Here is a 133,951-nt window from a genome sequence, read left to right as displayed (position 1 = left end):
CGCTCCGCTTTGGGGTGGGGGCGTTTACACGGTAGCAGCGGGGGGGGGGGAAGCAGAGTAAGGGGGGGGTGCAGGCCCCGTTTCTCCTCCTGCAGGCGAGTTACTGGGGGTCGCCGAGCAGGGAGGCCTGGGTCAGCAGTGTGGGGGGCAGGATGAATACGAGCCACATTCCCACCCGCTCCCACGGGGGCACAGGTGATGCAGGCGGGTCGGACCCCCCCCCCAAGCAGCATTTGGCGGGGCCCGTCGTGGCACCGGGCGGCGGTCACGGGGGCGCCGCGAATAGGGTTTTGGCCCCGCGCTTTGAGGGGACGAGTCCGGCGCCGGGCGAGGTGACCTTGGGCGGGCCGGCCGCGGTGCAAGGTCCTTCGCTGCGCTCCCCCGACGAAGCCGAGTCCGAGCTGCTGTTAGCGCAGAGCGTCCGACGCCGGCATCATTTAATCCCGGGATAATTGCTGTCTGTCCGTACGCTGCTGGGGCGGGACACGGCCTCATTGCTCTTCTTCGTCTTGGCAAACAGGATCTGGACTGGGACATGGAGTCCCAGGACCTGTGCCTCGTGCAGCCCCTCGACGTCCCCGAGCAGCCCCCCGTGGGCGAGGCCGACCTGCCGACGGCGGAGATTTCCTTGACGCTGGTGGCCGAGATCCAGGCGGTCGACAGGAAGGTGGACTCCCAGGCGGCAAAGCTGATGAACCTGGAGGGCCGCATGCGGATGGCCGAAACCAAGCTGATCGGCTGCGAGAAGACGGCGGTGGAGTTCGGCAACCAGCTGGAGAGCAAGTGGACGGCGCTGGGCACCCTGATCCAGGAGTACGGGCAGCTGCAGAAGAGGCTGGAGAACATGGAGAACCTGCTCAAGAACAGGAACTTCTGGATCCTGCGCCTGCCGCCCGGCACCAAGGGGGAGATCCCCAAGGTGAGGACATCCCAACTCGTCCCTATCAGGCGCCGAAGGGGCTTTTCCGGTCCTGCCAGTATTGTGCAGTCGCCGTTTTGCTGTGCAGCCTTTCTCGTCCCCTTACAGGGCTGCCCTGCAATCCCTTCCCTTTCTCCCATTGCTTCCCAAAGCGAATAGGGTCTTTCCGTGTCGCACCTTGCTCTCCCATCGTAGAAAAGGAGGGTTGGAGGGGACCTCAGGAGCGACTTCCACTTCCAACCGTTGTTGGAGGGTCCCTTCCAACCCTCGTTTTCTAGTCCAAGCCCCTGCTCTAAGCAGGACCAGCCCCAATTACATCCTTCCAACCAGGGCTTTCTTGAGCCGGGCGTTAAAAACCAAGCCCAGGTTAAGGGGAGGCTTTCCCAAATTGACTGAGAGATTGGAAACGGGCCAGCCAGCGCACAGGCGAGGCAGAAGTAAGAGCGTTCCTCTTCCTCTTTTGTGCCCCATCTCTTGCACATGGAGAATTCATGGTATAAATGCCACGCGGCAACCGACTCTGTGTTTCGTGGGGGAGTTCAATACAGTCCTGACACCTCGAGGAAGCCGAGGCTGGCCAGCTGAAACACTATTTGCTAACCAAAGCCTCCGCTGTGAGAAGCTGAATATGCAAAGTGCCCAGTGCAGTTCAGCCTGTTTGTATTTATGCCCCAAGTACCAGGCAGACAGGCATGGGGGGAAAGCAGGCGGCTGCTCTGGGTGCTTGCAAAATAGGTTTGCAGCTTACGTGGTCAGACCCTTTGCTCCTGCAGAATTGCATGTGTGCTGCTCGGAGGCCCCGCTCTGTGATCGCAGCACAGTCCAGCACAGCGCCTGGGGCAGAATTGCAGAATCACAGACAATGAGGGCTGGAAGGGATCTCAGGAGGTCACTTCTAGTCCAACCCCTGCTCCAAGCAGGACCAGCCCCAGCTACGTCATCCCAGCCAAGGCTTTGTCTAGCTGGGTCTTCAACACCTCCAATGATGGAGGCTCCACCACCTCTCTGGGGAGCCTGTTCCAGTGCTTCACCACCCTCTTGGTGACAAAGTTTTCCCTAATATCCAACCTCAACTTCCCTTGCTGCAGCTTGAGCCCATTGCTCCTTGTCCAGCCATCTGCCCCCACTGAGACCAGTCCAGCTCCATCCTCTTTGCAGCCCCCCTGCAGGGAGGTGAAGGCTGCTATTCAATCCCTCTCAGTCTTCCCTTCTGCAGACTGAATCAGCCCATTTCCCTCAGCCTCTCCTTATACGTCATGTACCCCAGGCCCCCAACCATTTTTGTTGACCTCCACTGGACTGTCTCCACTTTGTCCACTAGTCGGGGGCCCAAAACTGGACACAGGACTCCAGATGTGGCCTCACCAGTGCTGAATAGTGGGGAAGAATTGCTTCCTTAGATGTGGGATGTTCTCAGCCAGAACCAGAGTGACTGATCCGCCCCCCCTTGTGATTGCAGGTCCCAGTGATATTCAACGACGCCTCATTCAATTTCTCAGAGCAGGAGTGGAAAAACTTGAACGAGTGGCAGAAGGAGCTGTACAGGCACATCATGAAAGGCAACTATGAGGCTGTGATCTCGCTGGGTAAAGATTGACTGGGTTTGCTTCTTTGTGCGAAGCTGCAAGCTCTCTGAGGCACCAGGTTTTTAGAGTCGCTGTTACATCAGCTCCATTACTGCTCACACACTGTAGGGTCAGAGAGGGCCAGTGGGGTCAGGCAGTGGGATAGCGAGACATTCACCCAGGAGGTGGCGGGTTCTGGGCAGCCTGGACTTTCAGTCCCTGTTATTTTAGCAGCAGGTGGGCATCCCGATGCCAACTGTGCTGCAGTTGTGCTCCTCGGCAGCACCACGAGATCGTGGAGAGGAGAGACCACCCACTGGTACCTCTTCTCATTAGGCTGGTGCAGGTGGAAGTGGTGTTCACTAAGGAGAGGGGGGCACGGGTGCTTGTGCTAAGGTCCACAGGTCCGTTGCAGGGGTCCATCAGCCTGCAGGAGAGGCAGCTCCCGTCTCCTGGAGTGCCCTGCAGTGTCCTCAGCCTCGTAGCAGAGACAGTGTTCCCTCTTGTAGAAAGCAGGACCCTCCATTTCAAGCAGCTCGATATTCTGCCAGTCTCATTCTGGCAGCGTCCTGTGGCCGCAGGAAATAGTCCCCCTCGGCTGTGCTTGCTTTTCATAGGTACCAGGTGCCCCCGTATGCTTCAGAGAGGGAGCTCGGTGAAAAACACCAGAGACAAAAGGACGTTTCTGTCTCCAGCCTCTCTTCCCCTCTTCTGTGACGTCCGGGAGCTTTGCTGGCTCTGGGCGCAGAGTACAGCTTTTGTTACAGCCCAGTCCAGCAGGGTCACTTCTGCCCCACTTCAAGCAGGCTGGAAAAGAGCAGCCCCTGACCATTGCACAAAGAATAAAGCAGAGCCCTTGGGAAGCACAGACAGATTTCCCTCTCACCCCTCAACACTGGCATGATCAGGAGCACCCCTGCCCCCACGAGCCATGTGAAGGCCTCTTTAGCTCCTTTCTCATTACCTCTCCTGGCCGCGTAAGGAGGCCGGTCTTCGGTGCCGGGGTGTATCCTGCCTCGTGTGCCGTGAGCAAGAGGGAAATATTCTGACCCTTTTCCGTATGCAGATGCTGCCATCTCCAAGCCCGACCTTCTGTCCCGCATTGAGCAAGGGGACGATCCCAGTGACGGGGACCAGGGAGACTTTGAGGGAAGAGAAACCCCTAGAGATCCCAATATGGGTGAGTAACAGCCTGAAACCCATCAGAAACAGTGAGAGAAAGGAGCCGGAGCCCTGGCACTTATCCCTTCTGATGAGTTTTGTCCACGTTTTCCTCTCCTACCTAGCTCTAACCCCACTTGCCCTCACTCCTGGAAAGCCACATCCAGGGTTAACAAAGCACTGTTCAATTCTCTTCCCTGTGAACAGGATTTCCCGGTTCTACTCCCACCGAGAGCTCATGGAATAAATACGAGGAAACGCCGGCTGCAAACCAGGGGATCACTGATGAGAAGGGGGTCCTGACAGACCCTGGCACATGTGAGTTTTGTGGACAGAGCATCCCAGGGCACCAGGTAGTCGGAGGGAGAGATGGGGCTACACTTAGCATCTGCTCTCTGTGGGGCAGGTGGCAACAGACTGTGTGTATTGAGGGTGGATGGAGCATCTGGTGTTGCAGCCTGGGTGTGTTACCAGAGGAGGGAGGGCAGGGACTGTGAGGGGTACTGGAAAAAGAGGCGTTGATGCAAGGTAGGAGGTGAGGAAAAGGGGAGAGTCCCCTGGATGGAGATGGCACAGAGAGTATTGGGCAGGTCAGTCAGTGCCAGAGCTGAAGGAGCCTGCTGTGGTATCTGGGGTAGCGGGAGCAGCTGAAGAGCACGTGCATGGGACAGGGCTGAGACTGGATAGGGCCTTGCAGTTGCTTAGATGCTTGGTGTAGACCCCCTCATCCCTGAATTTTGGGGGGAGGGATTTAGGAAAACCACAGAAACACCCAGTTGTAGTGCAGGGTCTGAGACCTGCGAGTGCCCTGGCCTCAGGGAGAGGAGACAAGGCAGCCCCCTCTGCAGTCAGAGGCAGGGCAGGGGATTAGGGTCCAGTGCCCATCGCGGTACCGCAGCCCTGGCTACCAGCAGCAGCAGTGCACATCTTCCTGGAGGGGAGCAGTGAATCCCCCCAGGACACAAACGGGGCATGCGGAAGTGGAGTCCAGCCCAGCACTTGTCCTTGTGACTGCTGGGATGGGAAGAGAGGTGGTACCTCCCCATGGCGGTTTCTGCCAAGCCTGTTTACAGAGATACCCAGTGGTCAGCCAGTACCTGCTCCACTTTGGGGAACTACATAAGATACTGTGGCCTGATTCCTCCTTCGACCCGTTAACACAAATCAGTTCTTCACCAGCCGCTGACTTGCTGGGGTTTGCCCCTTGCAATGGAATCGAGGGCCCCTGAGACCCATGAGTCAGAGCTGGGTAAAACGTTGCTTGCCTTACGAGACCAAATAAAAGAGCAGGACTGCACACGGACGGAGGAGAGGGAAGCCGTGCAAAACAGCCACCATTCGTTCTACCCCTGTAGGGAGAGACCCGAAGCAGGTGAGGGGGCAGGGAGTTACCGTCCTGGCATCCCGTTCTTTTCAGGGGCGCTGTGCTGGGGAGCATCCTGTGTCCCCTTATGCATATTCACCTCTGGGAGTGTGCCCTTCTCCATATCTGTCCTCCCAGACCCACTTATTTTGAGATTCCCACTCTTTAGAGGTTCCTTCACCATCACTAACAGGTGTGCTAACAAGCTGCCCCGGTGGCTTATTGCTGCAGTAATTTATTCCCTAAAAACACCTTCACGCATCCACAGTTTGCATCAACAGCTTCTTTTGTTATCCTCGTCAACTGAGCCTCCCTTCCTATTAGCAATGCAAAGCCCTAAGGTCATTCACCTGTTACCTTCTCACATCAAAGGCTTATATATTGGGCGTTGCCTTATGCCAGGCCTGTAAATGACAGGTCCCAAGTCCCACTATATTTTCTTCTTGCATTACAGCAGTGATTCTCACCCGAGGTGACGGGGCACCCTGGGACCTTGAGTTCCTTTCAAGGGTGCCATGGGGTGCCACACGATGCTAGCACAATTAGGTGTGCACGCATGATTCACCTGATAAACCCAGAGATTTCAACTAGGAATCCAGAGTGTTAAAAACATGCTGCCCTGCTGCAGTCTGAGTTCTCTGCAACAGAAGAATTGCTCTGGGGTTTGTCTGTAGTCAAACACCAGGGTGGATAAAAATCAACATTTAAAAAAATAAAAAAACAGATTTTTTTTAATTTAATCATATTTTTGTTAAAATGCTTTTTAAAAAAAATAAACTTATAAAAAGTAGTTTTAATTTAAGATATGTTAAAGCTCAAAGATACCATCATGAAGTAGGGATTATAACTTCTAGGTATATACTATTTGAGACAATCTATTCATGTAACCTTTTCAGAAGTTTTATAAATAGGTCACAACAGGCCATGGGCTATATTCGGGGCCCAATCTTATCGGGGTCCCAGAGGCTCCTCTACAGATTAGTAAAGAAAATCGTTCTACCCAGTGGGACGTAGTGCTCAGTCTAGAAGATCCCATAAACATCTCGGTGATGCTTTGTTTCAGACTCAAACTGTGGATGTGCGTCTCCAGAGATCATGGGCAGACAAGGTGCTTTGGGTAGATGAGATATCTTTTATTAGACCAACTAAATATGCCGTTCTTCAGGCATAGGGCGAGTTTGTCGTCTCCAGAGATCACATCCTTGTTAACAGCAGCGTGTGGAGATGAGAGAGAACAGGCCTGATGCCCACCCATCAGCCCTCTGGTCTCTGCACGTTTGTGTACACACGGTCAAGCCCTTACCTCTTTCTAAAAGTGCAGAGCTTCAAGAAGTTAAATGAATAAAGGAAATCAAACGACAATGATTAAATTGATATCTTCCACATTGCTGGGGTTTTGGTTGTAGCCGTGTTGGTGTAAAGACATTTTTACCTTGTATTATTACCGTTGTAGTGCTTTCCTTTGGCCTTTTTTGTCCCTTGCTTTCTTCCCCCCCTCCCTTCCCTGCTTTACCTTTTGTTTTTCTGTTTCTACCTATTTATATTTTCCTGACATCCTGTCACATTTTTAGCTTCTCTCATTCCTTGGAGTCTCAGACCAGCAGACTCCCCATGCCTCATGAAGGGCGACTGCGCCCAAAAGCTTGCCAAGAACTTTTTTCCAACGACTCATTTGGTCTAATAAAAGATATCACATCTACCCAAAGAAGCTTGCCTGCCTATGAGTAAATTGAGGCTTCCTGACCAGTGATTTTAATCACCATTTAAATTGATATGATTTCAGTCAAATCCACCCTGTCAAACACCAAGGGAAAAGTGAGAGCTGATATTGTCCAAGGGATGCCTTACATCTGCTGAGGGTGCCTTGAGTCTACAAACGTTGAGAACCACGGCGTTCTAGCAAAGCAAAGGTTAAGGTATTAATACATGAAGCTTACTCATGCACACTAAGAGCAGCAAGGATGCAGCATCAGGAAGCTAGAAATGAGGAAATTCCAGAATTAAAAGACACCATGCTTCACCACTTTGTGGGGGGGTGGGAATCTGCAGTCTGATAAGCACAGCCCTGACACAGAGGTCAGCCTCTGCCCTGGCACATGGCACAGCCTTGGGGTCACTGGCACTTTGCAAGGGAAAGGGTACGGGGATTGCTTTAGCCCATCAAAGCAATGCATACAGCATCCTTGCTTTCAGAAAGAGCTCAGCTGGGTTGACTGATACTTCACAGCAAAGAATTGGCCTGCGGCAGACACCCGGCTTGCTGCATTTCAGGTCCTTACCATGGGAAGCAGCGGGCAGCCTCACTGCTGGGCCGTGCTGGAAGCCAAGCCTATAGCTTTTCAAATCCAAATTTCTGCAGAAATTGGTGTTTTCAGGCCCCGCCTAGAATGACAGCATCTGCGGCGTTCCTGCGTCTCTGAATTGCAGACCCCGATATCTGCCAGACGTCAGGTCACTGGTGTTCAGTGGTTTCTGTTTACTGCTATCTGTGGTAGGCACATAGTGCTAGGGGCTGTACAAAGCCCGAAGGAAAAGTGGTTGCTCCCCCATTTATTTTTACTTTTTTTCCTTGCTCCAAACTATAACCGCCCATCTGCAAAGGTCTGTTCTGCTTTATCTCCCTTCGCTATATCCATAGACCTTACTATCCTGGTGCCCAGACCTTAATGACAATCAGGAATATTTTGGCCTTGTATTCCTGGAGCTCCCCAGGGGGAACCATGACTGTGTTGTGCCAATTGCTGTCTGACAAGAGAGAGCTTGTCACCTCAGTCATCGGGTTTTCAGTGTCTCAGAGGAATTAAATGGGCCCCACCCCTACCCCCCATCTTTCTCTCTGTTCTGGCAGATGTGCAGCCGGGTGATGAGGACAGTGCCGAAAACCCAGAGCTTTCCAGCATGGTACCAGGGAAGTGGGAAGAGGGTTTCCCAAGCCCCACAGAGGAAGTGAAGCCGCCCAACAAGAGTCGGAGCAGTGCAACAGCGCAGCAGAGGAGCCCGCCGGGCCCCGGGCTGCGCCGTTCAGCTCGCCGGGGGAAGGATGCCGTGAAGAAAGAGCCCTCTGAAGAGGCCTACGCTGCAGAGGGGCCGTACATCTGCTGCGAATGCGGGGAAAGCTTCCTAGACAAGCAACTCTTCGCCACGCACCAGAAGGTCCACGGGTTGGGCGGCACCTGCCCCTTGCTGGAGCCCGGGGAGAGCTTCCGGCAAAAGCCCAAAGCACCTTCCCCGCGAACCCAGGCGCCCGTCCGTGCCAAGCCACCCAAGCGCCCCGAGGCCGAGCGGGGCGGCAACGTCAAGTACAGCTTCGTCCGGCACCAGGCCAACCACATGGTGGAGCGACCCTACACGTGCACGCAGTGCAAGGAGAGCTTCAGCCTGGAGGTGAGCCTCATCCTCCACCAGAAGCTGCATACGGGGAAGGGGGACGGGCCGCTGACCTGCACCTACTGCGGCAAGGACTTCCGGGACCTGTCCAAAGCCATCCGGCACCAGCGCATCCACACGGGCGAGAGGCCCTACCAGTGTACGCAGTGCGGGAAGAGCTTCATCCGGAGGGATCACCTGCTGAAACACTGGCGCGTGCACACCGGGGAGACGCCCTACCAGTGCCCCGTGTGCGGGAAGCACTTCCGCTACAAGGAGTCCCTGAACTGCCACCAGAAGATCCACACGCGGACCTCAAACGCCCCGACCCCGGAGGACGCACAACACGCCGAGACGGGGACGCAGACCGGCCACTTCTTTGTGAAGAAGGAGAGCAAGCCGTAGCGCCGGGCACGGCGGGGATGCACGGGCTGTTGCGTTTTGGGCGGAGGGAAGCCAGCCAAGGGCAGCGTCATGGAGAGGGACCCCCAGTCCACTGCTTCCCCGCGTCATCGTGCTCCCAAGCCGGCTTTGTTGAAGTGTAAACGGCGTTCCTCTTCATAACTGTCCGTAGCCAGGCTGAGCCGCCGCCGCCACCTTCCACCTAGGGTCATGTGGGACTTGCATAGTTTTTAGCTATTCCCCTGCACGGGTTTGGATCCCCGCCCCCAAGAGAATCGCGGTGCAAGGTTCTCCAGAGTGGCGGCAAGGGGGCTTGAGCAGCTGTTCCCACCTACCAGGCACATGATCGGAGTTTTCCAGGCCCCCGTTTCCCACTCCAAAGCTGGAAGCACGGAGTTGGGGGTGCCGTTCCCCAGCCGCGGGCTCTGTTAAGACACCCTGAACAGTGCTGCTGTGCCGTGGCTGCAGGGCTGGGATTAGGGAGAGGAGAAGGAGCGAGAATTGAGCTGGGGAGGTGATGATGATGAAGAATACAGAGCAAGGAAGAAGGAAAGGGGCTGTGGGGAGAGAAGAAGGAGAGAGAAGGGTGTAGGTGTGTGGGGCATTCACTCAAGCAAGAGAATTTCTCCACGGAGAGGACTGCGTCCTCATTGAAGGGCATAACTTGACCCAAGCAGGCTGCACCCGGGTCTGGCCCGAAGGACAGGCGCCAGCTCTCCGTTCACACGCGCTCCTACCACCGACGGTGACTTTTACTGGGTCTGGTCACAAACTCAGGTAGGTCGGAGGAGTGAAAAGCGACTTCTGCTAACCCCTGTAAAGAGATGTTTGCTTGTTTTTAGGTAATCACGTAGACGAACTAGTATTCTATTATTATAATTATTATTATTCGGCAACGAAACACGTGGCGCTATATCTCACGGTTGAACTAAAACCCTTAGACGTCGGAGGTAACGGGCCTCCTTTTCAGACATCTTTGTACATATCGGTCGAACGCTGCAGGAGCTAAGTGTCGTCGTTAATGAGGTGACTGTAACTAGGTGTCTCTTCCTCTGTGTCATGTCAGCTGCTGGTGTGTAGTCGTGCCTTTGTAACACCTTTTTTTGTAGAGTCCGTCAATACAGTGTTCCTGTTCTGAAGGCCGTGTGGGGTGAGTCGTGGTACGTCTCTGTCTGCCTCCGCACCGATCCGAGCCCCTCCTCTTCTGTGCGTCTTTATCCCCCTTCCTCTGCCCGGGCTGCGAATTCTGTTCGCACTTTCCTAGTTGGCCGGTATCTACGCTGATAGGGGAGGACAGAAATCCTGTCCTGCCACAAACGCAAGGATCGGCTGAACCAAAGGGACATATTCCCGATGGGTCTGGGGGGAGGAGGCTGCACTCGCACGTTCAAGCTTTTTGCAAGCGCTGGGGCTAGAAACCCGCGGCGGCTGGTGTGGACGCAAGTGTCGTCGTCCCCTGTGTCCCCTTCACGCCAGGAGCTGGGGCCGCGAGGAAAACACCCAGCAGCAAGATGCTGGAAGCGGTCTGCTGCTCTGGGGCCGCCAGGCGGGTGATGCCCAAAGCCTCCGTCCCGAATCGCCGCAGCCCCAAACTTGGGGGATCCTTATGGTTCCCGGGCCCTTTCCTTTCAGGGTTGTGTCTGTCCCTGCCTCGAGTCGCCGGGGTGTCTCCTGTGTCCCTGGGCAGCCCCAGGCAGGAGGGGGCAATGCTGCTTACCCCGAGGCTGTCGGGAATGCATAGGGGATGGGGCCAATGCTGCATGGGGGCACCGCTCTACTGCCTGGGATGGAGCAGCGTGATCGCAGGAGCCGGGCTGGCGGGGAGTCTGGGGCAGGGTCCGCCCCGTCCAAACCAGCCCCGGGGACATCCGTCATCTAAACGTCGTACAACTGGCACCCTGATGTGGAGTCGGACATCGCGGGGGCCAATGTCGGGCCCCTATGAAAGGCAGTTAACGCACTTGGGACCCCCGGCTGAGGCCAGGACCCTGCTGCAGAGCAAGGCAACCCCCAGTCCTGACCAGTCTGGGGAGGGGGGGAATCTCCTTCTGCCTCTAATGCGGAGAAAAGCAAACCCACCCTCCACCCCAGTGCGGACCAGTCTGAGCCGGGGGGGATCCCTCTCCGCCCCAGTGCGGGTGGGCTGAGCCCGGGCGGAGGGGCCGGACCCCGCGGGCCGTGCGGGCGGGGGCTGCAGTGCGCGCTGCGGGCGGCAGGCGGCGCCGTGGTGCGGGCGGGACGCGCCGGGCCCCGCGCAGCGCAGCGCAGCGCAGCGCACGCCCGCACCCGGCCCGCGCCCGCACCCGCACCGCCCCGGGAAGCGCAGGTAGGGCCGCGCCGCGCCGCGAGCGCCTCCGGGGAGCGGGGAGGCGCCCGCTGCACCGCCGGCACTAGCAACCCCCCCGCGTGCACACGCGTGCTCCAGCACCCCCTCCCAGCATGCACTACACGCGCGCACGCCCCTGCTGTGCTAGCAGACACGCACACCGCCCTCCCAGCATGCACTACACGCGCACACGCCTAGTGTGCAAGCACACAGCCCGACCAGACACGCACTCCGCCCTCCCAGCATGCACACGCGTACTCCAGCACTACATACACACACACACCCCCAACATGCATGCACACACCACTCGCAAACACCCCCCAGCATGCATGCACATACATGTGTGCGCACACACACCCCAGCACTCACACACCTAGCAAACACAGGCACACACCACTCGCAAACACCCCCCAGCATGCATGCACATACATGTGTGCACGCACACACCCCGGCACTCACACACCTAGCAAACACAGGCGCACACCACTCGCAAACACCCCCCAGCATGCATGCACATACATGTGTGCGCACACACACCCCAGCACTCACACACCTAGCAAACACAGGCGCACACCACTCACAAACACCCCCCAGCATGCATGCACATACATGTGTGCACGCACACACCCCGGCACTCACACACCTAGCAAACACAGGCGCACACCACTCACAAACACCCCCCAGCATGCATGCACATACATGTGTGTACGCACACAACCCAGCACTCGCACACCTAGCAAACACAGGCGCACACCACTCGCAAACACCCCCCAGCATGCATGCACATACATGTGTGCACGCACACAACCCAGCACTCGCACACCTAGCAAACACAGGCGCACACCACTCGCAAACACCCCCCAGCATGCATGCACATACATGTGTGCGCGCACACACCCCAGCACTCGCACACCTAGCAAACACAGGCGCACACCACTCGCAAACACCCCCCAGCATGCATGCACATACATGTGTGCACGCACACAACCCAGCACTCGCACACCTAGCAAACACAGGCGCACACCACTCGCAAACACCCCCCAGCATGCATGCACATACATGTGTGCGCGCACACACCCCAGCACTCGCACACCTAGCAAACACAGGCGCACACCACTCGCAAACACCCCCCAGCATGCATGCACATACATGTGTGCACACACACACCCCAGCACTCGCACACCTAGCAAACACAAGCACGTACCCCCAACCCAGCACACGCACACCACTCGCAAACACCCCCCCAGCATGCATGCACATACATGTGTGCACGCACACACCTCAGCACTTGCACACCTAACAAACACAGGCACGCACCCCCAACCCAGCACGCGCACACCACTCGCAAACACCCCCCCAGCATGCATGCACATACATGTGTGCACGCACACACCCCGGCACTCACACACCTAGCAAACACAGGCGCACACCACTTGCAAACACCCCCCCAGCATGCATGCACATACATGCGTGCACGCACACACCCCAGCACTCGCACACCTAGCAAACACAGGCACGCACCCCCAACCCAGCATGCGCACACCACTAGCAAACACCCCCCCCAGCATGCATGCACATACATGTACTCACACACCTAGCAAACACGCACACACCCGGCGCGCACACACACATGCAGCCTAGCGTGCACGTGCACCCACGCCCCCAATATGCGCACACACCATACCTTGCAAACACACATAGGTGCATCCTAGCATGCACACGCACACACCTCTAGCACAAGTGCACACACATGAACACACACACCCCTAGCGCACACACTCCCTAGCATGCACACATACACTTAGCAAACACACACCCCCCCCACCACACATATACTCCCTAGCACACACACCCACACCCCCACTCATATATCTGGTGCCCAGTACTTCTGCTCCTGCATGCACATATTTCTATATATTTGGTGCTTGCACGCCTGTTCCCAGCCACTCACACCCCTCTCCTGGAGTCTCTCCAGGGCCAAAAAGGAAGCGGTGTCCCCTCCCCTCGGTGCGAGGCGGGGGGAGACCCTCCCGCCCTGCCAGGCTTGGCAATGGCGAGACGAAGGAGCCAGGCCGCTTGGCTGCCTTGGGGTGCAGCGGCGAGTCGTAGCTGGCTCCCTGGGGTGCACGGGAGACGGCGTTTAAAAGGTGCCACTGGGAGGACTCCACATCCCGGGATGTGCCCTAGCCTGGCTGGACCCGCTCCCCGCCCCGCTCCCTGAAAGGAGGGGTGAGGCTGGTGTTCCCCATCTCTTCTCCCCCTGGCCCACATCACCATCCTCATCCCTCCCTCCAGCTGCCCCATAGCCCCATCCCCTCCCTGGGGTGGCTTCGGGGGAACAAATCCCAGCAAAGCCCTGGCTGCCCCGGCCTGGGGCTGTTGGCAAAAGCAGAGCCCGCAGGTGACCCCGGCTGCTGCTCCAGGCTCAGGTGGGAGCAGCAGCTACTGCAGGCAGCTGGGTTTGCACCAGCTTGTTTCCACAGGGGAGCTGGCCCCTCTGGCTGGGGAGAGCCCAGGTCTCCTGCAGAAGGATGGAGCTAGCCCAGCGCTCTGTGGGCCCCGGAGCTGCGCTGATAACTAGCACCAAAAACAGCCCAGTTGCCTTCCCTTGTCAGCCCAGGCCGGACGGATCCAAAAGCCACCAGGGCACAAGCGCAGAGTCCCCGGAGGCTCTTTGCTACGGCCCAGCGCCCGGCTATCTCGGCCGTCAGCTCGTGGAGCATCCCGAGTTAATTAGTCCGAACATTGCCTGAGATCCTCCCTGTCCCTGCAGGTTGTTTAAGGTTAACGGCGTACGAAAACTGGGTCCCACCGTGGCCTGGAGCATGGGAGCAGCTGCTGTGGGACCTGGGTTTGGCTGTTCCCTATAGCGGTAGGGGAGAGGACTAGGAGCACTGACCTCAGGCTGCAGCAGGGGAAATTGCAGCTGGAGATAAGGAGGAGCTGCCTGACTCCAGGCACCTAGAGAAGCCGTGGGATCTCCATCCCTGGGCAGGTTGGACGGACGCTCGGCTGGGATGGGTTAGTCGAATCCTGGAGAAGTCCAGCTGGAAGGGAGCTGCGGAGGTCACATCTAGTCCGGCCCCTGCCTGAGGCAGGATCAACCCTGTGCAAACCATCCTGTCCAAATTCAGTGTCTGACCTCCTAGCAAAACGACACCGTCAACCCTGACACAACACAGGACGTCCCACCCGAACCTTAGGGAAAGTAGGGGGACCGCAGCGGCCGGCATCCAGCTGCTGGAAGGGTTGTTTAAAACATGCTCAGGAGATCCAAGGAAGAGGGCCATGCCCCTGCGACAGAGGAAGGCAAAACCCCCACAGTCCGTACCCCCAAATTCCTTCCTGACCCCAAATGCGGTCATCAGGTTTGACCCTCTAGCCAGCAGCCCAGCAGGAGCGTCGGCACAGCCCAGTCCCCACCCCAGCCCAGGCTGCAGCCAGCACCTCTGGGGGAGGCTTAAAAAATCTGTGACACACAGTAGCTGGAGGGGAAAAGATACCCAACCAGCAAAGCCCAGAGGTATAGGAAACCCCACAGGCATTGCTACACCTTGATCACCCCCGATCATCCAACCTCTTCTTGCACCCCAGCTTCCCTGGGCGTCTATTCCACCGCTTCCCTCTGTCTCGGACAGAGACAGTCCTACCTCGAGCAGGGGGCTGGACTGGATGCAACCCCACTTCCAGCTCGACTTCCCTGTGCTCCCAGCTCCATTTTTGCCATTTATCCCTGCCCGCAGGCTCCCACGTAAGACATGGCATCCCGGCAGTCTGCCCCGGTGCTGTCCCGCGCTGCCTCCAAACGACTGGCTGCGAAGGAAAAGGAGCTGCACGCCGCGGAGATCTCCTTGACCCTCATGGCCGCGATTCAGGCAGTGGAGCAGAAAGTGGACGCGCACGCCGCCCGGCTGCTGCATCTCGAAGGGAGAGCGGGGACGGTGGACGAGAAGCTCATCGGCTGTGAGAAAACCGTGGTGGAGTTCGGCAACCAGCTGGAGGGGCGGTGGGGCGCGCTGGGCACCCTGATCCAGGAGTACGGGCTGCTGCAGCGGCGCCTGGAGAACATGGAGAACCTGCTCAAGAACAGGAACTTCTGGGTCCTGCGCCTGCCGCCCGGCACCAAGGGGGAAACCCCCCAGGTAAGGACCGCCAGCTTGTCAGCTCTTAGTGTCTGCAGACGGGAGAAGCCACTGAGATCCCGGAGACGGGCTGTGCCAGAGCCTGCACGGGTGCACCTGGTTTCTATCTAAGCGGTTGAAACGGCAGCAGTAACCCAGATGTCTCATGAGTCCGTCTTCATCTTCTGTTGCCCTTTCCATTGCGTTGTCCCGCGTCCGTGCCACGCCGGCTCAGTGCAGGGTGCCAGTCGGTGCAGGGTGGACATTAACAGCCCAGTGCCTATTCCTATCACAATACAAATAAGAATCAGTCGCTAATCAGCTCTTAGTTTTCAGTCGTTTTTTGACTACAGGAGCTAGAGCAATTCTTCTGTTGCCAAGAGCTCAGACAGACCCCGGCAGGGATTTCCATTTGCACTCCCTGGGTTTCTCTGGTGATGGATGATGGTGTTGCCGTGGACGTAGTCTTTCTAGACTTTAAGAAGGCCTTTGACACTGTCTCTCACCCCATCCTCATCAATAAATTAAATGACTGTGGCACTGACGCCTGCACAGTTGGATGGGTAAGAAATTGGCTGATGAGACTGGTGGACGGGTTGTACTCAACCTGGCGAGATGTGGGCAGTGGGGTTCCCCAGGGCTCGGTCCTCGGGCCCGCACTGTTTAACATCTTCATCAGCGACTTGGACGAGGGGGTGGAAAGCATGCTGTCCAAGTTTGCTGATGACACTAAGATGTGGGGCGAGGCGGACATGCTTGAAGGGAGAGAGAGGCTGCAACTAGATTCAGACAGACTACAACAGTGGGCAGACGAGAACAGGATGGGGTTCAATGTAGACAAATGCAGGGTGCTGCACTGGGGAGAAGGAGTCCACAGCACACATACAGGCTGGGGAGTTCCCTCCTTGAAAGCACAGAGGCAGAAAGGGATCTCGGAGTCATTATAAACTCCACGATGGACATGAGCCGCCAATGCCAGACCACAGCCAGCAAGGCCAGCCATACCTTGTCATGCATCCAAAGGTGCATCTCAAGCCGGTCCAGAGAGGTGATCCTCCCCCTCTATGTGACTTGGGTCAGGCTGCAGTTGGAGTACTGTGTCCAGTACTGGGCACCGCACTTCAAGAGGGATGTGGCCAGCCTGGAGAGGGGTCAGAGGAGGCCACCCGCTTGGTGAGAGGGCAGCAGGACAGGCCCTACGAGGAGAGATGGAGGGACCTGAACCTGTTCAGCCTCAGCAAGAGGAGGCTGAGGGGGGACCTGCTGGCTGCCTACAAGCTCATCCGGGGGGGTGGGGATCAACAGCAAATAGGCAGAGCCCTTTTCTCCCCAGCACCACGTGGGGTGACGAGGAACAATGGTCATAAGCTGATGGAGAATAGGTTTAGGTTAGAGATCAGAAGGCAATATTTTACAGTTTGGGTGGCCAAAACCTGGAACCAACTTCCCAGGGAAGTGGTCCTCGCTCCTACCTTGGGCAAATTCAAGAGGAGGTTGGACCATCACCCGTCTGGGGTCTTGTGAACCCAGCATCCATTCCTGCCTGTGGCAGGGGGTCAGGCGAGATGATCTGTCCAGGTCCCTCCTGACCCGAGCTACTATGAAACTATCCTGTTTGCACACCTCGCAGTGCTGACGCAGCGTAACACCCCGTGGCACCCTTGAAAGGATCTCGGCTCCCCAGGGTGCTGCGGCCCCCTGGTTAGAATCACATCTTTAAGGGAGCGTTGTCAGGTACTGTCACAAAATACCAACTAGCTGTTTGGCAGCAGTGTTACGACCCTTATTAATGACTGCAGGGCTTATAGCAACAAGCATTGCCGGGCATACCCATGGCTGGGCTAGCCAGGGGGATTTGTGCTGTCCCAGGCCGGCCGGCTTCAGCAGATCAGCTCTCACTAGCTATGAATATTTCATTCTTGCTCTTTGTGACCCTCCAAATTTCTCGTTATCTGGTTGTCCTTGGAGCTCCGGACTTGACTGGAAACACCCCTGTGTGCCTATCTCATTCCCAACACACAGCCCCCTGCTCTGACTTGCTGTGTTTATTTCTTCTGGGTTTCCTCCCAGCCCACCAGTCTCCTTGCCTTCGGTCCTCCCTTCCAGCATCCGCTCTCTGCCCCTGTGACACGGGAGACGGGGCAGGATGGACCCAGCCCGTGGCAGTTCAGATGCCTGTATGTGTTGCGAGCTGGCGTGGGAGATGCTCCAGTCCGGCAGCGAAGGGCGCTGAGCATGTGATGTTCGTGCTTGCAGGTGCCGGTGACGTTCGACGACGTGTCGGTCTACTTCAGCGAGGAGGAGTGGGAGAGCCTGGCCGGCTGGCAGAAGGAGCTGTACAAGAACGTGATGAAGGGCAACTATGAGACCTTGGTCTCGCTGGGTGAGGGCTTTTCCCTGAGAGACGTCTAGGAACCACTTGGGCAAGGGGTATTTTCCTGCCTTTGCACTTCTGTGCCCAGGGCTTGCTGAGGTCCCAGACACAGGACAGCCCCTCTCGCTGGTGGGGGGCAGGCCGGGAGGGGGGGGTCCTCATCTCCTATTGCACTGAGCAGCCGCAGCACCAGTGCAGCCACCAGCCGCAGCCAGCGCGGTGCAGAGGGGTTGTTGCAGCAGAGAGGCTGGAGGGCAGGGCTGAGCCCCGCCAGCGAGGGGTAGCGACACCTCCGGTTTCCAGGGCCGTCAGGCTGATGCATCCATCCCCTTTTCCCTGTTGCCTCCAGCGTGGAGACGGCATCTCTTTGCCTCCCATCCCTGGCACCCAGAGTCAGGTCCCATCCCACCTATAGCGCATCTAAGGGTGGTCCTGTTGCCCGCTGCTCGAATCCCTCAGATCTGCTAGTCCAGGTTGGTAGCACGCCATCGTCAGAGCGTGGAGACAGAGGAAAGGACAGCCCAGGGACAGAGGAAGCAGCACGAACATACCAGGTTTTTGCTTTAGCAGCTGCTCAGAGAGTCAGGCCAGGGGTGGTAGGAGGCCCCTCAGTCCAGGCTCAGGCCCTAAGTGCCTGTCATTTCCCTGGCACAGACTACGCCATCTCCAAGCCCGACCTGTTGTCCCGGATCGAGCGAGGGGAGACGCCGTGCATCGGGGAGCAGGCAGGCTCCGTGGACGGGGAGGTCCCCGTGGACCCCAACACAGGTGAGTTACTGAAGCTGCTACGGTCTGGGGGCACGCGGGGCAGGAGGTCGTCCCTCAACATCACAGAGCAGGGAGAGGGGGTGGAAAAGCAGCACGCTAAACGGGAACAGCTTTGAGGCACAGAGGTTGGCTGCTGAAGGAGCTGGGGACCACAGTGCCGGCGTCCCAGGCCCTGGGTGCTGGGCCGGGGGGACCTGCCTGCCAAACCACCGCTGCTCAGCTCCCCTCTCCTTCCAGTGCTGATCGAAGTGGAAGAGGAGCAGCCCAGAAGCCTGGAGCCGCAGAGGACGTTGCTGAGGGCCGAGGCTTTCCAGTACCCGGAGCTGGAGATGTTGCAGCATGAGAGTCCGGACAGCCCAGGAACAGAGATGCTTGGGCACGGCCTGGGGAAGCCGGCTGCTCCCGCGCTGGACTTCCCAGATGCCGACCCAATGCTGCTGTATCCGCTCGTGGCCCTGCCGCCGCGAGACCGTGGGGCGGAGGGCCCCCTCCCGGTGCTGCCGGCCGAGAGCGCCCCTCCCCGGCACAGCCCCCGCACCCACCCAGTGGCAGGGAATCCCTACTCGTGCCCCGAGTGCGAACGGCGCTTCTGCCACAAGTCCAGCCTGCGCAAGCACCTGCTGTCTCACGGCGGGGGCTGCCGCCGGAGCCCGCTGCAGAAGGGGAGCCCGGCGCGGGGCCCATGCAAACCGAGGAGCCAAGGCGCTGGCGCCTTCCAGTGCTTGCAGTGCGGGCAGCGCTTCAGCTGCCCCTCCCACCTGCTGCGGCACCAGCGCACCCACACGGGCGAGCGCCCCTACAAGTGCACGCAGTGCGAGAAGCGCTTCACCCGCAAGCAGTACCTGGTGGAGCATCAGCGCGTGCACGCCGGAGAGCACCCCTACACCTGCCCCCACTGCTCCAAGAGCTTCCGCTACAAGCGCTCCCTCCGCTACCACCAGAAGAGCCACGCCAGCCCCCTCCACGACCTGCTGGACCCTGGGCCGGCTGGTGGGCACCTGGGGTGACCCTGAGCCCTCACCCACCCTCTGGAGGGAAGTGACTCACTGTTTTGACATGGGGCCAGAGCCGGAAACGTGGGATGGGTGTCTGCCATGTGCTGCGGGGGGTGTGGTACCTGCCCTGCCTCTCCCCTCCTTCCTGGTGTCTCCAGCATCCCGAGCAGTGCAAGCTGGGGATCCAGCTAGCCGTGCACGCGTGGCCCACTGGGTTAGACTGCGAGCTCCCTGGGGCAGTTTGGTTCCCTGCTCTGCCACAGATGTCGTGTGTGGCCTTGGCCAACTCACTTGGCCTCCGTTCCCGTTGTGCAGACAGCAGTGGGGGCTGCACTCGGAGCTAACCAGCTGCTCCATGACGTCTGGTCTGCTCTGGTTTCCCTCTGCACCGTGTTTGCTAAGTCCAGACAGCCATCTGCCTGGTTGGGACAACCTCAATGCCTTCCTGCAGCTCATCCCCGTCCTGGCCAGCCTTTCCCTGGCTGTGTGGAGCTCAGCTGGATCCCTCCTTTCAGTGCAGAGATGTTCCTAAGCCTCTTTGCAAAGGACATTTGAAGGCTCCCATGGTATCTTAGGGTCTAGGTTGTCTATCTGGGGGCAGAGTTGTAGGCTCTGTGCTTCTCGCTGCCGTCTGCCTGTTAGGGAGCTGGTGGAGTTGCGGGTGAATGGATGGGGCAGCAGATGAATAACCCCCTGGCCTCTTCTGTGGTCCCAGCCAGTGACAAGACAAGAAGGAGACCCTGGAAGACGCTATGCAAGCTCGACAGCGAGGAGAGCACCCTGAGCTGGGGAGAAGGGGGTGGCAGCAAGGGGAACAGCTCCAGAGCAAAGGGACTTTGGTGCACAGGGGACGGCACTGTGCACCTGCCCCACGCGTGCGCATGGCTTCCCAGACCAGGCTGGACTCGGCACGGCCGGGGCAGAGCCAGGGGGGCAGTGGTGCGGTATCACCCCCCTTTTGTCTCCAGCTCTACCCAGAGTTTAAAACAAACTACTTAGCACTAGCATTTCTAGTCAGGCGGCCCTGACATCCTGGCTCATCATAATCCACCCAACTCCTTCTAAACTCTTCACTCCGCAGGTGTTAACAGCTGTCTCTCCTTTTTCTATGATTAACTCAGGTGAATATTCACTCAGGTGCAGATAACTTTCAGTGAAGCATTGGATGTACTGCCAAGATGCTGAAGAAGGCCTGATTTAGTTTTATGGATCTAAAAGAGAGACATACATTGAAATCAAATAACTACAGGACTAACAAAACTAAACTGCATCTTCTGGTTCGCTTGCCTCGTTTGATGTGTTCTTTACACATAACAGTTTAATGAACAGTCCAATAAAGTTGTATTTGTTTTTGCTTTGATTTTAAACTGAATTATACAACCCAAGGCCCCTAGCCCGTTAGTAAAGCATCTCAGTTCTTTTTAAGGGGAGAATAATGTGCATTGCATTATATGCACCACAAGCTATGCACCTCCCTTGTCAAAATCCTGGATCCACCCATGAGCATGCTCCAGCTGTTGCAATGCAGAGAGGTGCTCTGATACCTGACCTGAGTGCAAGAGGCGCTTCCAGCTGCAAATCAACCTGGGGGTGCCCGGGGGAGTCACGGGCTCAGGTGGGGGGATACACGGCTGCAGGTGGTGCTTTGGACACCACTCCAACTTCATCCCCAACAGTGTCACAGCAGTCTAGCAGAACAACGGCATCCGAGCCGGCGAGCACAGACCAGGGCACGGTCTGGGATAGTTTCTACATGGTTAAGTAAATTCCCACCGTGGGAGGAAAGGACCTGGTAGTCGCCATGCACACGGGGCTGCTTGCTCTCCTGTCGGTCCATCCTTTGCTCATTCTTGAAAGGAGGCTGTTTCTTGCTCAGGTCGACTGATGCTAATTTTCAGCGTGTCTGTCAGTGGGTGGCCTGTCATGCAGGCCTCTCAGCTCCTGGCCTGGTCAGGTGCCCTTTAAAGGGGGGAAATGTCTGTGTAAATGAATGGCATGCATCTGCTCTTTTTAATGTTGAGGTCACTGGCCTCTATTAGGCATCCAGGTTGGAAGTGAACCTGCTCTGTCTTCATCAGCCAGGCACCTTTAAAAGGATGAATTTTTCCCTTGTGACATCCTGAGGCTGTCCGACCCCCAGGCATCACGAGTGTCTGAATACATGTCCAGGAGCCCATAGATGCCACAAGTGCTTTGGGGAGCATTTCCAAAATGCCCTGAATAATAGTCCCGTTGACTGTCAGTCCCTTTGGTCTGCGTCCGCCATCCATGGGTAATATTGGCAATCCTTTGTATGAATCTGAGCGAGCAGATCTACTGCGATGAGTCACTGGCACGTCGCGGTCTCTTAACTCCTGTCATACGGAAAATGCACGGTAATAAAGGGACGATCAGCCATACGAGAGCAGCATAAACATCCCCACGTGCCAAACCAACCTGCTGCATCCTTCACTGCAGTCACACGTCTCTGAAATACCTCGTTGCGGACGGAGGGATCTCTTTGCAATCGGATTCCATTTTGGAAGGTTTTTTGAACTAATTAAAGGGGGGCAAAAAAGGTATCAGATAGTTTTAAACTCCCTGGAGGATGGATGAGTTCATAATGCATCTGATAGCTCAGAAGTAGTTTCTAACCTGCCTGGCTCCACGGCTTTCCAAGAGAGACATGATGGGAGCAAGGGCTACCAGCCTGGAAAGGGGGGGTCACCATCTGGTTTTCAGGCCCCTGTGCTCTTCATTGCCTGGAGTTTCATCATCATCATCCTCTTATATTTGCATAGTGGAAGCCCCTCCAGCCTAGAGCCAGGTTTGGCTGAAAAGTGAAGTCCCTAAAAGAGTCTGTAAGATAAAATTTGACACATGCAGAGGGTGGCTGGACTCTCGGCAGGTGAGGACCGGTGACCACAGCTCCCCATGGGCTTGCCCATTCTCAGGATGGGAGAGACGAGGAGGGACAGGAGGATGGATAAGTGACTGGGTGGCAGAGATCGGGGCTGGGGCTTGACTCGAGGGAGGGGGCAGGGGCAAGTGGAAGGGGAGGCTGCGGTCTGTAAGGGCTAGCAGTGTCGCTAGCCGGGGAGCGCGGAGCAGCTGGCGGTAGCTGCGCAGTACCAGGACACAGACTATCCCCGAGCCGGCCGCCTGGACCAGGGCCAGGAGCAAGACGCTGGCGGTCCGGAAGCCAGAACTAGACAGATTCAGGCTGGAGCCGGGGCCAGACAGAGACTCATCTGTCCTGCGGAGTAGCTGGAGGACAGCGGAGAGGTCGGCTTATCCCAGGCGGGTAGCGGGCAGCTGGGGATAGCCGGGCTCCTTGCAGCCAGCACCAGGCAGCAATCAGTTAACTGAATTAATTCAGCACACCCACTGCTCTAGCTGCTGGCACTTTTTGCCTGCAAACACGCAGCACCGGACACACACCCCTTCCCGTCCTGTGCCCCTGGCAGCACTTTCCAGGGGTGAAGCAGATTGTCCCTGCAGGCTGCGAACAACCTGCCTGGGTCTCTCCGCTGCTTAGCCTGGCAACTGTTGTGGGCTGTCGCCGTTCAAACCTGCTGGGTCTGTGCAGAGCCCAGTAGGGCTTAGACCCGTCGGCAATCACCCTGTCCTGGGGTCCACTCGCTTGTCTTGGATGCAGCCGCTCGAGGGGTCTTCCCTGGTGTACCACTCCCTGCAGCAGAGACGTGCTGCCCTGCCAGCATGAGTGGAGCGAGCAGCATTGCAGTCACGTAGCGTGTCTGCAACGCGAGGCAGCGTTAGCTTGCAGGGTGCTAGCGAGGCCTCCGGCTCTTGCAATAACCCTGCATTGGGGGGGCTCCACTGCTGCCTAACACAGCTCCCCAGGGAGGTGTCGGGCGAGGGGACGTTGCAGCGAGTGTCTCTGGAAATTGCTGCCACGCTCTGACCCCATCCTCCCGTGGGGGGGAGAGGGCCCCCACTACAGAAAGGATGTGGGCAAGTTGGAGAGAGTCCAGCAAAGGTGCGGGGGCCGGGGGACATGGCTTGTGAACTGGGCTGATTTGGCATCGCTGCCAGGGAAGCTGGAACAAATTTGGGGCAAACCATACTCTATCCCCCGAGCTCATTCAGTAAAACGGACCCCGCTGAGCCCCCTCAGACTGAATCCCTGGGAGCACCTCCCAATTTGGGGCAGCGGGAAGGGTCTGGCCATTGAGGTACTGGCTGGCTACAGCCGCCAGCAGCCACTTGAGGGTAATTTGGCGTCCCTGGGTGAGCCTGAAGGGACAATTAGAGAAGCTTTGCAAAGCTCTCTGGCCTGGGGATCATCCTCTCCGGACAAGGGAAGAAACCTTGACTTGGCTGGGTAGGTCGCTGGTGATACTAGGGCCGTAACCTCCAAATTTAGGCTGCTAGAAGCTAGAGGAAGAGGGGCAGGGGACAGATCTGTCTGTACAAGCCCTGAATAGCTATTCTTCCCTTTAGCACTGGTGCGAGGAACAGGATACTGGACTAGGCGGCCCCAGGATGGCATTTCTGATGGGCACCCATTACAGAGGAACACACCAAGAAGGGTGAGACTGGAGAGACGCACTGGGCCAGGCTCAGCCCAGAGTGGGAAACCTGAGCTGAGGATAACAAAACGGTACGTCAGAAAAGACACCCTGCTGCCAGGATCACTGGGGGCGCGAACGAGGGTCTCCAAACAGCACCAGGAGAGCCAGGAGAAAAATGGGCCGCTTGAATAGCAGGTGCAGGAGATAAAGATTACAAGTGCCTAGTGGGAGCTGTAACGTGGCGCTGCACAGAGTGGGATGAGGGTTAACTTCCTACCTGAAGCTGGGCACGCTCCATGGAGGAACACGTTACAGGGCATGTGTCTATGTGGCTCCTCCCGACATCTGTGCATTATTGGCAGTGAAGAGGGGAGGACCTGGGAAGAAGGTGAAGGTGTTCATGACTGAGAGGGTGACAGGGTCTCAACATTTTAGTGAGACCTTCCAGTGCTCCCCTCATTCGGTCCAGGCAATGGCCAAGACCTTGGGCCTTGGGGACCCTGTTAACATTTGCATCCATGCAGACAAATGGCTGCAGTCCACTTTCAAAATGCTCCTTCCGATGGGCATTGACGGTTCCCCTTTCCTTGATCATTTCTCCAACATCCTTAGGTCTCAAGGGGGTTGGTCCCCAAGTGCTCGGACCGTAGATGGCTCTGGTGGCACTGAAAAACCCTGTGCATGTTGTGGATGTTAGCAAGGTGTTGAATCTCCTTCCTCTTGTCTTCCGACCATCTGTTCTTCATATAGAGTTTCATTTTCCTAGCTCAGTCCAGGCGTACGCGCAAGAGGAGAGCAGAGAAAGTGCTTCAAGGACATCCTCAAGGTCAACTTGAAAAAAATGCAGCATCGACATCAGCTCGGGGGAGACGATCGCCCAGGACCACCCCAAATGGAGGAAGGGCTCTTGGTACTTTGAAACCTCACGATGGCAACAAGAGATGGAAAAGCAGCAACAGCAGAAACAGCGTGTCATGGACCAAATCAAGCATCCAGCGCCACCCGCCCGGCATGCAAACACGTGCCCCAGTTGCAACAGAGCCCAGCTCTGCCTCGCCAGCCATGGTGGGACACACAGCTAAGGCAGTCATGGCAAACAATGATCCTCCGCTGCAAGGGATTGCCCACGACAGTCCACCTGTGGATTCAAGTGATGTTGCTTGGGTCCTACGGGCAGCCCTACCCCAGCTTGTGGATTCACAAATGAGGTAGACAGAGGCAGCTGCACTGTTAAGGATGTGGAGAAGGCCTGCCTGGGGGGACACTTAACCACCACAATGTGGATACACAATCACACTCCCCATTTTTAGATAGTCTGCATTTTGCTTAAGAATGGACGGCTTTGAATGCGGATCAGGAACAAACCCTGTGAAACAGGATGTGTTAAGGTGCTCAAATCCTCAATTAGCTGGGAAGTTCATTTGGCTAATGTGTTTATTGTTCTCTTGGAAGCCAGGACAGGGATCTTGAAGAGAGGTTAAGAGCCATTTGTCTATTGAATGCAGGTGAGTGGGAGGAAGTAAGGAGCCCAGCAGCCGGGGCCAAGGGCTGCCTTGATTGCATCCAAATGGATCCAGAGTGAAGGCAGATTTGCAGACCAGAGTGGGGTCGCTCTAACCACGGAGGCCCTGGTTCTGCTACAAAACTGCAGTCAGACATTACAGAAATTAAAATTTGAAGCTCGGGAGAAGGGAAAGTCTCCGCCTGCACAACCCAAAAATCTAACTATTTTTTTATTTATGCAATTGATATGCCTCCCTCCCTCCCTAAAAAAGCTCAGAGCAGCTTCCAGTGAGATTACAGGAGAATTTATGAAACAGGAGAGCAAACAGGACAGCAAAACAACTGGAAAAGCGAGTAGAGCATCCGTATAAAAGAAGAGGCATCCCCCCCCCGAACAATATCCCAGCCTAGCGGAGTTTGCTAACTGCCTGCCCGAGTGGGATGGTGTTAAAGCACTTGTGGAAGAAGTCTATCACCAGACCAGAAGCGTAGTGGTTAATGCCGGAGCTGTGGAGGGCTGCGTTTATGGCTCTAGCCTGGGATAAGGGAGGTCACTGAGGTCTAGCAAGAACAAAGGGAAGGTTGTCGTGATGGAGGTGGCGACTAGCGCAAACCCCGGATGCTGACGTGGGGAATGTAGGCAGGAGGGCAGGGGGGAAGAAAAAACCCCTGGGACATCAATGAATCCAAGGGCAATAATGCACCCAATTAGCTGAGGCCCCAGCCAGGCACGGGGAATAACCAGGCATGAATTGTTGCTGGACCTTTCCCCAAATGGGCTGCAGGCTTACCCACTGCAGGTTGTACCGCCCGTCCAGCCAGTGCAGCGTTGCTGGGACGGGTGTTTCCAAGGAGCGGTACACCCAAAGACACGGACTCAGAGCAAGATACGAGAGTCGTGCACAGAGCACGACTGCTTTTTGGCATAAATCGCCGCTTGCATACCCCATATGACTCAAAAAGCAAACAGACGGGGCCAAGGGGCTAATCACGCCATTAAGACGGCATTGAAAAAATAGTCAAAGGCACAAGGAAAGATTAGGGTGTGAAATGACTCGTAATCGCTATCCTTTGCAGCGCTCGGTGCACTGCCCACATGAAGCCTTGGCAGGGAGGAAGCTGAATGTACTGGGCATCTGGTTAGTGCAATGCACGTCTATGCTCCAACACAATGTGACTTTCCTCTTCCTCCCCTCGGTAGTACGCGAGGCAACTGAGTCATAGCTGCTTAGCTTCGTTACGGACATTTTGTCTGCCAGGCGGTGCGTGCAGAAGTCTCATTAATGACTGCTGCGGAATCAGTGTCCTCTCCCCGTGTAGCTACTGATGGCGTGGCCGGTGCTGCTCGAGGGAAGCGTGGCGGCGTGGCTGCAGCTCGGCCCGGGCGGCTGCTTGCCCCAGCCCCGGTGAGCCCCGAGGAGGAGGAGTTGCTTATGGCCAGAGCTCAAGCGGGGCCGTCGGCTGCTCTGACGGCAGCAGTGGGGATGACCTCAGGATGGAAAAGGTGATTCCAGATTTGCAGAGGACGTCTAAGACGGCGTGCAACAAGGAGGCGGTGGCATACATTTTGGCAGGAGAGAGAGAGGGTTAGCCACGTGGGTCTGAAGCCAGAGCTGCACCTCGTAGACTTTCGTCGCCTCTGGACAGAAATAAAAGAGCAGTTGTTTAGGAAAGCGTCTCTGATGCAGTTAGTTCAGAAGGTGCAACTCCACCCTGCCTTTCCCCCCGGGGGCAAGCGCCGCCGTGAGCGATGTCGTGTCGGACTGTGGCTCCGCCGCGTGCAAGCTGTGCTCACGTCCAGCCGTGCTCGGCACCCGCGCCCGATGGGACAGGGCGAGGGGCGCGGGGCACGCCTCGCTGGGCAGGGGCTCCGCTCTGCGCACGTCGGGGCGGGCTGGCAGGACGGGCTCGGCACCGGACCCAGCCCAGAGCCCCACCCCGGCCCGGGTCCCATCCACGCAAGGCGCTAGGTGCAGGAGCCGCCCCTCGGCCTTCTCACAGCCTCCTCACTCGGTTTTCCCATGGGGGCAAGGTTATACACGGCGCATTGGCTAGGCCCGACACCCTATTTTCACCCCAAACAGCCCGGACTGTTGTACTCGATCAACCACAGACGAGTAATGCAGCTACACGCGTGTCCTTACACTGCAAGGAGCCATCCTGTTGGTGTGGAAGGCCCCCTGGGAGCTGCCCTCGCCGGGCTCTCGCCTGGAGCCTTCTCCCGAGCCTCGGCCGCCTCCTGAGGACGTGTCCCAGCCACCACGACGCGGGCCGTGGCAGGGGTGGGGACGGGGCGAGGTGTCATGGGGTGCTGGTGTCAAGGGGGTGCTGGTGTCAAGGGTGGTGCTGGTGTCCAGGGTGGTGTTGGTGTCAAGGGGGTGCTGGTGTCATGGGGAGTGCTGGTGTCAAGGTCGATGTTGGTGTCATGGCGGTGCTGGTGTCCAGGGCGGTGCTGATGTCAAGGGGGTGCTGGTGTCCAGGGCGGTGCTGCTGTCAAGGGTGGTGCTGGTGTCCAGGGCGGTGTTGGTGTCCAGGGCGGTGCTGGTGTCCAGGGCGGTGCTGGTGTCAGGGAGTGCTGGTGCCCAGGGCGGTGTTGGTGTCAAAGGGGTGCTGGTGTCAAGGGCGGTGCTGGTGTCATGGGGGTGTTGGTGTCATGGGGAGTGCTGGTGCCCAGGGCGGTGCTGGTGTCAGGGAGTGCTGGTGTCCAGGGCGGTGTGGCGCGCCCGTGTGGGAGCGGGGGAGGTTTGCGGCCGCGCCGTCCCGCGACTCCGGCAGCCCGCGCCGCCGCGCGCCCGCCCCGTCCTGCGCTGCGCTGCGCTGCGCTGCGGTTGCGCCGCGCCGCGCCGCGCCGGGTGCAGTGCGCCCCCCCCGCCCGCAGGTGGCGCTGGCGCCTCGTCCGCTGCCGGCGACGCTCCGCCCGGCCCGGCCGTCCGCGCTGCTCCGCGGGGGCCCCGTCCGTGCGCGTCCGCCCGCCGCCGCCCGCGCCCCGCACCGCCCCGCCCCGCCCCGCACTCGCCGCCCCGCACCGCCATGGCCGCCGCGCCCGGGCCCTAGCGCGCCCCGCACCCCGCGCCGCGCACCGCCATGGCCGAGTGGGTGAGCACCGCCGTCGGGGCCGGGCCGCGGGCGGGCGGGGGCGCAGTGCCGCAGCGGGGCCTTGCGGGGTGGGGGGATGGGGGCGCCCCCCCACACACGCGCACACACATCCTGACGCGACGCGCGTGTCCGCCTTTCCCCGCAGGTCGCGCGGCCGCCCCGCGTCCCCGAGGAGCGCACGTCGTCGGAGCGGGAGACGCAGACCGCCGCGGAGGCCCCCCTGGCGGGGGCGACGGCGACGGCGGTGGAGCGGGCGGTGGACGCCCACGCCGCGCGCCTCTCGGACCTGGAGGGGCGGACGGGCACGGCCGAGAAGAAGATCGTGGACTGCGAGAAAACGGCCGCGGAGCTGGGCAGCCGGCTGGACAGCAAGTGCGCGGCGCTGGGCAGCCTCATCCAGGAGTACGGGCTGCTGCAGCGGCGCCTGGAGAACATGGAGAACCTGCTCAAGAACAGGAACTTCTGGATCCTGCGCCTGCCGCCCGGCGCCAAGGGCGAAGTGCCCAAGGTGAGCGCGCGCGCACAGCCGCGGGCGGCTCCTGGAGGCAACACAGCCGCGGCAGGCGCCCGCCGCACGGGTCCCCCGCCTCCCCGCGTCGAAGGAGCGCTTCGTAGACGTTAGGGCTGGAAGGGACCTCGAGAGATCGCCATGCCCGTGCCAGTAACATCTCCCATGTCAATGCGTGTGACGGGGCATGCTCAGATCCAGTTTGCCGGGTTGTGCAGGGGCGGGGGCATCACACCGGGTTCCCCGCTATTGCAGCTTGCGATTCAGGACGCAGCGAGGCGGCGGGAAAGATTGGGGAAGAGGTGTCGCGGAAGGACGGAGACAGACTAAGGGAGTGGGGGAAAAAGTAGCTAGGACTGAGCGGGTTATAAATAATCTGTAGGTGAAAACAAGCTTCTGTCGGAGAATTCATGCATTTGCACCCCGCGCGTCTTCTAGCGAGACGTATTCGCCGACGGCGGCGCTCGTGGAAGCACGCGAACGCGCCTTCACGTTCGCAGAAAGCCAGCGGCAAATTTGCAGGCATGAATAGTCACACCGGAGCTTGTTTCTAAGAGTCGCGTTCATCCCGCTGGCAACCGGAGCAAATCTCGGGACGTCCAGTCCAGCCAGCTTCATCCAGGCGCGCCAAAAAGCTGCCGGCTGCACCCAAAAACTCTCCATGGAAACGGTTATTTGGCAAGTGACGTGGAAAGCCGCGCTGTGTTTGAGTACGATTTGCGAACCGACAGGGAGTTCATCCGGCGAATGATTATCAGTGTGTATCTGGGTTTGTCTTTGTGTGCGTGTGGAAACAGTAAACACATCTGAACCAGGCTGGTGTGATAGCAAGTGACCGTTCGAAGCCGTCCTGTTCGCGCCCACAGCTGAGTTTCCCCGACTTCTGGGGTAATCGAACTTGGGGTTTTATGTCAGATCCTCGGGAGAGACCAGGATAAACCATGCTCCCTTATTCAGATGTCATTCACCCTGTTTTGTTTCTTGTATAACGGCACTAATTTTAATGGCGTTCCCGTTCCCTGGAGGTGGGTAAGCTTGCAGTCAGGTCTGTGTATTTGGGAGTGACGCTGATCCTGCATCTAAGCCCGCTAACGTTTAGAGCCACGGTTTTGGTTGAGGTTTGTCATCACTGGGAACGTGGGCTGGAGGGGTATTTCCAGAAACAAGTTGTGGCCCCTTCATCTTGCTGATCGAGAACTGATGTCCAAGCAAGCTGGAGACTCACAGCTTTCTCCATCATTTGACACAGCAACGTTCAAGATAGCAGGTGTTTGGGAGGGTGCTGAACATGTGGTTTGTGGTTCCAGGTGCCGGTGACCTTTGACGACGTCTCGGTCTACTTCAACGAGAAGGAGTGGGAGAAGCTGGAGGAATGGCAGAAGGAGCTGTACAGAAACGTGATGAGGAGCAATTACGAGTCTTTGATCTCCCTGGGTGAGGGGCAGGTTTTGCTTGTTTGTTTGAAGTCCCTTTCTGGTGGCCCGTAGCTTTGGGTTTTTGTGGAAACAGCAGTGGCATCGTCAGCCCCTGTGTGATGATGATCAGTTCCATTTCAGAGGAGATTTAGGACACACATGGGTGCGTTTGAGACTACTCCCATGGCTTTCCAGCTGCGGGCAATGCCGAGGGCGTAGCCCTTTTCGGTGTTGTATGTGATTCTTTGGCCAGGGCTGGGACACGTGGGAAAAGCCTGTGCTGCCTGCTCACACTGCATCCGTTTGCCAGATAAAAGGAGGCACGAGTCTCTCCACATACAGGCCAGGGGAAAGCCAGGTGGGGAAACAGTGAAACTGGGCAGTGCAGCGCTGTCGAGTGTGCACGGTGCACAGACCGGGGGTGGCAAACACAGAACTATCGTTTTGCCTACTCTCTTTCAGTTCTAGTCATCAGAGGCAGTTGAAAGAATGGGTGACACATGCCTACCCCCAACACCATTGCAGCCGATAGTGAAAATCCCATTTCCTTTGTTTGCACCACGCAGCGCCACATCCTGTCTTGGGTACTCCTGAGCATGCACTGCCCCCCATGCCCCGCCAGCATGCATGCTCCAAACCCAGAATCCTTGTTGCGTTGGTGAAGCTGTCCCGTCTCGAGCAGCTGCAGAAGGGCATCTTCACCCACTGATTTCTGGGTTTGGAGCACGTGGTCAGGACAGGCCTGGGCACATCTGTGCCAGGATGCATCTTTGCCTCCCTGTCTTGTGCATGTGCCCTATAAGGCCACGTGTCACCCAGGAAGTGGGAAAATTCTCAGAGGAGCACGGTTTTTTTGTCAGCTGCGGCTGTCTTTTCATACTGTGCAGTGGGGCCTTGAAGCCCCTTCCACCTGAGAGCCTAGGGAGTCCAGCCACCTCTTGGGAAATGCATTTCTCTGATGCAGACTCTGGATACTCTTGAGTCTTTCCCATCGTCTCCCCTGGGGAAAGGTCGGGGCAATGTTAGTATGTTTCCCATGCAACAGTCTCTCTTTCTCTTCCATGGAATAGACTATGCAATTTCCAAGCCAGGCACTCTGTCTCAGGTTGAACAAGGCAGGGAGTCAAGCATTGGGGATCAGCAGGACTTGGAGGAGAGAGAAATCATCACAGACCCCAGTGCAGGTGAGTAGCAGATGAACGTGACACCGCATGAGGGTAGTGATCCTTGTTGTTTAGGAAGCCATAGCACCATCCCTTGCAGAGGGAAGTAACGGGGTGGGGCTGAGACTGACGGGCAGGGGTGCAGTTGGGAGCGAAGCCTGGGATATTCCTTGCTGGAGGGAGGAAGGATGGGAGGGAGGCAGTTCAGGGGCAGCAAGAGGAGAGGAGGGATCCGAGTCTGTTGTGGGCTCAAGTGGGCCCAGTGTGGATGAGCAATTGCTCTGCTTGGATCCAGATCAGCACGTGGAGCAAGTGCCCCTGCGGGGTGTTGTGTGAGGCCCTGGGAGCTGGGCCAGGGGCTCAGCAGGGAATGCAACATTGCTGCTGCCAGCAAGATCTTCCTGCAAGTGTTGCTTTTTAATAGCAAAGGAGACTCCCTTAATGTAAGCACAGAAATGAACAGAAACCCTCTACCTGGGGAAGCAGCCAGGCTTCTCTGGGAGTGGAGCCAGCCGCCTTCTGCCTCCCAGGCTGACACTCTTAGATCCTTATTCCTCACCCATCACTCAAACCCCTCACAGCCAGCAGGGTCCCTCTGAATCAGGAAAGCTCTGTCCCCACCTTGCAGAGGTGACTCAAGGCCCCGGGAACATGAAGAGACTTGACCAAGGTCATAGCTTTGCCAAGGCTTGAACCCAAGTGTCCTGAGAGTCCTGACCCAGGACTCACTCACCCACCCTCTGTGAATGCATCAGTCCAAATGCAAGTGGGAAGATAAACTTGAGTTTTAACCCCTTGTTCCTGGGGATCCAGGGGTACCACTTCACCCTGGCCTGTGCAGAGAGCTGGTCAAGATGAAAGCAGCAAGAGTGACCACGCAGGGGAACAGGGAGGCTGGGGAGCGGGTTGGGGAGAGAGTCCCCTGATGCTGGGCTAGGGGTGTAGTGGAAGTTGTCAAAGGAGGTGGAGGGTTGGAGTGAGATGGCCCAGGAAGAAGAGCTGATACTGGCTACAAGATGCCAGATACCTCCTGAATCTGGGAGCACGGGGATCTAGGAAGAACATGCCATTTAAGATGAGCAGGGGCTGAGGCTTCAGTTAAGGTCTCAGCCAGGGGGAGTCAGAATCACAGCAAATTGTCTTCTGCAAAAATGGCAAAACAGCCCCCAAACGGTGGAGGTCACAGTGTCCTGAAGTCGGCTTCCTGGGGCATGACTCCACCATGAACCAGTAACAGGTTAGCAAGAACAGTTCCCTTCAACCTGAGCCACTGGTACAAACGATGTTTGGGTTCTCGCCTCGTTCGCAGCGGGTATAAGGGTGGTGATCAAAACCGAAGATCTTCATTCTGAGGACAGCCCCGAAAACCTGGAGCTACATGGGATGTCGGGGCAATCGGAGGAGAGCTTCCAGAGCCCAGACGAGGAAGCGACCTGCGAGAGCCCGTACGGCTCGGTGACGCCGCCACAAAACCTCCCCGGAAACGGGCTGGAGGAGTCGGCAGAGTACGAGACAGACTACGGCGAGATCAAGAGAGTCATTGTGCACCAGGGGAACTGCACAGGTAAGAGACCCCGTGGGTGCATGCTACAGGGGACGGGGCGAGCTCACATCAAACACGCATGCTTCTCCATCTCCAGCTAGTCTGAAACAGATGGAAACACAAAGTGCATCAAGGGCTGTGCTCTCACGTGGTCATGCCCATCGGGCAGTGCTTCCCAGGAGAGGAGGAGCTTTGCTGTGTACATAGGGCGAGCCGAGATCAGCTGGTACCTGCTCATGTGTTAGGATCACTGCTGTGTAGCAGCTAAACTCTGGTCGTCTCTGAAAGGGCCTCATCCCTTAAGAGGGGCCATGAGAGAGGCAGTTTCTGTGTTTGTCTCGAGTGGAGCAGACATCTTGACTGCAGAAGAGATATAGTTGTGCCTGGGACTTGAGGTGCTATTCCCACCTGATCAAAGCCCAAGCCTTGTGGGTAGCAGTGGCCACCTCTTCCTTCCTTCCTGGATCCTGGCCCCCTATGCTCAGTGTCCCAGAGAGACCGGGGCAGTTCATACCTGAGCCTTGGGACCGGTGCAAACACTTTCCATTCTGCTCCTGCCTTGTTCGTGAGGCCAAAAAGGCCAGCCCTGTTAGGGTTCCTAACACATCCTCCTCTCGTGTGGGAGACTCCAAAAAGAAAATCCTAAAGCAAAACTAAAATATACCCAGACTAGAACAGTGGGCCCCTCCATCCCGTGCACGATTTCACCATCCAAAATTCAGACTTGGGGGAAAGTCCTTTCTTGCAGTGTGGCATCGGCAACTGTACTGAGCGCTTGTTGGCTCTTGGGAAGATCGGTACCATGTCCTCCCCCTCTGAAACCTCCTTTTCTTGTCTCTCTCGAGGGTCGGTAGAGTGATGTTGCTCTAGGCTGAGATGCCTTTTGTTTCTTTTCACTCCCCAGCCCCTGCTCTGAAAAAGCGAGTCAGGACCATTTTTGACAATAAAACATTTAGTCAGCTTGTTTCTTCCATACAAGGAGCTCTGTCCTAGGTAATCCCGAACACGTGGGATTTCAGTTGTCTCCCTCGCTACCATACGTGTAGTTCTCTCCTGTGGAAGCTGAGCCATGCCTGACCCCCCCAAGGTTTAAAACACTAGTAAAAGATAGCTGCGTGTACTGTGTATAGGGTCTGGTTCTGACCATGCTTCAGGACAATCCCCTTCTGCCCCCAAACACATCCCTGAGACACAGTCCTGAGGACAGGGGACTGCAAGACTCTTTGCTAGGAGAGCAGAGGGCTCTTGAAGCCGTTGTCCTGGGAGCAGTTCCCACAGAGCTGCATTAACGAGCGGTTCTGTGTCAGGCAGGCTGTAATAGATCTGCACGCAGCAAACAGCTGAAACCCTGACCTGCTGCAAACAGAGTCTTAGCAAACAGCAACTGCCTGCCGGGGAACAGCAGGATGGGATTTGGGTAGTTGCAACTCACCTGGATTCCCTCTCAGCATCATCCAGTAGCGACCTAAGAGTTCCAGATGGGCTGAGCCTGCTCTGACCACCCTCCCCCCCGCCCTCCCAGAGCCAAGCCAAAAGTGGTTTCGGCTGATTTGCTCCTAACAAATCTTCGGGTCAGTTCCAGCGTGTGTCGAGGGATTCTGTATCATAAGAACCTTAAATTAATGCGGTGTGCATTGCCTTTCAAATTCCTTCCCCCAGATGATGGGATCGTGATCAAAACCGAGGAGGACGAGGAGGAAGAGGACCCCGACAGCCTGGAGCCCTGCACGATGTTCTCGGGGCGGGTGGAGCCGCAGGTTTTCCAGAACCACGACCCGGGGGTGCCACGCGAGGCTCACTGCAGCTCCAAAATGCAGCCCCGGAGCCTGTCCAGCAGCTTGCTGGGGAAGCCAACCGCCTGCGAGAGAGACGCTGGCGAGATGAAGGCAGCCGTGATGCACCAGAGGAACCGGACGCGGGAGCGGCCGTACATCTGCCCAGAGTGCGGGAAGAGCTTCATGCTGAGGATCAACTACATCATCCACCAGCGGAACCACCTCAAGGAGGGCCCTTACGAGTGCCACGACTGCGACCTGAGCTTCCGCATCAAGCAGCAGTTCCTGCTGCACCAGCGCAGCCACACACGGCGGGCGGGTGGCGTGGCCCGGCGCCCCGACCCCTTTGGCGACCAGCGCGGCCTCAAGCCCCAGCCGCGGCCCCCGCCAGCCGGCAAGCCCTACAAGTGCTCCGAGTGCGAGAGCAGCTTCAGCCACAAGTCCAGCCTAAGCAAACACCAGATCACGCACGTGGGAGAGAGGCCGTACACCTGCGGCGAGTGCCGCAAGAGCTTCCGGCTCCAGATCAGCCTCATCATGCACCAGCGCGTGCACGCCGGCAAGAGCGAGATGTCCTTCCTGTGCCCGCAGTGCGGGAAGGCCTTCAGCCGCCCCTCCCACCTGCTGCGGCACCAGCGCACCCACACGGGCGAGCGCCCCTACAAGTGCACGCAGTGCGAGAAGACCTTCGGCGAGAAGTCCAAGCTCACCAACCACTACCGCATCCACACCCGCGAGCGCCCCCACGCCTGCGGGGAATGCGGCAAGGGCTTCATCCGCAAGCACCACCTCCTGGAGCATCAGCGCATCCACACCGGGGAGAGGCCGTACCACTGCGGGGAATGCGGGAAGAACTTCACGCAGAAGCATCACCTGCTGGAGCACCAACGGGCCCACACCGGGGAGAGGCCCTACCCATGCACGCACTGTACCAAGTGCTTCCGATATAAACAGTCCCTCAAGTACCACTTGCGGACGCATGCGGGTGACTAGGAGAGCCCCGCCCCCCACCTCACCCCGGGCAGCCCGGCGTGGGGCCGACGGTAGCACAACACTCGGCAGAGACCCGGGTGGGAGCCTCGGCATGAGGCCGACGGTAGCACAACACTCGGCGGAGACGGACGGGTCGGTTTAAAAAAAATAATAATAATAATTAAATAAAATGAAAGCAAGCGCCATGCCGCAAAAGCACGTACCGCTAACAGCCGCCGCTTGTGTAGGGTCAGTCCTGGTCCGAATGTACAGGAGACGTTGCCGGCGTAGGACTCTAACCGCTTTTTCAGTCGATTCTCTTTTGATAATAAATGTGGAGGAACGTTTATTTGATAAGCAAACCCCGCCGTGCGGTCGCCATCATTAGGTGGGTTGACACCAGTCCCGACCTGGGGGCCTGCAGATCCTTTCGAGGGTGCCACACAGTGCTGGGTGTGCAAACGTAATTCAGACGATCAGCCTAGAAACGTCAAGTAGAAATCCATAGTGTTAAAACCATTTTGACCTGCTGCGGGCTTGCTGAGTTATTTGCACGGGAAGAATGGCTCTAGTATTTTTCTGTAGTTAAAAAACAAGTGAAAGCCAGGAGCTGGTATTTTCCAAGGGGTGCCTCGAATCTAAAAAGTGTGAGAACCAGTGGTTTACACGATTGCTTCAGTCTGGGGGCATGTGAGGGTGCTTCCCTTCCTGGGTGCTGGGCTGCTCAAGTATTGCTTTCCCCCCCGGGGGACCGAGCTCCCATTATGGGCTTCCCTGGTACCTCTTTCCCCTTGAGTAACAAAGAGAAGCTCTTAGGCAGCACCGTGTCCAAGCCAGGAGGGTGGTGAGCAGTGTTTCCAGGCTGCCCGGGGAGGCTCTAAGGTGTCCGTGTAGGTGTGGAATGATAACAGATGCCTTTCCCAGGTTCAAGGACCTGAACGCACTCATCAATTATACAGGACAGTGAAATCCTAGTTGCCGCGAGTCTGGAAGTTGTTCCCAGGCCTCCTTTGCTGCGGGGCAGGCCGGGTAGCTGCAGTGGGAGAAAGGGGGTGTAACCCCCACTGTTACGGAAAGGGGCTCGTCCGTGACTAGCCCCTCTCTTGCTGTGATGGTCTCGGTGCCGTACGTCCTAGTGTCTTGTTGCAGAGGGCAGGATTTTCACTGCTTCTCTTGGGGAAACCTCTCAGCCACCACATGTCACCTTGAAGAAGTGGTTGAGCAGAGGTGGTCGGGGCCTGGGCTCCCCATCTCTGAGAGGCATGGCCCCCGCCGTGCTGTCCCCCGCACCGTGCTGGGCGCGGAGGCAGTGCTTGCCTGCACTATAGCAGCAGACTCGAAACCTTCCCCCAGCTGTGCCTGCAGTCCCAGACAGGTGATATTGTACAGCTCCAGGCACACGGGCCCTACTGCGCATGTGCCCGCAGCAAGCATGCAGCAACTTGCTGCGCCTCGCCGCCCTGCGGGAGCTGTCACCCTCCAGCGAGAGCCAAACAGGGCAGATCATCCCTGCAGGAAACGGGGTGAAGTTGCCCCCCACTCGCTTTCACTTCTATTGTGCAGGGAACATTAACATGGCGCAGGCCTGGTTACGGGGGGACAGCAGAGGCACGGTCCAGCCTGCTGCAGGTTTGTGGGGTGGGATTATGGGCCCCTGGGGCTTGTGACCCCCCATCCGGAGCTGCTGCGGAGGCTGGAGAAGCTCAGGGAGCTCTGGGCAGCCTTTCCCATCTGCCCTCTGCATCGGGGTGCTCCCAAAGGCGTGGGGCCAGGCAGGACTTCCCCGCACAGCGTCCAGGCTGGACGAGGGGCCCGCAGGCACCATGTTGGGTTGTTTGTGTCTCGGCAGCTGTCGGGGAAGTGGGCAGGCCCTGGAAACCAGAACAAAGCCTGTGGGTGGGGCTGGGAAATGTTAGGCCTGGTCCTGCCTGGGTCAGGAGGGGTTTCCTAGGGACCTGCTGGCTCATCATGAATATTTAGAGGATAAGCCTCCTCCTTTTGCTGTCACTGGACTCTCCCTGCCCAGGAAAGGACAGCCCCGTCCCAGTCCCCCTCCTCCCCAACCACGGGAAGAGCTAGAGCCCGTCTCCGCATCCCTTTGTTTGATGGCTCAGTTGCTTCTGGATCCTGATCCGTTCTGGGGGGTCAAGTGACTGCCTTCCTCGAAGCGGACTGGGGCTCAGTCCCAGCGTCCACCCCCGAGCAGCTGACTCTGGGGAGACGTAGGCCGGCAGCCTTGCTTGTCTGCCCCGTCTCTCCCGTGCTTCTGCGGGGAGGGCTGGCTGCTGGCATGATCAGACGGGGGGAGCAGGCAGCGTGCAGGCCTCGGGCTGCGTCAGCCGCGGCTGTTGTGACAGCCTCTTCCATCAGCTGAGCTGTGTCGCCCTTTCGAGCTGCGAATGCATTTCTTAGACTGAAACGTGCTGTGAAAAAAAAAAGGAAGCATCTTGTTATAGGGGTAAACGTGTCTGGTTTTCGGTGGTAGCGTTAGAGCCATGTTGTATCCTTGAGGTCCCAGGAACTATGCAAGAAGCCAGGATTTCCGTGAGCGAGCTCTTTTGTCGGACCCACTGTGTTTAATTTTTATCGGACAGCGCCGGGCTGGCTTCCGCTGCTCGGCCCTGATGAAGAGAAATGCCTTGCATTTGAAAGCTTGTCTAACGCTGCTGCTGCCATAACAGAGATCCCCCCCTTAGACATCCTTGCCTCTGGTTCCTCTCCAAATGTAGCCTACCAGGAAGCTGTCCAGCATCTCCTGGGACCAGGCGTGCACCTGGTGCCACAAGCTTGGTAGACGAGCCCCTTGCAAGCTCGCCGTTCTCTCGGACCCCTTTCAGGTAGGGGCAGAAGCAGAGAGGAGCCAGGCTATTCCAGCTAGCAAGTGCATAAATGGATTTAGCTAGTCCAGCTTGTTCCAGTGCCTGAAAAACTCAGCGGAGAAAGTGGTAGGTCCCCCTCCTCCTCGCTGCTGCTGCACGTCAGGGGTATAAGGGTGACGCGTTACAAAAATCAGGTGCCTTTATGGGTTTTGAACAGGCTGGATCAGAAATGCACCCCGAGCACCCTGACCAGAGTCCTGGCAGCAAGGAGACTTCTGCCAGATATGCTGTATCTGCAGGGGAGAGCTTGGCTGCGGGCGAGGGGGGCGGTCGGAGCAGGACAGAGATCCAAGTAAGCACGCTAACCAGGGGCCTGCCGCGGTGTCTGAGCCGGGCAGATTCGTGGCTGCTGCAGCCAGGCTTGGGCAGACCAGTGGGGGCAGAGGCAGCAATGCCCGCTACCTCTGTGCCCCCCGGGTCTCGGCAGCTTGGGGGACCCTCCCCCTGCCAGCACCCTGCAGCTGCAGCAGGCAGCGGCAGGGGCTGACGGAGCCCCTGACCTGCCAGGTGCCTGGTGTAGGCTCGTGGGGTGCAGCTGGCACTGAGGCAGGGGGTAACGCTGCTTCCGCCCCCGCTGTCCTGTGCCAGCCTGGCTGAGCCCCTGCAGATGCGCCCGGCTCTGCCCTGGAGGGGCCCCGTCCTAGGTATCATGCTGGGGACGGCGGGAGCAGAGTCCAGCAGCCGCCAGCCTTCGGGTGCTAAGTCTTGTATTGCGTCAGGAGCGACGGTGTCGTTTGGGTTGATCGAGGATGGTTTGCACAGGGCTGATCCGGCCTCGGGCAAGGGTTGCACTAGATGTGGCCTCTGGAGGTCCCTCCCAGCTCAGATAGGAGCCATAAACCGCAGCTCCCCTTGGGGATCCCCAAAGCACCTGTGCCTGAAATGTGGGAGGGAGAAAGTGGGTTTGGTGGGGACAGGGACATCTCCACTCCTCGCAGGAGCCCACGGCTTTCTGACTGCACTCGGCCAGGCCGGACTCCTACAAAGTCTTTCCATCCCGGGTTTCAGACCCGTTCCCCTCCTCGCAACCATTCTCTATGTGGATGGGAAGGAGCAGGGGTGCTGCTCTGCTCTGCAGCCCGGGGGCCAGCCAACTGCTCTGCTCTCTGCTCCCTGTCCTGTGCTCCCTGCTCTGCTTTCAGCTCCCTGCCCTACGTGCCCCTTTGCTACTCGTCCCCTCCCTGGTCTGCCTTGCTCCACTCCCTGCCAAGTACCCTGCGAAGTCGCGGGGGTGTCTGCAGGGAGAGGCCACATGGGTCATGGCCTGTATGATTAATGAGCAAAGCAGGAGAGGGGAGAAACGATGGGATTGAATGTATTCGTGGCTGCTCTTGGGGCCCAGCTGGACCCAGCGCTGGAACGGACAAAGGAACTGGGAGATGCACGGAGCTGGTGAGAGCAGAGCTGGACTTCACATCTTGAATCATCTGAAATGTGCTCGACCTGAGTTTAGCACCTTCTGGGCTAGATCAGGAGAAACTTAAACCGCTCCTAGGAGTTTTACTGTTGAACGAGCAGCCCCCATTGTGAGATGCCTGGTAGGATGTAATGAGCCTCATTTGCCCAGTGAAGTATAAGACACCACTGTAGCAAAAGAGCTGTCCAAAGCATCTCCATCATCTCTCCATGATCTAAGAAAGCCTCTGTGGGAAGCAAGAGAAATCCCCAGAGAGACCCAAGGACCAATCCTCACAAATAGGAAAGGCCACAAGCCTGGGAAAAACTATTGTCATTCTAATTTTGAGGCATTTACCAACAAAGCCATTAGGAAAAGGGAATCCACTTCTGGCTGTGCTGCATCTGAGCTCTTTCAAAGCAAAGAAGTAGCACTTGTTTTAGGTTAGCACAGCCCAACATGCCAGGGCGGCGCTTGGCAATGAGACGATATTATTTTGCCGGGGCTATTTTATTTCACGCAGCTGCGACACTGCTACGTCTGCCTTTTTAAAGCTCAGGGTGAACATCCTCAGCCAGGCTCTGGAGTCACAAATTGTATTGCATTGACACGGGCCGCAGTCCATAGGCATCGTCCTCTGCTGGTTTGTAGTAGCTAATGGACTGATTTCTCCCAATGAAGTCCAGTCACCGGTCTCTCCAGATCCGAGTGCGGGTGTTGGCAGGGCGCTTTGAGAGAGGAAAGCATTGGATCCATGTGAGGCATTATAATGCCAGGTGCTCTGCTGTACCTACCTGGAGGCCCCCTGCCCCGCTCTGTGTAGAGACACTGCCTTGAATGCTGTTACTGAGCCTTCCCTTCCTTCCTTCTCCCCGCAAAGGGAAGACAGGCCTCCCAAAACCTCAACCAGGGGGTGCAGGGGTGCAGGTGCACCCCACTTTCATTCCTGTCCCACCCAGACTTTAAAACCAACTGCCTGGGAGGGGTAGCAGCATTTCTAGTCTGTCCCGGCTGATGCAGTCAATTGACTTTGTGGCTTGTTATCATCTCCTTGATTCCTGCTACTCTCTCTACTGCCCACGTGTTAACGGCCCTCTCTCGTTTTCACTGGTCTTGATGTTCCACCGTTCAAACGATCCTTTCTCTTGCAGCGTTACTGTCCGGTAGCCATGCCCGGTCCCGTCTCTCTCCCGTTTCACAACCCCTGCGCTAGCTAAAAACCTTAATTCTGGTGTAGTTATGTTGACTCCAAAACAACCGACAGCAACGTGTTGTAGGTACTATCAGGATGCTCAAGAAGACTTGATTTTGTTTTATAAATCTGAATCACTGTCATGGCTACAGGTCACATGGCACAGCATCTTTTCATTATGTTGACTATTTTTTTCCCCGTGGAAAAAGGGGAAGTTCCTTGTGGGGTTTTTTTTTAAACTTAATATTTCATCTAGCAAAGTCGTGCACATTCCAATAATTATTTGATACGTATTAACAAAACTTCTAGTTTCTCTTTAACGGGAGAAAATTGCAGCGTGTTATATAAGATGATGCACCACATCATCTGCACCTACTTTTTCAGCATCCACGAGACCAACCCGCTCTACGTTCCCAGTACATTTCTTTAGGGTGCCCAAAGGAGGCTGTGATATGCTACAGAAACATGTTAAATACGTTTCAGGACTGAGCTTGGAAAGGACCTGCAGGGTCACCGTACCGTGTCCTGTGACCCCTCTCACAGCCCAATCAAGCTCCACCTTAAAAGCAGTTAGTCCCATTGCACCCCATGTTTCCACTGGATGGTCTGACCTGGATCTAGTTGTTGTTTGAGCCCCGGTGGCCTGACAACAGGCGGTCCAGCTTTAGAGCACATGTGCTGCTATGATATGAACAAAAAGGCCTATAAAAGACAACACGAAACTGCCTGTCAATGCACACCTCCCATGATGGGAACCACATGGCCTCCTGTGCAATAGAAATCTAGCCTTTAAATGGCCCCAAATAACCTCCTTCCAGAAAAAAAAGCAGATGCAGAGCCTGCGTGTGCAGGAGGTGGCTTCTGGGGTTGTTGGTCGTAGCCGTGTTGGTCTAAGGACAGAGGCAGGCGAGGTTTTTTGGGCAGGTGCACGATCTCCGATTAGACCAACCGAGTAGTTGGAAAAAAATGATTTGCAAGCTTTCTGGCACAAGCGGGCTTCGTCAGGCGTCGGGAGTCTCTGCTGTTCAGACACGAGGCCGTGCTCCCAGCGTCAGCCGTGTTAGCGCTGCCAGGACACGACGAAGGACTCGTCTGACCCGAGGCTGGCGCTTGCTTTAAACGGAAAGGGGACCTTTGACGAGAAGGGAGCCTTGCTGGCGAGACGCTCTGCCTGGGAGCTGCCCCTTTCTTCCCAGGTCATACTACTGGGGTCAGAGAAAGATCAGCAGGGTGGTCAGGAACCGAGGAGAGGAAGATGATGGAGAGTGCCAGGTTGGGGGCAGAGAGACGAGAAGGGACAAGGGGTTATCAGGACACTTTCCTTGGGGTGGGGAACAGGGACTGGGGAGCAAATGGAGACGGGGAAAAACAAGGCAGGAGCACGCAGAGGTGCCGTGGGCACTAAACGGCGCCCATCACCGCGGGACCATAAGCAGTGTCTGCGTGCCCGCTAGCTCCTCTCGTGCAGCAAACGCCGTGGGGTCTCATGGCACCGCCGTGGCAGCCCGGCTGAGACCCCGTGGGAACCTACGGGGACAGGGCACGTCAAGTGCAACGTGTCGCCCGCCGCACCCTCCCCAGCACCACGTGTCCGTGCAACCGGCTCTTGGAAACGTCCCGGGACGGAGAGGGGCGGCCTGCTCCTCAGTCCCACAGCTCCTCTTCGACCCCAGCCTCAGTCTCCCCCGCCGCAGCGTGCGCCCATTGCTCCTCGTCCTGCCCTGTCGTGCCACAGGCTTCATCCTCTCTCGGGTCATCGCCCTGCGGGTAGCGTCGAGCCCCTCGGTCTCCTCCAGGCCTAGCCCGGTCCTGTCGGCCTCTCCCCCTTCCGAGAGCGCCGCACTCCGCTCCGCTCCGCAGGGAAACGGGCTGGGTCGCTGTCTCTCCTCCTGGAACAGCTTGTCCCACGGACCGCCAGGGATACGGCCGGCCTGGTTTCGCAGCCGTCGGGCTTCCCGTGCCAACCGGGCCCGGGACAGAGGAGCGTGGCAGAGGGGGGGCTGTCACCCTAACCCCCCGGAGGGGACATGGGGGGGGGCTGTCACCCTGACCCCCTGGAGGGGACATGGGGGGGTGCACGGGGCTGACTGAGTCCCGAGAACGGGGGCATCTGCAGGGGGGAGCAGCCCTGCCCCGGCCCCGGCCCCGGCCCCTGCCCCGGGGGCGCTGCGGCCCCGATCCGGCCCGTGCGCGCTGCGCTGCGCTGCGCTGCGCCGGGGGCCTCCGGCCGGCAGGGGGCGCCGGGGGGGCCGGGGGGGGAGGGGCGGCGCGTCCTGCAGCAGCGCCGGGGCCGGGCCGGGCCGGGCCGCAGGTAGGAGCGGGCACGGGCCCGGGGCGCGCGTGTGCGTGTGCCTGTGCTGCCAGGTGTGCGTGCGCTCCCACGGCCGCGTGCATGCACGGGGGTGCTTCCATGTGTGCATGCATGCACACGTCCAAGGGTGCACATCCGTGGGTGTGCATGGGTGTGTGCTTCTGTTGGTGTGCAACATGTGTGCATGGGGGGGGTGTATGTGTGCTTCCATGGGCGAGGGTGTACGCTTCCACGTGTGTGTGCGTGCATGTGTGCTTCCATGTATTCTTGCATGGGGGTGTATGTATGTGTGTTTGTGTCCGCGTGTGCATGGGTGGGTGTGCACACGTGGGAGAGAGTGTCTGGATGTATGTGTGTGCACGTGCTTCTGTTGGTGTGCACATATGTGTGCGTGCATGGGGGGGTGTATGTGCACGCTTCCATGTATGTGTACATGGGGGGAGTGTGTGTGTATATGAGTGCTTCTGTGTGTGTTCTTGAGTGCTTCCATATATGTGTGTGTGCGTGTGCATGGGTGTCTTGCATGTGTGGGTGTGCGTACATGTGTACAGGTACATATCTGCATGCATTGGGTGCACCTACATGCACATGTGCACGTGCATGCATATATATGCACGTGCATGGGTGTGTGTGGTTGGGAGCGGTACGAGGGCGCTGGGGAAGACCTGGACCCATCTCGTCCCCCAAAGGCCGCCCCCAGCCCCGCTCCCCGGCCAGAGCCGCCCTCCGAGTCGGGACCCTCCTGCTGGTCTCCAGCCCCGTTCCCTGGCTCCAGTTCAGCCCGTGCCCCGAGCCCTGCCCCACAGGGAACATCCCGTCTCCATCCTCTCGGCCATCGCCCTTCAGGTGTTTGCAGACCGTGCACGGTCGGATCCCCGCTCCGTCCTCTCCTCTTCTCTCCTCTCCAGGCTGGATAACCCCAGCTCCTTCCTCCGTGCAGGACGTGGCACTTGTTGAATGGTCGTAGGTTAATTCGGGGCCCTTTTCCTAGTTTATTCCAGGTCTGCTGGGCTGCATTAGACCTGCAGACATCAGGTTTTGAAGCGCTATATACCTTTCTGGGTTTCCTCCCGGAGCTCGATGCTTAGCCTGTTGTTGTCCCGAGTCCGGACGCCAGGCAGCGGTACCCCAGGCTGCACGGATACCTACCACCTAGGCCGTAAGCGGTCACAGGCAACTGTAAATTCAGTCCGTCAGTGGCTTCCTCCAGCTGCGCTCGCATGAGTTTGAACAAAAGGATTAAACACGTCACAAGTCCAGCAGGAGCGGCTGGAAATTGCAAGGGAAAAAAATGAACCTCCAGAAAGTATTGGTTCGTTGAACTTAGGGGGAAGTTCGGTACCGAATCACCGTGTCCGGCCCCGCCCCGCCCCGCCATGTGGAAAGAGAACTGAGTTGCAAATGCAATGCTCCATGTGTTATTTTAAAGGTTTTTAATTTAATTTAATTTTTTTTTTTTTTAAGTGAAAATCCTGCTTCCAACAAGGGGACAAATACTGAGAGGTGCCAGGAACCTGTCACTGCCATTCAGGGCACGATTTGACTCCTAAGATTATCCTTTTTGGCGTTAGGTGGACAATCTTTGGACACCCAGAGGATTTTGATGTTTGCTCCCAAAAGCGGTCTGTGTTGTTCTGTACCTAGAGTAGGGATTTGGTGACTACTCGGCGTTCCTTGCAAGTTATGGGATGTTAGATGCAAAATTCAACATGTGCCTTTAGTTAACTGAATGCTGTCGGTGCGGTGTAAGAAGGTGTGTGGAAAAGGGCTTGCTTTACAGTGGATTTGCTTCTTAACAGAAAGGAAGTGAACAGAAATTACCTTCTGGGGTGGCTATAGCCTCTCATTTGCTAGGGCACCTATTAGAAGTATAAGACGCGTCTACACATGCATTAATGCGCTTTAATTTATGCACATTAAATCTAGTACTGGGGCATGTCTACATGTTCATTAATGCGCTTTAGGTAATGCGCATTAAATCTATTACCTCCATTGTGAAGTACTAGAAAAAGGCACATTAGCTTATTTTAATGCTCATTAGCTATAGAGCAGAGGTTTTTTTGTGACGCTTTAATGCACATTAAAATAAGTTAATGCACATTAAAGCACACGTGTAGATGCGCCCTCCATTGTGAGGTACTAAGAAAATGTGCATGAGCCTGTCTTAATGTGCATTGACTAAAGAGCACGGGGCGCCTATACATGTGCATTGAGGCTGCTCCGACACACTGTAATTACAACCCTTCACAGCAGACTTGATTGATCGAATAATTACCACGCTTCAACGGACTCCAGTGTCACATGTATCAGTGTCCCTGCGCTGGAAAATGGTGGCAGGGGCGCTTTATCCAAAGTTCGTTTGACAAGCTTTAGTTAAAGCGCCCCTGCCACCATTTTTCAGCGTAGGGACACTGATAAGCACGATGCTCCGGGTGCTTTAATTAGATTAGATCTCAAAGCCACTCTAATTAAAGTGCCCACTCGGCTTCTGGAGCACACGTATAAATGCCCATGGTTTTTAAGCGACACATAATGTACATTAGTCTTTCAATGCGCATTGACTAAATAGCATGGATTTTCAATGCTTTAACGTGCATTAATATAGGCTGATACGCATTAAAGTGCACATGGAGACTAAGTGATGCTAGGAGCAGACATTTCGTCTGAGTGCTCAGTTTTACTGAGGCTTCTGCTCTGATTCTGTCAGGGAGAATGGGCTAATTTTTGCTCTTATTTGTGCAGGTGTAATCCCAAAAAACTGCTGGTTTCTATAGAGTTACTCTGCATGTATACTGCAGCAACTGCACATAGAAGTTATCTGGTAGCTGAAGCACTTGGAGCTCTCGGGCATCTGATGGACGGCGTTGTAACAACGTCAGGGTTTGAGGCAGAGAATTAATTCTTGTTTTGCACAACTTTGAATATAGCCCCAAATTACACTTGTCCATTCATTGAGGTGCTTGGGTCCTGGAGCCGGGAAATGCTCTCGGTGTGACACTGGTGGCTGACTCGCTCTGCAGGCAGGTTGCCAGCCGTGGCAATCGGTGCCGTTACAAACCAGCACGCATTGAATATCCTGAAATAAAAACTTAAGTCGGTGCTGTTCTCAGTGCCTGAGGACACGGAGGCAGGGAGCAAAGCAGAGGCACCAACACAGCAATAAGGGAAGGAAAATCAAAACAGCTTAAGCAAGCAATTCTGGAAGCAGCGAATGCGGAGAGCTAGCTCGAGGGCCTGGCTCTCTCTCTGGGCTGCCGGCGCCACCATGCCGCCCGCAGAGTTTGCCGGGGGTGGGCGTAACGGAGGCTCGGGCTCGGCGCCTTGCTCTGGCTGGTCCCCAAACCTCAAACCAGTGCCAGCTAAACGCGTTTCAGCTGTAGTCAGTCTTGTCATAAAAGCCTGACCCAGCGTGTAGGATCGCCCCTGCCATGTGACGCTATGCAAGCCAGTGCCCCCACACAGGAAGTGTCTGCGCTCTTTATCTTTGCCACGTGGGAACGTGACCGCAGCTTTATCTCGGTTTCTGTGCTTGCTCGCAGGCTCCGCCGTGGGAAATGGACTCCCGGCACCCGCCCCCTCTGCGACCATCTTTCCTCCCCAACCCGACATCTGCAAGAGAGATGAAGGTGAACGCTGCCGAGCTTTCCCTTTGGACCGTCATAGCGGCGATTCAAGGGGTGGAAAAGAAGGTGGATTCTCACGCCGCCCGGTTGCTGAACCTGGAGCGCCGGACGGTGACCACCGAGAAGAAATACTTTGACTGCGAGAAAACAGTCGTGGATTTTGGGAACCAAATGGAAAGCAAGTTGGCGGCACTGGGCACCCTGATCCAGGAGTACGGGTCATTGCAGCGGCGCCTGGAGAACATGGAGAACCTGCTCAAGAACAGGAACTTCTGGATCCTGCGCCTGCCGCCAGGAGCGAAGGGGGAAATGCCCAAGGTAAGTGCTGTGTTTGTCCAGGCCATTCACAAAGAAATGACTCCAGCCCTGGGCGTGGGAAAGGGTGCTGCCAGGCACCCACCCGGTGCCTTGTAAATGTAAAGCAAAGCAATCTGCACATCGGCATTAGCAGATCCAACAGAAAGTAACGTACGATTCACACGGGAAGATTCACATTTACACGTCTTGCCGTAATCACGCTGCTCACCGTGTTCGGGAGCTGCAGCGAGGCTGTTTACATATCTAGCTAGACCCATAGAAAATTCAGGTTGAAGGGAGCTCAGGAGGTCACATCTCGTCCAAGCCCTGCTCCAAGCAGGACCAGCCCCAACTACATCATCCCAGCCAGGGCTTTGAGTAGTTGGGTTTTGAAAACCTCCGAGGACGGAGAGTCTGCTGCCATGCCCCGTGTTTAAGTGTCTTTCTGTCCAAACTTGCAGCAGCAGCCTGTCAACAGAGGCAGGTTTCTGGAGATGTCCAGTGTGAAACAGTCATGGTGCTTTCGATGGGAAATTTGAACACGGAGGTTTCGTCCTTAGAAAAGTCTTGTGCTTGCTGCAGTCGTACAAAAACCGAATGCAGTTTGGTTGGCAAATACTGTGCTCCTTTTCCTCCACTGCTCTAGTGCATAAGAGTGCCTAGCGTGACCATTTTACAAGACGGATTGAACCCAAAAGCCACCAGATCTGTGGACTTGACAAACTGCTTGATTTTTTTTACCCCGTTTGTCAATTCTGCAGCAGTAGCCTTTGGTACGTGAGGCTTGTGCAGACTGAATGGCTTTGGAGGTGAGTTGACTGTGGCCCAGCAAGTAGGTGCAGCGCGGGCTCTTCTTGGTATAAAGAATTTGGAAACTTTACTGAATGTATAAATTAAAGAAGTGCAGGCCTTGAAGGGACTTCAAGAGATCATCTAGGCTACACCTCTCTGTTGAGGCAGGATCGAGTATGCACTGCCCATCTCCCCTTCCCCAAGGCGGTTGTCCAGCTGTTCTTGAAGACCTCCATCGATATGAACTCCACAAGCTCCCTGGGCCACCAGCTCCAGTGCTGAGCCAAAGCAAGCTAATTGCTTCTCGTCCTAACCCTGGCAAACTTGGAGCATCACAAATCATCCCCCTTTTGAGCACAACCTTTCACCTATTGGAAGATCATTATTATCTCCCGCCACAGTCTCTCCTTTTCTAGGGTAAATAACTGGGTCCTTCAAACATCAGAGGCCATGGTCTCCTAAACCTCTTATTCTTTTTGATGCCATCCTCTGAGCTCTCTGCAGTTTGTCTACATCCGTCCTGACGTGCGGTGCCCAAAGCTGGATCTAGCTCAGTGTTTCCCAACCGGCGTGCCGCGGCACAAAAGTGTGCCGTCAGAAATGAACAGGCGTGCCGCAGAATGTTGCCGTGGCAACGAGCTGCAATAGGTATGAGGGTGGGGAATGCCGTAACAGGTGTGCCGCGAAAAATTTTTATGAATGTAAGTGTGCCTTGGGCTGGAAGAGGTTGGGAAACACTGATTTAGCTGAGACCTGCCCCTGGGTTGACATCCCTGTCGATACAGCCCAGGATGCTGTTTGCTTTGTTTCTGCAAGCGGAGCACACCGTTGGCTCATATTCAGCTTCCGGGCTAGCGTAGCCCCCAGGGCCTTCCCCGCAGCACTGCGGCCCAGCCAGTCATTCCCCAGTCTGTATTTGTGCATGCACTTATTCTTTCCCAAGTGCAGGGCTTTGCACTGTCCTTGTTGCATCTCATGTGGTTGCTTGTGAACCATTTCTCCAGTCTGTCCAGGTCATTCTGGATCCCAGCCCTGCCCTCCAGTGTCTGCGACTCCACCCAACTCGGTGCAGATTTGCTAAGCACGCACTCAGTCCCATTGCCCGCATCCACGAGCAGTCTCACTGATGTCAGCAACCCATTTCTGATGTAAAACTTCATGAGTGAGGGTAGTTGTAGTCTGGAGCTTGCAAGGGCTGTCCCAGGAATGATCGTAAGGGGATGAAGCTCTCCTCCAGCTGGTTTGGCATCATTCTTCTGGTTTGTTACACCGTTCCTGTCAGTCCTGAATGCTAGGTCTGCTCGGGGTGTTCCTGCGTGTTTCCTTGCAGTACTGACACACGTCGGAGACCATAACAGGTGCATCAGTTTTCAGGAGAGATGTGTCTGTCCTCTGCTGTTTCTCATCCCTCCTGCCAAGGTGCTGGGCTCTGACCCCTGTGCTTGCAGGTCCCGACGGGTTTTGAAAACGGTGCGGCTTACTTCTCTGAGCAGGAGTGGGAGAACTTAGACGAATGCCAGAAGGAGCTTTACAAGAACGTGATGAAGGGCAACTTCGACTCCTTGGTCTCTCTGGGTAAGGCTTGCTCTTCACTCATTCATTCATTCAACACTCGGGGCTCTCGGGGTGCTGCCGGCTGAGGGCATCCGTCCACCGCGTGGATTTGCTGTGGCAGCGGAAGACCCCGTTCCCCCCACGACACATCTCTTCTTGCAGGGACGTTACGACTGAGGTTGGCCGGGAGAGAAAAATCAGGCATTGCCCACGGCACGGTCCTGGCTCCGCACTGCAGTCGGGGAGGCAGCTGTTACAGTGGCTCAACACATCCTTTGTGGCTCCTAGGAGCAGCGTGGCAGGAAAGCAGCATGGGGAGTGAGTGCAGGGAATAGCAGACATTGCTTCCACGTACGCTCTCAGGAAGCTGCCCAGACGTAGGCGCTCCTACGAGCCACTGGGAAATACCAAAGCACCTGCCTAGCAAGAGCGTGACGTGGTAGCACATGCAGTGTAGTACACAAGCCCCTTTGTCTCCGGAAACAGTGACGTGGAGAGGCTAGAGCAGCACAACAGGCCATCTTAGACCTTTGTGTTGAGCTAGAATCCTTTCCATTCACTGTCTAGGTACTTTAGTCAGCTTTTAGCTGTGCTGACTAAGAGTTTGGGGATTTGAAGGCTAGGTTAGCATCAGTGAGGCTAAGGGAAGTAATGTAAAAGGAACCGAGTCACAGGCGAAGAGACACTTCTCGGAAGACTAGCCAGTCTTAGGACAGCTAATCTCGATAAAGGGATCGGGTCAGCGCGTACTGTCTTGACTAACAGAATGATGTACGGGCGTCTTGTTACTGTATTTGTCGACGTTTCTATCAAGTCATGTCAGCCTTTGTCTGAGAAGCGGGATAAAAAGGGGCTCAGTACTCTGAGACGGGCTCCTCCGGCTTCCTTTGCTGAGGGTCCCGTCTGCAGACGTCGTGAGGATCCAGCACTTCTTAGGACTTAGTCTGTGCATCTGCGTAAGATCTCCCTTGCAGGCGGGTTAGCAAATCATCAGAGTTTAAGATGTAGAGATTATGAGTAGTAAGACGGTTCATTTCTGCTTGGATCATTAAAGTATGTCTAGGGCTATTCTTTATTTGCTAGCAGTTGTCCTCATCGGAAATTCAAATAAAATGTGCTGAGGCATTCACTCCATTGAAGCACTCATTGCATGAGAACAGGTGCTCTCGAAAGAGACCCGCAGACCCCCAGGTCTCCTAGGGGTCAACACCCGCGCGCTAGAGGGAGCGTTGATATCTTTGTCTGCCCGCAGACTACGCAATCTCCAAACCTGACCTCCTCTCCCGGATTGAACGCGGGGAAGCACCTTGTCCTAGGGACGCAGGGGACTCGGAGGAGCGAGAGATCCCTGCAGAGCCCAGCACAGGTAGGAGGGAGGCAAAGAGTGCATCTTGGGGCTTTCCTGTATCGTTGCACCCAGGCAGTTGGCGAGCTGCTCGCGTGGCTCTGATGAGTGCAGAGAAGCGGCCGCTGATAAAACATAATGGGACTTCTCTTTCCCATGAACAGAAGCACTAGGGTTTGCACCAGATGTGGCCTGTGGAAGCGAGGAGAACAGGGGTCTGTGCATCCAGGGACCGGAGAGCTCGGAGCAGAGAGATGCCCCCGCCGGGCCCAGGATCGGTGAGTGATGCAGTGTGCATCTGGGGGCCCTGCAGGAAAGAGGCCATCATGGAGCTCTGTATGGCAAGGGTGAATGGAGAGCCCTGCTTTACAGCCCTCCTGGCTAGAGGAGGAGCTGGCAGACAGCTCGGCCCAGGGATCCCAGACACAAGCTGACTTGGCTGCTGGCTTTCTCCTTCCCTGAGCAGAGTACGTGGTGTCAGAGTCGACCTTTGGGTCCAGCACGAAGCAAGAAGAAGAGCTGCACGCCGAGAGCCAGGAGACCCTGGAGGAGGAGCAGATGTTCCCAGCGCCCAGCCTGGGTGAGTGATCCTACAACAGGCCCCGTGCAGCCCGCGTGGTGGGAAGTTGTGTCTAGAGAAGAAGGAGAGCCGGGCCACGGAGGCAGAGCGGTGAGGGAGAGATGGGGTTGAGAGCTGCTCTGAGGAGCAGGGAGGCACAGGCAGGTTGAAGGGCCGATTTGAGCATGGAGAGGCTGAAGCAGACAGCAGAGGTCGAAGAGTCTGGGTCAGTGGTCATCACAGCCCTCTTGACCACCTTGGACTCCCCAGCCCGTATGGCCACAGCCCTGCAGATAGCTGAGTCTTGCAGGCAGCCTTTGGTGGGAGCGTGGAGCCACGGCGAGACATCTGAATTGCTCTGTGCCCTTGTCTGCACCACAGCAAGGGCCTGCCTGTCCCCAGGATATATCCAAGACATGCGGGTGTCTCTGCTCCCCCGTTAGGCAGCAGGAGCCACGACACTGGGGAGACACAGGACAGCTGGCAGGGTCCACACATCACCTTAGCTGGGCCCTGGCAGGGGCGAGCTCCCTGATGTGCGCACGGGGGCTCTGGGCCCCGTGTCCAGCTCCCAGCCAGCGGTTCTGCCCTGCCCCTGCCTGTCTGCGGTTCCTCGTTGGGCAGCCCAGCCCACTTATCTGTGGGCTGGCAGTGAGGCAGGGAGTCCGCTTCATGCATGGAGCTGGGAGGCGCTGCATGCGCTCACGCCCTGCACAAGCCCTCATGAGGGCCAGAGTCTCCAGCTCCGAGCAGTACTGGGGTCTGCTACGGTGCGTCTCCAAGATTTGCTTCGACCGCTGCTGCTGAGGGCCAGCTCTGCACCAGTCCAGAGGGCTCTGCATCCCCAGCATTGAGCCAGAGAGCTGGGCCCTTACCCAGTCCCGGTCATAGTTTGGTCCTTCCAGACCACGGGTCACTCTTGGTGCTTATCCATATCCTGCTCGTGGTGGGAGCAGAAATCCAGGAGCGGCTCGGGGCCCGCTGGGGAGAAGTCCCTGCATGCGTCTAGTGCGCCCGACCTTGCGCTCAGAGCTCTTCCCCGGCTAAGAGGGTTCCCAGCTTGCCAGCTGCTCCCCGCTTCTATGTTTCCTCCCTTGTCCTTGGTGCCAGTGTCTCAGGTCCTTTCCTCCTCGCTGTATTTTCCAGACTGACTTTGCTTGGGTTGTTTCTTACCCCGGTTCTCTGTCGCTCCTCTGCCGTCACAGGGGGTTTCCTCCTCCCCCTGTCACCGGAAAGGACATTCAATAAAGCCACCAGGCATTAGCCTGGTCCCTGGGTCGTGCTGGTATCTCATCCCCTCCGCTGCTCCTGTGGGTGCTGCTCTCTGCCTTCTGCACGCATCCAGCCCATAGGACAGAGTTCGGGGCCGAGCCAGCCGGTATTTGCACGCAGGCAGGTCTGGGGGAGGTGGGTACGGGGCGTCATGACTCAAAACCAGGTCTCAGAGGAAGTGAGTAACCGGCTGTGGTGAGCACGCCTGCACGGGCTTCAAAACCTGCCTATTCTTCACTGCAGTTCTGTTTCCTGCATAGGCCGTAGCAGCCCTGCTCGGGCATGGGGAGCAAGTAGAGTGCTAATGCTGCTTTCCCGAGAAGGATGTCTGTGCAGAGACCTCAAGGCATGCCCAGGACACCGTGAAACAGAGGCCTGAGCAACACTGCCCCGTTGGCACAGCAGAGGGAACAGACCCCCTCTGTTATGCACACGGAAAGAGGCGGTGATCTGGGAAGGGGATGGTTACCTGGACAAGGCCTCGTCTCAGTGGCTGCAGCCATCAGTTGTTCCCCTTCCCTTCTCGGTCTGCCAGCCTGTCCGAGCACCGGTTTGCGCAGTCACCACTAGGCAGGGGGAGCCTCTCTTTGCTGTCCTGTAAATGCCTCTTGTGTCAGCACCCCTCGGACTCGATTGTTGCAAGGGCTGCAGCCGCTCTCTGCCCGTCCCCGAGCCCAGGGAAGAGGAGCCGTGAAATGCCTAGGACCAAAGTGTGCTCAGGTCTTGTGCATCGTCGGAGCTGTTCATGAGGGCTGATGTGTTGTGCCTATTGCAAACCCCCTGAAGGCCCTGGGCATTGCAAAGAGGCCTCTAAAAGCTGAGCTGCTGTGCCGGTGGTGCCTTGTCTCGCCTGCACGATGCAGCCAGGCAGTCAGACGCGCCACCCCGCAGAGCAGTGAAGAGGCAACGAAACTGGGAGATGCCATCCCCGCAGTAGGTTTGTGAAGCAGGACTGTGCGCTGTGTTATGGGTGTGAGTGCCGCGGGCAGGTGCTCTGTAGAGCCGGGTTGGGGCGAGGGTCGAATGCAGTGAAATTCAGGAGATGGGATGAACAGGGAAAACGTGGCATCTTCACACTGGATTCATCAGTGTCCTTAGTAACAGCCTGACATTTCCAAGCACCGGAAGGGGGTAAAAGACGTGGGCACATCATCTCTCCTGGGAGATGGAGATGCTCAGCGCACCCGCAGATCGCTCTTTTCCACCCTTCTCTCTCCAAACCGCCGATGCTCCGGACTCTGCTCTGACACACTGGTTTCGGAGGAGCTGGGAATGACTCAGGAGGGTTTCCTTTGTCTCAAGCAGGCAGAGTAAATGTCCCTCTCTTTCCCTTTTCTTCCAGCAGACAACGGGCTCGTGTTCAGGACTGAGCTGCGGGATCACGAGGAGCGTCTCCGACACCTGGAGCTGCAACGAACGCTGTCCGGGCAGGCGGAGGAGCTGGTTTTCCAGAGTCCTTGCGAGGAGATGCCCTTGGAGGGCCCGTGCAGCTCCGTCGGGCAGCACGGACCCCCTGGGAAGGACGGGCCGGTGGAGCCCATCCCTGCAGAAGGTAGCTTTGGCGACAGCAACGCCGTCCCTTTCTACCGGCGCGGCTGCCCCGTGGAGAGGCCCTTTGTGTGCGTGGAGTGCGGGAAAGGCTTTCGGCTGAGGAAGAGCCTGGCAATGCACCAGCGGGGTCACGCCCGGCTGGAGTGCTTGGAGCCGGCCGACCGGGGCGACAGCTTCGCCTTCAAGCAGTACTACGCGCCGCACCCCCGGGTGCCCCCAGGAGCGGGCGCCTACAGCCCCGGGGAGTGCGAGGAGAGTTTTCGGCAGAGCCACGGCCTGAAGACCCACCCACGGGGGCAGCTGGCGGACCGGCCCTACGGCAGCCCCAAGTGCGTGAAGAGCTTTGGCCTCAAACCTGGCTACAGGCCGAGCCAGAGGGGCGCGGGGCGGGAGCGGCCGTACAAGTGCAACCGGTGCCAGGAGTGCTTCTCCCAAAAGAAGACCCTCGTCACGCACCAGCGCATGCACGCAGGGCGCGGCACGGGGGCCCTCACCTGCACCTACTGCGGCAAGAGCTTCACCCACCCCTCAGACCTCATCCGGCACCAGCGCATCCACACCGGGGAGCGCCCCTACCCGTGCGCCGAGTGCGGCAAGAGCTTCACCCAGAAGCAGCACCTGCTGCAGCACCAGAAGATCCACCTGCGGGAGCGGGGCTGCGTGCCCAGCGGGCGCGAGGCTTTGCTGGGCAACGTCTTCTTCTAGCCAGAGCGGGAGCAAACACCCGCTCCGGTGTGAAGGGTGCTTGGAAGAACATGTCCCTAGGCAGGGTTGGGGCTGCCCTGCCCCGCGGCCAGCAGCCTGGAGCCTGTAGGATCCCGCGGGAAAATAGTTTTCAAGTAAAAGCATTAGATGGCTGCGGTGTCAAGAGAGCGAACGGACTGATCCCGATGAAGCTGGCGTCTCTTGAGAGATCCTGCAGCAGGCAGTTCTGCAGGTCACTTAGTCCCGTGGCACACGGGTTCACAAAGCCTCTCAGGTCGTGGAGCACGAGCCGTGCGCCGAGGCTCGGTCTCTGCTCGGGTGCCGGGATCCTGGCGGAAGAGAGGCAGATCGATGGCTGAGGGCAGGGCAGCCCCTCCTTACCTGGGGAGAGGTGTACTGGCAGGACAGACTCGCGAAGCTTTCGCTGCTCTCGCCGCAGGCGTCCTGGAGTTCGAGTCAGCCCAACCCCTTCTCAGGACATAAAGAAAGACCTAATTTGCTCCGATTAACACGGCCGAGCCAGAGTCCGCTCGCTCCGCTCCGCTGACGTCAGTGTGGAGTGATCCTGCTGCAGACTGGAGAAACTCTGCTTGCGCTAGGACGACCGCCCGCAGCCTTCGTCCTGGTGCCTCTACCCTGACGAGGAGACAGCACTCAGCGCGCCTGTTGTCTGCTGAAGAGACAACCGATTGAATCGAAGGGAAAGACAGTTGCTTAGCAGGAAGGCGGTGCTCGCGTTACACTAAAACACTCCTCGTGTTTCTTCCTGCCTTCGCTGACAGCCCTGGTTGCCCTCTCTTCCGTCGGTTTGCCCAGATCTTAACACTTCTGTTTGGCTGACTTGTCGGTTCATTATTTCCCCTGCCTTTGTTCCCCCTGCGCAGCTCACGGTGCATCGGGCCGTCCGTTCTGTTCTTTCGCTCTCGTCTTCGGGGATCGTTTCTGTTATGCCACCGCATGAGCGCTTCCCAGCTGCTCAGATGTGTTTGGCAAGGTGCCCAAACACTTCAGTCCCCGCTGCATTGAGACTAAAATGATTACCTGGGTTGAGCCGTGTTTTAGGTGGTCGCTGCAGGCTGATCCACATCACCTTGAATCTGGGGTTAGAAACCGTCTTGTCCCTTCCTAGCTCAGGTTTGAGTCCCTAACTGGGGCTCGGGTGAGTTGACTCGCCGCTTGTGCAGACACCAGGCTGTTGCATGCAGACAGACATGGGGGAGCCCCTTGAGGGTCCTCTGAGAGAGAGGAGAAGGGGAAGACCGGGGAACTTGCAGGAGGAAGCTATAATCCAGCTTCTTGAGAGTGCTTACAGAGCCTTTCCCCTGTACGTCATACCTAAAAAGTGTCACCGACCCAATGCGGGCCCATTCTCCCTGCCCAGCCAAGCTGCATTTGGCCCAGGTTTGCCTGGGAGCAGCTTTTGAACCCGGTTCGTGACAGCTTCACCTCCTGTGCCGCTGGAGGTTTGCGTCTCAGGCTGCAGCAGCTCTGCTTGGGCGGGGAGGCCCCTGGCCCTTCCTCCCAGCACAGTCTCGTGCCCTGGCTGTGCAGCCCTGAGCTTTCATCTCGCCTTTGTCTCCCACCCCTCCGAATATTGCAGTCCCCGAGCTGCGAGGGTTTGTGCTTGTCACGAGGCACCCCAGCCAGCCTGGATCGCTGCAAGGCAGCCGGCAGAGCTTGCGTCTTCCTGACACGGCGGTTTCTGCCACTTGTGCTAGAGGAGAACCGCTCCTCGCAGGTAGCACTACAGGACTTCCGACACACGAAGGCCTGGCTCTGATTTTATCTAGTACAGGTACACGAGCCAGTTCCTTAGTGGTTTGGTTTTTAGTGACTCCTCTTAAGCCCTGTGTTTCCCCCTTTTAGCCTGTACTGTTTAGACTGTGAGCCCTCTGGGGCAGGGGACGCGTTTCTGTGCTATCTGCAAAGCGCCGGTTCCCTTGGCAGCAGTAGATACTTGATTTTTAATAATAAATTCAGACTTGAACACATTGTGCAGGCTGCAAGGGGCTGGCTTCCTCCACACGCTGCTTTCCCTGAGCATCACAGTCAGCTTGTCCTGAGCCTTGGGCAAAGCCCTGGCTTTGGAAGTGCATCTACCAGGTGCTGGCCTGGGAGCTAGCATGTCTTGGGACCGCTCTCAAGCTGCCTGTCTCTGGGGAATGCAGTCAGGACCCTTCTGAGCCCCTTGCAATGCCTAATTGCCCTCCTTGGGCGTGCATGGAGCAGAAGTAGGAGCAAGGCTTGTTTTGGGGCGTAGTCCCCGGGTCAGCAAGCAGGCAGGGTAGACACGGCCGAACAGTAAATCTGCTTTTGAACACAGAGAGTAAGGCCGTTCTCATGGTGCCGCAACCTCCCACTGGAGAAGAGGCATTGAAGGACTTGCGTTGCACTGGTTGCTCTTGCTGCTCCGGCAGTGGGCTGGGCCTGCAGGTTTGGGTTCGGTGGCTAGCTGGCACCAGTAGACCCAAGCTGGCAGGGAAGCAAAGGGGGCTGAGGAGGGAGGGGAGCTTGGGGCTGGGGCTGGCGGGAGTGCGGAGTGCAGGTATGTGGGGGGTGTGGGGATCCCCCACACTTCCCCCCATGGTGCACAGCCCCTGCTGCCAGCAGCAGCAGCAGCACGCCCTCGGGGTGCTCGTGGCCCACCCAGGTGCTGCTGCCGGGTGCCAACAGGGCACACGGCGTCAGACAGGTGATCGTATGCAGGACCTCAGCACCCAACAGGTACGTTTCCACAGGGACTGGCTCTAGACCTGGTGCTTTTTTAAACCTTTTGATCAGCCATCTGGAAGAAAGCCTGAAATGGCTGCTGATGCAGTTGGGGGTGACACACAGACTGGGAGTGGTGGTTGTGGCAGAAATGCCACCATCGGTGCCCCTCTCCAAAAGTCTGTCTCTGCCAGCATGAGAGGCTGGGGTTGAATCCCTCAGGGCGGGGGAATCACAAAAGCCTGGTGCCTCCTGTGTGGATGCTCTCGTCACCTGGGGGGGGGGGGGGGAAGCCCCACTCATCGGCCCAGGTGACCCGTGATGCTTTTTAAACTGGTTGGCTTGTGGCCAGCACTGGCAGCTTCGATTGGACCGGGCTGCTGAGGTCAGAAAGGTTATTTAAAGGCCCGGGCCAGGAAGATGGAGCCATTAGCCATGCGATCATCCAGGTGAATCTGAAACTGGGAGAGGAGCGTCACCATCTGAACCTGGCTCTCTCCTCACCACTGCATGCTCCAAGAGTGCCCTGCCTCCAGAGGAAACTCCAACCACCTCTGGATGATGCGTGTGAGTAAGCTACTCGAGATCCGACTAGATATTTAGCTTCAGTAACTCAGATGCGAGATCAAAAGGCTACCTCAGCCGTACTGGTTTGCTCTATGGGATTCCTCTGATATTTCTATGATATTGTTCTACCTTTTACCCTGTTTCTGCCCTACCCCTGTCATCAATAAAGTTCTCCTTGTGACCGGTGTGGAGACTTATTGAGGGGTGGGTCTACATTGTGCCGAGGAGGCCCCTTAGGTCTGTGGACTAAGGGAGACTTTCCTATTAAGCCCCTGACTAAGTGCCCCAAGTGCCTGTATTGGGTCTAGTACCCATTGGACGATCAGGCCTGTGTTCTCCAAGGTGCGCAGAGCCAGAAGTGAGTCCAGAGCCGTGGATGGTGGCAGCGGGAACCCCAGGCTAGCGGGTGTGCTCCAGGGAAGGGGTTGGCCGGACATGAGGCACCCCAGGGAGGCACTCAGAGCCTGGACGGTGCTCGGGCGCAGTGAGGTGGGCGGCTCAAATCAGGAGCACCTCGTGCCTGGCTCGCCACAGTGGTCATGGAGGAGATGGGTCCCTTGCTGGTGCAGCGCGAGCTCCTTGGTTTGTCCTGCTCAACTCACACAAGCCGTATGCGTCTTACTACAGCCCGATGCAGGGTCATGCCTAGGAACAAAGCAAGCGGCGTGTGCATACAGGCTAGGGGCCTCTATCTAGACGTGGACACGCAGCCAGTACTGCCACAGACCAGAGCCCAGCGCTGTGCTGCGGCCGGGAAACAACATGATGCTTGGATGTATAAATGGGAATATGGAGCAGGTGCAGGGTGATGGTGGCACCTCCATGCTGGGCGCAGATGTAACTGCTGCTGGGCTGCTGTGTCCCGTTCTTTGCTGTGGGGAGAGTGTTGATCAATGAGAGGAGTGACGGGAAAGGAGAACAGCTGCCCTAGGGTGATGCTCTTCATCCAGGAGCTCACTGTGAGAAGGGGTAGGGGTAGGATCATTGACTCATAGACGATGAGGGCTGGAAGGGACCCCGGGAGGTCACATCTAGTCCAACTCCCTGCTCCAAGCAGCACCAGCCCCAGCTACTTCATCCCAGCCAGGGCTTTATCTAGTCAGGTCTTAAAAATCTCCAAGGATGGAGACTCCACCACCTCCTTGGGGAGCCTGTCCCAGTGCTTCACCACCCTCCTCGTAAGAAAGTTTTTCCTAATATCCAACCTCAACTTCCCTTGCTGCAGCTTGAGCCCATTGCTCCTTGTCCTGCCATCTGCCCCCACTGAGACCAGCCCAGATCCATCCTCTTTGCACCCCCCTGCAGGGAGGTGAAGGCTGCTATTCAATCCCCCTCAGTCTTCCCTTCTCCAGACTTAATCAGCCCATTTCCCTCAGTCTCTCCTCACCAGCCCTGTCCCCCAGCCCCACAACCATTTTCATTGCCCTCTGCTGGTCTCTCTCCAATTTGTCCACATCCTTTCTGTAATGGGGGCCCACAGCTGGGCACAGCACTCCAGATGTGGCCTCCCCAGTGCTGAATAGAGGGGAAGAATCACAGCCCTCCATCTGCGGGCAACGCTCCTGCCAATGCAGCCCAGGATGCCAGTAGCCTTCTTGGCAACACGGGCACATTGCTGGCACATCTCCATCTTCTTGTCCCCTGTCCCCCCAGGTCCTTTTCTGCAGAGCTGCTGCCCAGCCCATCAGCCCCCGCCTGCACTGGTGCATGGGATTGTTCTGCCCTAAGGGCAGGACTTTGCACCTGTCCTTGTTGAACCTCGTGAGATGTCTTCTGGTCCAATCCTCCAACGTGTCCAGTCACTCTGGATCCTAGCCCTCCCCTCGTGCAGATCTAGCTGGGGCTGGGCGGATCTAGCTGCTTGGAGCAGGAGCAGGGGCTTGGCGGGGATGTGAGCTCCTTCCACCCCTGTGCTGTGCATTAGGCTCGTGGGCCTGCAGAAGAAGCCAAGCTGAGCTGGTGCTGGGGCAGCATCCCGGGCTCCTGCATGGACCAGGAATAAGGAGCGACATCCCCTCCCAGGTCCTGGCAGCTGCGGCCGGAGGAGGTGGTGCTTCTCCGCCAGCCGGGAGGAAGAGGAGAGCTGGGAGGAGGTGCCTTGTCCCCGGCCCTGGCCACGGCCCCTGCCCAGGTAAGATGCGCTGGCGCCAGGATGGATGGGCACAGGCCAGGCCAGCTGCAGCTGGCAGCTCCTGTCCCCTCCCAGCTGTGCCCAGCTGTGCCTTCTGCCTGGCCTGGAGCGGAGGTGCCCAGCCAGGTGCATGGTCCTGTTTGGAGCAGGGTGTTGAGGCTGGGGTGATGCTCCCAGCCAGAGCCTCCTGTGCCCTGTTGATGGGTCCTGGCCCCTGAGCTCACATTTTTGCACGCTTTGCACTGCAGTGTCCCCGTGCCCGAGGCAGGACCCATCGCAGTGCAGCAAGGCACCGGGCCCCCTCCCTGCAGACGGCCTGCAGCAGAGCTGGGCATCCATGCCGCCCCCCATGACTGCTGGTGGACGGGGAAGCTTCTGCTCTGCTGCAAGGGCATCATCCGGCTGCCTCCCCAGCGTGGCACGAAGGAGCCAGAGGACTTCCTGCAGCGCCCATAGCAGTGATGCAGAACACGCCGTAACAGGTCTGGCACGCAAGCCCCTAGAAATGCGGGGCAGGCCGGGGCCGTGAGGTCCCCCAGCCCCACCAGTTGGGCCAGGCTCCGAGGCAGGATCCCCATCCTGGGCGCTGCCTGTTCCAGGGGCACTGCAGGCGTTTCCTACCTAACGCTCTGCTGCAGATCCTGCTGACGCGTCCCTCCCGCCGTGGCCCGGGACAGCGGTGGATCGGTGCTCCCCAGACGGTTTTGTGTCCCTTGTCCATCCTCTCTTGCAGAGGAAGGCAGCACAGATCCATGAACTCTTCCTCGTGGTTCACGTGATGAACCTCTTCTGATTCCTGGTGCTTTCCTCTGCACGCTCCAGTTCGTCAGCAGATTTCTTTTCTTTCAGTGCCTCCAAAACGGGACGTGACCCTCCAGATACGGCCTCGCTGGCACTGCAGAGAGTGCAACAGTTCTCTCCTGTGCCCAACGTCCGACGCTCCAGGCACCGGGTCGCAGATCGAGGCCGGGCATTTCTTGCAAGAGCTGCCGACTGCCCCGCCACGCGGTTGGTGATCTGCTGCGACCCCGGCTGCTCTTTTGCTGGCCTGCGGCCTGGCCACGCGCCCCTGTGTCTGCTCAGTGGATTTCTCCTTCCCCAGTGCAGCACTTTGCACTGCTCTCTACTGAATCTCACCTTGGTGATTTTCTTTTTGAATTTTGGTGTCTCGTACAGGTTTTGCCCAGCGCTGTCTCTTCAGACGTCCGAGTTGTTACTGAAAATGTTGACTAAGAGGAACCCCAACTGGACTTCCCTTCAGGTGCCCTCTTCCCACCCCTCCCCGTCGTGCACCCGCGCCGTGATAGTTACACCTAGATCGTGCTTGTTTCCATGAGACTGTCACGTGGATGGTGTTTGAAAGCCTTACCAATGTCAAAAGGAATTGGAACTTGTGGCAGAGGTGATATCCTTTATTAGACCAACAAGATATTTGCAAAAAAATTCTTTATTTGCAAGCTTTCGGGCACACTCACCCTTCCTCAGGCATAGGAGAATGCAAAGATTGCTTACTAGCGTCCCGAGATGCGGCTTTGCTAGGACTGCTTACACTCAAATGCACTTGCGTTCCTCGCGGTTGTCCTTACTCCTGCCACCCAAGGGATTTTTTTCCCCCCTACGATGCCTTTAGCTTCTCTTATCATTTTTCCGCGCTCCATAGACAGCAGTTGGTGGAAACGAGAAGCTATGTCCGCTCTTCACTGGTGTAATGCTTGGTTTCTAATTGCTGGTTTTGCTGCAGCAGCAGGAGGGCTCATACACACACTTCTCTTTCCTGACTCTGGATTTCCGGTTCTCTGGCTAGAAGGCACTTCTTAAGGAAGCCCAAATCTTTGTTCAGATTTCTCAGTTTTCCTTTCTTTCAGGAAATTTGGCCTCTGGATGCAGCAAGTTTGTGGCGGGGGGTAGCATACGCAGCAGCTGAAAATCTGCCGAGGCCCACGGTACCACGCAGTGTCCCCGTGAGCCGCCCAAAAAGCAGAGCGTGGGGTGGGGAGGCCCCTTTACGCCTCCGGGATTGCAGTATGACACATGTGCAATGCTGTGATCGTGGTGGCTCCGTGTCCCCGTGACAAGTCGCTGCCCTCCGGTTGTGCACACAGGGAACACCCCTCGTGGCACAGACTCATGCTGAGTGTGACGCTTGTGATCTTCCAGGGGCTGGTGAGGTTCGAGGACGTGGCCATCCATTTCTCCCAGGAGCAGTGGGAGATGCTGGCGCCGTGGCAGCAGGAGCTGTACCGTGCCGTCATGATGGAGAACTACGAGCTCCTTGTCCAGCTTGGTAAGCAGGGCTGGGGTGCAGGGGACACGGCGTCCCGAGCCGTGGGCTCTGAGCTGGTGTGGACCCCCGGGAGCATGGGGGACACGATGTCCAGCAGCCCCCTTCTGTGCCACCCACGTCCTCTCTAGCAGTAGCTTGGCATGCATTAGACAACACCCGCAGGAGGAGCATGTGGGCGATTGTCCCCCCAAATCAGGGATACGGGTGGGCTGTGCAGCCCCGAGGGGCCAGCTCGGACCAGACCCATGTCAGTCTCTGTCTATGCAACAGGCCAGGAAGCTGCCAAACCAGAGCTCGTCTCCAGGCTCGAGTGGGGGGCAGAGCCGTACGGCCCCGAGCAGCAGGACTTGGAGCGGGGCGCAGTCCCTGCCAGCGCTTCCACGGGTGAGTGGTCCCAGCCATGGCCAGGGCAGGTCCCCAGGCCGGCAACCCCCCGGGGAGGCTCCCTGCATCGGGGACAAGCACGGAGGCCACCGAAGCTTTTGCTTGAGATGGGATTTATTGTGGAGAAGGGAAGACTGAGGCGGGATTTAATCACAGTCTTCAAATCCCTGAAGGGCGATGACGGAGAGGGCGGAGATGGGCTTTTCTCTGTGGCTGTAAGGGACAGGATTAGGAGCAATGGTCTCCACGTGCAGCAGGGGCCATTTAGTTTGGAAATGAGGAGGAACTTCCTGCCTCTGAGGATGGTCAAGCATTGAAACAGGCACCTAGAGAAGCTGTGGGATCCCCCTCCATGGAAATTTTGAAGAGCAGGTTGAACAGACACTTGGCTGGGATCGGTCGGTCAGGGCTGATCCTGCCTATTTGAATGCACATTAGCAAAAGCACACATTTTTTTGGTGATGGCTTAATGTGCATTAAAATAGGCTAATGTGCATTAAAGCAGACATGTAGGTGCTCCTGCTGTTTGCCAAATATGTACTAAACCCAGGTCCAACGTGTAAGTTTTAATAACTATCCTAGAAGGAGATTTTGTAAAAAGAGGGGCAGGAGACCTAGCAATGGAACGACTGTCTGTCTCCCCCAAAATATACAGGTATTTCCCAAATTTAGAGAGCTTTACAAGATAAAAAAATAAAAAAGGATACAGTGCTGGATTGTCTGCATTTGGACACTCAGATATGAACCGCGGGTGACTGCTGTATTATATACACTAGAGATTGCCACCCTAACCCAACCCAGCACGTGACCTGTTTTTTTGCTATTTCTCTCCTGCCAAAAGAGTATTTTGGAGCATAGCTCAATCAGCCCCGTTTTTTTTAAGGAAAGACAATAGTTTCATTTTTTAGATCTGACTATTAAGCCCTGAAACACTCCAAGATGCACACATTATAGGACTGGCCATTCTCAATTACTTTATCTTCTGTATTCAACTTCGTTTGTATAGCTGGCAATCTGCCAGTCCCCTTAAATCAGACATATAACATTGAAGTACATACCTCCACCGTTTGCAATACCAGCACTCTCCCATGTATTTGGAGCACACTGTCCTTCACACTCTTAAAAACATCATGAGGGGGAAGAGAAAAAAGAAAAAAAAAAATATAAAATACAAGAAACACCAACAGTAAATTTACCTTATATCATAACTCTGGCATTTATATGTCTGCCAGAGTAATAAAAGCTTTTTCCTACTCTGTGGGCACGTCTATACATTCATTAATGTACAGTGCCGACTGCACATTCAACTGAGTATTTGCAAAAGGCAGTACTAAATAAACACCAAGTAGGCTGCTCTACTGCGCATTAGCACACCACACGTGTTTTCACGATGGTTAGTATACACTAGACTAATACTACTGCACATTAGCATAATAGCATCGTTGTTGCAGTGACGGTGCAATATGCACTCAATCAGTCGACTGCACGTTAAGCATCTCATGTAGACGTGTCCTGTAACAGTGAAATCAAAGCTATTCACAATCGCCAGATGAAAGCCACTCGTTGACAAGCCGTCTATAACAATCTAAAAAAAAACAACCCCTTGCCCCCCCACCCCCCACCCCTTTCTTTTAAATAACTATAAAATATATTAAAATAACTTTGGTACAAAATCAAGCATAATAGTCATATATTGGTCGTTCACAAATATGTAATATTTCAACATGTTCTGAATTTCTCCCTTTCTGCCCTCAGGGAAACGGTCCGGGAGGAGAGCGGGGAGGCAGAGGCATCGGGTTGGCTCCCAGGGAGATGCGGAGGCTCAAGGGCCCTTGTCCTCGACGCTGAAAGCTCAAGCATCCCTGACCAAGATTGACAGGCCGAGCCCAGCCGCCGGCAGCCCTGCCCGCCTGGGCCCGGGGGCCCACGAAAGCCAGCTGCAGTGCAGGCAGTGCGGGAAGAGCTTTGCACACTGGCAGAACCTGGCGACGCATCGGCGTCTGCACACAAGTGAGCGGTCGTATGCCTGCGAGGCCTGCGGGAAGGGCTTCCGGTGTGTGCACCACCTGGCAGCCCACCGCCGCACCCACACGGGCGAGCGCCCCTTCGCCTGCCCCCGGTGTGGCCAGCGCTTCACCCAGCAGGCCAACCTGCGCACGCACCAGGCCGTGCACGCGGGGACACGGCCCTTCCAGTGCTCGCAGTGTGGCCTCCGCTTCGCCCAGCACCTCGCCCTGGCCCAGCACCAGCTGCTGCACTCGGGCGAGTGCCCGCACGGCTGCGATCACTACGGCAAGCACTTCGCCACACGCAAGGTGCTGCGAACCCACGTGTGGGGCCACCACGCCAGGGGGGCCCCTGCACCTGCCCCCACTGCGGGCACCGCTTCACCACGCGGGACGGGCTGCGCTACCACTGGTGCAGGCCGGCGGGGCAGCACCCCCACCGCTGCTCCCACTGCGGCAAGGGCTTTGCCACCGCCTCCCGCCTGGCCATCCACCGGCGCGTGCACTCGGCCAAGTGCCCCTTCGCCTGCGCCCACTGCGGCAAGGGCTTCCGAGCGAGAGCTGGGCACCCACCGGCAGGTGCACATGGGCGAGCTGCGCTTCGCCTGCCCCCGCTGCGACCGGCGCTACCACCGCCAGAACGAGCTGAGCAAACACCTCAAGCTCCACCTGCCGGAGGTGCCATGACCCAGCAGGGGACCAGCCAAGGGGGCGCATTTTGGGGATGGATGTGGAGCGGCATGTGCAGGGCAGAAGGGCCAGGCTGCACTTGCTGATAGTGGAGCTCCCCCTCCACAGTAAGGGATCAGGCCCTTCCACTGGGACGCCTCCAGCTGCTCTGCTCAGAGCAAGGGGCTGCGATACATGGGTCCAGTGACGGCTGCTGGGAACCAACCTTGTAGTGGACAGTGCGTGCATGCGTGCGTGCATTCAGGACTACGTCCCCACCACTCAGCTTTCCCCTGCCCTGCGGAGAGCGTGAGCCCATGGGCTGCATGCAGAGCAGAGCAGAGCAGCAACGGGCTGGTGCGGTCCCTGTGCTCTGCCCTGAGCGGGCCCACGAGGGCACTGCACAGACGGCAGCTTTCACTTGGAGGTTATGGACACGTCCCTTGCACCAGGTTAGCTAGCCCAGTGCAGACGACTCTCTCTAAACAGCTGACGGTCACTCTGGGTCTTGCAGCCACTGAGGCAAGGTGGCCCAGGGATGCCCGTTTCTGCAGCCAACAACACACAGGGCAGCCGCAGGCCCAGCATCACATCCCGCTGCCTCAGCCCCGCACCCTGTGGAGCTGCTCCTGGGACGGAAATAGGTGTGGGTAGTTTGGGCTCAGCTTGACCCTGGCCCTGCGCCGCAGGAACCGAGTGAAGGCAGCCTGGCTTCACTCGACACATGTCACTGCAGCCATGTCACCCCACGTTTAAAATGACACCTGATGCTTAACTGTAGGAAAGCTTCGCAAGGACATATGGAAAGGGTTTTGGGGCTGGAGCAGCCTGGGAAGGGGAAGCGGGGTGTCCTGGCAGGGAAGGCAGGAGGGCTGTGTTGGGGATGCTCCTCTACAGCCCTGGGCTTGGTTTGCTGTGACGCGCCGCACCGCACCGCACAGGTGGGAGAGCTGCCGTGCAAAGCAGCCAGGGGAGGTGGTGTCATCCGCACATCACCTGGGCACGAACCGCGCCCAGCCCCAACCGCCCCAGCAGAGACCCGCTGGGGCTGATGCCACATGGCTGGGGGAAGAGGATCCCCGGTCCTTGTTCTCTCCAGGTCGGACTGGAGGATGCCAGAGAGTGACTCCTGGCAGGAGACATGCACCAGTGTGGACGCCGACTTGGTTAGGGGAGCATGGGTGATGGAAACCAGCTGTCTATGCTTACCTGTATTGTGAGGGACTGGGTATATCTTCGGAGGTTACATTTAAAGTTTGTTAATAAATAACAATTTAAAAGAAACCTGCCGCACTCACTGCAGCCAAGGGTGAGCATGCAGCTGCTGTCTGCAAGATGGGATTGACCCTGGGAGAGCCATGGACGATAGCCTGGCAGCCTCCTCCACAAAATTTGGGTTCTCCGTGTTAACAGCAAAATCTGACAGCTCCTGGCTGCAAAGCAAGACCTTGGGGCCAGGGTCCTGCACACACAGCAGGGGATGCTGAGCCTCACATGAGTTTGCCCAGGGTTACAGCAGAGCTTGATGCCGGCCTGAGCTGGACAGCCGTCAGGCTGGAGGGGCTGAGTCCCAGCCATAGCAAACAAGGGATCACTAATGACTCCCCAGCCACAATGACTGCTCCTTTACCCTTAGGCCCCCAGCTCGACAGCGGCAGGCACAGGTCTGCCTGGGTTTTGGGAGGCTGATGGAGAGGACAGGCGTGGTGGGCTGTTGTGATCTCAGGTGTTTAGGGATATGAAAGGACCCGGCCCGGGATGCACCCACCGTTGTGGAGCTCCGGGGAGGGAAGACGCTGTCCTCTGGGTCTGTTTGCTGCTGAGTCTTGTCCAGCTGTTTGCAGAGGGGCGTGTTGGACAGGGGTGTCCAGGGACGGCACCCAGCCGTGCCGCCTGGGCAGGACGCTCTGGCTGGTGGAAGGTGGCACCTTCCCACCCCTCCGGACATGACGGGCGCGGGTGCAACGAGACGTGAGGGAAGGAGCAGAGCTGGTGGAGAAAGACCTCCCTGCGCCTGCCCACGGCCCTCACACAACAGTGACATCACAGAGAGATGGAGTCCCTCCGTGACCTCATAAAGGATCGCTCTCCCAATTGGTCCATACGCGGCTGACCGGAATGTTGTCTTCCTCCTTCCTTCCTCCTGCTCCACCATGGGCGAGGCTCGGCCGGGCCCAGTGCAGCCGGCCTCGCTGCTGGACGCAGCCAGGGACACGGCTTTGCTGCAGGGATTCGCACTCATGTCCCGGCAGGACACGGCCAGCGAGACGTCCCAGGCGCAGGCCACATCCCGGGCGTCCCCGCAGAAGCTGCACTTCCCCGTGGACCAGCTCGAGCGCATGCTGCGGCAGAGACTGCGCATCAAGCGCATCAAAGGCGAAGCCTTGGTTTACCTGGCTGCCGTGACCCAGTACCTGACGGCCCAGATCCTGGCCTGGGCCGGGAAGGCCACGCGAGGCAGCCAGGACAGAGTCATCGCCCCACGGCACCTGCAGCTGGCTGCCCTGCAGAGCAAGGACTTCCGCAAACTGCTGCTGGGCAGCAAGACCGTCTTCCCCGGCGGGGTCCTGCCCGGCACCCGGGCCCTGCTGCTGCACGCCAGGACCCAGCCGTGCTGCCGGAGCAGGGCTCCCAGCCCGCCGCCGGGGCAGGACCGGGGGGCCGTGCCTCGCAGGAGACATAGCAGCCACTTTGGATGTGTCTCCTCACAGCCGTCCACGGGCTATTAAAGGAGATAAAAGCAGCCAGGCTGTGCATGGCAGGGCATGGAGAGGAGCAGATAGGCAGCCCGTTGCCTGGGGGGAGAAACTCTGGCTGGGAGCCGCCCAGTGCTGGCTCTAATCCTGGCTCTGCAGGCCCCCTCCATCTCCACTCCCATCCTCCTGGCTGCCTGCCTCTGTGAGGCGATGGAGGGCTGCTGAGGGGTCCCTGCTCCCACCCTCTCTGGGGCCTCAAGTCTCACGCCTAGAAGATGTTATCCAGCCATGCTCTGTTTGCCTGGAGCCTGAGTGGGACACAGGCACTGTCATCCTGCCTGGGCTGGGCAATGCCCACAGCAGCCCGCCTGCTCTGGAGTTACCTGCCCCTTTCCCTTGAGGCCAGACTGCCTCCGAGACCTCGAACAAGGAGGCCTGGAGTGGGAGAAGCTCACAGTGCTGGGAGCCACTGCCAGTCACAAAGCAGCCTGGTGGGTCATCTAGAGCACTGGGCTCAGTCCCAGCGCCGCGTGGCAGGCCAGCCTATAATACCCAGCTCCCATGCAGAGCTTTCCTCATTCAGGCCAGGTCAGACCAGACTGCAGCCTACATCCGAGTGATCTCTGGCTGTTGCAATGCCTGGCTGCTCAACATCCAGTGTGCAAATGCCCCACAGCCACTCGCTACCCTGGCACTGGTGTCAGAGCACAGGCATGCAGGGGTTTCAAGTCTGAGGCATTCGGGCATCCCGGCCATCTTCATCTTCTTCCTCATTCCCGGCACCCCTTGTTGGAGGATCAGGGTGGAGGTTGGCCTCACCTGTCTCCTTAAAGCGCTGATAGTGGCAGACTAACAAATGCTTTGCTTTGCTTACCCTGGGTAGCATGGGTACATGGGGTAGATTTCCATGGCCACGAAAGAGCCTGCAGATGGGATGCCTGTGATCATGCCTTTCTGCTCCATGGCTTCTCTCTGGATTTGCCTGGGGGCTCAGAGAGGGAAGGACATCTGTGCAAGGCTGGATGCTCACACTGGGATTCACCTGTGCATTGGGCTGGGTATCTGTGCAGAGTTGGAGCAGGCACTGCAGAGGGGGCTCCCACACACCTGTTCCCCTGCTGTGGGGAGGAGCAGATGACAAGAGCTACTGGAAAATGACCTGACCTGGCTAAAAGGTCTTGCCCCTCTGCTCAGGGTCAAATCAATGCCCTATGGAGTCAGGACCGGGGACAGGCCCCATCTGCAGACCCAGGGAGGGGGCAGCAGTGCAGCCCCTGGGACAGCCTGAATGGACTAGGGACCTACTCTCTACCCATGGCCAGGCCAACAGCTGGGTGCCCATGGCCCACGCGAATGAATAAGCAGATATTTAACTGCTGGACTCTATTTTCTGTTGGCTAATATAAGTGGAGACAGTCCACTTTGCCAGCCAGTGGCCAACGTCTGTGTTCAGTTCTGAATGGGGGCCGAAGTTTTCATGGACCAAGAACCAGGCCTTTTTTTATAGGGCTGATCATCCCACACAGGCTGAGCACCTGCTTGGCCCACCACTGCTGGGTTGTGGAGTTAGACGTGGTTTCCCAGTGCAGGACCCTGGGTTCTGCTGAGGCTGGAAGTAGCAACGGGTTCCCAACAGCCCCGGGTGTCAGCAACGGGGTCCATGCTCAATCCTGTCCTCTGTGTATATATTCAGCCATTCCCCAAGATTTGCAGGGGTGGGGGGCAGATGTGCACAGCCCTACAGCATGTTCCCTGCTTGGCTCAGGGAGAAATTAGCCCAAGAAGAAGGGAGGTAGAGGATGGTGGGAACACTTGTGACCTGCAGTGAATGAGCAGGAGCCCGCGTGGCTGCTTTGTCCTATCCCCTTGGCGTTTCAGAGGTAGAGAAGATGCCAGCTTGCAGGTGGCAAAGGGGATTAATTAGGGATGCACCTGATCAGCAGCAGGCCGGGCTTGAGCTATATAAGCCCTGGGCCTGAGAGGGGCTGGGTGTGTGATCAGGGGATGCAGGCACACAAAGCAGGGCTGAGAGAGAGCAAGACCAAAGAAGGTTTAAAGACAAGAGGAGTGTCTGAGTGTTGGACCTGGATGTTCAGGAGCCAGGCAGCGAGTAAAAGTCAGACCAGATGGTCCACAGGCCCCGAAAAGGGCTGAGAGCTGGACTAGAGGGTCCACAAGTCCAAGAGGGGCTGCGAGCTGGACCGGAGGGTCCGAGAGCCCAGAGGGAAGGGCTGAAAGTATTGAGGAGCCTGGCAAGGGGCTAAGCAGGAGGGACCTCAGATGCCACCATTGAATGATAACATCTGCGAGGCTTGGGGTGTGGTGTAGGGCAGAGCGGGGCCAAGCAATTAGCCCTTTAGGCTACTGGTGCCCTCCAAAGGCACGAGCAGGCTGAGAGGGCCTATCAAGCCTGGGGGGTGAGTTGAGACTAGTATGGCCCCTTTGCCAGGACCGAGGCTCACTCTAAGGCCTGTGGGCAGCCTCCCTTAATCAGCCTTTAATGAGAACAAGACATGGCATCCAGGGAGGGTGACATTAGAGTCCAAGCCGGGCAGGAGCCACACAGCTGCCCCGTGGCCTTGAACTGCTACAGAGGGGGTTTGCCGTGCAAGAAAAGCAGGGCGCAGGGCAGCGGGACAAGGGTGAGCCTTGAAAAAAGCCAGCTAGGTCGGAGGTGCAGCAGCCGGCTCTCCCAGCACAAAGCAGCAATGGGATGTGCAGCAAGCCCTTACTCCAGCCGCATCCTGGGCCCTGCATAGACCTGAAGTAAAAACACATGACGAAGCCAGTGGGAAGGAACGGACTAAGCCTGGGGTGGGGTAACAGCAAACCAGCAAAGGCATGAGATACGGTGTAACAGCAAGGGGCGAGAAAGGCCCCTGGGGGAGGCTCTCTAGATTAATTTGGGAGAAAGAGGAAGGCAGAGGGCAGTGAAGGTCTGGTACTGATGCCAAGGAGGTATTTGGGGCATGCTGGGCTTCTGTCCAGTCAAAAAGGCTAAGTTAAAATGTAATGTTAATGAGGAGATAAGAGTATCGGCCAGGAGGGGAAATAAACAGGTTAAGGAGCCTTCGGTGCAGTCGGGTCAGCAGGAGCTGATGAAATCCTCCCTCGGGTAGTCAAAGAACTAGTCCAACTGATCTCTGAACCCGCAGCGATTATCTTTGCAGTTGTCCCAGACCAGGGGAGAAGGGCAAAAAACACAGTCCCTGTTTGTTTAAAAAGGGGGTCCTAGCAGCCTCGGAACCAGATGAACAGAAACGAGCCATTCATGGCTCAGAGGATGGACGGCAAAGCGAGCTTTTCAGGTTTGCAGATGAGGCCAAGCTCCAAGCAGCCCCAACTACATCATCCCAGCCCGGGCTGTGTCGAGCCGGCCCTTAAAAACCTCCGAGGATGGAGATCCCAGCACCGCGCTGGGTGACTTGTTCCAGTGCTTCACCACCCTCCTAGTGAGAAAGTGTTTCCTAATATCCAACCTAATCCTCCCTTGCTGCAACTTGAAACCATTGCGCCTTGTCCTGTCTGTTAGCAGGAGCATTGTGCGTGCGACACTGGAGACGATCGCTGCACTCTGCGGGCCTCGCTGTGCCCCCGCTTCAGAAACAAAGAGAGTGCCGGCAGTCCAGAGCAACAAGATGGACGGGGGGCTTCAAATCAAACCAGCTGGAAAGGTTGAAGGACCTGGGATTGTTTCGTCTGGAAAAGAGCTAGAAGGAAGCATGCGTAAAAAAAGTGTATTGTCAAGAGGACAGCCATCGGGGAGGAGGGACGGCGGGGGACACGCACAAAACTGGGTGAAAACCAGCGCTCCAGACTAGTTACCGGTGGTTTGCTGTCAAAGCAGGACGGCATCTCAAGGGAGGCCTGCCCTGGCCCTGGGTTTATTCAGTGTTTTCACTGAGTAATAAGGATGATGATGAGAGCTTGGGAAATATGGCTGGGAAGAAAAGGCCAAGAAACAGAGTTTTCCTGTGAAAAAAGCAGGGCAGGGGGTATAGAGCCACAGAGAGAATCGTAGGGTAAAAGGGGCTTTTGGGGGTCCATCCTGTCCAGGATCGTCCCTGACTAAACCATCCCAGACGAGTGTCTGTGCAGCCTGCTCTTGCAAAAGCCCAGGGATGGGGACCCCACGGCCTCTCCGGGCAGCCTGTTCTGGTGCTGAACCACCCCCAGACAGGTTTGCCCTACCCCCCAACCTAGGTCTCCCCTTGCCACAGTTCAGCCCATCGCTCCTTGCCCCGGGGCTATGGCCATCCTCCACAGAACAGCCCCATGGAAATGCTGGGCCGGCGTGCACGGGGGGGTTCGCCTTTCACCCTGTGGATTCCTATCGGAAGTCTCGGGGCTCATCGTGTGAACCCCGGTCGCCCACCTAGCAGTGCTAACGCCACGTGGCACCCTTGAAAGGGTGGCAGCCGGGTTGAAGTGAAGTAGGAGGAGGAACCTTTACATCAGCAGGGCGGCAATGGAGCAGGCTCGGGGCCTCTTCTTTAGGGCAGGCTTCGGGGAGCTGCTGAGACACAGGCTTGGTGCGTGGAGCAGGCAGCTGCCAGCTCCGCTGATGGGATTCGTGGGCAGAAGGCACTGCAAAGGGACAGCGGGGCCGTTCTCCTTCCTCGCAGCCTCTCCCCGGGGTGTCTGGCGCGTGCACGAACAACCCTGTACAGCAGCAGGTCGCCGGCGGCTGCGGTCCTCCTGCTCTCCCTGGGGCACGCGCGGGGCGATGCCTGCTGTGTCTGGGCTGGCTGTGTCGTGCTGCTCAGAGGTTGGGCAACGGTTTGGGTCTGGGCTGGTTTGCACGGGGCTCGTCCTGCCGCACGCCAGGGTTGCACCGGTGTCACTTCTGCAGCTCCACGTCTCCGTGCTTCAGCGAATGCAGAACCTTGGCCCCCTTCCCGGGACCGTGAAACTCTTCTCCTCACCTGCCGTGGGGCAGGGGCAGGGGCAGGGGCGGGGGCTTGACGCCTCTCTCAGAGATGTGGAGGGCTGCTGCAGCCCAGGCTGGGGCTGTGCCAGTGCTCCTGCTGGCACCAACCCCGCAGGTCCTGGAAGGAAGGGATTTCCCCCTGCCCAGACTGGTCTGCACTGAGGGGGCGGGAAGGGATCTCCCCTTGCCCGGGCTGGTCCACACTGGGGGGGTTTGCCCCGTTGCACTGGGGCAGGAAGGGATCCCCCGGCCCAGCACGGCGGGCCCGGGACAAAGCGGGCGGCGGCGGCGGGCGGAGCTCCGGGCCCTGCCCCTGCCCCGCGGCAGCGCGGACACACGCGGCGGCGGCGGCGCCTCCGGCCGGCAGGCGGCGCCGTGGTGCGGTCGGGCCGCGCAGCCATGGCCGGGCGCGCCGCGGAGGTAAGCGCTGCAGCGCGGAGCATCCCCGGGCGCGGGGCGCGGGGCCCCCGGAGCGCCCCAACTGCGCCGCGCCGTGCACACGTGCCCTGCCCCGCGCCCCGCACCCGCCTCCCTCCCTCCCTCCCTCCCCGCCCCGCTGCACAGCTGGGCAGAGCATCGCACCCCCTCCCCTGCCCTCCCCTGCCCTGCCAGGTGTCCTCTCCCCCGGGGGTGCTGCCCCACCGCCTCGCCTGCGGCACCCCCTTTCCGTAGCGGTGCGCAGGGGAAGGTGCCAGGTCGGTCCACCTTTGTCTCGCCGTGCCACGGTCCCTCGCCGTCCGCTGGGTTGCGGGAAGCCCTAGCCCGAGGGGTGGGGTATGGACTCCCCCAGAGACGAAGTGTCTGTGCCCGCAGGTTTCGGCGTGTGCCAGGGACGCCAGGCTCCACCGGGCTCTGCAGCCCTCCGTGGTCCTCAAGCGGACGCCGGTGGGAGCCATGCGTGGCCAGCACGCGGCGGGCTCGTTGGGGGCCGTCATGGCCACGCTGGAAGCGATGGAGAAGAAGGTGGAGTCGCACGCGGTGCGCCTGCTGAGCCTGGAGGGCAAGACGGGGGCGGCGGAGGAGAAGCTGGCCGGCTGCGAGAAAACCGTGGTGGACTTCGGCAACCAGCTGGAGGGGCGGTGGGCCGTGCTGGGCACCCTGATCCAGGAGAACCAGCTGCTGCAGCGGCGCCTGGACAACATGGAGAACCTGCTCAAGAACAGGAACTTCTGGATCCTGCGCCTGCCGCCCGGCACCAAGGGGGAGATCCCGCAGGTAAGGACCCCCGGTCACAGGGCCGTAGTAGGGTCACGGAGAAGTAGAGCTCCGGAGGTCACCTCTAATCCAACCCCGGCCTCAGCCCCGTCCAAACCATCCCAGACAACTCCATCATCTCGACTTTGTGTAAGACTGACCTCAACCCTGACACGACACCGACCGAACACCCGAGCCTGCCGCAGGGAAAGCAGGGAGACTGCGGCGGTCAATGTCTCGCCTCTATAAAACCTGCTCGAGAGGTTCTGGGTAGGGGGCTATGCCCCGCTGCGGAGGAAGGGCCCTCCCTGCCCCCAGTCCGCACCCATCTGACCACGGGGGAAAAGAGTCCTTCCTGACCCCAAAGATGTGATTGGTCTGACCCTGAGCAGAGGGGCAAGACCCTCTAGCCAGGAAACCTTGGCTTTGGTCCCGGCAGGAGAATTGGCACGCCCCCGTTGAAGTTCCCACCCTTAGCTGTAGCCAACACCCAGCGCCTCTGGGGAGGCTTAAAAACACCCTGACAACAGAGGAAAAAAAGGGAGTAGACAGCAAAGCCCAGAAGCTTGGGAAATACCTATGGTAGAAAACAGGCATCGCTACACCTAAATTGCCCCCAACCAGTGACAGCCCAGCATCTTCTTAAACGCCTCCAGTGATGAGGAGTCCTCTACCCCGTTTCTGGGGTTTTTAGGCCACTGCCTCACTGTTCTCACAGTGGAAATGATTTTCTGGATATCCAGCCTCAATTGACTTTACGGCCTTATATCAGCCATTCCCAACGGGCGTTTCGTGCATGGCAGTAGGGACCTGAGTCTGCTTTATGCAGCGAGGAAAGGTGGAGGCGTAGTGCGATAGCTGCAGGGTGGCAGGTCGTTCTCGGAGCCCAGCAGTCAAGCTGGCGATGGCTTGGTGCGCGGGCTGCTGCGGCAGGCCTGGGGTACATCTGCACGCATCTCATGCTGGTTGCCACCTCGTGCGTGGCCGAGGTGTGTGGTCTTGAGACCAGATCCCCAAAGGCATGGGGGGTTGTAGTGCTGAGCCCCTGAGGTCTCCAGCCTCATGCTGGGTGTCTCAATGCAGCGCTTGGGGGCAAGTTGCTGACCAGGAGCTCGGTGTGCTGGTTGCTGACCAAACTGAGCTGGAGATGCAACGGGCAGAAGACAGGCTGGAGCTTCGGTACTTACCTGTGCCACCAACATAGCCAGAGATCAGGGCCTTTCCCTCTGGCTGGGTCCTCAGCAGTGACGCCTTTCCCTGCTGTTAAGCAGCTAAACCCAGTTTTTGTCTGAACAAAAAAGAAGTGGAGAAGCTGGGGTGCTACCCCACATCCACCAAAGGCCCCATGGTTAAAGCACTGCTGGAGTGGGGGCAGACAGCTCGTCCTGCTTTGGTGGGGACCCGGTCACGCATGCGTGCGCAGCATTGCATGTCTGTCTCCTGTCTGTGCAGCATCCAGTGTAGGTGGGCTAGGAGCAGGTTGTGCTGGTGACAGGGGGTGGCTTCGTGCCTGGAGGTAGGCAGCAGGCCCTGGGTGGCTTTGAACAAGCTGGCTTTTGCAAACAGATGACCTCAGGGCTGGGTGGCAGCTGGGGGAACCTCTGCAAAATGGGCCAGGGCACCCCGGATGTGTCTCGAGGTGCATTTGGCTCAATTGAGCATGCGGTGAAATGCAGCCCCTCTCTTATGGGCATGCAGGCTGTTGTTGAAGCTGCTGAGCGTGTGACCTCTGTGCTTGCAGGTGCCAGTGACGTTTGACGACGTGTCGGTCTACTTCAATGAGCAGGAGTGGGAGAACTTGGCCAGCTGGCAGAAGGAGCTGTACAAACACGTGATGAGGGGCAACTATGAGACCCTGGTCTCGCTGGGTGAGCATTTTGTTTTACTCCTGTCTGGGCAGCTGCACTTGGTACGGGCTGGCTCGGGGTGAATCTGCGGGGCCTTCTGGTTTCTGGAGGATTGCAGGCAAGACCTGTTAGGCCATCAGACCCACACGACAAATGCGGTGGAAGGGCAAGCTGGGTAGGATCTCGCCTCATGTGCTCTCTGGGGTGAGCTCTATAGAGTTTAGGACTGGAAGAAATTATTGGGATCATCCAGCCCTGTGACGCTCCATCCTGACTCAGCCAGGAACCAAAACACTAGAGCAAGAGGTGAAGTGTGGCAAATACGCTGCAGTTCGAAAGAGAAATAGCTACAGGGCATTAGTGGCCATTTGCATGGTGGGCAGAGATGCGCAGCACATGCATTGCCTCAGTTATGGAGGCAGGAAAGACAGGCCAAAGGCACGTAGCAAGAAATGAGCTTTAGCGTTTTTTTGCCAAGAGCTGCAGGTGATCAGCTGAAGAGCTTGTGGAACAGGAGCCACGGTCTGAGTGTCTCTGACCTGTCTGATCCACTGCTGATGGGGGAGGCACAGCCCCAGGTGAAGTCCTAAGCCTGGGGTTTGTGGTTTGAGTTAGGCCATATCCTGTGGATAACCCACCGTGATTTAAAGGTCTCGCACTGTAACCCCGTCCCACGCTAAAGGCTGGTAAAACATCACTTTGTGCATGTACTCACGCAGAACTCGGACTCGGCTCTAAGATATCCTCCACCAAAGCTGGTCCCAGGAGCAGCTTTACCGTTTGTTTGGTCTTTTCTGAGTGACAGTCCAATGGTTGCTGCTGGGGCACCTTTCTCCAGATGACTCTCCTCCAAGCCAGGCTGGTCCTGATGGCAGCAGTTGCTTTGGCCCTTCTGCAGTCACATAGGTGCCTGGCAGTGACAGGTCAGAAGAACTGCCCTTCAAGTGGTTGTTGAAGCTGAAACAGGAGGTGTTTGATCAATAAAGACAACACCTTCTTTTAAGCTACCTGTTGTCCAGGTGGTAGAGGTTTTGGCAGCCTTGAAGATAACTGAGAAGTTCCAGGCTTGTTCTTCTCTTGGAGCTTGGCCTCCCCTTGCATGTGTGAATCCCCCTGCGAAGGACAATAACATACCTCCCATGCTTTGTTTTGATGTAGGAACCCTAGGGAAATATTAGCATCCGTCCACACTGCCCACCACCTCTGGCCACTGATTTGAAGGGTTGGCCAAAACCCATGGACAGTTCTGCATCTTGAAAGATCGCCCATCGCTAAGGCTGATCAGCATCCTCTCATGTCACTGAATCATAGACAATGAGGGTTGAAGGGACCTCATGTGGTCACATCTAATCCAACCCCCTGCTCCAAGCAAGACCAGCCCCAACTGCATCATCCCAGCCAGGGCTTTGTCTATCCGGGTCTTCAAAACCTCCAAGGATGGAGATGCCACCTCTCTGGGTAACCTGTTTGAGTGCTTCACCACCCTCCTAGTGAGAAAGTGTTTCCTAATGTCTTTCTCCATTTGCAGACTACGCCGTGTCCAAGCCTGACATCCTGTCCCAGATAGAGCGAGGGGAGGAGCCCTGTGTCAGAGAGCAGCCAGGCTCTCCAGAAAGGTCAGAAGAAGCAGAGGAGAAGCAAGAGGCATGGGAAGAAGGGGACGCCCCTGTGAACACCAGCACAGGTGAGTCACATCGCACCAGGCCTCCTCCCTTTGTCCATCTCAGTCAATCTCCCTGCAGCGCAGCTCTGCTATCGGCACCAGAGCTCTGCCAGGGGCAGGACGCAGGTCTCCACAGAGCCCTGATGGCCTGGGTCTGCACTGAGCAGAAAGACAGCATGGGAGAAATGCGATGGTGCTTGGCAAGAGGAAGTGTGGGTTGCTCCAGGCTGAGCCCAGAGGAGAAACGTGGAGGGAACAGGGGACATAGTAGCTCCCAGGGTGGGAGCTGGGCCCCAGCTCACAGTGACTTGGATGCTGGGATTGCAGTGTCAGACCCACGAGGCATTTGGGGCCTCCAGGGTTGGCATTGGGTCCGAGGTGGGTCTTACGTTCTGGCCAGGGGCACTTTAGCCCCTTGCTTACCAGCCTCTGTGATGACTGGCAACCCATGAGTCCCCTCCAGCCCCAGGAGGCTGGCAGAGGGCAAGCGAGGCTGCTTGTGGGTCCTGCTGCAAGAACTCGTTGGCCCTGGCAGGCTGGCTGCTGCAGCTGGGACGTGCCTACGTGAGCAGGGAGCCCAAGGATGTGGGCAGCTGGGTTCCTGGAGGAGGAGAGAGGGTCTCTGTAGGGAGATAGGCCAGGAGAAAGGGGGCCTGGTAGGCAGCAGGGGTGGCGATTAGGGGGAACACAGGTCCTCCAGCTGAGGCAGCTCTGCGCTCAGCATCCTTCAGCCGGCCCTGCTGTTCTCTTCCCCGCAGCATCTCCGGTGTCAGCGCTAGATAGCCTCTCGTGGGGGGTGCACGAGGATGAGCCTGACGACCAAGACACCCCAGACCTGGAGGAGGAAGAGACGCTGGTAGACCCTGGCGCAGGTGAGTGTCAGCCCAGCCGGCTCCAGGGCGGGCAGGGGGCTGGGAGCCAGGCAGCCCTTTCCTCTCCATGCACTCCTCTCTCCCTATGTGCCATGGGGCAGGCCTGCCCGCTTGAGAGCCTTAGGAAGAGGATCCAACAAGCATTAAGCTGCAGTGTGTTCCCACCCCGTGAGCAGCGTCCCTGCCCCACTCCCTGACAGGAGGAGTGACGATCCCATCGGGACACTTCTTTGCATCATGTGCGAGAGCAAGGAGGGGCCAACTCTGCTGCATGGCCTGACTTTGCCAGAGGGAAAACAAACCCAAGCCTTGCCTTGTCAGCTCGCCAGGCCCAGGTGTCTGGCCCCAGGGTGAGGCGGGAACACAGCAAGCGCTTCTGGGAGCTGGGGATTGTCCACGGGGACAAGCTGCGCAGCCAGCAAGGAAAGAGGGAAAAGGAGCATAGATCGCTAGCACGCCGCCCTCCCTCCAGGGTGGAGCAGCCCACGCTGCCTTCCACTGAGGTTGTCAAACATAGGCCAGAGGGCTTTCAAGAGGGAAGCAAAGGAGAAGCAGAGTGCAAGGACATGAGAAGGTTGCGGAGATCAGCTTAGCTCCTTGGAGAGCCCGTCATGCAGGTTCAGCGTTCTTGCGTCGGGAGGTTTATTTCCGTGCAACATTATTGCTCTAGAGTGGGATGTAGAGCGCAGACAGGTGGGCACACGTCTGATGCCGTGCTGAACTAACACCCTTGGGGCTGTGCTGAACTAACACCCCAGGAGCGAAAGCACGTGGTCTCCCTGGTACAGCCATGGGATGGGAGGGAGCAAGGATGGGGTTTGCCTGGATACAGTCCTGTGCCTCCTCCAGGTTTGCTCACAGCCTGTTGCTGGCAGTGTTCAGCATCCCATACTCGGGTTGGCGCTGGAGAGACTGGTACCAGGCCGTTGTCCCCTTGCCTCTGTCTTCAGTCTTTCCAGACAGACTCGAGGCTGCAGTGGGGAGTGGAGTGTGCACTGCCTGGCCCCTGGGATTCCCCCTCTTCCTCCCCTTTGCCTGGCAAATCCTTTGGACTGCCACTTTCTCACGTTCCCAGACCTTCATCTGCACTTGGGACAGCATAATCACATGCACAAATCCACGCTGAGGAACGACTGGCTGGGCTGCAGGGCTGCAAAGAAGGACCTGGGGGTGACAGTGGACTAGAAGTTGAATATGAGCCAAGAGGGTGCTCTTGTTGCATAAAAGAAAACCAACAGTGTCCCAGGTTGTATTAACAGGGGCATCACTCGTGATTCAAGGGAAGCGATTCTTCTGCTCTGTTCAGCACTGGGGAGGCCTCCCCTTGGGTCTGGTGTCCAATTTTGGGCCCCACACTTCAGGAAAGATGGAGACAGATTGGAAAGGGTCCAGTGCAGAGCAACAAAAATGACTAGGGGCCTGGAAGCGAGCCTGATGAGGACAGACTGAAAGAGTTTAGGTTATTTAGCCTGGAGAAGAGAAGACAGGGATTTGATAAAGTCTGCAAATTCCTGAAGGTCAATGACACAGAGGATGGAGGTGAGCTTTTCTCTATGGCTGTAGGGGACTGGACTAGGAGCAACAGGCTCAAACTGCAGCCGGGGAAATTGAGGCAGGTGATGAGGAGGAACTTCCTGACTCTGAGCATGGTCCAGCATTGGCACAGGCGCCTGGAGCAGTTGTGGAGTCTCCATCCCTGGAAATGTTCAGGAGCAGGTTGGACAGACATGTGGCTCAGATGCTTTGGTCAGGGCTGATCCTTCCTGGAGCCGGGGGGCTGGACTGGATGTGACCTTGTGAGTCCCTTCCAGCCCTGCTTTCCTGCGGTCCTAACTGGTGGTGCTGGCTACAAATGTCCAACTCGGGATCCTTAAAATTCTAGTTTATTAGGCAGATTGAAACACTGTAATCATAAACCTTGGGGCTGGTCCCCACACACACACACATGCACACACATACACACACACAGTAGCGAGCTACAAGAGTCAGGTATACCTATGCCACAGGCGCTGGAGTCTGCTGTCGATGGCCAGTCGAGGCTTCTTCCAGCGTGGTGTTATCCTCCAGAAGGGGGTCGCCGGCTGGTCCTTCTGGCTGGACAGGTCTGGTCGAGTTGGAGATCGAGATCAAGAGGGCGCCACTGAGGGTCACTTTTCACTGCCTTTTATCTGTCCCTGGCAGACTTTGGTGACTCCCCAGTTTTCAGGTTTGCCCAATCCAGGGGTCATTGACCCTCGTGAGACTTCCCCCCCCCTCGGTGGCTACTGGATGGCATCTGTCAGCCCCAGGGGTCGTCCGCATGTATGTGCAGGTTTGGGAGTCCGTTGGTGAATTTAGAATAGGGCTCTGGGAGTGGTCAATCTGGAGATATTCAGCCCAAAAGTTGGTCTCTGGTGTTGATTACGTCAGGCCAGGGCTTCTAGCCCTTGATCAGTGACATTTCCCGGTTGTTACATTGTCTTCTATTGACTTCTTCCCTTGGTTGATCTGCAGTTTCCAGGTGATAATTGCTGCCTGCTACTATGTTACACATTCAGTTACCTTACACATTCAATCACTGATTCACTCGCTCTTTCAGGGGCCAGCCTGATACAAGGAAGGGCAGTTTGATTCCTGCCCTTGTTAACATTGTTACAATGTATAATTTACTAAAACACATTTAGTTGAAAGGTGAGGAGTATAAAATATAAGCTACAAATGCCATGGCACACAAATAGATAAAAATACCAAACTACAAGGGGAGATACAAAATGCACACATACAAATTTTAAAATACAATTCCTTATCTTAAAGTGAAAGAGAGAGGAAGGAAGAAAAGGTAGAAAAAGAGAAACATACCCAAAGAGGGGAGAGCAAATGCAGGCAAGAGGAAAAGGGGGCTTTCTGCTACAGTGGCACCTCTTGACTGCTTAAGAAATCCAGCAGCTCAGGGTCTGGGCAAAAATAGGGCTTGTCCCCATTCCTGAGAGCTGCACAAATAACCTCTGTATCCTCCTCTGTGTTGCAGGGGATGACCAGCTCCCGGTGAAAGACACGGGCTGCGATGGGCCTCCCAGCCCTGGCGTTTTGGCGGCAGAGGCAGCATCGGCAGAGGGTCCCCTTGAGGCTTCCCTGAGCCCCGCAGAGGCTGAAAGCCAGTTGTGCTCCCCACTGCCGCAGGCCAAGCCGGAGAAGAAGAGGCTGAGCAAACCCCCGAGGCGGGACAGCAACGTGACGGCTGAGCCAGCCTGCCCACGGCACCGCCCGCGGGAGCGGGCACACCCCTGCACCGAGTGCGGACGCCGCTTTCGCCTGAAGATCAACCTCATCATCCACCAGCGGAGCCACGCCAAGGAGGGGCCCTACGAGTGCCCCGAGTGCGAAATCAGCTTCACCCACCAGCAGCACCTGGAGCTGCACCAGCGCATGCATGCAGGGGGGAGCGCCCCCGAAAACGGCCTGCACCCGGGCCTGCGGCTGCGGCCTCGCAGCAGCCCCTACCGCAGCCCTTGCGCCGGCCCCAGCGAGCCCCACAAGCTCTTTCCCTCGGCCAAGCAGCTGGCCAAGCCCCGGGACACCCACAGCAAGGCGCTGCCCACGTGCGCTGTGTGCTGGAAAGTGTTCGCCTACTTCTCTGCCCTCCGCCGGCACCAGATGACACACTCTGGGGAGCGGCCGTACAGCTGCGCCGAATGCAAGAAGACCTTCACCCGCCACACCCACCTCATCCGGCACCAGAAGATCCACGCCCGGGAGAGGGCCCTGCTGCGCTGCCGGCTCCTCCGGCAGCAGGCCCTGCGGCCACCCACTGCCAGCTCCCCCGAGCCGGGGGGCATCCAGGGCATGCCTGCATCTGGGGAGGGGCCCTGCCCGCCAGCCCCTGCCCCCAGGACAGATGTTATACCTGCATCTGATGCGACAGGTGATCATGCAATTGCTGCAGATGGAGGGTGCTCCCCAGCTCTTCGGACGGAGGTGGGGGCTACCCAGCCCCTTGCTGGCACAGAGGAGGGTGCAGAGGCCTGCGGGCTGGGTGCCGATGTGTTGAAGCTTTAGGGCCAACGCTGGCCTGTGCTATGCAGGGGCTTGAGGATTTTCCTGGTCCCTTCCGGCTTTAGAACTTAGTACTCGATGCTCAGGGGAACGCGGCTTCTCCCTCGGCCCCCAGAGCCAGTGGGGGGTGGCTGGCGTTTGGCTAGTTCCCGGATAGACTTCGTATCTGGCATGGACAGTCTGCAGCAGGTCCTCGGGGCTATTCGGGACGGTAGGAGGTCACGGGGGAGATGACGGGCTCCACGGACAGCAGTACTTTGTGCTTCTGGGGCTGGCGACGGACGTAGGCATTCAGAACTTTCCTCCAAGCTTCAGGGATGTGTCGCGGGCACGGGCGGAGATGACCGTGCCGCCCCCAGAAACGCTTCTCCACACCGGGACAGACTGGCAGGACCTCACAGGGACACGTTCCAGCCTAGATGCCCTGGGCAGCTGCTGTCTGCCCTGTAGTTGAGTGTACTTTTAATCTCAGACTGCACGTTCCTGCCAACTTTTGGGTACGGGGGGCACCGGTCCTGCCCTTCCTCATAGCACGGGGCTGTTTTTTCACATTTCATTTGATCCCAGCATTCATTCCTGCCAGGGCAGGGGGTCAGACTTGATGATCTGCTCAGGTCCCTTCTGCCCCTACCAACTATGAAACTATGACATGCCCCCAGGCTAGCAGGGGTCCTGGTTATGGGCCGATTTCACATCCCCATGCCCATTTGGGAAGCCCACGGGTGGGTGAGGGCAGAGTTTAGGGCTAGAGCAGCTTCACACGGGTGCCCAAGTGTGGGCACCGGGTTCGGTATTCAGCTTCTAGGGGGCCCATGAGGGCTGCATGGTGCCAGCCCCACTCTTGCAGCCCATGACCCCACACTGCATAGGGTCCCCCCCACCCCCTGGCTGGGGGTCTCAGCCTCTTGGGCCACCCCGCATTGCCCCCAGGGCTGGGCACAAGAAGAGGGAGGGCAGCCTGGAGACTCCAGCAGCAGCAGGAGGGCGTTGGCGGGGAGCAATGCCCGCGTCGGCTGCTGCGGTCCCCCTGCTTCCCCTGTGGCAGGTTGGGGTGTGAGTCTGTGTTGTGTCAGGGAGTCTCATGTAGAGTTTAGATTATGGTTTGCGTAGGATGGTTTGGGCAGGACTGATCCTGCTTCAAGCAGGGGGTTGGACTAGATGCTTCCAGCCCCACTCGTCCGTGCTCGGGGCCATCAGTTAACCCCCACCCCGGGCACTGCCGGACGGCCCTGCTATACAGGAGCAGCGCGAGCACAGGCAGCGTCCCGCTCCAATGCCTCCTCGTGCTCGGCTGCTCCCCAGCCCGCCGCGTCCTGGGAGGCGCTCCCGGCATTTCCCTCTAGGACGGAGCCTCAGCGCCGAGACCTGCAGATTGCAGGTGGGGTTTGGTCCGGCCCCGCGGTAGCCGGGGGAGGCCGCGGTAAGGGGAGAGCCCGGGGAGCTGTCTGCAACCGATAGACGGACAAATGGATGATCTCCCAACACCTGTTTTCCTTTGGATTAAACCAGCAAGGCCAAGAGGGGCAGCTCGGTGTCTCCGTATGCACAACCCAGGCGCGTCGCGAGCAGGGCTAAGGCCGTGCTATTTCCTCTCTCCTCGGCGCTGGCGAGACCCAGCGGCGGGCCCGTGTCCAGTTCTGGGCACCGCGCTCCCAAAAAAGATGCCGAGAGTCTTAAAAGGGTCCGGAGAAGGGCTGCAAGGATGGTTAAGGACCTGGGGGGCAAACCTGATGCCAAAGGACTACGGGATCGGGGCTGCTCAGCCTGGGGAAGAGAAGACCCAGGGGGACGCGATGGCTGTCTGTCGGTATGTCGGGGTGACTGTTGGGACCGGGGGGACGGTTCACTAGGGCGCCCTGGGGAGGACAAGGAGCAATGGCCAGAAACTGCCCGAGGACGGGTCCAGGGTGGATGCAAGGAAGCGCGTCTGTGCGGCGAGGGCGACCGCGACGTGGCCCAGACGTCCCAGGAGGGGGGCAGCCCCAGTCCCCAACCGGGGAAGTCTTCAAGAGGACGCCGTTCAGAGCAGACGTGTAGTGCCGGGCGCGGCCGCGGCGTGGGTAGGCCGGGACGCAACGGTGCCAGTGCCGCCCCGCTGGGTAGAGGCGACTGGGGCGACGTAGCCCAGCAAAGCCACACGCGTGTGTGTGTGTGTGTGTGCGCTCCTTCCCACAGAGTAAAACCAGGAGTACTGGCAGGACCGAGCCCCGAGGAGTTTGGCGGGGACGCGTCGGACGCTGCGGGCCGTGCCCGTGCCGCTCTCGTAGGCCGGCGGCCCTGGCGGCGGGGCAGGGCGGCCTTTGCTTGGCATCTGCGTGTGTGGTTAGCCGTTCGACGACGACCCCAGTGACGTGGGACGTTGCCGCCAGCCCCGCTGCTTCGTTAGTTCGGGGGTGGCCCTCGCTGTGCGGCTCCCCACCGGCGCGCGGCCACGTCCCCGCTGCCCCAGCCTCGGCTTCGAGCTGCGGTCTGCGCGCGTGCCAGCCAGCGCTGTGCCCAGAGCAGGGCAGACGTCACACTTAGGGCGGCCCTGGCACACGTCACGCTTAGAGCGCGCCCCTCCCCCTCCGCGCCGCGGCCCCTTTAAATGGCGGGGAAGATGCCGCGCCTCCCGTCATGCCCCGCGCCCGGCATGGCCGCCGCGCCCGCCCCCTAGCGCGCAGCGCAGCGCAGCGCAGCCATGGCCGCCCGGCAGCCCGCGCAGGTGAGCGCGTTGCCCGGCAACGGGGTCCGGCGGGGCGTCCCGGCCACGGGCGGGGTGCAGCAGCCCTGCAGGGGGGAGGGGCTTGCAGGGGTGCAGCAACCCTGCAGGGGGGAGGTCCTTGCAGGGGGGCAGCAACCCCGGGAGTCACGGGGGGGTTGTAGGGGTGCAGCAACCCTGCAGGGGGGCAGGTGCTTGCAGGGGTGCAGCAACCCCGGGGGTCGCGGGGGGGGCGTTTAGTGATGCAGCAACTCTGGAGGGGAGCAGGTGCTTGCAGGGGGGCAGCAACCACGGGAGGTTGCAGGGACGCAGTAACCCTGCAGGGGGGGAGGTGCTTGCAGCACCCTGGGGGTAGCGCGGGGGAGGGGGGTGTTTAGTGGTGCAGCATCCCTGGAGGGGGGCAGGTGCTTGCAGGGGTGCAGCAACCCCCAGGGGTCGGGGGGGGGGTTGTAGGGGTGCAGCAACCCTGGAGGGGGGGAGATGCTTGCAGGGGTGCAGCAACCCCCAGGGGTCACGGGGGGGGGGGGGCGTGCAGCAAGCCTGGAGGGGGAGAGATGCTTGCAGGGGTGCAGCAACCTTTGGGGGGGGGGTTGTAGGGGTGCAGCAACCCTGAGGCTCCAGGGGGGGGTTGTAGGGGTGCAACAACCCCAGGGCTCTGGGGGGGGTGTAGGGGTGCAACAGCCCTTGGGAGCACGGCGATGCCGTGCAGGGTGCCGCAGCGCTGGGAGCCATGCAGCGCAGAGCCGGGGACGAGGCGCGGGTCTGCAGCGGCTGCAATCGCTGCGCTCGGGGTGTGCAGCCCTGCAGCCCCCGAACAGGGGCTCGTTCTTGGGAACAAAGGTCCCCGTCCATGACGGCCCCCCACCCCACTGAGCAGGAGCCCGACTCCAGCGTCACGTTCCTCCTCCTTGCAACCAGGTCCAGGAGCAGGACACAGGGCCGCAGCGCCCGCAGGCCCCCGCCGCCCCAGAGCCCCCGGCGGGGCAAGGGGCCACAGGCTCAGTGTGGTCACTGGTGGCCGGGATCCAGGCATTGGAGCAGAAGGTGGACTCGCTCGCCACGCGGCTGCTGAACCTGGAGGGGAGGACGGGGGCGGCGGAGAAGAAGGTGTTTGAATGCGAGAAAACCGAGCTGGAGTTCAGCAACCAGCTGGAGAGCAAGTGGGCGGCGCTGGGCAGCCTGATCCAGGAGTACGGGCTGCTGCAGCGGCGCCTGGAGAACATGGAGAACCTGCTCAAGAACAGGAACTTCTGGGTCCTGCGCCTGCCGCCCGGCATTACCGGCGAGGTCCCCAAGGTAACGCCCAGCCCTGGGGAAGGGGCTGCTGTGCCACCTCTTTGCAATGGTAGAAGAGACGGGATTGTGTGGTCAGCTGGGGGCAAGGTGATTTTGTTGGGTCTGTAGCAGCCCCCGTGTCTATGTGCCCTGGCGGTGGTGGGGCTCCCTGGGCGGTCCTTGTCTCCTGCGCTTCAATCCCAAGCGAGGGGAGGAAGGAGCGCCAATACTTGCTCTTACGCTGGGAGCTGGGCTGCTCCGATTGACTCAAGGAGGAACGTGTGGTGTGTTTTGTCTGCTGCCGTGGGTCAGAGGAGTCCGGCTTTGAGGCATCCCCGTCTCGTAACAAACCCTGGCTTTCTCTCCTTCCTCCTCTCTTCAGAGCCTAGCTTTAAACCTCTGAAACGCACTGAGCAGGGTCAGGCCAGACTGATCCTCCCCCGTTTCCCTGCATGTGGGTGTTTGCAGGTTGTCTGTGAGGGTGGAGTTGCCCGTTCCGCTTGGGCCATACGAAATTTGGGGAATGTGGAGCAGTGTTGAAATTGGAGCGTGCTGTCAGCAGTCGCACGTTGAGGGTTAACACCGTTTCTTGCCTGCACGAGAGGGCTGGTGAGTAGGGATGTGGCTAGGACCCCAGGGATGCTGAAGGACTGCAAATTGCTCACTTTCTCTGTGGAGCGAGCCAGAGTTACCCTCGTGGGAGCCAGGTAGCATGGCCCAGGGCTAACCCTCGCCTGAAACAGCATGACTTTGAGACCCCTAAGGGCCCTTAGCACACGTTGAGCTTTAATATGCAGGTGCTTGCATTTTAAGTGTCCTCAGTATGGTCTAAGGGTAATCGTAGAAGGACCAGAAGGGACCTATAAGATCAAGTCCGGTTCCCTGCCATGGGCATGAGGTAATTGGGCTCAAATGAGCTCATCGAGGTAGCTTCACCCTGCATCGCAGCCCCCTGGGGCCCTGTAGAAAATCTGTCGTGTATGACAGTTGTCTCTGGGACAAACTTCTTGCCGGGTATATTGTAAATGCTGTGTGTTGCTCTGCGCAAACCGGCTGCGACTACTCTGAGAAGCGGCATGGAGGGGAGGAAAGAAATGTTCTTGCAACCTGGTCCCTTCCCTCCTCCACCCTCTGTCTTCTGTGAGCGCCCCTGACCCTTTGCTCTGCAGCCTCGTCCGTTCTGTAGCTGCTGTAACTCTTCTGATGGCTGCAGCGTGTCCAAGTGAGGACCCGGGTGCCCTTAGATTCTGAGGCATTGCAGAGCAAAGGTGACTCCTCTCCTCCTGCCAACAGATTCAGCCCCCTTCGCTCCCAGGGGATCTTTATTTAAATATGAACATTAAAACCATGACAAAACATTGGTGCAAAAATGAGCTTCTGCATTAAAACTCTAGTTGCACATGTGGGGCTGGCCACACCGACACGGGTTGCATCGCATGAGACACGAATGCCCATATGATTTCAGGTCCCAGCAACCTTCGAGGACAACGCGGTCTTCTCCCAGGAGGAGTGGGAGAACTTGGAGGACTGGCAGAAGGAGCTGTACAAGAACGTGATGAAGGGCAACTATGAGTACTTGATCTCACTGGGTGAGGATGTGCTTCTGCTTATGTCAGTGGCCTCAGAAGCACCGAGTGAGCGTGGCCAAGTTCAGTTCCTCCAGGGCTGGGAGGCGATGTGCTTCATCACACTGCTGTAATGAAGGCTTGTCCCCAGCAGGCATATTCACACTCGTGGGTGCTCTGTGCACAAGGGCTCAGCCTTGGGTGTGGCCTGGGTCTGAGTCTGCCGCCCTGCTGACCTGGGCTGTTTGCCCGTGGGAGTGGGGCCTGCATTCAGTGCTGATTCCTTGCACCCATGGTGTGAGCAGGCCTGCTGCAGGCACGCCCAAAGGGTACATCTCGGGAGTGGTGCCAGGAATATTTGATCCTACTAGGTAGGGTCTAATGGCAGAGTGGGCTGCATTAGAAGGAGCATTGCCAGCAGTGATTCTTCCCCTCTGTTCAGCACTGGGGAGGCCACATCTGGAGTCCTGTGTCCAGCTGTGGGCCCCCTGCTACAGAAAGGAGGTGGACAAGTTGGAGAGAGTCCTGTGGAGGGCAATGAAAAATGGTTGTGGGGCTGGGGGAGATGTCTTGTGAGGAGTGGCTGAGGAAACTGGGCTGCTTTAGTCTGCAGAAGAGAAGACCAAGGGGGATTGAATAGCAGCCTTCACCTTCCTGCAGGGGGGCTGCAAAGAGGATGGAGCTGGGCTGGTCTCAGTGGGGGCAGATGGCAGGACAAGGAGCAATGGGCTCACGCTGCAGCAAGGGAAGTTTAGGTTAGATATTAGGACGAACTTTCTCACGAGGAGGGTGGTGAAGCACTGGAACGGGTTACCCAGAGACATGGTGGATTCTCCATCCTTGGAGGTTTTGAAGACCCGGCTAGACAAAGCCTTGGCTGGGATGATGTAGGTGGGGTTGGTCCTGCTTGGAGCAGGGGGTTGCACTAGATGTGACCTCCTGAGGTCTCTTAAAACCCTCATTTTCTCTGACTCTCTAGGTAGGGACTATGGGCATTTTGGCTTTATGGGCCTGGACCTCAAGGTTTGGGTTTTCTTCCAGGCTGTCCTTCCCATGTTGTGTGACCCTGGGCCAGTTCCCTTTCCCATCTCTCCCCTCCCTTCCTTTTGCTGGAGAATGGGGAGGGGGAGACAGGATGCTCCTGCCTTTCAGGGTGCCCTGATTTGCTTATTTGCCTGGGTGTTGACACTCTCTGCCATGAAGCACTAGGTGGGTCTCACTTACCGAATGACTAATAGCATGAAGCAGTCGGGGAAAGTGCCCCTTTGCTGCAAGCTGTGTACATTAATTACACTGTGTCCATTTAGCATTAATTACACTGTGTCCTGTTCTCCCCTCTTCCATCAACAGACTATGCCATTTCCAAGCCTGACATCCTGTCCCGCATTGAGCGAGGAGAAGAGCCGTGCCCCCGGGACCTGCCAGGCTCGGAGGGGCGGGAAACCTCTGCAGACCCTAATGCAGGTGAGAGGCTGCTCCGCTCCGACAACTGTATCCTCGGCGTGCCTTTGATGTGCCGTAGGGCTGCTCAGGTCCTGCTCCATGCGCTTCTGGCTCCTGCCCCTGCTCTCTGCATGCTGTGACTGTTCACACGCCATCTGTGAGCTCGTGGGTCCGTGGCAGCTCTAGCGCGGCTGGCTCAGCAGGAGCCACCGCCATCTATTTAACATGAAATCCTAACCGAGTTCTCGCTCCAATGAACAGAGTCTCCACGTTCGACCCTGGAAATCTCCCAGGTCAAGCAGGAGGAAGAGCCTGTGGCAGAAGAGCAGCAGGGCAGGGAGGAAGGGAAAGGCCCTCCAGAGCCCCTAGCAGGTGGGTGACAGGCGCAGGTGAGGCTGTGCTGAGTCTGTGCCTGGGGGTGGGGGTCACAGGGACCAAGGGGCAGGACAGGTCAACCTAGGGGAAGCAACTGCTTGCCCAGGGGGGTCAGTTTCTGCCTTCTTACATGGGCTGCCCTCTCTTGCAGCCGCCGGCTGGCTTCCCAGCAGGGAGAGGGAGAAGGTGGACGGTCCAGAGCCACGCTGGACCCTGGTGCAGCGGCCAGAAGAGAGCGTGTACCAGGGCCCACCTGTCCCGACTCTGTACGGCACAGACCCCCCAGCACTGCCCACACCTCCCCAACCTGAGAGAGACTCCGGTGCCTCGGGCCTGGGTCCCCCAGAGTGGGGGAAAGCCAGCGGCAGCAGGAGGGAAGGGGGGCCAGCCCACGCCTGCGGGCGCTGCGGGGAGAGCTGCGGGGAGCGCGCCTACGCAAGCACAGGTCCGCCGGCAGCCCCCACAGGCCCCCACCGGCGCAGCCACGCTGGGGAGAAGCCACACCGGTGCGGCGTGTGTGCCAAGGGCTTTGGGCGGCTGTCGACGCTGCTGGAGCACCAGCGCACGCACACGGGCGAGCGCCCCTACGCCTGCCTGGAGTGCGGGAAGCGCTTCCGCCGCCTCTCTACGCTGGTGGAGCATCGGCGCGGCCACACGGGCGAGAAGCCCTACAAGTGTGCGCAGTGCGAGAAGAGCTTCACACGCCTGGCCAGCCTCACCGTGCACCAGAACACGCACGCCGGCGAGCGTGCCTTCAAGTGCGCCCAGTGCGGCAAGAGCTTTGCCCAGAAGCCGCCATTCCTCAAGCACCTGCGGGGCCATTCCCAGGGCCGGCTCTACCGCTGCCCGGCCTGCGGCAAGAGCTTCGGCTGCCACTCCTGGTTTGTCCGCCATCAGATGGCCCACGCGGCCGAGCGACCCCACGAGCGCAGCGGTGCCACCACCGTCGCTGCCACCCGCGGCCTCGCCCACCGTGAGCCACTTCTCCGGCATCCGCGCACGCATGCCTCCGAGATGCCTGGGGGCAGGGCTGGCTGTGCCCCCGCAGCCCCACGCCTTGGCCCACACGACCCACCTGGAGCTGAGCTCAACAGCCAGTTCGCCTATGTGAAAATGGAGAGTATGGGGTAGCGGCAGCGCTGGGGGTGCCGCGAGCTTTGATGTGCCAGGGGACAGTGTTGCCCAGCCAGGACTGGGCTGTGAGGCTGATGGGACGCAAGCGACTGTCTACTGCAGGAGTGGTTGCCCAGGGACAGGACGTGGCCAGGAAACACCCGCTTCCTGGCTGTTGGAGCCAGTGGTCAGGAGCACAGTGGGATTTGCAAAGAACCCCTGCGGAAGAAGGCTGTTGATGCCACCACTTCCTAGCACAAATAAAGACGTGGGGGAGGTCTCCACGTGTTATCCGGCATGGGTTTCAGCAAGGCTTTCTTCTGCTGTGGGTGCAGGCAGGGGCAGACCCAGAGAGGGTGCTGCGGTGTGGACGCACCTCCTGGATTGCACGGCACTACAGGAGCCTCTGGGGAGTTGTCCCTAAAGCTGGTAAACATCCTCCCTCCCTTCCCCTTCTTGCTTAGAGGTGCTCCACCCCTTCCCCCCCATCCCTTGCCTATGTTTCCCCACAGTCCCCAGGGGTAGGGTAGCACCGGAGCCTTTCCTGAACACTGGACACACGCAACTTGAGGATGGGGACAGCAAACACAGCAACGAGCTTAATGAATGAAGGCAAGCCTAGAGCTCCCGGCTCCAGCGCTGGTTGGGAGCGGCATGTTGGCTGTCCCGGTCTAGCTTGGCTCGAGCAGTTAGCCCTGCTGCTTCCTACAGCAGCTTGGAGCAAGGGATCATCTGGTCGTGGGGCGGGAAGGGAGCTCCAGAGGTCACATCTAGTGCAGCCCTTGGCCTGCGGCAGGATCAGCCCCGTCCAAACCAGCCCAGACAAGTGTGTTGTCAAACCTCTGAGTAAAGCTGTTGCCCCTGCCACAGCACCAGACATCACACCTGAACCTGCCCCAGGGAAAGCAGGAGGACAGCGGTCACCAGTGTCCTGCTGCTGTCAAAGGTTAATATACACTCAAGAAACCCCAGGCCAAGGCTATGCCCCCACCGCAGAGGAAGGCAAAACCCCCCAGTCCCTTTCTGCCCCCAGTGCAGCATCAATCAGCTGGAGCACGGGCAAGACCCTCCAGCCAGGACCCTGCGGGGTTCGTCCCAGCAGGAGCATTGGCCCAGCCCAGCCCCATCCCCAGCCTTTAGAGGAGAGGCAGGACAGGGGGGGTATGCCAGGCATGCGGTTATTCTCGAAGCCCAAGCCGTGGAAGGCTCAGTCCTGGGTCTGCACGTGTGCCTACACGCGTGAGTGCATATGTGTGCACGTGCATCCACCTCTCCCAAGAGGCAGCAAGTTGCACTTTGCTGCAAGGTGCTGCAAAGCCCCTGGTAGCATTGGCCCTGCTGCAGCATGCGACGGGGTCCCCGCTTGGGTTTGTAGCAATGCATTGTGGGTGCAAAGTGCTGCCCCCTACAGCTTCAGTAGGGGCAGAGCAGGTGGAGGTCATGCAGGGGCTGGGAACTGGGGGGGGTCCTACCTACCCCTCGTTTCCTACCTAGCTAGTGGGCCTCAGGGTTTCCCATCTGTAAGCCATGAGGAAGGAAGCACAGGAGGGGCTCGTGGCTGTGGCCGTGGCCGTGGTCTGGAGGGGGCTGGCAGGCGAGAGAGTGCCCCTGTGAGCTGGCAAGGGTCATTGCCCACCTGGAAACGTTGGCTGCATCAGCCCAGACGTGGTGGGAGCTGAATGAGGTCTGCCAGCTGGAGCAGAGGGCTCCGGTCTGTGCCCCCAGGGCAGGGGCTGCTTTCCAAGCCCTGTAGTCACTCATGAGACGGTCTGGACTACTCCCTCATTTGTTCCCACGTGGATGAGGACCAAGGGATCGGTGTCAGAGGGCCGGATGGGGTCAGGGATTCTTGCCGCGACGTCCCTGCTCCTGGCTCCGGACAGGCAGCAGACCTCTCACACCGTGGGATGTGGACGACAGATGGGTCCCTCTGTTCCTCTCAGCAAGGAGTCGCCCACAACGATGACGCGGCCTCTCTTCTTCTGCTTCTCCTTCCAGCAGACCCTCTTTTCCGGGCCCAGGAGATTGCTCTGTGCTGGGAGAGCTGGGAGGAGAATCCCACTCGCTAGCAGGCTCCTCGGCTGCCTGATGGGAGCAGTAGTGTAGACAAGGCTCTGGGGACGTGGCAGTGACGGTTGCCCGCGTGTCTGGGCAATGCATTGGTTGCTGCAGGGAGATATGGACAAAGCCATGGAGGTGGGAAACCTGCAGCTGGTGGCACTAGGGAGGGTGCAGCCAGTTCCCTCTAGAGCATCTGCTGCTGGGGGCTCGAGGGACCCATGTCCGGTGCCTGCGCTGGCTGGTGCTTGTAGGTCTCCAGGGTCCTGGCTGGTCTCTGCAGGCATTTGCTGTGACAGCAAACTGGAAATGGTTGAAGGAGGGGATGGGGATTTACAATGAAACTACCCAGCAGCTGCAGCCAGCTGGGCCTCACAAGCTGGAGGCAGCAAACCCAGGCCTTCGATGCGGAGCCACCTGGTTCTGGGTCGTGGGGGTGACTGCTGTGCTGGGGCAATGGGGTGTTAGCTCCCTGGCACGCGCTCAGCACCAGTCCAGCTGCGGAAGGCAAGCCTCTCCAAGCCGGGAAGCCCTCCGTGCACTGGAGCCGGGGCCCAGCCCTGTTAGAAATCCTGCTTTCAGGTCCCATTTTAAAGTGTGCATCCCCACACAGCACTGGTCAGCTGCTTTGCTTCTATATGGGCAGGCTCAGCTCCCGGAGGAAAACCTGGAGTGAACATTGCCAGCCCCCCAGGCATCACAGGGCTTGGTCACCACATCTTTGGAAGGAGCTTCCAGGTGCCAAGTGCTTTATAGGAAGGGAAATGTATCCCCCTGTGCCGGGGGGATTGCTCTGCTGGTCTTGCTCAGAGGGGTTCAATGACTCCCTAACTCCCCCCGAGGCAGGTCCAGCGTGTGCGGGTTGCTTTGGACAGGGCTGATCCTGCCTCAGGCCGGGGGTTGGACTAGACTAACCTCGTTACGACTAGTGAGGGACAAGCTGAGCACGGCACCAGGGAAGGCTAAGACCAGCCGCCTACCCAACAATCGACCCCGAGAGGCGTGAGCCGCTCCTGCCCATGTTAGGGCTGTTCACTCTGGACCCTACTGATGGCACAGTGCAGGGCAGCTCCCTCCTCACCTCCAACCTGGCACCCCCCCTTGCTCCCAAGAGCAGGGATGCTGCCTATTGGTGGGCCACCCACCCAATCCCGGCGCAGCAGGTAGCCAAGGGGCCAATCGGAGCATGCCGGGGGCGGGGCTATGTGCTGGGCAGTGCCTGGACCATTGTGGCTGGGATGCACTGGGGGTGTGGCTCCATCGCTCCAGGCAGCCCCAGGCTCCATGCATGGTCCCCACGGCCCTGCCCCGGCTCTGCAGCAGCCTCGGCCCCTGGGGCAGCTAATCCCCAGCTCAGCCCCGTGGGTGCGGACAAAGGTAGGCGCCTGCACGGGTGTGTGTGGGTGGGGGGCACCCGCGCATGTCGCGTCTCCCTCCTCCGTCACCCCGAAACTCCCCCAGCTGCAGCGCATCCGCTCTGTGGGCGCTGGCTGGGCCCAGGCACCTGCAGCACCAGCCCGCTCCCCTCCTCGGGGTCACACACGTCGGTCGGCTCGGCCCGGATCGCAGAGCCAGTTTGGGATTGACAGAGGCTTTGATGGCCGGGTCCACGGGCGACAGGCCCCGAGGTCCTGCCCGAGCGTCAGGGGGTGGGGAATGTGCTGAGATCATAGGTATTAACACCGCTGACCGGGTCAGACCCTGCTTCAGCGGTCAGCACGAGTACTGCCTGCATTGCCCGAGCTCCTGACTCAGCACAGCCGGACAGGCCCTTCGTGGGGTTAAAAACCATTGCCGTCTGACCGGGCTGTCACGTGCACCCTTGAGTCCTTTCATTGCCCGAGGGATCTGCCCACCCGGATGCCAATCTCATGCCTAGCTCAGTGGTTTTCCACCTCTTTAGACTGGAGGCATCCCTTGTTACACCCCTCAGAAAACGCCAGCTCTTTTTTTGACTACAGAAAAATGCTGGAGCATGTTTACGTTGCAGAGAGCTCAGACGGGCCGCCCCAGGGGCAGAGTGTTTTTAACACTGAATTCCTAGTTGGTCCAACAAAAGAGACCCAAAGACCCTTGTCTGCCTATGTCCTTAGACCAACACTAGTTGAAATCTCTAGGTTTATCGTGCATGCCGTGCGTGCACACCTACCCGTGCTCATACCGCGTGGCACCCTTGAGAAGGGCTGGCCTAGCTGGTTTGTCGTGGACCTAGGAGAGCTTTGCCGCCAAGTTCAGGTTCATTGTCCCCGTTTTACATGAGTGGGACGGGGGGTAAAACCCTGAGGTTTATAAAGACCCATCAGGGACTAGAAACCAGGTGGCTTGAACTGCAGCCAGGCATCCCCTCTCCGGACCAGCCACAGGGCCGGTGGGTGCAGGAAGCAACGGCTACAAATTGCACTGAGCACGCGATGTTTCAGGTCACGGCGACGTGCGAGGGCATCGCCGCCCTTTTCTCCCAGGAGCAGCGGCCCATTCGGGACGACGCGGGGAAGGAGCTGCGTCAGGACGCGATGAAGGAGAACTGCCAGCGCCTGTCTTTGCCGGGTAAGAGCTTGTTGTTTTATGCGGGGCTGTGTCCCTGGGGAAGTGGTCGGTGAGAGGCTCCCCCCTGCCCACAGCAGCATGCACTGGACGCAGGCTAAATGCAAGAGCAGCGGAGAACGCCCATTGTCAGGATCAGTGCGGAGATGAGGGGAAGCTCTGACACTGCATGCATGTACAACCCCAGTCATGTCACTCAGCCCAGCATTTTCAAACTAGGGGGCCTGAGATTTGACACCTAAATGCCATCTCTTGGCCTCTGCGTACCTTGCTCATGCCCTCCCTGCCCAGCCAGGATTCAGACACCGCCATGGACCAGATTAACCCCTGGTGCAACTTAGCAGGAACAGGCTGGGCCTGGGATGTTGCTCTGTGTCGCACACAAGGTAACCCCCGGGCGTCCCTTCCCTCCTAGCAGGTGCCTGGCCCAGGAGGGACGCGGGGAGAGACGGAGATCGCAAAGCCGCTTCGGAGAGGCAGGAGCCTGCTGTGCTGCCCCTTAGCAGTGCCCGAGAGGAGGAGGCGTCCCCATGTCCAGAGATGGAGCCACACAGCAGTGCCGGGGGCACCCCTGAGCGCGACCAGACACCCCCAGGGGCAGCGGGGCGGCACAATGCGGACGAGCTCAGCCACGGCACAGCCCACAGGACCCGGGCCCAGCTGGGCCGCATGGGCACGCACTCCTACGTCGGCAGCCCCAGGGGCAGTGCAGGCCGAGCCGTGGCAGGCGGGAGCCGCGAGGGCGTCCTGCCGAGGAAGGAGCGCAAGGAGCTGTCGCTCCCAGAGAAGGTGCGGGTGCTGGCCATGCTGGACGGACCCCGGGTGTCGCAGAGCGAGCTGGCCCGGCGCTTCGGCGTGTCCCAGCCCCAGATCTGTCGCATCCTCAAGAACAGGGAGCGCATCCTCAGCGCCTGGCACCAGGATGCCAACCCCGGGCGCAAGCGCAAGCGAGGGGGGCCAGGCGCAGCCTCTGAGGCCGCCCTGCTGCAATGGGCCGAGGGCATGCGAGCTGCCCACCCCCCTGCCCCCCAGCCGGAGCCTGCAGAAGCGCTGCGAAAGCCGGGCTGGGACCCCGCAGGGCCGCAGAAGGAGGCTGAGCCGCCCCTGGCCGCGGGCTGGGCCAGCGCGGTGCTGCCTCACCTCCTGCGCAGCTACGCCGCCGCGGACATATACAGCTGCACGGAGACCAGCATCCTCATCAGGGCCCTCCCGGCGGGGGCAGCTCCATGGGGAAGGGGGCCAGGAGCCCGAGGACGCCTGAGCCTCCTGCTCTGCGCCAACGCCGACGGCTCTGACAAGACAGACGTCCTGGCCGTGGGCCGGCACCCGGCCCCGCGCTGCTTCGAAGGGGTCCGGCTGGCGCACATGCCCTGGATGTATCGGGCCAGCCAGCAGGCGCGGCTGACAGCCCCGCTCTTCGTGGAGTGGCTGCAGGGGTTTGACGCGGCCGCGCGGCAGCAAAGGAGGCACGTGGCGCTGCTGCTCGGCCCCTCCAGCGCCAAGTCCGCCCCGGCGCTGTCCCACGTGCGGGTGCTTCCCCTGCCCCCAGCCCGGCCGCTGGACCGGGGAGTCGTGCGGTATTTGAAGGGCCTCTATAGGAGGAGGATGCTGACACGGCACGAGGAGCTCGCCACGCTCCCGACGATCTCGGACGCTCTCCACGTGCTGGCCCAGGCCTGGAGGGAGCTGCCCTGTGCAGTCATCCAGAGCAGCTTTCGAGCTGCCGGCTTCAGCTTGGACCGTGCCCTCCAGGCTCCCGCGCTCGGCACGGTGCAGGCGCTGCGGCCGGTCGGGCTGGAGCGACTCACGCCGCTGAACTCGGGGCCGGACGGGGTGGGTGTTACCGAAGGGGTCCTGCTGGGCAGAGCGATGGCCGGTCCAGTGGACGAGGAGGAGGATGAAGAGGATGACCCCCCCGCGCCGCCCTGCCCCTCCAAGGCGGAGGCGATGGAGAGCCTGGGCAAGCTGCGGCGGTACTTGGAGTGCCACGCCACGGCCCCCGGCCTGCTGCACGCCTTCTACCAGCTGGAGGACGCGGTGCACGCGGTCTGCCCCGGGACCCTGCGAGGTGAGGCCGCAACCGTCCAGGACTGAGCCAGCATGGACGCTGGCACCGGACTGCTGAGCGCTGCCCAGACGGCGACAGCTCCTGGTGCTGTTCCCAGAGGGGTTTCCCCGCTTTGTGCCAGTCGCTGCCACATGGAGCTTACGGTCGGCTCGGAGGAGAGAGGCTGCAGGCAGGGAGAAAGGGAGCAGCAGTGCCGCTGAGGGTGGATGACCACAGCATGCGGCGAGGTGCCCAGGGTCACCCAGGGTCTGTGGCGGGGCTGGGACAGGGTGGCAAAGAAGCCCGTTCTCCCTCCTGTGCTCGTCCTCTCCACCCCTTTCCTGCCAACTTCACCCCAATTCCAGCAGGATGTGGTGTCCTCTGTCTCTTCCTGTCCTAAATCCTCGCGGTGCATGGCCGGCAGCCGCCTTTCAGTGCTGGGCGCGGACCCCGGCAGCGGGCGAGGGCCGCGGCATGAGTCTGTGTGTCCCAAGGGGATGTGGACCAGAGGCAATTAAAGAGCTCGTTTGCAATGTGTCCGAGTGAGTCCGACTGCCCCGTTCAGCTCGGGGCTCCGCGTTTGAAGCTGGATGCGGGGTAGCTGGAGAGGGTGCAGCAGCGGGGCATAGAAAGGCCGAAGGGGTTGGGGTGCAGCTGTATGGGGAGAGCTGGGAAGAAGCAGGACGTGACAGCAGACAGGCCGTGGCCACGTGCTGTAGACCCCTTCAGACCCTTCCTGAGCCAGACAACACGGCCCTGGCAGCTCATGTCAAGAGACGCCGTGTGTTCTCCGGTGCTCCCGGAGCAGCCTGTGCAAGGGTTTGTCACCAAGGATACCGTGAAGGATCTGTGTTACTATGGATACCGGCCCATGGATCCAGGCTGCAGGGACATCCTCTGAAGGGTGGAGGAGAGGATGCCCCGGTACCCGGCATGGGGCTTTCCAGCTGCTACTGCTCCATCCCGCGCATCGGTCGCTGCCTGCACGGCCCTCCCGAGGGGTGATTCCCGCGGGGTGGGAGACCCCTCCAAGGGGAAGAACCAATTTGGGGCCCAAGCTGGGGAGTTGCTGAGGCTTGTAGCCCCCCATGGATGTCAATGGGGAAGGGGAATTTAGCTTCAATCCCTGGTCAAGAAGGTCCCAGAGAAGGTGGCATGAGGCCACCCCGTCTCCCCCAGCGAAGCAGCTTGTAAGGCAGCTCCCCGGGGACCCGAATGCCTGTCCCAGCCTTGGCAGCAGTGAGAGCTGCGGGGCTTTCTCCCCCTGGCCTCGAAGCCACAAAGCCCGAGGACATCCCCGTCACGATGCTGAGCCAGTCTCACGCTTTCCGGCGAGATGGGGTAGAGATGCCCAGGCTGTGGGTGCAATTGCTGGGGCTCCTGCCATATGTGTGAGGTCTTGGGGGAAGGGGGCAGGCGGCTCCAGAGAGCAGGGGGATGCGGTGGGCACAGTCCAGCCCCGGCAGGATGACAGATGAGTGTCTATCCTACACGGCCAAGTAACCTCCCCCAGGCCTGAGACACGAGGCTGCAGAGAGGGTGGGAGAAATCACAGCCTGGCTGCTTTTATCTCCTTTAATAGCCCGTGGACGGCTGTGAGGAGACACATCCAAAGTGGCTGCTACATCTCCTGTGAGGCACGACCCCCCGGTCCTGCCCCGGCGCCAGGCTGGGAGCCCTGCTCCGGCAGCACGGCCGGGTCGTGGCGTGCAGCAGCAGGGCCCGGGTGCCGGGCAGGACCCCGCCGGGGAAGACGGTCTTGCTGCCCAGCAGCAGTTTGCGGAGGTCCTTGCTCTGCAGGGCGGCCAGCTGCAGGTGCCGCGGGGCGATGACTCCGTCCTGGCTGCCTCGCGCGGCCTTCCCGGCCCAGGCCAGGATCTGGGCCGTCAGGTACTGGGTCACGGCAGCCAGGTAAACCAAGGCTTCGCCTTTGATGCGCTTGATGCGCAGTCTCTGCCGCAGCATGCGCTCGAGCTGGTCCACGGGGAAGTGCAGCTTCTGTGGGGACGCCCGGGACGTGGCCTGCGCCTGGGACGTCTCGCTGGCCGTGTCCTGCCGGGACATGAGTGCGAATCCCTGCAGCAAAGCCGTGTCCCTGGCTGCATCCAGCAGCGAGGCCGGCTGCGCTGGGCCCGGCCGAGCCTCGCCCATGGTGGAGCAGGAGGAAGGAAGGAGGAAGACAACATTCCGGTCAGCCGCGTATGGACCAATTGGGAGAGCGATCCTTTATGAGGTCACAGAGGGACCCCATCTCTCTGTGATGTCACTGCTGTCAGCGCTGCTGCAGCCTCCCTGCAGCCAGGAGGGCCGTGGGCAGGCGCAGGGAGGTCCTTCTCCACCAGCTCTGCTCCTTCCCTCACGTCTCGTTGCACCCGCGCCTGTCATGTCCAGAGGGGTGGGAAGGTGCCACCTTCCACCAGCCAGAGCGTCCTGCCCAGGCGGCACGGCTGGGTGCCGTCCCTGGACACCCCTGTCCAACACGCCCCTCTGCAAACAGCTGGACAAGACCCAGCAGCAAACAGACCCAGAGGACGGCGTCTTCCCTCCCCGGAGCTCCACATCGGTGGGTGCATCCCGGGCCGGAGCAGGGGCCCACGGTCCCTGGGGCTGGATCCGAGCAGGAACCCAGTGCCCCGTCTTGTGTCCTCGCTATCAACCAAGCTGCCTCCTCCTCTCTAGTTATGCCACTGCTGGCCCTTCCTCCCGTGTTGTTCCCAGCCTGGTTTCGAGGCTCTCCTGCCTCCCTGGGGAGACGATGCCCCTCCAGCACCTCATGCCCCCACAGCGGGAGGTGCTGCGGGACCAGGGTGCCCGATGGGCAGAGGGGCTTCCCCCATCTCCAGCACACCCTGCCCTTTCCTAGCTCTCCCCTGGACGCCAGCTGCCCCCTCTTGTAAAAGCCCACCCACCCTCCTTCCCTGAGCTGGGTCCTTCTTCCATATCCCTAAACACCTGAGATCACAACAGCCCACCACGCCTGTCCTCTCCATCAGCCTCTTGGATGCCCCCCAGGCTCTGGCAAAACTCCAGGCTGACCCTTGTGTGCTGTGTGGCAGGTGCCAGGTTGCCCGTCCCGGGGCCAGGGCACATCTCCACGGTGCGAGGCTGAGGGGCTCCGTGCGTACTTGCTCCTGCACCAAAAGCAGCATGGCCACGCTCAGCCCACAGCCCATACTCAGCATGGCGCTGTCTTGTGTGGGGCCGACAGACCCCCAAAAGCCTCTCCCCATGCACAGACAATAGTGTTGGGAGGCAGCCAGCCTCCAAGCATCCCCCCAGCCCAGTACCCCAATATAAGATGCCTAGCCCCCAGGTACCAGCCAGCTGCTGGAGGGCTCCTAAAAGGTTTCATGGCCCAATTAACGTGGATATCTCACTAGAGCAGGCTGATGTGACTGAGCAGAGCTGAGCCCAAGTGAGCAGCACTCCTGCACCCCACGGCCTGGCACTCTTGGCAAGGTCGGGCACCACCTTTGGTGTTTAAATTGCTGGCGTGTCAATGGGCAGCTGCCCCAAGCACAGACCGGGAGCAGCTCATCCTGGGACAAGCACCCTGACAGCATCAAACCATCACTCTCACCGCCCTGCTCCCGAGCTGCTTAGGCTCACGACCTCCCTATAAGACCAAGCACTTAGTGCATCAGTAATGCGCTTCAGGGGCAGCGTCACAACTAGGCACGAGCATCGTGGGAGCACGCACAGCCAGGGAGGCTCACACAAGCTGGTGTCGTGGTAGCAGTGCAGGTGGGAGGCAGAGCCAGGAGGGACCTGGTGCCCGATGGGCAGGCAGGAGAGGCTGGCCTGTGTAGCTGTACTGCTGCCCAGGGAGAAATGGTATTGTGCTGGGTGCCTCCTTCCCTTTCCCCATGCCAGGCTGGCCCCAGGCACATTGTGCTTCCCCAGAGCGGATCACCTGCCTGGCATGGCAGTTGCTCCCGTCCCAGCCAGCACCTGGCTCCATTTGAAGCCCAAATCATCCCTGCGCCCTCAGGCACTCAGGCCTCACCAGTTCCAGGTACATTTCCCCGGCCCCCCAGCAGGAACTGGGACCTGGTCCTTCTGGGTGGGAAGTCGCAGGCAGCCTGAGATGATGCTGGCTCCGTCGCTCCCTTGCACCACTGGCCCCAGCCCCTCCAGCCCGGTGGCCATTCAGCTCGGGCCGGCCTTTGGCTCTCTGCTGTAATGCTAAGGAGATTTGTTTTTCTTTTTAACTTTATTTAGTAACAAATCCAACTTATCAAATTTTAAAAAATGTAACCTCAGAAGGTACACCCAGTCCCCCACAGCACAGGTAAGCATAGACAGCTGGGTCCATCACCCACGCACAGCACCAGGGTCAAGCTGAGCCCAAACGACCCACACCTATTTCCATCCCAGGAGCAGCCCCATAGCAGAGCACCAAGGGCATCGTGCTAGGGCTCCAGGAGCACGAGTCCAAGCCTGGCTCTGGGCTCAGGCTGAAGGCCGGCTCATCTGAATGGGCATCTGTCACATGGGCTGGAGAGTCGGAGGCAGCGGGATGCGATGCTGGGCTCACGGCTGCCCTGTGCGCTGTCGGCTGCAGAAACGGGCATCCCTGGACCACACTGCCTCAGTGGCTGCAAGGCCCAGAGTGACCTTTCGCTGTTTAGAGAGAGGCAATAAAAAGTCCTTCTTCAGATATGTGGGCAGTCAAAAAAACTAAGGGCAACATTGGACCACTGCTGAACCAAATGGGACAGCTGATGACACCTGACATCCAGGAAAAAGCTAATCTCCTCAAGGATTACTTTGCATCGGTTTTTCAGCAGCCTGAGGGGATCACGCTGCCTGACAGGATGCAGGATTACCAGGGTAAGGGAGATCATACGCCTATAATTGGCACAGGTCTTGTGAGGGAACAGCTTGTGAGGCTGGACATCCACAAGTCAGCTGGCCCGATGCAATGCACCCAAGAGCGCTAAAAGAGTTGGCGGACATCACAGCACAACCATTGGCAAGAATATTTGAGAGCTCATGGCGCTCAGGGAAAGCACCTGAAGATTGGAAGAGGACCAATGCGGTGCCTATCTTCAAGAAAGGGAGGAAGGAAGTTCCAGGGAACTGCAGGCCAATCACTTTGACTTCAATCCCTGGAAAGATCTTGGAAAAAATTATCAAAGAAACCATCAACAACAGGCTAACGGAAGGCAGAGAGATAGCCAACACGGCTTCATTACACGTAGGTCTTGCCTGACCAACCTCATTTCCTTCTATGACCAGATAACGCATCACCTGGACAAGGGAGAAGAGGTTGATGTCATATATTTGGATTTCAAAAAAGCCTGAGACTTGGTATCCCATGATGTCCTCATGGAAAAATTGGGGAACTGAGGCCTCAACAACCTTACAGTCCGATGGCTGGGGAACTGGCTCCGTGGTCGGACCCAGACAGTGGTAGTCAATGGAACCGAGTCAACGTGGCTCATGGTGACCAGTGGCATCCCCCAGGATTCAGTACTTGAACCACTACTCTTTAATATATTCACAAACAATCTGGATTCAGGTGTCAGAAGTGGACTGGCTAAGTTCGCAGATGACACCAAATTGTGGGAAAGTGCGGTCATGCTGGAGGAGAGGACAGGCTCGCAAGGTGGGCATATCAAAACCTGATGACTTTCAACACGAAGAAATGCAAGGTGCTCCACCTTGGGAGAAAAAACCCACATCATACTTATAGGCTCGGCAGTGCTACACTCACTAGCACCACGACCAAAAGAGACTTGGGGTCATGATTGACCACAAGATGAACATGAGCCACCAATGCAATGCCACAGCTGGCAAAGCAAGTAAAACTCTGGCTTGCATCTACCGATGCATCTCAAGCAAGACCCAAGAAATCATCCTCTTGCTTTACTCAGCATGGTGAGGCTGCAGCTGGAGTACTTGTCCAATTCTGGGCTCCACACTTTAGAAAGGACATGGAGAAGCTTGAGAGAGTCCAGAGGAGAGCCATGCACATGGTTATACGTCAAGAGAACGGGCCTTATGAGGAAAGACTGAGAGGCTTGGGACTCTTCAGCCTGGAGAAGTGAAGGTGCAGGGGGGGACTTGGTGGCAGCCTGCAAGTACATCAGGGGTGTGCATCAGGAACTGGGAGAACAACTGTTCACCAGCGCACCGCAAGAGAAGACAAGGTCTAACAGTCACAAACTCCTGCAAGACCATTTTAGACTGGACATTAGGAAAAACTTCTTTACCATCCGGGTCTCCAAAGTCTGGAATAGACTCCCCCCAGAAGCGGTGCAAGCACCTGCTGTGGATACCTTCAAGAAATATTTGGATGCTCATCTTGCTGGGGCCATCTGACCCCAGCTAACTTCCTGCCCTTTGGACAGGGGGCTGGACCTGATGATCTGGCGAGGTCTGTTCCAGCCCTAAAGTCTATGAAATCTATGAAGAAATATAACTGTAGATAGCGGTGAAAATAAGGCACACCAACTAGGGTGCCAAACAATTAGTGTGAGCAGTAACAGGCAGCTGAATCAAGAGCAAATGTATAAATGCTTCTACACAAATACCAGAATACCAAAATAAAATGGGTGAACTAGAATGCCTGGTATGAAACGGTGACTTCAACATAATAGTCATTTCAAAGACTTGGTGGAGGGATGCTGTGGCAGAATGCCATCTCTGTCTCTCCCCAAACTCTGCTATCAGGCTAATGACCTATCTGACAATTTGGTTACCATGGTCACTGCAGAGGGTAGACACTCCTGGCCTCATCTTCTTCAGGTAACCCTGAGTTGACACCTGAGCTGGATACATTCCTGAGGGAGGGGAAACCTGCTCTCTCTGCCTATGTGACTGGCCTCACACACCTGGGTAGGGGCTTAAACTCCCTGTTGCTCCAAGCAATGTCATCATGAGTGGGAAGGGGCTAGAGACCCTGCCAGTCTACCAGCAACCAGTGATGCATTTCAAATTGGTTGGCTGGCCTCCAACAACTGCTGGCCTTCATTGGATCAGGTATATGAGGTCATAAGTTAAATACTGCCCGGGAGGAGAGAGAGCAGCCATTATGAGGACTCTCAGAGAAGCTGGACCATCTAAAACTTGCTCTCTCTCTTGAAACTCATGGGCAGTGAACTGCCTGCCTCCAGAGGGAATCTCCACCTGCCTCGGGATGACACGTGTGAGTAAGCTACCTGAGATCTAACTCAGGGGAGGGCAATTATCTCGATTGGAGAGCCACTTCATGAATTTTGGTGAGCTGTCGAGGGCTGCATGGGTAGCCCTGCCCCTTGACAGCTGCCCCACACCCTGACCGCCATCTTGTGGTCAGAAGTCCTGCCCCCTAACCCCTACCCTTTGCCACCAGAAGTCCCTCCCTTTGCCCCCAGAAGTACTCCTTTTGGGAGGGGGTAGTATGGCCTTGGAAGTGGAAGTTACACTCTGTCACATGGTCTATGTCAGGGTAGGCAACATTTTTTGGCTGGAGTGCCAAAAAAACCACAATGTCTGTCTTGTAAGGCACTGGAGTGCCGACATGCCAAAAAACTAAAATTGGAGCAGGGGGTATGTGGCAGGATGCAATGCATATTAATATAGTTAATAATCATAAATGTTTCAGTTTTATGGTAAATACCGGGTTTTCTAAAAATTCTAAATCTGGTGACCGTAAATAAACCTTCACAGAGGGAAGAGGGAGGGAAGAGGGAGGGAAGGAAGAAAAAATAGAGGGAAGAGAGACAGAGAAGGGAGAAAGAAGAGGGAGGGAGGAGAGAGGGAAGAGGGATGGGACTAGATAAATTAATGGAGGATAGATCTATTAATGGCTACAGCACATAACAGTTGGAGATGTTTCCTCCGGCATCTCTACACCAAGAATGGTGGATGCCGGAGAGGGTGCTGAGTAAGGAATAGATCACTAGATCTCATTCAATGCTCTCCCTCTATAGCAGGGTCATAGATTCATAGATGTTAGGGTCGGAAGGGACCTCAATAGATCATCGAGTCCGACCCCCTGCATAGGAAGGAAAGAGCGCTGGGTCTAGATGACCCCAGCTAGATACTCATCTAACCTCCTCTTGAAGACCCCCAGGGTAGGGGAGAGCACCACCTCCCTTGGGAGCCCGTTCCAGACCCTGGCCACTCGAACTGTGAAGAAGTTCCTCCTAATGTCCAGTCTCAATCTGCTCTCTGCTAGCTTGTGGCCATTGTTTCTTGTAACCCCCGGGGGCGCCTTGGTGAATAAATCCTCACCAATACCCTTCTGTGCCCCCGTGATGAACTTATAGGCAGCCACAAGGTCGACTCTCAACCTTCTCTTGCGGAGGCTGAAAAGGTCCAGGTTCTCTAGTCTCTCCTCGTAGGGCTTGGTCTGCAGGCCCCTGACCATACGAGTTGCCCTTCTCTGGACCCTCTCCAGGTTATCCGCATCCCTCTTGAAGTGTGGCGCCCAGAATTGCACGCAGTACTCCAACTGCGGTCTGACCAGCACCCGATAGAGGGGAAGTATCACCTCCCTGGACCTATTCCTCATGCATCTGCTGATGCACGATAAAGTGCCATTGGCTTTTCTGATGGCTTCGTCACACTGCCGACTCATGTTCATCTTGGAGTCCACTAGGACTCCAAGATCCCTTTCCACCTCTGTGCCACCCAGCAGGTCATTCCCTAGGCTGTAGGTATGCTGGACATTTTTCCTCCCTAGGTGCAGCACTTTGCATTTCTCCTTGTTGAACTGCATCCTGTTGTTTTCTGCCCACTTGTCCAACCTGTCCAGGTCTGCCTGCAGCTGTTCCCTGCCCTCCGGCGTGTCCACTTCTCCCCATAGCTTTGTGTCATCTGCAAACTTGGACAGAGTACACTTTACTCCCTCGTCCAAGTCGCTGATGAAGACATTAAAGAGTATCGGTCCAAGGACCGAGCCCTGCGGGACCCCACTGCCCACACCCTTCCAGGTTGAGACCGACCCATCCACCACGACTCTCTGGGTGCGACCCTCTAGCCAATTCGCCACCCACCGGACTGTGTAGTCATCCACATCACAGCCTCTTAACTTGTTCACCAGTATGGGGTGGGATACCGTATCGAAGGCCTTCCTGAAGTCTAAGTATACGACGTCCACCCCTCCTCCTGTGTCCAGGCGTTTCGTAACCTGGTCATAGAAAGAGACTAGGTTGGTCAGGCACGATCTGCCCGCCACAAACCCGTGCTGGTTTCCCCTCAGCATAATTTGCCCTGCCGGGCTCTCACAAATGTGAGCCTTGATAATTTTTTCAAAGACTTTACCAAGGATGGAGGTGAGACTGACTGGCCTATAGTTGCCCGGGTCCTCCTTCCTCCCCTTCTTGAAAATGGGGACCACGTTAGCCCTTTTCCAGTCCTCCGGGACTTGGCCCGTGCGCCACGAGCGTTCAAATATTCCCGCCAGTGGCTGTGCAATGATGTCGGCCAGTGCCTTCAGCACCCTCGGATGGAGCTCATCCAGGCCTGCCGACTTAAAGGCATCCAGTTCCTCCAAGTGACTCTGCACCATTTCAGGGTCTACGCATGGACGTCTGGCGCCTTGCTGCTGCCTCTCTACAACCCCCGTGAGAGACTTGTCGTGCCCCTCACTTAGGGACACTGAGGCAAAGAACTCGTTGAGGAGTTCAGCCTTGTCCCCCCAAGGAAACAGGAACCCCCGGCACATAAAGGCATTTTGCTTGGCACATGTCTCGGGGCAGACGGTGGGGAAGGGGCTGTGGTTGCGCTGCCACAAAGAGGATCAGGCCACTTGTGGTCCCCCCGCCATCTGCCCCTGCCACACCAACATCTTGCAGGCTGGGGTTGGGGTGTTTTTGGTACTCTGCCCAAAAACATTGCTGACCCTGCCCTATAGCATCCATTTCTGCCACTGTCGGAGCCAGATGGATCACCCGTCTCACCCAGTACGGCACTGCTTATGGTTTTATGACCCGAGCCCTCATTGCCAAGGGGAGATGGCCCCGGCCCATCCTGCTCTGGGGACCTTGCCCCCAGGCCTGGAAAGAAGAAAGCAGCCTGGCCCTCTGCCCCTGCATGCACCGCTGAGGCGTGCGGCCTCTCCCTGGTGTGGATGCCCTGGTGCGAGGCCAGGCCAGTCCGGAGCCGGAAGCCCTTCCCACAGTGGGCGCAGGCGAAGGGGCGCTCGGCCAAGTGCACACACCGGTGGGTGGCCAGGCGGGAGGTAGTGGCAAAGCCCTTGCCGCAGCGGGCGCAGCGGTGGGGGTGCTGCCCTGCCAGCTGGCAGCGGTGGTAGCGCAGCCATGCCGCGTGGTGAAGGGCACCCACAGTGGGGGCAAGTGCAGGGCCCCCCCCGGCATGGTGGCCCCGCACATGGGTCTGCAGCACCTTGCACGTGGCGAAGCGCTTGCCGCAGTGGGCGCAGCCGTGCAGGCGCTCAGCGGTGTGCAGGCACCGGTGCGTCGCCAGGTTCTGCCAGCGGGCGAAGCTCTTCCCGCACTGCCCACACCGCAGCGGGCTCTCACGGGCCCCCAGGCCCGGGCAGGCAGGGCTGCCGGCGGCTGGGCTCGGCCCGTCAGTCTCGGCCAGGGACGCTTGGGCTTTCAGCGTCGAGGACGAGGGCCCTCGAGCCTCTGCATCTCCCTGGGAGCTGACCTGATGCCTCTGCCTCCCCGCTCTCCTCCTGGACCGTTTCCCTGAGGGCAGAAAGGGAGAAATTCAGGATGTGGTTTATCCATCCTGCACTCCTGACCCAGGCCGAGGCCTTCTGCACAGAGGAGCCTCCATCGTTTTCAAAGTCCCGAAAGCTTCGGTGGCCTCCGTGCTTGTCCCCGATGCAGGGAGCCTCCCCGGGGGGTTGCCGGCCTGGGGACCTGCCCTGGCCACGGCTGGGATCACTCACCCGTGGAAGTGCTGGCAGGGACTGCGCCCCGCTCCAAGTCCTGCTGCTCGGGGCCGTACGGCTCTGCCCCCCGCTCGAGCCTGGAGACGAGCTCTGGTTTGGCAGCTTCCTGGCCTGTTGCATAGACAGAGACTGACATGGGTCTGGTCCGAGCTGGCCCCTCGGGGCTGCGCAGCCCACCCATCTCCCTGATTTGGGGGGACAATCGCCCACATGCTCCTCCTGCGGGTGTTGGCTAATGCACGCCAAGCTCCTGCTAGAGAGGACGTGGGTGGCACAGAAGGAGGCTGCCGGACATCATGTCCCCCATGCTCCCGGGGGTCCACACCAGCTCAGAGCCCCTGGCACGGCCAAGGCTGCCAGGACGCCATGTCTCCCGCACCCTGGCCCTGCTTACCGAGCTGGACAAGGAGCTCGTAGTTCTCCATCATGACGGCACGGTACAGCTCCTGCTGCCACGGCGCCAGCATCTCCCACTGCTCCCGGGAGAAATGGATGGCCACGTCCTCAAACCTCACCGGCCCCTGGAAGACCACAAGTGTCACACTCAGCACGAGTCTGTGCCACGAGGAGTGTTCCCTGCGTGCACAGCCGGAGGGCAACGACTTGTCACGGGGACACGGAGCCACCACGATCACAGCATTGCACATGTGTCATACTGCGGTCCCGGAGGCGTAAAGGGGCCTCCCCACCCCACGCTCTGCTTTTTGGGCGGCTCACGGGGACACTGCGTGGTACCGTGGGCCTCGGCAGATTTTCAGCTGCTGCGTATGCTACCCCCCGCCACGAACTTGCTGCATCCAGAGGCCAAATTCCCCGAAAGAAAGGAAAACTGAGAAATCTGACAGGTGCCCCTGGAACAGGCAGCGCCCAGGATAGGGATCCTGCCCCGGAGGTGTTGAAGGGCCCAGCCTGGCCCGACTGGTGTAGGGTCATTTGAGCCCCCATCCACCAGCAGTCATGGGGGGCTGCACCCTGCGCCGGCGCTCAGCTTGCCCACAGGTCCCGTCTCCGGGAAAGGTGCCCCAGTGCCCCATAGAGCCATCCCGTGGGTCATGCCTTGCCACACAGGCTGGCTGTTCATGCATTCCTGCCCGGACGTGGGGACACCACAGTGCCACGTGAGCAAGGACACTAGCTCATGAGTCAAGGGTGCCAGCAAGGTTGGCGAGCCCCCATCAATGGGGCACTAGGGCAGGGCACAGAGGAGGGAGGATCCTCACTCCAGCACCTACCAGGACACCGGGGCTGGCACAGTCCTCCAGCCCTGCCATGCCCGGCCCTTGGCACCTAGCAGGGCACTGCCGAGGCCACCTGTGAGCCAGGCAGAGCTTCCCGGCAGGGCACAGCTGGGCATGGGGCAGGGAGACAGAGCCATCAGCTGCAGGGGTGCTGCTGCAGCTGGGCCAGCTCAGCGCCTCCCACCAGCCCATGCCCATCCTCATCCGCGGCAGGCAGCAAGGCGGGGGGCGGCTCAGGCTGTGGTTGCAGCAGCGAGGGGTGTTGTCTTGTTCTGCAGTTTCCCCTTCAAATCACCTCTGCTTTGTGCACCAGCTGCATCCCACCGGGAGTGGGAAAGAAGCTGCAATAACTGAGCAGCTGTTGCATCCTACCCCGCTGTGGCATCACTTACCATGGACGGGAGAGGACAGGCCAGGCAGGTGCTGCCGATCAGGTGTTTCAGGCTCAGGGGCAGGCAGTCTCCCTTCACCGTCCAGCAGCAGAAACATGCGTGATGGTTTCCTCTGCCCGCAGCCCCGGTTGCACCGTGCCTGCCTCACTGCCACCACATCCCATGTTCCCCATTGACTCTCACAGGTGGTTGCCAGTCATGCCCCCCTCCTCCTCCTCATCCTCCTCCTCCTCCCACAGACCGAGCGAGACGAGTTCCCGCTGCCCATGAGAAGCTACGGCTCTGCCGGGCTCTGCATTTTGAAGCAGTCTCACCCATTTTCTTCCCCTCCACGTGGTTGTTCCCACCACCCTTGATGGAGCAAAGCAAAGCATGCTCCTCTGCAGAGGCCCTGAACAAGGCCCCAGGTGAGCTCCTTAATGAGGATCCTAAAATCAGCAGTGAACTGGTCCAACTCACCTGCCGTGAAGATTGGCTTCAGGTGCCTCTGAGACGTGGCGATCATGTTCATACAGGTCTGCTAGTTGTGGCTCAGCTTGCAGGAGCCAGGCAATGCGAACCTGGCCTAAGGATGGGATCGATCCTGCCATCCTTACTCCCATCGTTAGGCTCCCTCAGGAAATGCCAGCTCTTAGCTGTCACTCATTTTTCAACTATGAAAAAATACTAGAGCAATTCTCATATGGCAAAGTGATCAGCCAGCCCACACGGGGCAAAGTGTTTGTGATGCTCTGGATGCCACTTTGAAATCTCTGGGTTTTTCATGTGTAGATGTTTGCACACCTAATCCTGCCTGACATCCCACAGCACCCTGAAACGGCTCTCGCAGCACCCTGGGTGGGAATGACTGGCATAGAGGAAAGTGCAAACTGCCCTGTGATGCAGGTTCACAAGGACACGTGCGGGGATTAAGAGCTGTCTGACCAGCAGCAGGCTCTGCAGCAAGCACGTGACAACAATTTCCCCACGCGCTCCAGTATCAGACCCTTCGGCGCTCCCTCTAAAATGCCTTGAATGCTGCACTCAAGCACAGGGATGCACAGAGTCACGGACAACAAGGGTTGAAGAGATCCCAGGAGGTCACATCTAGTCCAACCCCTGCTCCAAGCAGGACCAGCCCCAGCTACATCATCCCAGCCAGGGCTTTGTCTAACTAGGTCTTAAAAACCTCTAAGGATGGAGATTGCACCACTTCTCTGGGCAGAGAGTGCTTCACCACCCTCCTTGTGAGAGAGTTTTTCCTAATATCCAACCTCAACTTCCCTTGCTGCAGCTTGAGCCCATTGCTCCTTGTCCTGTCATCTGCCCCCACTGAGCACAGCCCAGCTCCATCCTCTTTGCAGCCCCCCTGCAGGGAGGTGAAGGCTGCTATTCAATCCCCCTCGGTCTTCTCTTCTCCAGACTAAATCATCCCAGTTCCCTCAGCCTCTCCTCACCAGTCCTGTCCCCCAGCCTCCAACCATTTTCATCGTCCTCCACTGGACTCTCTCCAATTTGTCCACATCCTTTCTGTAGTGGGGGCCCACAGCTGGACACAGGACTCCAGATGTGACCTCCCCAGTGCTGAACAGAGGGGAAGAATCACTGCCCTCGATCTGCTGGCAGCGCTCCTGCCAATGCACCCAGGATGCTGTTCACCTTCTTGGCACCAAGGGCACACTGCTGGCTCATCTCCATCTTCTTGTCCACTGTCACCCCCAGGTCCTTTTCTGCAGAGCTGCTGCCCAGCCCGTCATCCTCCAGTCTGCACTGGTGCATGGGATTGTACTGTCCTAAGTGCAGGACTTTGCACTTGTCCTTGCTGAACCTCATGAGATGTTTTTTGGCCCAATCCTCCAATTTGTTGAGGTCTCTCTGAATCCTAGCTCTATTCAGACACATGTAAAAACTCTTTAGCTTTTCATGACCAAGCAACGTATAGGGGCTGAGCTTCAATCCTACCCAGGATCATCGACAGGCCTCCAACCCCTGTGAAAGCAGACGATCATCGTTCTCCTCCATTGCCTTGTAGCCCAGCTCTTCCAGCCTCCCTGCCAACACCCCCATTCTTTCAGGTGCAATAATTGGGCATGAGGATTGTATGGCTTTACGAGCTAGGTGGAGCTGGACAGAGCTGGAAAAGAGAGTCTGATCACTGGGGTGGGTGGTATGTGCTATTAGCAGCAATAAAGACCCCTCTTTGTATAAGTGGTTCCTGACTCAATGAGCTGAACTCACAACACCACATGGTACCAGCAGTGGTTAAGAACAGGCATTGCACAGAGTGGGCTTTAAGGAAAAAAATTAAAAATGGAGCAACTACAGGCTGCAGCAGAGCTGAAACTCTCCAGCCATGCAGCTTGAGCAACAACTCGATCTGTGCATGGGGGTGAATGGAGCCACTGCGAAGCCAAGTGACCAAAAAGTAGCTACTTTTCTGAATGTAGTAGGTGAGGCGCACCTGGATGTATACAAGTCTGTAACTGAGCCAAGCAGAGCAGGGTGGTTATGGGGCAGTGCTCGACAAGTTTAAGGCGTCCGCACTCCAAAATTAGGATGAGACTATGGAAAGACAGCGCTTGCACCTGCGGTCACAACAAGAAGGAGAATCCAGTGGGGAATTTGAAAAGTATCCCAGGCCGCTGAGCCGGTCCTGCAATTCTGGAGAACTCAGACTCCATCATTAGAGATCAGATCGTAAGAGGGATCAGAGACATGCCGCTCAGGAAAAGACTGCCGGAGGATCCTGATCTCAGACTAGAAGAAAAGCAGCCAGCGTGTGCAAAGCAGCAGAGATCACACAGACCGGAAGGAAGTCTTTGGAAAGAAAGAAGCTGAAATTGTTGACAGAAGAATAAACCCTCCCAGGAAAAAAACAGAAACAAAAACAGAAATTGCAAGGGGAGCCCTGAAAAATGCAGCCAGGGTGCACGTCTACACAAGACACTTAATGAGCAGTAGCCTAATAACAGTGAGCAATAGCATGCTGGGCAAAAAACCATGTTAATACACTACTGCACAGAAAGCATCACTAAAAAACTGTGCGTCGGCACTACTGCACAGTAACTGTCGTTACTGCACGTTTAGTATTTCATTAAGCAAGTACTAAACTAAATGTACACAAATAACTACTGAGCATTAATGAACATGTAGACGCGCCCAGCGAGAGCTTAAGAAAAGCAGCATGAAGAGCCGTGCACACCGTGGTAATAAACACGGACCGCGGCAAAGTCCTGCTTTTGAACGACACTGCAACGAATGCAAAAGACTGAACCGTTCTGCTAGCGTGTGCAAAGGACCGGGCTGCAGGCAGGGGAAGGAACAGGGCGTGCAAGCAAAGTGAACTGCCGCAGCCATCAAGAGGAGCTGTGTGCAGGAATAGTCTCATCAGAAGACTGGAATATGCTGGAAACAAATGGAAATCCTGTGACTTTTTAAGCTGGACGCAGGTGCACAAGCCAGTGCTATGCCCAGCTATATTGTAAAGGCCCTGAGAAAGAAAGCAAGTATTTGCAAAAAGCCGATAAGGCTCTGAGCTTACAGTGGGAAGTTGATTCCTGCTGTTGGCACTTGTGAGCTGGAGATAAAGGTAAAAAAGGGTCAAGAAAAAATTCAGTGTGGAAAACATGTACCTATATTAGAGCTAAAGCCTGTCAAACACTAGGTCTTATATACAGAGCATATATATTGTAGAGGGGCACAGTAAAATTGAAGATACATTTCAAATTTGAGGGGCTTGGGGAGCTGAACCGAGAATAAGATTGAGCTGCCTGATCCCTATCCTCCTACAATACACGCCCCAGAAAATTTCCTTTAGCTCTAAGATAAAGCCTGAAAGCAGGAATAGAGAAACTGGCTGCTCAGGAAGATATTGAGGAAAGAGATGAACCAACAGCGTGGGTTCATCCTTTAGTAAATAGTGCAAAAGTTTCTGGGCACGGAAAACTTTGCGGGGGAGTTTGTATCTAATCTGATGCAAAAAAACGCAGCCGCTGTAGAGCTTTACTGCACAAAAATGAGCAGTAGCTATTGGAAGGACATCACGATAGGAAGTTTAGAAACCTGAACCAGTTATTACAAAAGACTCCAGCGTGTCAAAACTGTCGACAGATGCCTTTAAGGTAGACCATGCAGAAGTGTGGGGAGCATTGGAGACCCATAGCTTATGCATCCGGGGCTTTAACTAACACTGAGGGTCGGTATGCACAAATTTGTGTCGGTATGACAATTGGTGTCAGTATGCACACGTTGAAAAAGAGGCTTGAGCTCTGGTGCACGGACATGAACAGTTCCACATCTTCCTGCATGGCATGGGAGACCACTATTACCTGAAACACATCACAAGCCACTGGCGGCAAGAGCAAATAGAGGAGACGCCCTGACACACCTCCAAGATCACAGAGACTGTTTTTTCAATTGCAGTTACAAGATTTAAGATTAGAATATAAACTAGGGAAAGAGCTAGTGGTGGCAGATAAATATCTCTAGAGCTTTTCACAGAACAGAAGTAGAGCCAGACCCAGAGTAAGATGGTGTGCACGTCAGTTTGTTAAAGAAAATGTGCCTGGCTCCTGATAAAACATAGACCGTACTCACCGCGGCACAAGATTGGGCTTTACAAACGGAAATACAAGCCATTAATGCAGGATGGCCAGCAAGATATGTACACGGCCCTTATCACCAGTCGAAGCAGAGCTGTCAGCAATAGATGGGCTCTTGTTTAGAAATGACAGGCTTGTTCCTAATGTATCCCATCATACAGGCTTAACAAAGCACCGGATGAATACTGGCAATGCCAACCGGTCAAGCAGGGGACTAGAAGAGTAACCATCTGTTTCTACCTGGAGCATGATCAGCAGATGCAAGAGATGGGGAAGGAGGTATCCTCAGGCCCTCTCAGCCCACGGGCTGCCCCCGGGGTGCTGGTGCAGAAGAAAGCTGGAGGTGTGCAGGTCTGTGTGGATTATCAAAGACCGAACGATGGTACCGCTAAGGATGCCTGTCCCTTACCTAGGATTGAAGACACACTAGCCCGCCTGGCCAAAGCTTGATGGTGCTGCACCCTGGAGCTGGCCAGTGGGCAGGTGCACATGCTCCCAGACCTAAGACAGCTTTTTGGGCTAAAAAGGGACTTTTTGAGCATAACAGTATGCCTTTTGGGTTATGTAATGCTCCTAGTACTTTTCAGAGACTCGTGGGTATCGTGTTAGTGCATTTGCAGGGGACCTCCTGCCTGGTGTACCTGGATGGTATCCTTGTGATAGGCCAAACCTTTCAGGAGCGCTGGCAAACGGACAGCAGTGTTTAAGATGCTGAAGGAAGCCAACTTAAAAATTAAAACTGTCCAATGTCAGCTTTTCTGCAGGGAAGTGAACTTTCTGGGACACGTGATCTCCACAAAGGGGGTAGGCACAGACTCAGAGCAGGTGGAGGCTGTTAAAACCTGGCCTCAAAATGTAACAGAGCTGCACAGCCCCGGATTAGAGAAGGTTTGTGGTAGATTTTGCTACCATCATTTCATAGTTGTAAGGTTGGAAGAGACCTGAGCAGATCATCAAATCCAACCCCTGCCCTGGCAGGAAAGGATGCTGAGGTCAGACGACCCCAGCAAGGTGTTCATCCAGCCTCCTCTGAAAGCCGCCAGGGCAGGAGCCAGCACCACTTCTCTTGGAAGTTGGTTCCAGATCCTAGCCGCCCTGGCAGTGAAGTAGCGCCTCCTGATGTCTAGTCTGAACCTACTCTCCATCAATTTCTGGCCATTGTTCCTTGTTACCCCCAGTAGTGCTCGGGGCAACAGGAACTCCCCAATGCCTGAGGGTCCCCCCTGACTAGTTTGTAACACCAGACCCCCTCAGCCTTCTCTTGTGGAGGCTGAACAGGTTCAGGTCCCGTCGCCTCTCCTCGTAGGGCCTGTCCTGCTGCCCCTGACCATGAGGGTGACCTCCTCTGGACCCTCTCCATGCTGTCCACATCCCTCCTGAAGTGCGGCGCCCAGACCTGGACGCAGTACTCCACCTGCGGCCTGACCAGTGTCACGTAGAGGGGGAGGATCACCTCCTTGGCCCTGCTCGAGATGCATCTGTGGATGCACGACAAGGTGCGGTTGACCTTCCTGACCGCGTCCCCGCACTGTCGGCCCATGTTCAATTTGGCATCAATAATGACTCCCAGATCCTGTTCTGCCTCTGCACTGACGAGAAGGGAGTTCCCCACCTGTAGATGTGCTGCTGGGTCTTCCTCCCCAGGTGCAGCACCGTGCACTTGTCAGTGTTGAACCCATCCTGCTCTCATCTGCCCGCCCCTGTAACCTGTCCAGATCCAGATCATGAGTCTTTTACATAAACTCTTCAATAATGCAAAATTCATCTGGACCCGGGAATGGCAAGATGCCTGTATCAAGCTAAAGCGGTGGTTGCTGGCATCCCCTATTTTAGCATATCCTGACCCTGTCACACATGGGTTTTTTTATTAAAATATGTTTCTATATAGAGTTTTATATATATATATATATATATATATATATATATATATATATATATATATATATACATCCTCTATCATAAACTTTCCAGCCCACATCTTAAAACCGCATTAAGAAACCCACACTTCCTGTTACAATACATGACCCTGTCGCCCTTTTTGTTGGACACTGGTACAAGTGATGTTGGCGTTGGAGCTGGCTTGTCACAAATTGAATGGTTTAGGGTTAGGATTAAGGTTAGGATTAGGGTTAGGGTTAGGATTAAGGTTAGGGCTAGGGTAAGGAAAAGCTACTAGCCTATACAGGCAGAGCCTTAAGCAAAGCTGAGCACCAATACGCAACTACAAGAGAGGAACTGCTCACTATTGTGACCTTTAACGAACAGTTTCGAAACTTCCTTTTCCTTTTCCCCCCTGCTCTCTCCCCCCCTTCCCCCAGCTCCTGGGGCTTTCTGGGAGTTGTAGTTCAAATGAGCAGACATCACATCTCTGCAGACAGCAGCCAGCTTGTACACACATGACATTCACGTGACATTAGGTACCCATCCTGCAGTGCTTCGGCTTTCAGCAATTCATGGGTATTTAATGGTGCACCCGCCCACCTTACAGTGCAGAAGTGGGGATTGCAATTACGTGTCTTTCTAGAGAAATAGGCAGACATGGTTCTTTGGGTAAATTTGAGATCTTTTATTAGACCAGCGTGGGGATACTCCCATTCCCCAGTGTAAAGGCCCTGAGCGGTGGCTCCTGCAGCTCAGAGCCAGGGGACCCCAGGAAGCCCCAGCCTGCAGCAGGGGAAACCTCCACCTGCAGCCCCCGGTTCTCACCTCCAAGTGCCACCTTTCCCCAGGGACCCTCCCTTCCCACCAGCGCTGGGCTGCGCGGGGGGATGCTCCCTGCTGCAGAGGAGGCTGGAGATGCCGGGCCTTTGCTCCCCAACCCCACAGGCAGCCACTGTCATGCAAAAGAAGAAGAAGCCGTGTCCTGCACCAAGGACAGTGTCCTATAGGACTGGGCACGGGTCCTTCCAGCCTTGGGGAGAGCGCTTCCCCCCAAAAACAGCTGCTGCAGCTCACGGGGGCCTCTCTGCTAGAGCATCCCCGGTCCTGGCATGCCCCCGGACCACGGTCGAGGTGAGCAGCATCTCCCCCGAGCCATTTCCCGGGCTCTGCTGGTCTCCCACCCCCACTTTCTCCCTCCTGGAAATGGCAGGGCCTGACTCACACCCAGCTTTGCTTGGGAAATGGCTTCTCTGAGGCTCTTCCCCCCCACCTAGCGCCATGGGTCTGCAATAGCAACCCTGCCGGCTCCATCTCTCCTGCTCCCTCCACCTGCCTGGGGGGAGCCAGGATGGACATGCTGCACCCACAACCCCAGCCCTTCTCGGCTTTTGGCTGCTAGAAGGAGGCTCGAGGTCAGATTCAGAGGCACATCTGTCAGGCAAGGGAAGGTCCTGGGGCTTGCTTTGGCCGGCTGTGACACAGTCACTGTCACAGACCTCCGGCTCGGGGGGTCTGATCCCAAACCCTTCGCACTTGCTTAGGTGAGGAAAACCCAGGAGGGAGAACTGAGCTGTCAGTGACGCTGGTGTGGTCACATAGGGCTCACAGCACTTATCCTCAGCCTGGGTGCTACAGCATCCTGGGGGTGCCTGAGATCCCGTCAAGGGTGCCACAGGGTGCCCCACACTGCTAGGTGTGCAAACACGGCTCACAAGATAAACTCCGAGATTGCAAACAGAAACCGGGCGTGGAGGTCTTCCTGAGTTCTTTGCAACGGAAAAACAGCTCTGTTCTCTTTCTGTAGTCCAAAAAAGAGTGAAAACAAAGAGCTGGCATTTTCCAAGGGGGCCCCCGAGTCTATCCAGGCATGCCTTAAGTCTGAAAAGGTTGAGAACCGCTGGCTTATAGCACAGTACATGTTACGTGCTGAGCGCCACGTGTGTGCACACTCCTGCTTCACGCTGCGTGTCTCCCATCGCTGCCTGCTGGTCGGCATTCAGTCGAGCCCCTGTCTGACGCCATAAAGAGGGCTGTTCTGGTGTCGGGCTGTTCTTCCCGGGACAAACCAACCCCTGCCAAACACGACCGTGGGCAAGAGCAGCTGCCACCCAGTGTCTGCAGCAAGTCACCCACCGCTGCCAGCTGTCCCCAGACCATCCCCAAAACACCTTCATTTGGGGACTGTGAGGTTGGGTGCGTGGGCCTCGGCCAGCCCCTGTTCCCAGGAGATCGGTGCAAGGATTGGGGTGTCCACACCCTACAGAACAGGATAGTAATGGCTCTTCTTCCACCCTCTGCCCACTGGGGCTGGGAGCAGAGGTGGAGGCAGGACAGAAGACCCTGTCCGGAGCTGGACGTCACCGGTGCAGACTCCCGCACCCAGTCAGAGCCCAGCCTAGTCTGCACTCAGGCTCCTTTCCATGGGGACTGGGGGAGCTGGGATGTGTGTGGTGATTAGTCTAGACGCTGTGCTGCCAGAGCCATTTCCACAGTAACACAAAGTGCCTGAAATGGGGAAACCCTCCTCTGCCTCTTCCTGATCCAGAGGGCTGCCAGCACCCAGCTGCTTTCCCCATGGGAAGGCAACAAAGGTGAGAAATAGGAAGGATGTGCCCTCCTTCCTCCCCAGCACCAAGAGGGGCAATGTCTCCTTGTTTTCCAGTCTTGCTTTCAGCACCTGCAAGGTCTCCAGCGCAATGCAGGCTGCAGCGTATTCCCGGGGGAGAATTTCCTGCATTTAAATGAAAGGGGAAATGAGGAAGGCTCTCAAGTAGATCCAAACTGGGCATGGCCACTGTGGTCACTTGATGCACAAGTGGTGTATTCAGAGTTGTGCAAAGTGTGACTGTGGCAATCCTGATCAAATTATGGACCACATAATGACACTGCCCTCAGTACACATTTAATGGTGACATTGCAGAGATACATTCCCTTTCCTCAGGAGCATTAGACTGGTGAACTCACCTTAAACTGGTAAACTCACCTTAAGCTGGACTTATGAAACAAGAAGGGGGCAAAACACAAAACCCCTCGTACGGCTCATCTCCAAGTTATAGTTCCCCCGTGAACAGCGCAGAGGACTAGCATCCATGCCTGAGAGAGCCGGGGCCACCAGATCCATGCAGCTACCAGAAAGGCAGGCAGAGCTATATTTAACACACGTCATGGCCCCCAGCATCTTGCCGACCCTACGGCAGATCACTGCGTGCATGAGCTAATCCGTTCCAGCACGAACGGCTCCTAATGCTGTAAATCCCTTCAAAGGCTGCAGCAGGCAGTGAGCTGGGGCTGCTGTTGCTGCTCATCAAGGGGAGCAATGATGCACACTGAGAAAGACATGGCGTTGTGTTCACTGCTGTCCCCATCCCACCTCGGTGGACAGGGGAGTGCATGGGGAGCAGGACCAAGCCCTCGCCTGGCTCAGGAAAGTGGCCAACACAGAGACAAGAGAAGGGCTGACCAGGGAAGAGCAGGCCTGAGGGGCAGGAGAAAAGGCAAGCGTCAAAGACCCACAAGGTGGGAAGGGACCTTGCAGGTTGACTGGTCCGAGCCCCTGCACAGATGCAGGCTGCTGCAACTAAAGCATCCTGGTCCAGGGAAACCCCCAGTGCAGGAGAGCCATCGCTCCCTCACTGCTCTGACAGCAAGGAAGGGCTCGCCTAAATCTACTCGGCTGCAATTTGGAGCCATTGGTACAGGTCCTGCTTCGTCCTCCCCCTGCCTTCTGGGGAGGACTGCATGAGGACTGCTGCCCCATCCCCTCAATCGCTTCCTCTCCAAGCTGAACGTGCTCGGTCCTCTCAGCCTCCCCCTGCACATCTGCTTTCCAGCCCCGTGGCTAGTTGTGTTGCTTGTCTCTGGACCCTTTTCTGCAGCTATCAAATCTGACAGCTGGCAGTGACCAGAGCTGGGAACTGTGCAGTCCTGGAGGTCCCAGGTCCTTTGCATGGTGCCAGCCAGGCCTGGCAGAGGGTGAGCAGAGCAGGCCAGGGTCCCACTTGCAAGGGAGTTTCCAGAGCTCTTGGCAAGGAGGATTTGGGGCTCCAGGGATGCCCATCCATTGGGTACAGGATTGGCTTTGCTCCAACATTTCACATCTGGGCAAATCAGAGCACTAACCAATGCTTCTGGGCATTAGTAACACAAGGCAACACCCCCATCACTGTGACTGGGCTGTGCCAGTGCTCCTGCTGGGACTTAAAACTGTGGGGTCCTGGCTAAAGGGTCTTGTCCCCCCGCTCAGGCACAGACCGGTGTTGCGCTGAAGACAGGGAGGAATTTTACCCCACGGTCACTTTGGTATGGACTGTCGGCCTGGCTTTTCTGTGAGTCTAAGACCCTACAAATAAGCGTATCAGGGTGCATTTACATGAGACATTTAACTGCGCAGTAGCTTAGTTTACTGCAAAGTAAGCATGTGTGTCTATACGTGCACATGCTTACTATGCCATGAACCTCACTAATCATGAGTAAATTTACTACCTACAAATGCAAGTAGCAAATTTACTTTTAAATCATAATGGCACACTAGTGTTCATGTGGATGACTGACCAGGAGCAAATCTGCTCCCGGTCAGCCAGCCATCAAGGGGTGGGAGATTGCTCCCTGCCCCCGGGAGCTGCCAGGGCGGGCTCTGCCCCCAAAGCCCAGGAAGAGACTACGTCCCCCTGCCCCGGCAGCAGGGAGCTCCAAGCCCCCGCTCCGAGATCGTGATAAGAGACTCCTGGTGCTGGCCCCACACTGCAGAGCTGGTGCTAGGAGATAACGGTCTCCCAGCCTGAGTCCCGCAACCACAGAGCTTGGGCTGGGAGATAAGGGTCTCCCAGCACTGGCCCCACGGTCACGGAGCTGGTGCTGGGAGCTCCTTGCTGGTGGGGACTGGGGAGCCTGCTCCCCACCCGGCTCCGCAAGCAGAGCTGAGCAAGGGACCAGCCCCGTGGCCTCCACCTATGTGTGGGGCTGGGGCTGGGCACTGTCCTCATCAGGGGCAGGTCCTAGTCCCATCGGGGAATCGAGGCATGAGCTGCACCAGCGGGAGGGCAGTTTTCACAGAGCAGCTGCTGCACATCTGACCTCTCGGCCCATGTCCTCAAGGGACCCCTGCACCCATTCTCCAGAGAGCACAAACTCGCTTTTCTGACCATGGACCAATGGCTCATTATGGCTCATTCAACTGGCCTGCTTCCTCTGCTTCACCACAGGTAGTAACAACCCAGCCTCCACCTGTATGTCCATGATGGGGTTGACCAAAAGTCACCGGGGGCTGAGAGGAGGCTGTCTCTGGTGCCGAGGAAGGGCACTTTGCACTGGACACCTTGCCACTATCTCTCCCAACTATATAAGCAGTCCAATAAAAGATATGACCTGGGGGAGGGAGGAAGAGACTTCAGGGAGGTGCTGTTTTCATCCCCATTGCTGAGATTTAGCCAGCTCACCAGTTCTTTGCCACCATCGGCCCCATTACTTCTTGCCGCAGCAGATGCATTTAAGCCAGGGGTGGGCAAAATGCAGGCCAGGGGCTGGATGTGACCCGCCAGGCCATCGTATCTGGCCCACGGGACCCCTAAAAAATTTAGAAAATTAATATTTATCTGCCCGGGGATACCTGTCATGCGGCCCTTGATGGCTTGCCAAAACTCAGTAAGCAGCCCTCTGCCCAAAATAATTGCCCGCCCCAGATTTAAGCTGTGAAAACAGCTCTGCAGAGTTTCAGCCTTTCACAGTGTAGGTACGGTCGTGCGCGTATGACTGCAGCCAAGGCAGCAGCCCCACAGAGTCCTTACTTTCCATTATAACCTGCCTTTATGCATCATGGAAGAACAGGAGAAGTACAGCTTCCCCCACATCTGGCCCTCGCAAATGAGTCCCAGATGAGGACCCCAACCCCTCAGCAACGGCTATAGGCCTTGGCGCCAGACCCCGACTTGCAGACGGTCGGGTCCTTTCCCTGCGTGACGTTATTGCCAGGAACAGACTAGATATTTTGACTACAGACAGACTTGGACCTTGAGCTGTAATCCTTGAATATCTCTGTTAATTGGCTTTGGATTCACATCCCTGCTAATGAGATGGGGATCCAGCCCTGTTCTTCCATGTTAACACAGACTCAGGGGGCTTGTATCCTGCTCTGATGAGCTTCATCGGAGGACCAGGGGCTGGTAAAGTCTCTCCAACCTGAGCCGTCACCGTTCTCTGTGCTCATGAAAGCATCAATTCAACAGCATGTAGGGGAGGGAGCACCTGTGTGAGTGCAATGCCCTACGCTCTTGGGTAACTTGGCAGCGGCTGAACCGAGACCCGTTTGACTCTGCCATCGCAGCTCAGCGAGGCTGTTCTCGTCACTGTACCTCTGGGAAAGTTGCAGATAAGAAGAGAAGCAAGAAGAAGCCGGGCTGGAAACCACGATAGTTGGGGTCTGGGGTTTCTGTCCCCATGTGCATCCATGGTCTCAGCCAAACCGGGAACAGGGGCTTGCACAAGGCGCGGGGACTCACTCTGCATTGCTGTCCGTGTTGCTCAGGCTGCTGCAGCCGTGCAGGTCTTTCTGCTCCTCTCTTGCATCTCTGCACCACCAGCCTGTGTTGAAGGCCCCTGAGCACTGCCCCAGCAGTGCTGATCGTGGATGGACATCCCCTTTGCGCACAGTCTCACCAGCTGGTATGGAGCTGACACACAGGCTCTCCCCATGCCTCTCCATACAGCTCAGGGACTGCCGATCGGAGGCATGGCCGGACTGCCCGGGGCTAGCGCTGCTCCAAGCTCCTCCAGCCAGCGCAGCCTACGTGCTAATCCAGGCCGTGCTCTGGTCTGACACCTAACATGTAACCTAACATGTAACATAGCCGCACAATGACATCACCGTACTAGGTGGTGTGATGATGTCACAAGGCCAGTTCCTGGCCCTCTTGACCCCGACTCAGCTCAGCTACTATTATCACACACCGTCCCATCCCTTGGTGCCCTTGTCGTCCCAGCAGTGGGGAAACTGAGGCACAGCGAGGTGGAAGGGCCCAATTCTGAGCTGTGCAGAACAAAAGGTGCAGCTGGGGGGTGCAAAGAAGACAGCTGGGATGCCGTAGGGGGGTGATTTGACTCCCAGATTAACGCAGAGCAGCCCCTGAGCCTGGTGCCGCTCACAGGGGTTACCCCCCACCGCCAGCAGCTACACAACTGCCCCCTCCCCTGCATCTACAAGGGACAAGTCCGACACCGGGGGCTCACTCGGGGCTCCTCCAATTGCCCCTGCAACGTCTGAGCTGCATCAGGCAGTCTTTTTACCGGCATTTCATTTCCTCCTGTGAGCTCCTAGGGAGGTGACGCTGGCCAGAAAGCCCTATACCAGCCTGCTTTTGGCATCTCCATGGCCCTCCCCAGCCCCGGTGCCCGGCCCCAGACCAGTCTGCCCATGCCACGACCCATAGAGAGCTCCAGGCGGCTGTGTTCACGGCCCCAGTGCTCTCTCCATCCTTCCCCTAGCAGCTGCGGCCGTGCTCGCAGGATTGCAGAGGGGTTCCCTGGATGCTGCCAGCACTCCTGGCTGGTTGTCAGCCCCCGGGGGCTCTGTCTGGAGAAGAGGGACCTGACACGCTTGCTCGGCGGGGAGGGGAGCCTGAGAGGCAGCATCGTGCTGCCAGGAGGGCGCGTGCCATGGGGACAGGGCTGGGAGCAGTCCAGGGTGGGCAGCTGGACGGTTCCCACTATCCTGCACCGGGCATCACTGTTCACATAGCAGCAAGTGAAATCCAAATGCAATGCGGGTATCTGGGAGCATCCGAATCCCAAAACCTCTGTGCTTGGGCTCCATGTAGGATGCCTGCTGATGGATTTGGGAGTATCTGAAGTCCCAGAGTGAGCACCTGGGACAGAGGATGCTTGCCGGTTGTTAGCGCCGTACATGGTGTTTAGAAAAATTGAGTTCTGCCTGCTCAATGGGTATGGTTTTGGGGACAACTGAGTTCTGTTTGGTCGATATGATTTGGAACTGACTTGGCTGATTTGACCTGGAACGTGAAATGCATTTATACTAATTTGTTTTAAAAATCAGCAAGTGGTTTTACTGACCTGGAGGGGGAAACTCCCCTTCTTCTCAGCCTTGAATGATCTGACGTAGCTGAGGGTGGAGACCTGCCCATTGCACTGCGGGCAGGCACCCCTGAGAGAGTCTACAAATGCCTCCCAGTGCAAGGATCTCTGCTACACAATGGATGGCGATGGGGGATGGCTCTCGGGCTTTCCCTCTAGCTTGCTCCTTCAGCCTGTCGGCTTGGGGCAAGTGAGGCTAAGGGACATTTAAACTCCAAGGCCTCCAGGCTTGGGCTAGGGCTAGGGTTAGGGTTGGATGCTGCAATGGATGTGGGAGCATCTGAAACCCCAGGCTGAAGTACCTGGGAGGGAGAAGACTGCCACGCAGTTGGGAACAATTGAACTCTGCTCCATCCAGAGAGTTCGGAGCTGATTTGGCGCCAAAAATGAAATTTCAAAACAAAGAAAAAAAATAGGAGGACCAGCGGTGGAGAATTTGTGGAATCGCAGAGTAGCCGGGCCGGCGGGGCTCTCCGGGGGCCACGCAGAGGCCACCCCCGGCTCAGGGCAGGATCAGCCCTGCCCAAACCATGCCAGCCAAGTGTCTGTCCAACCTGCTCGTGAGTATTTCTAAGGAGGGGGGTCCCACAGTCTCTCTAGGCAGCTGAACCACCCTCCGCATATAACGGTTCTCCCTCGTCTCCAACTTAACTGTCCCCTGCTGCAATTTCAGCCCATTTCCATTGTCCCCTTCCCTGCAGCCATGCACAACTGTCCGTCTCCGTCCCCCAGGTAACTACTCCTCAGGTATCTGCAGGCTCTTATCAAATCCCCTCTCAGTCCGCTCTTCTCCAGACTGACCCATCCCAGTTCCTGCCCAGTGCAGAACGCTCCCCCATCGCAACAGAGGCATCTTGTACTGGTGCGATCGGCTGCCCTGATGAACGGGCCTGTCTGTGCCTGCCCGCAGGGGTCCCTGATCCCAGTGGGGTTGGAGGAGATGACCGTGGATCCTACAACTTAGGGATCTGTCTCCGTGCCAAGGAGCTCGGGACCAGCTGAGCCTGTGGCCCCAGCAGGGTGTAAAGGAGCAGGAGGGGGAGCCTCTGGTTCGAAGGGACCTCCAAGGCCATCCATTCCCCGAGCTGGGGCAGGGGCAGGGGCAGGGTGCTCTGTCCAGCGCGTGAGAGCTGTGATCGCTCGTTTGTGATCACTTCCCTTTACCCCGGAGCCGAGGGCCCACTCCGTCACCAGCTGTGCAGCCTGTTGGCCGGATAGGGAGGGCACTACCAGAGCCGTGGCGGCATGGGTAGCGCCCTCCCCATCCAGCTGCAGGCAGGCGACAGCCCCAAATATTCTGCAGCCACCCCCAGAGGACAAGCAAAGGGCTTCAATAATATAGCCAAGCCCTTGGCTGTCTCTCTGCGGGGGTGTCCACATCAAGAAACCCCAAATCAGGGGTGACGTTGGGGCCCATGATCAAAAGATTCCCTCTTCCAAGTCTTCTCTGTCCATGCCTACGGTGCCAGCCATCCATCTGTGCCTCCTCGGGTCCCCAGGATGCGCTGCCCGGCCGTGGTTTCTGCCCAGGTCGCTACTCAACAGACACAGGAGGCAGCAGCTGAGCACCATGCAAAACCTCCTGGAGCTGGGTGAGTCCAGGCGGCCACGATCCCAAGGCAGCTTCCTGCTGCTCAGCTAGGCCAGGATCCAGCAAAGCACTTAAGGCGCTATTCACGTGCTCAAAGCTAAGCACCAGCTGACATGCTGCGCTGGATCGGAGCCAGAGGACACGCCTGGATAGCCCACGGGTGGAGGCACGGCGCTGGAGACCTGCCCTTGAAGAGAGCTGGCCTGTGGGCATCCACGCACCTGGTGAGGACAGCGCTGTGGGTGGGCAGGTCCCGGAGGAACGCCGTGGGGGCCTGATTAGTCATGGAGCAGATTTCACCCGCCCACGGGAACAGCACGTTCAGTGCCATTCATCTGCATGCCCGCTCGCCTCGGTGGTAAACCCCCCGTCTTCTGCTGCCTGCTTGGTCTGGCATCTGCTCAGCGGCGTGCTCAGACCCGCACGTGGGGACTTCTTGCACACTCAGCGGGAAGCGTGTGGTTCAGAGCTGCCCGAGCCGATTCAGATACGCACCCAGGGGTGCAGGAAGGGAAATGAAGAGACGGGGGGCCCTTTGCAAGCTGGGGTCAGATGCAGCCGGGGTTGTACCTTGGGTTGTGTCTTGTACCCACGAAGCATGGGATCTGAGTTCAGCATTTAGCAGATTTCACTGGGAAAATAAAAATTCAGCTCCACCAAGCTCAGGGCTCAGCAAAGCCCCCACCCAGCCTGGCTTCCTGCAGCCTGGGTTGGCTCCCGGCCAGGGACACACTTAAGTCTGTGTGAGGGACTATTCACACGCTTAAAATTAAGCGCCGGCTTGAACGCTTGGCTGGACGGAGGCCAGAGTGTGCGGCCTTGCAAGAGGCTGCTGGGACAAAGCACCAGACAGGCAGCAGGACCTCAAGGCCAGCGCAAAGCCAGCTCACGCGCACCTGCCTGGGGTGTTATCGCTTGCAGCCGCGGAGGGAACGTGCATCGCCGAGAGGGGCCAAAGACCCAAGGCCAGCATTCCCGTTTGGGCATCTGCCTCCCCATGTGAAACCGTCCATTCCCCATTGTGCCTCCCCCGTTTGCAAGAAGCAGAGTCCAGCCCTTTCTCCTTCTAAACTGCAGCCTGCTTCTGCGCACCAGAAAGAGGCAAGCCTTGTGCAGCGGGGAGGTTTTTAGGGAGGGAATAAACTCCAGCTCCGATAAGGCTTATTGCCACCATTATTCTTCCTAACTGGCAACGCAGATCCTGCAGCACAGACCGTGGCAGAAATCTCCTGCGGAGAAACTCGCCCAGAAGCCCCTCTGCGGTCGCTGCTGCATGTCAGGACCCCGCTCGACCCGTGACGAGCCGTGCTCGGAGCACTCCAGCTTTTGCAAACTCCCCCCTCGCCTGCCCCCACCCCGGCTTCCTGCTGCTTCGTTAGGCACAGAGCCAACAAAGCACTTAAGCATGTGCCACCAGGCTGCTCACATGCTTAAAATTAAGCAGCCGTTTAAGTGCTTTGCTGGATCAGCGCCTCGGTGACTTGCTGCCGTCAGCAGAGAGAGAGAAAGGGCCGCGAGGCAGCGCCCTCGGCCCCCGCGCCAGCCCCAATGCCAATCACGTGCTTAACTTTAAGCGTCTGAGTAGGCCCATTGTCCGAGACTGGCGGCTCATGTGACCAGGAGCTTGGCAGGATCCCGGCCTTGGGCATGGGCAGGGGAATTACTGGGGGTGGGACGGGGGCTCTGCTGCTCCGATGGACCTGTCGAACCATGGGAGGAAACACGCCAGCACCGAGCAGAAAGGCCTCCCACGTCCTCGATCTCCGCTGGGGTGAGCGGGGGGTTGAAGGGCACTTGTAGACGGCACGAGATTGCCCGTTTTTGCCACCCGTCGCAACTGCGTTTGTGTTTGCACAGACGGGAATTCCCGCCGCTTTAAAAGTCTTTTTGGTGCATTAAACTAACCCTGCTTGAATATGTTTTATTTTGCTGCGCTCTCCACTTACGTCGCCCTATCTATGGATACCATGGGAATATCCCAGGATTTGGGGTCTTGCTGATTGCCTCCAGCCCCCCACCCCATAAGCTGCATGTGTCAGGGTGTTTTTCCCTGGGTGCTGTCTGCAGCCCAGGTTGGGGATGGGGACTGAAATAACCTAAATTCTGGCCCTGGGGCTGCCACGGGGCCAGCACCCCCTTCCCCAGACGGCCCCCTCAAAGGCTGCTCGTTCCCCTCTTCAGATGCCTCCTGGAGACTCACACAGCCTGGAGTCCTACAAGGCAGCTGTGACTGCAGCTTCCGTCCAGTCTGCTCCTCTTCCCCCTCTCGTTCATCCACCGATTGTGTTCATCCTAAACCAGAGATCTCTGGGGCAGTGACTGGCCTGGGCGGCCCCCTACCCCCACGGGGCCTTCAGCCTGGATCAGACCTCTGGGAAACACCATAGACTCCTAGAAAACAAGGGTGGAAAGGGATCTCAGGAGGTCACATCTAGTCCAACCCCCTGCTCCAAGCAGGACCAGCCCCAACTACATCAGCCCTGCCACGGCTTTGTCTACTGGGGTCTTCAAAACCTCCAAGGAGGGAGACTCCACCACCTCTCTGGGAAGCCTGTACCAGTGCTTCACCAAAAAGTTTTCCCTAATACTGTACCTCAACTTCTCTTGCTGCAGCTGGAGCCCATTGCTCCTTGTCCTGCCATCTGCCCCCACTGAGAACAGTCCAGCTCCATCCTCTGTGCAACCCCCTGCAGGGAGGTAAAGGCTGCTATTCAATCCCCTCGGTCTTCTCCAGACTGAAAAGCCTGTATTACAACTCATGCCAGCCATCTCGCTGCTTCTCGTCACGCATTCCCAGGGTCGCCTCACGCCAGCCTAGGCCGTCTGCCGGCCTGCTCCATTGGGAAACGTTAGCCAGAAGGCATTGGCATGGTTGAATGCAGAGGTGGAGTCAGGCTCCAGAGTCTGGGGGGTCCAACCCAGCTCCCTCCCCCACAAATGCACACCCAGCAATGGCACATCATCGCTCCTGGAGCTGTTGGAACTGAGATGCCCGAGCCTTTCCCCTGGCTGGCAAAGTCCGCGGGGAAATCGGGACTGGAAGCCATTCAAGACCAGACCGCCAACAGGCTGAGCTCTGCCAGCCTCCCGTGATGAGCTTGTGGCTATGATTGCCTTTGGGGTCCCCCAGGTATGGGTTTTGGGCCTTCTAGCTGCCACAAATGTCCATAGAGGAGTGGACGGTTTGAGTCACTATTTTCTTGAGACCCGGCTGGCCCAGCCCAGCTCAGCCCAGCCGGCTCCTTGATTTGGATGGGAAACACTATAACCAAGCAGCCAGACATCAACTTACAGGTGCCCAAGCTGAAGGAAGAGCCGCTCGTGGTGACCGCAGTGACCCAGGCTGGTCAGAGCAGGCTCAACGTGCAGGCATCCCCCACGTCCATCACCCCAGGGGAAAGTTGGTGGCAACTTTCGAGGAATTGCACAGTGCAAGCCGCCTGGCTCCTCCGGAGAGCACAGGCCAGGTCCACTGCGCGCAGGAGTGGACCTAGGTGCTTACGGGTGCTTCTGCTCCACCCTGGGAACTCACGCATGCTTCTGACTCCGGTGACACCTTTGCCAGGCCCTGGAGACAAAGCCATGCAAAAGCAGCAAGGAGGGGAACGACCCACCCACTTTTTGCATGAGTTGTTTGTCAGGGATGCCAGGAGGGTCCAAGAGGAGCCACCTCAGTCCCCTTGTACATCTACCTGGCGCAGTTAGGGTCTGGCCCATAGCAACTTGCTCAAGGTCAGTGAGCGAGCAGAGAAGTAAACCTGGATCTGCCAGATGGCAGCCCCTTTATCCCCGTGCCTCCCTTTCGCCCTTTGCCAGGCAGTTAAAACACCCAAGCTTGTCCCCAGCTTGTTGACCCCACTTGTGGCACTTTCTCAGCCTGCAGGCATTTCTTGACCTCCCCGGTCCACTAGCCCAGAAGAGAGGCAGACCCTGAAGGCAGCTAAACATCCTTCTGATCTTGTTCTGGACACTGTTGGCTAACTCTCATGTACTGCCCTACGTGTGCGCCCGCAGGACACAAGGCAGGGTCAGCTCTACCCCGCAGAGTCGCATAAGCAGTCCGAAGGGCTCATTGGAAATCAATTTGCTGCTTGGAAAATAACGTGGGGTTGAAATCAGTGCCCTCAGCCTGATCTGCAAATCCTGACTCTGGCTGTTTCGCATGCACTTCCTTGCCCGGGGGTGGGTTTCGCTGCGGGAGTGGGATCGGTCCCTTGCAGTGGTTTTCTCCATCCCTTATTCGAGCAGCAACCTCCCGGCTGCAGTGAGGGCACCGATGCAGGAACAGCTGTGCAAGGGGCTGCACTCGGTGACCCTGGAGCTTCCTTCCAGACCTGGGGTTTTTAGGAGCCAATGCAACTGCTGTAGCCCCTCATACCATGCAAGGAAGCGCTGGATGACATGCTGGCAGCCCACCAGGCCTGGCCAGCCTCCCCAGGGCTGCAGCACCCCTGGAAATGACATGCTGCACCAAAGGAGCCCTCGCTAGCATCCACGGGCCCTCATTTCCCAGTCGAGGCCAACTTCGCCCTGCCTCATGTCCACAGCCTGTCCCCGCTGAGCCCGGTGGCTATTGCCACTGCTATTCCCTTAACGCACTGGAGCATCTGAAGAAAATGCCAAACAGAAACACCATCCCGAAGGAACGGGCAACAAGCACGAACAGCTGCAGAGGTCCACAGATTAACTCAGCCCAACACGTCCGTCAGGAATTGCTGAATCTGAAGCTCATCCCAGACTTTGCATTAGGACTTTAGCTACAGCGACGGCCCCCCTGGAGCCCATGTCTGCTGCTCTGGGTGGGAGGGCGCTTTGCTCAGGGGAGGGATGCACGGTAATGCCCCTGCACGGTGCAGGGCAACAGGCAGAGAAGGGCAGCTTGGACCCAGCTCGGGGGGAGCCGGGCAGCAAGTGACAGGCTGTAGGGAAGGACAGGTCACGCGGGCAGCCTGAGAGCGGGGCTGGGAGCCGATTTTGTGCAGGGGATGCAGCAGTGTAGAGGGTGATGCTGGGGCTTTGGGGCCTGGTATGTCCCTGCTTACCCCAGAGACCGGGGCTGGGCTGGGCGTTTCTCGCCTTGTGTAACGGGTGCCAGAACCACGCCTTTGGGACGTGCCTCCCGTGGCTGTGTCTTGGCTCCGACACTGAGCCGGGGAGCTGGCCAGGACCAGCCCTGCCGCGAGTGCAACAGCTCCCCTGTCCCGGGCTAACCTCCATGCCCTCTGCACCAAAGGCCACGGCTTGGCCTTGCAGACATACTACTTCTTTCCCTTCCTTCCCACCTCAGGGGCTATCTCCTGGGCTCAGGGAGTTCAGTCCATGCTGGCACCTCTCCTGGGGGTCACGAGGCCACGGCGATGGATGGGTGATGCGTTCTTCTCGCAAAACTAAACGTGGATCCCTCCGACCTGCCTAGGGCTTTTAAGCACCGACGTCTGCTGCATGCCCTTAACCTGCTGGGCCTGGCACCCCGGGGCTGATCTATCCCGGGGCCTCGGTCCGAACTCAGCTGCACTCCCCCGAGCAGCCCTGGCTCTCCGCAGTCGCCCCAAAATGCGGCCGCCGTCCCCGGTGGTGCCACCTGCCGCCCGTGGCCAGCCAGCATCCCACGGCACAGCCAGGTCTCCCCAGCCCTGCTCAGCCCGACGGGGACATGCCCTTGGCCTGCTCGCCCTCCAGCCTTGCTGCCAGGCCTGGTTTTCAGTGCAGGTTGTGCCCCACGTCGCGGCCTGATCTTGAATGCAACTTTCCCGGTGTTGCGGCACCCAGGACCAGGACGCTTCAGTCCCCTTGAGGCACAGGCAGCGTTCGGCACCGGTACAGCGGCACTCATGAGTGGGGCTGATCCCGCGGTGCCGGTCCTCTCCTTTCCCTGGGCATCGGAGATGGGGGCTACTCTCGTAACGGGATGGGACGAGACAGCCGCTTGGGGGAAGACACGTTTCCTATTAAGATTTAACATCGGCAGCCCTCCTGGGAGCGGGCAGAGGGTCTTGTAGCTCCACGGCTCTTTCCTCCATCTTCCACCTTTGCAACCACTGCTCTTTCATTGACTTTCTGCACGCAGAGGAGGGGGGCTTTTCTTTTTTGCACGTTGACACTTCTGCATTCAAGAGGCGCCCACCCACCCGCATACAAAATCGGGCCTGCGTGTGCTCAGCGCTGCATGTACGATGCAGGTGGCCGTCTCCATGTCCGGGGTGGGGTGGGGAGCAGCAAGGTGCACCCATCAGAGGAACAGGGGCACCCCTTGCAGGCAGCGCACCTAGGGGATCAACCCCTGCCTGGCCTCTCGTGGCCGTGCAAGTGGGGGAATCACCTCTCACTGCCTGTGCAAGTGGGGGCGTCCCCGTGCAATTGGGGGCATTGCCTCTCACTGCCCATGCGATTGGGGGCATCCCCATGCAATTGGAGACATCGCCTCTTGCGGCCCATGAGATTGGAGACATCAGCTCTCGTGGCCCGTGCAAGTGGGGGCATCCCCTCTCACTGCCCCAGCAATTGGGGACATTGCCTCTTGTGGCCAGTGTGACTGGGGGCATCGCCTCTCGTGGCCCGTGCAGCTGGGGACATTGCCTCTCGCGGCCCGTGAGATTGGGGGCATCGCCTCTCGGGGCCCGTGCAGCTGGGGACATTGCCTCTTGCGGCCCATGAGATTGGAGACATCAGCTCTCGTGGCCCGTGCAAGTGGGGGCATCCCCTCTCGCTGCCCCTGCAATTGGGGACATTGCCTCTTGTGGCCAGTGTGACTGGGGGCATTGCCGCTCGCTGCCCATGCAGCTGGGGACATTGCCTCTTGCGGCCCGTGAGATTGGGGGCATTGCCGCTCGCTGCCCATGCAACTGGGGACATTGCCTCTTGCGGCCCATGAGATTGGAGACATCAGCTCTCGTGGCCCGTGC

The 133,951-nt window shown here is 57.9% G+C and overlaps 11 protein-coding genes and 1 long non-coding RNA gene across 16 annotated transcripts in view; 9 read left to right on the top strand and 3 right to left on the bottom strand.

Annotated features, from left to right (window-relative positions):
- LOC132243199 (zinc finger protein 777-like) overlaps nt 1-9,915 on the top strand; it is a 10,158-nt gene extending 243 nt beyond the window's left edge. Inside the window, exons 1-6 of one of the 2 annotated variants that reach the window (XM_059729421.1) lie at nt 1-14; nt 521-919; nt 2,379-2,505; nt 3,551-3,664; nt 3,853-3,963; nt 7,857-9,915. The exon at nt 1-14 is cut by the window's left edge and continues 52 nt beyond it. In XM_059729421.1, coding sequence (XP_059585404.1) covers nt 536-919; nt 2,379-2,505; nt 3,551-3,664; nt 3,853-3,963; nt 7,857-8,779 — 1,659 coding nt within the window. In that variant the 5' untranslated portion in view covers nt 1-14; nt 521-535 and the 3' untranslated portion in view covers nt 8,780-9,915. The remainder of the gene's footprint in view (nt 15-520; nt 920-2,378; nt 2,506-3,550; nt 3,665-3,852; nt 3,964-7,856) is intronic. The other variant, XM_059729422.1, reaches the window with a different exon arrangement.
- A 1,096-nt stretch (nt 9,916-11,011) lies between these two features.
- LOC102569597 (zinc finger protein 777) lies at nt 11,012-20,720 on the top strand. Its single transcript, XM_059729425.1, has 5 exons — nt 11,012-11,102; nt 14,846-15,244; nt 17,480-17,606; nt 18,252-18,365; nt 18,603-20,720. Exons 2-5 carry the CDS (start codon nt 14,861-14,863, stop codon nt 19,370-19,372), a joined length of 1,395 nt encoding a protein of 464 aa, XP_059585408.1. The 5' UTR covers nt 11,012-11,102; nt 14,846-14,860; the 3' UTR covers nt 19,373-20,720.
- Nucleotides 20,721-25,666: 4,946 nt separating this feature from the next.
- Nucleotides 25,667-28,185, bottom strand: LOC109282732 (uncharacterized). The gene is made up of 2 exons (XR_002089754.2): nt 27,522-28,185; nt 25,667-27,016 (listed from the first exon to the last, which is right to left on the bottom strand). It is a non-coding gene; the product is annotated as an uncharacterized LOC109282732 (long non-coding RNA).
- Nucleotides 28,186-28,324: 139 nt separating this feature from the next.
- On the top strand, nt 28,325-36,196 carry ZNF777 (zinc finger protein 777). The gene is made up of 6 exons (XM_014594547.3): nt 28,325-28,473; nt 28,619-28,981; nt 30,289-30,415; nt 31,467-31,580; nt 32,869-33,123; nt 34,762-36,196. Exons 1-6 carry the CDS (start codon nt 28,462-28,464, stop codon nt 35,868-35,870), a joined length of 1,980 nt encoding a protein of 659 aa, XP_014450033.3. The 5' UTR covers nt 28,325-28,461; the 3' UTR covers nt 35,871-36,196.
- Nucleotides 36,197-43,575: 7,379 nt separating this feature from the next.
- Nucleotides 43,576-57,317, top strand: LOC102569828 (zinc finger protein 777). Of its 2 annotated transcripts, XM_059729419.1 has the most exons (7): nt 43,576-43,627; nt 47,167-47,568; nt 49,788-49,914; nt 51,146-51,259; nt 51,403-51,516; nt 51,705-51,818; nt 54,412-57,317. In XM_059729419.1, the coding sequence occupies exons 2-7, from the start codon at nt 47,182-47,184 to the stop codon at nt 55,323-55,325; spliced, it is 1,770 nt and encodes a 589-aa protein (XP_059585402.1). In that variant the 5' UTR covers nt 43,576-43,627; nt 47,167-47,181; the 3' UTR covers nt 55,326-57,317. The 2 variants fall into 2 exon arrangements, with proteins under 2 accessions (XP_059585402.1, XP_019341191.2); XM_019485646.2 differs by lacking the exon at nt 43,576-43,627 and having other exon boundaries at nt 46,051-47,568; nt 54,415-57,317.
- Nucleotides 57,318-60,985: 3,668 nt separating this feature from the next.
- On the top strand, nt 60,986-67,566 carry LOC109282727 (zinc finger protein 92 homolog). The gene is made up of 3 exons (XM_059729427.1): nt 60,986-63,016; nt 63,287-63,400; nt 65,156-67,566. The coding sequence occupies exons 1-3, from the start codon at nt 62,764-62,766 to the stop codon at nt 66,091-66,093; spliced, it is 1,305 nt and encodes a 434-aa protein (XP_059585410.1). The 5' UTR covers nt 60,986-62,763; the 3' UTR covers nt 66,094-67,566.
- A 598-nt stretch (nt 67,567-68,164) lies between these two features.
- On the top strand, nt 68,165-68,890 carry LOC106737514 (histone H2A). Its single transcript, XM_014594546.3, has one exon. The coding sequence runs from the start codon at nt 68,229-68,231 to the stop codon at nt 68,802-68,804; it is 576 nt and encodes a 191-aa protein (XP_014450032.2). The 5' UTR covers nt 68,165-68,228; the 3' UTR covers nt 68,805-68,890.
- A 5,147-nt stretch (nt 68,891-74,037) lies between these two features.
- LOC102570290 (zinc finger protein 777) lies at nt 74,038-84,832 on the top strand. Of its 2 annotated transcripts, none has more exons than XM_059729412.1 (6): nt 74,038-74,121; nt 74,515-74,916; nt 76,637-76,763; nt 78,271-78,426; nt 79,164-79,277; nt 82,285-84,832. In XM_059729412.1, the coding sequence occupies exons 1-6, from the start codon at nt 74,101-74,103 to the stop codon at nt 83,310-83,312; spliced, it is 1,848 nt and encodes a 615-aa protein (XP_059585395.1). In that variant the 5' UTR covers nt 74,038-74,100; the 3' UTR covers nt 83,313-84,832. The 2 variants fall into 2 exon arrangements, with proteins under 2 accessions (XP_059585395.1, XP_059585396.1); XM_059729413.1 differs by lacking the exon at nt 74,038-74,121 and adding an exon at nt 74,133-74,396.
- A 97-nt stretch (nt 84,833-84,929) lies between these two features.
- LOC132243198 (zinc finger protein 398-like) lies at nt 84,930-92,077 on the top strand. The gene is made up of 6 exons (XM_019485628.2): nt 84,930-86,013; nt 86,929-87,306; nt 88,751-88,874; nt 90,201-90,314; nt 90,555-90,665; nt 90,820-92,077. The coding sequence occupies exons 1-6, from the start codon at nt 85,990-85,992 to the stop codon at nt 91,797-91,799; spliced, it is 1,731 nt and encodes a 576-aa protein (XP_019341173.2). The 5' UTR covers nt 84,930-85,989; the 3' UTR covers nt 91,800-92,077.
- Nucleotides 92,078-95,042: 2,965 nt separating this feature from the next.
- LOC109282730 (tigger transposable element-derived protein 3) lies at nt 95,043-98,965 on the top strand. Of its 2 annotated transcripts, none has more exons than XM_059729408.1 (3): nt 95,043-95,216; nt 96,260-96,386; nt 96,802-98,965. In XM_059729408.1, the coding sequence occupies exons 1-3, from the start codon at nt 95,043-95,045 to the stop codon at nt 98,475-98,477; spliced, it is 1,977 nt and encodes a 658-aa protein (XP_059585391.1). In that variant the 3' UTR covers nt 98,478-98,965. The 2 variants fall into 2 exon arrangements, with proteins under 2 accessions (XP_059585391.1, XP_019341186.2); XM_019485641.2 differs by having other exon boundaries at nt 96,799-98,965.
- A 984-nt stretch (nt 98,966-99,949) lies between these two features.
- On the bottom strand, nt 99,950-100,693 carry LOC132250995 (late histone H2A.2.2-like). Its single transcript, XM_059729437.1, has one exon. The coding sequence runs from the start codon at nt 100,579-100,581 to the stop codon at nt 100,006-100,008; it is 576 nt and encodes a 191-aa protein (XP_059585420.1). The 5' UTR covers nt 100,582-100,693; the 3' UTR covers nt 99,950-100,005.
- Nucleotides 100,694-105,405: 4,712 nt separating this feature from the next.
- On the bottom strand, nt 105,406-110,064 carry LOC106739357 (zinc finger protein 250). The gene is made up of 4 exons (XM_019485629.2): nt 109,680-110,064; nt 109,283-109,396; nt 108,463-109,076; nt 105,406-105,441 (listed from the first exon to the last, which is right to left on the bottom strand). Exons 1-4 carry the CDS (start codon nt 109,930-109,932, stop codon nt 105,406-105,408), a joined length of 1,017 nt encoding a protein of 338 aa, XP_019341174.1. The 5' UTR covers nt 109,933-110,064.
- Nucleotides 110,065-133,951: the final 23,887 nt, after the last annotated feature.

Source organism: Alligator mississippiensis, chromosome 5 (genome assembly GCF_030867095.1).
Source record: "Alligator mississippiensis isolate rAllMis1 chromosome 5, rAllMis1, whole genome shotgun sequence".
Lineage (NCBI taxonomy): Eukaryota > Metazoa > Chordata > Crocodylia > Alligatoridae > Alligator > Alligator mississippiensis.
The sequence above is the reverse complement of the archived record's forward strand: the minus strand, read 5'-3'. Positions and strand labels throughout refer to the sequence as shown.

Bases quoted from the DNA above. Each gene is read 5' to 3' on its own strand.
- LOC132243198 (XM_019485628.2), top strand. From the start codon at position 85,990: ATGGCCGCCCGGCAGCCCGCGCAG. The intron at 86,014-86,928 runs GTGAGCGCGTTG...CCTTGCAACCAG, and splicing joins CCGCCCGGCAGCCCGCGCAG to GTCCAGGAGCAGGACACAGG. The intron at 87,307-88,750 runs GTAACGCCCAGC...ATATGATTTCAG, and splicing joins TTACCGGCGAGGTCCCCAAG to GTCCCAGCAACCTTCGAGGA.
- LOC106739357 (XM_019485629.2), bottom strand. From the start codon at position 109,932: ATGTGCAATGCTGTGATCGTGGTGGCTCCGTGTCCCCGTGACAAGTCG. The intron at 109,397-109,679 runs GTAAGCAGGGCC...TCTATGCAACAG, and splicing joins CGAGCTCCTTGTCCAGCTCG to GCCAGGAAGCTGCCAAACCA. The intron at 105,442-108,462 runs GTGCATGCAGGG...CCTCCCGGGCAG, and splicing joins AGAGGCCGCACGCCTCAGCG to TATTTAACTTATGACCTCAT.
- ZNF777 (XM_014594547.3), top strand. The intron at 28,982-30,288 runs GTGAGCGCGCGC...TTGTGGTTCCAG, and splicing joins CCAAGGGCGAAGTGCCCAAG to GTGCCGGTGACCTTTGACGA. The intron at 30,416-31,466 runs GTGAGGGGCAGG...TCCATGGAATAG, and splicing joins CGAGTCTTTGATCTCCCTGG to ACTATGCAATTTCCAAGCCA.
- LOC132250995 (XM_059729437.1), bottom strand. From the start codon at position 100,581: ATGGGCGAGGCTCGGCCGGGCCCAGCGCAGCCGGCCTCGCTGCTGGAT.
- LOC102569597 (XM_059729425.1), top strand. From the start codon at position 14,861: ATGGCATCCCGGCAGTCTGCCCCGGTGCTGTCCCGCGCTGCCTCCAAA. The intron at 17,607-18,251 runs GTGAGGGCTTTT...TCCCTGGCACAG, and splicing joins TGAGACCTTGGTCTCGCTGG to ACTACGCCATCTCCAAGCCC. The intron at 18,366-18,602 runs GTGAGTTACTGA...CTCTCCTTCCAG, and splicing joins CCCCGTGGACCCCAACACAG to TGCTGATCGAAGTGGAAGAG.
- LOC102569828 (XM_059729419.1), top strand. From the start codon at position 47,182: ATGGACTCCCGGCACCCGCCCCCTCTGCGACCATCTTTCCTCCCCAAC. The intron at 47,569-49,787 runs GTAAGTGCTGTG...CTGTGCTTGCAG, and splicing joins CGAAGGGGGAAATGCCCAAG to GTCCCGACGGGTTTTGAAAA. The intron at 51,517-51,704 runs GTGAGTGATGCA...TTCCCTGAGCAG, and splicing joins CCCCGCCGGGCCCAGGATCG to AGTACGTGGTGTCAGAGTCG.
- LOC102570290 (XM_059729412.1), top strand. From the start codon at position 74,101: ATGGCCGGGCGCGCCGCGGAG. The intron at 78,427-79,163 runs GTGAGTCACATC...TCTTCCCCGCAG, and splicing joins CCCTGTGAACACCAGCACAG to CATCTCCGGTGTCAGCGCTA. The intron at 79,278-82,284 runs GTGAGTGTCAGC...TCTGTGTTGCAG, and splicing joins GCTGGTAGACCCTGGCGCAG to GGGATGACCAGCTCCCGGTG.
- LOC106737514 (XM_014594546.3), top strand. From the start codon at position 68,229: ATGGGCGAGGCTCGGCCGGGCCCAGTGCAGCCGGCCTCGCTGCTGGAC.
- LOC109282730 (XM_019485641.2), top strand. From the start codon at position 95,043: ATGTGCTGGGCAGTGCCTGGACCATTGTGGCTGGGATGCACTGGGGGT. The intron at 95,217-96,259 runs GTAGGCGCCTGC...GCGATGTTTCAG, and splicing joins CCCCGTGGGTGCGGACAAAG to GTCACGGCGACGTGCGAGGG. The intron at 96,387-96,798 runs GTAAGAGCTTGT...CTTCCCTCCTAG, and splicing joins CCAGCGCCTGTCTTTGCCGG to CAGGTGCCTGGCCCAGGAGG.
- LOC109282727 (XM_059729427.1), top strand. From the start codon at position 62,764: ATGTGCAATGCTGTGATCGTGGTGGCTCCGTGTCCCCGTGACAAGTCG. The intron at 63,017-63,286 runs GTAAGCAGGGCT...TCTATGCAACAG, and splicing joins CGAGCTCCTTGTCCAGCTTG to GCCAGGAAGCTGCCAAACCA. The intron at 63,401-65,155 runs GTGAGTGGTCCC...TTCTGCCCTCAG, and splicing joins CCCTGCCAGCGCTTCCACGG to GGAAACGGTCCGGGAGGAGA.